The 138,118-nt window shown below is 46.5% G+C and overlaps 1 protein-coding gene and 1 pseudogene across 2 annotated transcripts; both read left to right on the top strand.

Annotated features, from left to right (window-relative positions):
- Window positions 1-30,206: 30,206 nt before the first annotated feature.
- Window positions 30,207-111,277, top strand: LOC307192931 (lupus La protein homolog; annotated as a pseudogene). The gene is made up of 4 exons: window positions 30,207-31,338; window positions 31,559-31,631; window positions 32,648-32,706; window positions 111,059-111,277. The product of its transcript is annotated as a lupus La protein homolog (transcript).
- PIM1 (Pim-1 proto-oncogene, serine/threonine kinase) lies at window positions 110,942-116,248 on the top strand. The gene is made up of 6 exons (XM_079934840.1): window positions 110,942-111,438; window positions 111,547-111,653; window positions 111,756-111,806; window positions 111,900-112,266; window positions 113,817-113,993; window positions 114,752-116,248. The coding sequence occupies exons 1-6, from the start codon at window positions 111,357-111,359 to the stop codon at window positions 114,907-114,909; spliced, it is 942 nt and encodes a 313-aa protein (XP_079790966.1). The 5' UTR covers window positions 110,942-111,356; the 3' UTR covers window positions 114,910-116,248.
- Window positions 116,249-138,118: the final 21,870 nt, after the last annotated feature.

Genomic DNA, 138,118 nt, shown 5'->3' with positions numbered 1-138,118 from the left:
GTAGAACATATCAGATGTGATGAGTGCTCAAACAGAGTGACAAACCATCCAGACTTTCCTAGTTTTAAAAGTAAAAGTCTTGAGAAGACCTCAGACCTCCCAAAAGGCAAGGAACCCCCCACGTACCTGGTTAGGGCAAAAGAAAAAACTAAACAGAGACAAAAGGATAGGGACGGGTCCTGCACCAGCGGGAGAGAGCTGTGAAGGAGGAAAAGTGTCCACACACTAGGAAGCCCCTTCGCGGGTGGAGACTTCGGGAGGCGGAGTGGGGGAGCTTGGGAGCCGCGGAGGAGAGCACAGCAACAGGGGTGCGGAGGGCAAAGCGGACAGATTCCAGCGCAGAGGATCGGGCCGACCGGAACTCACCAGCCGAGAGGCTTGTCTGCTCGCCCGCCTGGGCGGGCGGGACTGGGAGCTGAGGCTCCGGCTTTTGTCGGAGCGCCGGGAGAGGACTGAGGTTGGCGGCGTGAACACAGGCTGCAGGGCGTTAGTGCACCGCGGCTAGCCGGGAGAGAGTCTGGGGAAAAGTCTGGACCTGCCGAAGAGGCAAGAGACTTTTACGTCCCTCTTTGTTTCCTGGTGCACGAGGAGAGGGGATTGAGAACGCTGCTTGAGAGAGCTCCGGGGACGGGCGCGAGCCGCGGCTGAAAGTGCGGAGCCCAGAGACGGACATGAGACGCTGAGGCCGCTGCTGCCGCCGCCAGGAGGCCTGTGTGCGAAAACAGGTCACTGGCCACACGCCCTTCCGGAGAGCCTGTGCAGCCCGCCACTGCCAGGGTCCCGGGATCCAGGGACGGCTCCCCCGGGAGAACGCACGGCGCGCCTCAGGCTGCAACGTCACGCCGGCCTCTGCCGCCGCAGGCCCGCCCCACACTCCGTGACCCTCCCTACCCCCCGGCCTGAGTGAGCCAGAGCCTCCGAATCAGCGGCTCCTTAAACCCCGTCCTGTCTGAGCAAAGAACAGACGCCCTCCGGCGACCTACACGCACAGGCGGGGCCAAATCCAAAGCTGAGCCCCTGGGAACTGTGAGAACAAAGAAGAGAAAGGGAAATCTCTCCCAGCAGCCTCAGGAGCAGCGGATTAAAGCTCCACAATCAACTTGATATACCCTGCATCTGTGGAATACCTGAATAGACAACGAATCATCCCAAATTAAGGAGCCCTGTGGATGAAAGGCTCTTGGTGCTGCAGCCAGGAGTCAGTGCTGTGCCTCTGAGGTGGGAGAGCCAACTTCAGGACACTGGTCCACAAGAGGCCTCCCAGCTGCACATAATATCAAACAGCAAAAATCTCCCAGAGATCTCCATCTCAACGCCAGCACCCAGCTTCACTCAACGACCAGCAAGCTACAGTGCTGGACATCCTATGCCAAACAACTAGCAAGACAGGAACACAACCCCACCCATTAGCAGAGGCTGCCCAAAATCATAATAAGTCTACAGACACCCCAAAACACACCACCAGACGTGGACCTGCCCACCAGAAAGACAAGATCCAGCCTCATCCACCAGAACACAGGCACTAGTCCCCTCCACCAGGAAGCCTACACAACCCACTGAACCAACCTTAGCCACTGGGGACAGACACAAAAAACAACAGGAACTACGAACCTTCAGCCTGCAAAAAAGGAGACCCCAAACACAGTAAGATAAGCAAAATGAAAAGACAGAAAAACACACAGCAGATGAAGGAGCAAGATAAAAACCCACTAGACCTAACAAATGAAGAGGAAATAGGCAGTCTACCTGAAAAAGAATTCAGAATAATGATAGTAAGGTTGATCCGAAATCTTGGAGATAGAATGGACAATAGAATGGACAAATTGCAAGAATCAGTTAACAAGGACCTAGAAGAACTAAAGATGAAACAAGCAACGATGAACAACACAATAAATGAAATTAAAAGTACTCTAGATGGGATCAATAGCAGAATAACTGAGGCAGAAGAACGGATAAGTGACCTGGAAGATAAAATAGTGGAAATAACTACTGCAGAGCAGAATAAAGAAAAAAGAATGAAAAGAACTGAGGACAGTCTCAGAGACCTCTGGGACAACATTAAACGCACCAATATTCGAATTATAGGGGTTCCAGAAGAAGAAGAGAAAAAGAAAGGGACTGAGAAAATATTTGAAGAGATTATAGTTGAAAACTTCCCTAATATGGGAAAGGAAATAGTTAATCAAGTCCAGGAAGAACAGAGAGTCCCATACAGGATAAATCCAAGGAGAAATACGCCAAGACACATATTAATCAAACTATCAAAAATTAAATACAAAGAAAACATATTAAAAGCAGCAAGGGAAAAACAACAAATAACACAGAAGGGAATCCCCATAAGGTTAACAGCTGATTTTTCAGCAGAAACTCTGCAAGCCAGAAGGGAGTGGCAGGACATATTGAAAGTGTTGAAGGAGAAAAACCTGCAACCAAGATTACTCTACCCAGCAAGGATCTCATTCAGATTTGATGGAGAAATTAAAACCTTTACAGACAAGCAAAAGCTGAGAGAGTTCAGCACCACCAAACCAGCTCTACAACAACTGCTAAAGGAACTTCTCTAGGCAAGAAACACAAAAGAAGGAAAAGACCTACAATAACAAACCCAAAACAATTAAGAAAATGGGAATGGGAACACACATATCGATAATTACCTTAAATGTAAATGGACTAAATGCTCCCACCAAAAGACACAGATTGGCTGAATGGATACAAAAACAAGACCCATATATTTGCTGTCTACAAGAGACCCACTTCAGACCTAGAGACACATACAGACTGAAAGTAAGGGGATGGAAAAAGGTATTTCATGCAAATGGAAACCAAAAGAAAGCTGGAGTAGCAATTCTCATATCAGACAAAATAGACTTTAAAACAAAGACTATTAGAAGAGACAAAGAAGGACACTACATAATGATCAAGGGATCGATCCAAGAGGAAGATATAACAATTGTAAATATTTATGCACCCAACATAGGTGCACCTCAATACATAAGGCAAATACTGACAACCATATAAGGGGAAATCGACAGTAACACATTCATAGTAGGGGACTTCAACACCCCACTTTCACCAATGGACAGATCATCCAACATGAAAATAAATAAGGAAACACAAGCTTTAAATGATACATTAAACGAGATGGAGTTAATTGATATTTATAGGACATTCCATCCAAAAACAACAGAATACACATTTTTCTCAAGTGCTCATGGAACATTCTCCAGGATAGATCATATCTTGGGTCACAAATCAAGCCTTGGTAAATTTAAGAAAATTGAAATTGTATCAAGTATCTTTTCCGACCACAACGCTATGAGACTCGATATCAATTACAGGAGAAGATCTGTAAAAAATACAAACACATGAAGGCTAAACAATACACTACTTAATAACGAAGTGATCACTGAAGAAATCAAAGAGGAAATCAAAAAATACCTAGAAACAAATGACAATGGAGACACGACGACTCAAAATCTATGGGATGCAGCAAAAGCAGTTCTAAGAGGGAAGTTTATAGCAATACAATCTTACCTTAAGAAACAGGAAACATCTCGAATAAACAACCTAACCTTGCACCTAAAGCAATTAGAGAAAGAAGAACAAAAAAACCCCAAAGTTAGCAGGAGGAAAGAAATCATAAAAATCAGATCAGAAATAAAAAAAAAAAAAAAAGTAAAAGTCTTAAGTCTCAAGAAACCCCTCAGTTCCAGGCAAACCAGGATGGTTCATCACTCTAGTGGAAGAAAAAAAAGCAAGAAAGGGAGCAGAGGGGGAATAGGATGTGTGTGTGAAAAACACACATGTTTGAAAAACAACATCAAGGAAAGAAGAAAGGGAGGGAAACACACAGATGTCTGGGAGAAGAGCATTCCAGGTGGAGGGAACAGCAAGTGCAAAGGTCCTGAGGTGGGAGCCTGCTTGGTACATGCAAAGAACAGTGAGGAGGTCAGTGTGGCTGAAGTGGAGTGGGCAGGAAGGAGATCAGAGGAGAAGACATCAAATCATCACTAAACTAAGGGTGGGGGTCAGTAGAGGCAGGGCTGAATGAGATGGGGAGTCTTGGGGGGAATCTGATTTGTTTTAACAGACTCCCTCCTGCCGCTTGTTGAAATGGACTGAAAGGAATGAAGGTAGAAGCAGTTGAGAGGCTGCCACTACCATCAAGTGAGAGAGAAGGAGGCTTATATCAGGGTTGGAACAGTGAAGGTGGTGAGAAGGGCTAGGATTCTGGGTATATTTTGAAGGTAGAGTGGAGGAGACTCCCCTATACAATGAATGTGGTGGGAGAGAAAGAGGGAGCCAAAGGTGACTCTAAGGCCTCTGACCTGAGAACAAGGTGGTGGGGTGCAGCTGCCACTAACTGAGATGAGGAGACCATGGAAGGGGCAGTTTGGGGGATAGCGACACACCAGGAGCTCTCACATGGACGAGTTACAGCTGAGGTGCCCACTCACGGCCTCAGCCAGTAGTCAGGTATCTGAGCTCAGGCACCAGGTCTAGGCTGGGGCTGTAAACATGAGAGCTGTCATCCAGAGACGGGGTTTAAAGCGTGTGTGTGAAACGGAAGGAAGGGGTCCAACATTTGAACTGTGCACATGCCCAAATTCTAGGCATTAGCACCCTGACATTCTAGCTGCACACACCCCAACATTCTAACCCTTCGACCTGCAGTTACAATTCTGAGAATTTACCCCAAGGAGACAAATCAGTGTGACAAGACTCACGCACATTATTTACACTAGTCTCCCAAACTGGAAACTGTAAATATCCATCCAAAGGAGACTCAGCAAATAAACTCACGCCCACGGAGAGGGAACCTGTGGCAAACTGCTGCGTACACACAGTGGAGAACCGTGCCGCTGTTCAATGAGAAGGCTTCAATCTTAATGAACTCACCTAGGAAGATGCCTGTGAGGTGTTAAGTGGGCGATAACTACAGAAGGAGCTAACATTTTAAAACACTCACTCTGTGTCAAGCACTGGATTAAGGCCTTGGTGGAGATGATTGCACTTAATTCATAATAGCATTAGAAGTAGACACTATACCAAATCCTCATTTTACAGATGAGGAAACCAAAGCAACGATGGTTGAGTAAAACTTGCTTGTGGTCACATAACATGGGGTAGAAGAGGTAGCATTCCAGCCCACTGGGCTGTGGATGAAGATACTTCACATCTGCACCAACTAAAGGGGTCCACGACGCATTTTACAAGTGGCCGTTTTGCTTTCTTCTTTACATGCTTGTGGTATTTGAATGTTTTTTCAATATGAGGTATTATTCTATAATCACAAGAACAAAAGTGCCTTTCCTGTGTTAAGGGAACAATAAAAGAAGGACCAGGGGCTTCCCTGGTGGCTCAGTGGTTGAGAGTCCGCCTGCCGATGCAGGGGACACGGGTTCGTGCCCCAGTCCGGGAGGATCCCACATGCCGTGGGGCGGCTGGGCCCGTGAGGCATGGCCGCTGAGCCTGCGCATCCGGAGCCTGTGCTCCGCAACGAGAGGCCGCAACAGTGAGAGGCCCGCGTACCGCAAAAAAAAAAAAAAAAAAAAAAGGACCAAAGGAAAACTCACCCACCCTGCCCTCCTTCCCGGGATCCTGAGCTGCCACCATGTGGGATCACTAGGCATCAGTGCCAGAGCCGAGAGGCTGGGTACCCCAGCGGCCGCTGGGAAACGCAACCTGGAAGCACTGGCCGGAATGGAGTGCTTATTCCATGAATGAGTGTGACGATGTGGAAACGTGCAGTGACCAGAGGGTAGAGCAGAGCCTGGACCTGGCAGAACTCAGGGTCTCACCAGAAAGCCATGGACACCAAGAGGGTGCCAGCCTCAAGGCTTCTCTCCTGGGAGTTCAAAGAGGCCCGTGTGGCCTGGGGGAGCCTCTGCCCTTCCCTGGCTGCATCTCACCCTGGCTTTGCTCACACAGTGACCCTGTTTGTCCCAGGCTCATGGTCTACATCAGGAAGGGAAGACTCTAAGGGGTTCAAATTTTCACTCCTGAAGCTCCTTACATCTAAAAGGCTGGAGGCTCCCCTAGCAGTCTGGCGGCTCTGGTGCCCACGTGCCCTGACCCTGGAAGGGGAGCTGGGGGTGGGGGGAGGGAAGGCTGGCAGATACCAGGGTGGGGGCATCTCTGGAGGGCCTCGTGGACCCTGAGTCAGCGGAAGACCTTGCCCCTCTCTGCCTTCCCTCCTGGTCCTGGGGCTCCAGGAATGGCATTCACTCATTCATTCACTCATTTCTTCCTACATTCATTATTGCTAGAATTATTGAGTATTTACTATGCAGTCAGCACTGGGCACACGTCATCTCATTCATTCAGTAACAGCCTTTTGGCATCGGTTCGACTGTCCACATTTTACATACAGATGAGGAAGGTAAAACCAGTCAAGGCTAAATAACTTGTCCATGGTCAACCAGGCTGTAGGTAATGAACCCAGACTCAAACCCTGGCTCGTCTTATTCCGAAGTCCGCCCGTAGCCAGCACTGGGGGGCAGTATCCCCAGTGGTTAGTGGGTCCAGGCCTCCACACAGCTCTGCCACTTACTGGCTATATTGTCTTGGGTGAGACTTCATTACTCTGGGCTGGGGTTTCCTCACCTGGCAAAGGGGGCTAACCATGGTCCTACCTTCCTGGGGACTGCGGGGGAGGGGGTCCAGCACTCAGAGCAGTGGTGGCCACGTGTGATTATTACAGGCGTTCACCGTTTCACTCTGTGCTGTCTGCCTCTATGCACTGCAATGCACATATTCATGGAGTATCTGGGAATACAAAGTGGAGTAAATCATAGGCCCTGCTCTTAGGGAGCTCAGTGTCTCGGTCATTTAAATCACCTGGGAAGCTTTTGAAAGACTCCCAATGCTCAGGCTGCACCCCAAGGCCATTAAATCAGAACCCCTCATTTGGCTGGGCTGTAACATCAGCATTTTAAAGCTCACCAGTGGTTCTGATGAACAGTCCCTTCAGAAAGGGCAGGACCAGTTCTTGAGCTTGGGAACCCTGGCTCAGGTCCCCAGGGGTTCCCTAGCAATGGTTAGTCTGAGTGGGGAATGGGGGAAGTGGCCTTACTATGGCACTAAATGAGTTAGGATTTATTGACGCATAATTTACATACAGTAGAATCCACCATTTATAAAACAGTTCTATGAGTTTTGGCCAAAGGTACAGTCACGCAACCACTACCACAATCAAGACATAGAACAGCTCTATCACCCCAAGAAGTTTCCCCGTGCTGCCCCTTTGTAGTCATCCTCTCCCCTCACCCTCTGGTCCCTGGCACTCACTGCTCTGTTCTCTGACCTGTCGTTTTGTCTCTTCCAGGATGTCATGTATTTGGAATCATACAGTACGGAGACTTTTGGGTCTGGCTCCTTTTACTCAGCCTCATGTATTTGAGACTCGTCCACGTTGTTCATGGACCAGCACTTTGTTCCTTTCCATTGCTGAGTAGTATCCCTTAAGTGGGTGTACCGTGGTTTGCTTACCCTTTACCAGCTGAAGGACCTTTGGGTTATTTGTGGTTTGGGACAATTATGAATAGTGCTGCTATGAACTATAAACATTCATGTTCAGGTTTTTTTTGTGGTCATACATTTTCATTTCTCTAAGGTAAATACCTAAAATTGGATCACTGGGTCATATGGTAAGTGTATGATTACCTCTCTCAGAAACCGCCAAGCTGTCTTCCAGGGTGACTGTACCATTTTGTATTCCCATCATCAGCGATCAGAGTTTCCCATTGTGCACATCTTTGCCAGCATTTGACACAGGCAGGGTTTTTGTTTGTTTGTTAAAACATTTATTTATTTATTTATTTAATTGGCTGCCCCAGGTCTTAGTTGCGGCATGCGGGATCTTTAGTTGAGGCATGTGCACTCTTAGTTGTGGCGTGTAGGATCTAGTTCCCTGTCCAGGGATCAAACCCGGGCCCCCTGCATTGGGAGCATGGAGTCTCAGCCACTGCACCAACAGGGAAGTCCCTGTTTGTTTTAAATTTTAGCCATTCTGGTGGGTGTGTAGTGCTTACAACTTTTTAAGCTTATGAATGTATCAAAAATATCGTGTTGTACATCTTTAATCTATACAATTTTTATTTGTCAATTATACCTCAATAAAGCTGGCGGGAGTTTATGAATGTAATGAAATAAGGGCCTGTAATAGTAAATATTTTGCAAACATAATCATTTAAGGCCCTATTATGTGCCAGACGGTATCCTAATCCTTCCAAAATCCTAGGGGCAGCTTGTATCATGGGGAGGGCACCCATGACAGTCTAAAAGTCTCAAATCCCAACTCTGTGGTGGGCTTGCTGTGGGACGTTGGGCACATCACTCAGTGTCTCTGAGCCTCCATTTATTTATTGTAAATAGATTGAGCAATGCCCCCTTGCATGCTTGGTGTGAAAACCAAAGGAGATAATGCAGGGAAAGCTCCTGGCCCACAGGAGGGGCTCAACAGCTGGGAGTTGTTATTAGCTACGCTCTTTATGTAGCAACATTCTTGGGATAATTTGTTCCAGCAGCAAGTCTAGTTGCTTCTGCCTTCAGGATATATTCCAGATGGAGCCTCCTCGCACCCCACACCTCTCACACAGCCACCTCTCTGGTCCAGGCCACCATGTCCTCTCTCAGGTGACTGATTGCAAGAGCTGCTCTCCGGCTCCTGCACTCATACACTCACCCCCTGGTGGTCGTACTCCAAACAGCAGACACAGGAGTTCTTTTCCATCTGAAACTCCCATCCAGGGTCCTGGTCCCAACCCTCCCCAGGCATCACGGTAAGAAGTCCATCTGATGCCTCCCTCCTACAATCCACCAGGCTTTCTGTGATCTGGCCCCTGGCTGCCTCTCAGAGCTCGTTTATTCATCTCTGTATCCCAGAACTTAGCACATAGTAAGTGCTCGAAAAACACCTTCTGGCCTGGATTCACACTAGCGCTGACAGGCCACCAACATGGCAGGCAGTATTTCTCTTCCATTGAGGTGACTGGAAGTCAGAGAGGTGCGAATGATGTGTGCAAGGTCATACGGCACTTCTGTGGACTCTCTCAGGGACCAGGACAAGGGTCTCCTAACAATGGCTGTGGCCTCATACCTTTGCCTTTTCCTTCCGGCTGCCTGTCTCTGCCCCATGACTGGACCCCAGGGCCCTGCTTCTTCCTGAAATTGGCCATGGTGGGAGTGTTCCTGCCATGGAAATTGGCAAATCAGCCGCCCTCTTATCCCTCATCCCCCAACAGAGGTCTGATTGTTACTTCTTGCCAGCACGACACTGTCCACGAAGTCTGGCATCCTGAAGTAACTGAGTGAAGCCACCTTGCTCACCTGTCCACGTCTTGAGCTTGCAACCCTCAAGGTGACCCAGGTGCCTTATCCATCTCTTCTCTCCTCTGCCTGGCTTCAGGCTCTATTCTGGGCCAGTTGCTAGCTGGCCTTCAGCCTATACACAGTGAGCTTCTGCAAGTCAAAGGCCAAGGTGGAGGTGAGGGCACCTTCCTACTGGTGCTCCTGGCCTGACCCTGGCCTCTACCTGGTCACATCCTTCTTGTTCCAACTCCCTGAGCCACTGATGTGCTGGAGCCATTTCTGCCTCTGATTTTTTCTCCTTACCCTCTTCTCTCCATGATTCTCTCATTTCTCATCTTTGGCATTTTAACTGTGTCTCTCTTTACCTCTGCGAATAAAAACAAGAGATAATTTTTTTTTTTTCTGGCAGCGCACCACAGCATGTGGGATCTTAGTTCCCTGACCGGGGATCAAACCCGTGGCCCCTGCATTGGAAGCGCAGAGTCTTAACCACTGGACTGCCAGGGAAGTCCCAAGAGCTAACCTTTTTTTTTTTTTTTTTTGTGGTACACGGGCCTCTCACTGTTGTGGCCTCTCCCGTTGCGGAGCACAGGATCCGGATGCGCAGGCTCAGCGGCCATGACTCACGGGCCCAGCCGCTCCGCGGCATGTGGGACCTTCCCGGACCGGGGCACGAACCCACGTCCCACATCGGCAGGCGGACTCTCAACCACTGCGCCACCAGGGAAGCCCTCAAGAGCTAACTTTTAATGAACTCTTACTGTGTGCTTTCAGTGTATCGGTGCATTTAATCTACAAACCAGCTCCATTGTACAGATGCGAATAGGGAGGCAGAGAGAGATTCAGCAACTCACCGCAAATCACACTTCTGGTAAGTAGGGAAGCCAGAACTGACCCCGGATGCTCTGTGACCTTTCTGGGAAGCGGCAATAATCACATCGGACTTAGAATTTTAAAACACGGGTTTGAGTTCTGACTCTGTTACCTCCATGTGACTTCGCTGTTTGTGCCTCAGCTTCCTTCCTCATTCATAAAATGGGATGAACAACACGTGCCCTGTCCATTCATGGAATTGTTTTGGGGTCAAATGAACTAATGGGTGTAAAAGGGCTTTGAAAATGTTAAAATGCTGAGCATATGAGTGGATTAATGTATATGGTTCTGTTTTCCAATTTTTATTTTCTCTCTTGCCTTTCAGAAGGGTTCTTTGTCTGCCTTGGTTATGCCAGTGTGTGCAGGGCCCAGACACAGAGGCGCTCCGTAAATAACTTTTTTCCTCTGTTCTCTGCTGGGCTCCCCTTTCTCAGGCCTTTCAGGGAGACTCATCACCTTTCCCCTCTCTCACTATCATCAAGCCCAGACTCAGAGGGCAGGAGGGTTCACCCCAGCAGGGTTCCAATGCTCAGATCAAGACCAGCACTGGATGAAGTCCACAACCACTTCTTAGACATTATCATGGAAGCCAACTGGAAATTATGCTTCGCTTTATAGAAACTGGCTTAAGTAAACTTTAAGTAAACTTTTCAGAAACACATCTACTTTTGTGAAGCAAGGCAAGGTCTGACTTTATTTTTTGGCAGCCCACCTAGTCTGACTTTATTTTTCTTCTTGAAAAATTATTTTTGGGACTTTCCTGGTGGTCCAGTGGTTAAGACTCCATGTTTCTACTGTAGGGGGCACAGGTTTGATCCCTGGTCGGGGAACTAAGATCACACATGCCATACAGCGCCCCCCCTCCCCCCAAAAAACAACAAAAACCAACAAAATAAAAAATTATTTTAATATATTTAATTTTTTCATTGAAAGTCACCACTTTCTTGGAAGTATAACTTATAATAAAGTGCATAGATTTTAAGTATATGGAATGATAACTTTTCACATGTATTCACCCACTTAACCATCACTCAGACCAAGGCCCAGAACATTTCCAGCACCCTGGAGAACTCCCTCATGCCCCTCCCAGGTGATACCTGTTCCCACAATTTTAATTTATTTTGGTATAAAAATTCAAAAGGAGCAAAAGATAAACTGACAAATCTTCCTCCCACCCTGCTGTCAGACACCGATTTTTTTCTCCTAAGAGTCAATATTACTGGTTTCTTTTTTTTTTTTTTTTTTTTGGCCTAGCGGCATGTGGGATCTTAGTTCCCCAACCAGGGATCGAACACGTACCCCCTGCAGTGGAAGCATGGAGCCTTAACCACTGGACTGCCAGGGAAGTCTCAATATTACTGGTTTCTTACAGATATTTCCAAAGAAAGGAGATACATAGACACACACACATACTATATCATATTATGTTTTATGTTTTGTTATGTTGTATAGATTCTCCCATTTTCACCCTAAAGGTACTTGACTGTGCCATTGTTGTACACCTTGCTTTTTGTTGTTGTTGTTTTTTACTTAACAATACATCTTAAAACACTAGAATTATTTTAATAATTAGCAAATTAATATCTTTACCAAAAGACTTCTCCTTACAAAAAATTTGGTTTATAAAAAAATCTAAAATTTTATTACTAAATAATTCTGTGCTCTGCCTTATGGCCTTCTGAGGGTGCTTAGGCAGCAAGCTACTACATCAAAAAATACGATTCAGGGCTTCCCTGGTGGCGCAGTGGTTGGGAGTCCGCCTGCCGATGTGGGGGGCGCGGGTTCGTGCCCCGGTCTGGGAGGATTCCATGTGCCGCGGAGCGGCTGGGCCCGTGGGCCATGGCCGCTGGGCCTGCGCGTCCGGGGCCTGTGCTCCGCGGCGGGAGAGGCCACAGCAGTGAGAGGCCCACGTGCCGCAAAAAAAAAAAAAAAAAAAAAAAAAATACGATTCAATTAGGAAAATGTGATTCATGTTAACTTTTCGGCCCACCCAATAAACCGTTGTATGAGATTCTATCTTATTGGTATTATCTTTTCCTTTTATAGCTCTTATCAAATAACAGTGTCATTGGTTTATATTCTCAGTAACTCATAAGTTCTAAAGGACATGTATGACAGACCAAGAAAAAAGCGGGGGGGACTAAAATTTGGAGCATAAATTGTAGAATTTCTCAAAGGTCTGAATTACTGGAGCTTATTAGGTTGGGGTGAATAAAAGGGGAAAGACATATATCGTACTTTCAGATGTATTAGGAAGTTTTCCTGAGAAATTGGTCAAGAAGAATCCACTGGTGTTGTATGAACTTTCCCAGGGGGAGGGCAGACCAGGCCCTGCCAGAGGGCAGCTGAGGGGGTGGGGCTGTGAGTTCCAGGAAGCAGAGTAGGGGCCACCCAAGAGCGGGAAGACTGGCAGGTAATCTGAATCAAAGTCCTCACATGCATCAGCAAGGCCAAAGGGCATAAACAGGGCCCCAAACCGGAGGCAGAGCCAATGGGCAGAGCTTCTGAGCTGGACTAGCTGAGAAGGGAGTTAGGAACAAGCTGGGAGGCGCCAGGTTGTTGTCAAGGGTGAGGCTAAAGTTCATCGGTCTCTGGGTGCACGTGTGGGGCATGCTGACCCAGTGTAGGAACTTTGTGCACCATCCCTATGGAGTATTGTTACAATAATGGCCCTGGAGAGAATTACCCCCACCCCTGTGTTCATGCCTCTTTGCAACATGATTTTGCTGCTTCTCCTACCACAAGGTGGAATTATTTCACCTCCTCTTTTTTTTTTGGCCTGCAGGATCTTAGTTCCCCAACCAGGGATTGAACCCATGCCCCCTGCAGTGGAAGCTCGAGTCTTAACCACTGGCCCACCAGGGAATTCCCAATTTCACCTCCTCTTGAATCTGGGTTGACCTGGTGACTTGCTTCGACCCATAAGATGTGGCAGAAGTGATGTTCCGGCAGCTCTGTGGAGAGCTCCATGTGGAAAGGACTGGGGCACTCAGCCTACAGACAGCACCAACTCGCCAGCTATGTGAGTGAGTAACCTTAGAAATGATCCTCCAGCCCCAGTTGAGTCTTCAGATGACTGTGGCCTCAGCCAACATCTGACTGTAGCCTCATGACAGACCCAAGTGAGAACTGCCCAGCTGGGTCCTTCTCAAATTTCTTTTTTTTTTTCTTTTTCTTTTTTGGTTGTGTTGGGTCTTTGTTGCTGTGCACGGGCTTTCTCTAGTTGTGGCCAGCAGGGGCTACTCTTCGCTGCGATGCATGGGCTTCTCATTGCGGTGGCTTCTCTTGTTGCGGAGCACAGGCTCTAGGTGCACGGGCTCAGTAGTTGTGGCTTGCGGGCTCTAGAGCGCAGGCTAAGTAGTGGTGCACGGGCTTAGTTGCTCCGCGGCATGTGGGATCTTCCAGGACCAGGGCTCGAACCCGTGTCCCCTGCATTGGCAGGCAGATTCTTAATCACTGCACCAAGAGGGAAGTCCCCTTCTCAAATTTCTGACCAACAGAAACCATAAGAGAAAATAAATTATTGTGGGTTTTGTCATTATATTTTGGGGTAATTTGTTATATAGCCATATATAATTAGTAAACAACCTCTATGTCCATCAACAGAGAACTATTTAAGAACTATTACAATACATACATATAGTGAAGTACCATGCAGCTGCTTAAAGAAAAATGAGGAAGTTCTTTATGTACTGACATGAACAGCCCTCCAAGATGATTTAAGTGATAAATGCAAAGTGTAAAAATAGTATATAGAGGGGAATTCCCTAGCGGTGCAGTGGATAGGACTCCGCACTTCCACTGCAGGGGGCACAGGTTCAATCCCTGGTCAGGGAACTAAGATCCCGCAAGCTGCGTGATGCGGTCTAAAAATAAATTAAAAATAAAAAAATTGGGGTTTCTCTGGTGGCGCAGTGGTTAAGAATCTGCCTGCCAATGCAAGGGACACGGGTTTGAGCTCTGGCCCGGGAAGATCCCGCATGCCATGGAGCAACTAAGCTCATGCGCCACAACTACTGAGCCTGAGCTCTAGAGTCCGCAAGCCACAACTACTGAAGCCTGTGTGCCTAGAGCCCCTGCTCTGCAACAAGAGAAGCCACGACAATGAGAAGCCCACGCACCTCAACGAAGAGTAGCCCCCGCTCATTTCAACTAGAGAAAGCCCGCACACAGCAATGAAGACCCAACACAGCCAAAAATAAATAAATAAATAAATTTATTTTTAAAAAGAAAATAGTATATAGAGGATACTATCATTTGTGAAAAAAATTATGTATATACATATATGTATATATAGAGAGATATATATGTACATGTGCATATATTTCATATGTGTGTATATATACATACACACATACTATGTACATGTATATATTATATACGTACATAAAATATCTCTGGGAAGAAAATAAGACATTGGTAACAGCAGTTGCCTCTGGGGAGGGGAACTAGCTGACTTCACAACAGAGGTGGGGAGATGCCTTTTAAATTTTGAACCTTGTGAATATACTATCTATTCAAAAATAAAGTTTAAAATTTTTAAATAGTGCTTTCTCTTTAGCTCAGAAATTTCACCTCTAGTAATTTACCCTTAGTAAATAATCATGGCAAAGATGTAACTATGAAGATGTTGTCACAGCTCCCTTTAATATCATAAAAATGGTAAAACAACCCAATTATTCAACAGTAGGAAATTTGTTGAGTAGCTTATGGTGCGTATCTGCCACCATCGAAAGTGGCATCATAGAAAACAACTCAATGCCCAGTGACGTGATCATGATATAGTAATGGATAAGAAGTTATGAAATGGTAAGGTTAATCTTGTCTTTAAATTAAATTCAACTACATAAATGTAGATGAAGATGGAGATTAAGACACATAGATAGATACAGATAGATATAGAAACCCAAATGTTAATGGTGATTATCTCTGGGAGGTCCAATTACTGATTATCGTTAATTTTTTCTCTTTTTCATCTGTGTTTTCAATGATAAACATGTACTACTTTTGTAAAAACACAAATGCTGAAAGTTTGTCTCTCTTTTTTTAGAGACTCATAAATGATCCTATAAATAGCAGCTCCCAGTAGATAATTTGAAACTTTGTTTTTAAAGACCACATTTTTTCAAGCACAAAGATTACCAGACCTTTATCACTGGGTAGAGAGAGCTGCCCACCCTATTCTACGTCCCAGCATTTTGGTCACAATATTGACCCCCTCCCAGCCCACTGGCCAGTGGGGGCCACGTACAGAGGCTGCATCCCCAAACTACCCCTGATCAAAACTGGTAGGCAGGGGAGGTTCCAGAATGTCTAGAGAAAGGTGGTCATCTCTGAGGAGTGGTCTTGAGACCAGTCTTCAACCTGCATTTCCAAAACCAGCATGCTGTTTTCATCTCCAATTTTAGGTTAAAAATCACCAAGTGTTATTGGCTGAATTGTGTCCTCCCCTAATTTTATATGTTGAAGTTCTAATCCCCCAGTACCTCAGAATATGACTGTATTTGGAGATAGGGTCTCTAAAGAGGTAATTAAGGTAAAATGAGGTCGACAGGTGAGCCCTAATCTGATATGACTGGTGTCCTTATAAAAAGAGGAGATTAGGGGGCTTCCCTGGTGGTACAGTGGTTGAGTATCCGCCTGCCGATGCAGGGGACACGGGTTCGTGTCCCAGTCCAGGAAGATCCCACATGCCGCGGAGCGGCTGGGCCCGTGAGCCATGGCCGCTGAGCCTGTGCGTCCGGAGCCTGTGCCCCACAACAGGAGAGGCCACAACAGTGAGAGGCCCAAGTACAGCAAAAAAAAAAAAAAAGAGGCGATTAGGACCTAGGCACAGGGGAAGGCCACATGAAGACAAAGAGGAGAAGAGGGGCCTCAGAAGAAATTAACTCTGCCAACAACCCTGAGCAAACTAATTCACCAAGTTTCCTAAAGATACACTTTTATGCAAGATTGAGAAAATGTGCATTGTCCACAGCAAAGACTGTTACCTTCTGATGGTGACTCTGAGGTATGGAGCTGATGGTGACCATGGGGGCCCTGGGCACCCCCAGTGCTTTAGGTGCCACCACTGCAGCCCACATGTGAACATCCCTGGCCTTTATAGCAGGCGAAGGTTGGGAAGTAATCCCAGCACCCATCAGCCTGAGAAGCACCCAGGGCTTGCCTTGTGATGTGGGCTCTAGTTCCCTGTCAAGACTGCAGCCCTACGTGGAGACTGGCCCTGAGGCCCCTGCCGGGTCTCACCAGTCCCCCTCAAGGGACCACCTGGGATCCTCTTAGAGGGGCCTTCCCTGACTCCCAGACCCGCCCTTCCCTCATCTCTATCTCCAGAGAATCACCTCCACACCGCCATCAGACCGCGGAATACGGTTGGTGGTCTGGAGGAATTCACTGTCTGCACATCTACGGAACCGCTCTTTGTGGGGCTTCAAAGCCCTGGGCATCTTACTCTCAGAGGCCACATCCCTCAAATGTACTCAAATGGACCCACATGCCACAGCACATATAAGTTACATAAACTATGGGAGCTGAGTTACAATCGTCCAGTTAACATTTTGAAGCCATTTAGCCATTTCATCCTTACAATATACTTTTCTAATTTTGGAGCTAGCAATGATCCCAGCTGTGGCTCAGGTGTTTCCATGGGTGTTTGAAAAGCTGGATGGCCTGACCCCAGAGGAGCCCTCCAAGTAACCAGGGTCCAGTCGCAATGCCCCAGTCCCCTTTGGGTGCTGTAGGGTAGGAGGGGTGGCACTTTTTCAAGCAGAGCTGTCTCTTCCTTCTCTCCTCCTTGGCTACCTCCCACCTTCTCTTACTTCTAGCAGATTTTCAATGAGCCCAGAAAAGCCAAGGGCTAGGAGGTCCTTAGCCATCATAGAGTCCAAACCTCCTACCCATGACAGAGATGAGAAAACTGAGACCCAGGAGCAGGAAGGTCTTCTTCAGGAACACCATGCATTTTTTCAGAATTTGCACTCGGAACTCTGCCCTGGGTTGAGAATGAGATTTTGAGATTGCTCAGGAGGAACCCTTGAAGCAGTGTTTCCATCTTTCTCTGACCAAACTCCTAGGTTTGTTTTCATCCCAGGTGAGTGGTCTTCTCCCAGTTTCGCTTGCCTCTTACTCTTGACAGCTCCCCGCCGAAACTTGGGGAAGGCTGGAGCTTTGCCCCAGGTGCTGAGTGTCTTGGGTTGCCAAGTACAAAACAGGATGCCCAGTTAAATTTGAATTTCAGATAAACAACACTGTTTTTTGGGTTTTTTTTTTTTTAGTATCAGGGCATCCCAAATGTTGCTGTTGATCTGAAATTCAGATTTAACTGGGTGTCCTGTATTTTTATTTACTAAACTGCCCACCCTCCACCCTGCAGCTGTGAGTTTTCTTGCCACCTCAGCAGCATGAGTCACACAGCTGTGGACCTCTAGGCAAATGTTTTTGAACGGAACAGCATCATGGTTTGGGGGGGAATCCCCCCATTGTCCCATAACGCATGTGGACATAATGCAGAAACCCTAAAACAGTGCCCGTGGGAGGAAAATAGAAGAGTCAACAGGAGTGTGTAAGGCACTGGGGAGAACCCCAGCCGTGGCAGTGCTGCAAGCAGGCTTTAACTAGATCGCTTGCTCTTCACCTCTCAGAGCTTACTTTGAGACTCTTGGTGATACTGGAGATCACACCTTCCCAGCCAGCTACTTTGAAGGCCTGATAGTCGTTCTTCCCTGCCTTTCTGAGAAGAGGTCTACTGGGAAGAATGGGCTTGTGGGCTGTGTGAGTTGGACAGGTTGCTTGACTTCAGGGATAATGATTGTGTCCTCGTCATGCGATCGCCGGGGGGATTGGGTTATAGGAGGAAATTAATGTAAAATGCTGGCACACGGTAAGTACCTAACCTCAATGACGGCTATTGTTATAATCACATCAGGACTTTTGCTTTACCGCCAAGCCAGGTCTTCTTAAAAAGGTGGGCTCTTGGTTCTTGGGGTTCCCACACTGTGTCCTCAAGAAGCTTTGGGTCTCCAAAATGGGCACATTTCCTGGCCCAGAGTCAGCGAGAAGCTGATATCACCTGTTGGCTCTTGGTTTAGGTTAGATGTTCAGTTGCCCAGCAGAGCCCGGAGGAAGCAGGACTCAGAAGAAGTTGGCTTTGAGGGTTGAGGAAATAAGTTTCCACCCGGGATGTCCCTGAGGGAGGGCAGGCAGCATTTTGTGCACGTGCCCTGTTGGTGGGGGCTGGGAGGGAGTGCAGGGGGTGTGTCCCTGGAGGAGGAAGAGAGGAGGGGACATGGGAAAGGACCTGCAAAACACAGGTCTTGCTTCCTCCTCTGCAATGTCCACCCCGGGGCCCCAACAAATGAGCTTCGTGTGGAACTGAGGTGGGAAAGCCCCCAACGTGGAACCTCTCTCCTTTTAACACCTGGCTCTGCACAGGGCCCTGGGGTTGGGACACTCCGGCTTCTTAGAAAGAAACTGAAAGCCCTTAGGAGAAACTCCACCACTTCCCCTTCCTTAAGAGGAACTTGGAGTTGCTCTGACAGGAAAGTCTTGGTGGGGCTTCTCGGAAGCTGCCACCGCTGCTCTACTGAGGAAAACCGCAGGCCGCGGGCCAGGCCAGGGGCCAGGCTGGTGGAGAGCTGGCCATTGACAAAGTCACGACCAAGTTGAATTGGGAAGCTGCCAAGGTTTTCTCTTCAGCTCCACCTGCCACCTCCTCTTTGGGGGGTCCTCATGCTGCTCCCCTGTCTCTCAGCCACCCAGGGTCCCCTCCCTGCCGTCCTGCAGGGCTCTAACCCAGACTGTGCTCGTGACAGTGCTCCAGCCTCCCCTACTGTATTCACCACCCATCATGACTCATCCATCCCGCAGACAGGCACTGACCCTCTAGTAGGGGGAACTGGGGGACCTAGTAGGCACAGGGAGCTACGTTTTGGAATAGGTCACACCCTCTGAGCTGTCTCGGATGGCCTGGTGAGTTGAAAAAAGGGCATATACTGGGCACACAGGGATGCCTGCCTTAACGGTGGCTGCTGTTTGCTTCGTTCATTTCTAGACTGGACACAAGCTTCCCTCTGGGGGCTGGGGGGTGCCTCTCCCCTTCCCAGACTCATCCAAGGGCAGCTGCTGCAGCAGGAGGAGACAGTACACAGGGACAAATCACATGCAAGGCCCAGCCACAAAAGGGGCTAAGAGACCCTCAGGGCCTAAGTGTTAGTCCAAATGTGTCAGTAGGTTTGGCACCAGAATCTGGCCATGCCATTCCCCTGCTGAAAACTTTCCATGGCTCCCCACTGCCTGTGGGGACAGAGTCCAGACTCTGTGGCCCGTGTGTAAGGCCCTTTGCTGGAGCTCCCAACTCTCCTCTCCAGCTCCTCCCCTGGGCTTTGCTCTGTTTAGCCTCTGTTTTCTTCCCCCACCCAGCCATCTCCTGCTCACGTGCTCAGACCTAGCAGGGCATGGATTTCCTGGGGAAGTTGTCCCTGCCCCTAACTCCAGTCTAGATGGGTTAGGGGCTGCCTCTGTGACCTCACCGGGCACATTCCTCCCAAGACTTTTATCCACATCGCCTAGTGATTGCCCAGTCTCTTGATCATCAACCAGCCAGAGCTGTGGGCTTGGCATATCTCAACAAACATTTGGTGAGGGAAGAAATGAATAAATGAGTGGATTTAATGCTATCTGCCAGGCCGTGTGGCTGAGAGCCCCACGTGCCCACAGGTCCAGACATCCATGTGTGGATGTGTCCATCCAAGTGCAATGGGAGGAGACACGTGCTTGCTTGTCACGGTGTCCCTGAGTGTGTGTGGGTCCCTGTGTTTATCAGCCAGCATCGCTGATGATGTGCTGCGGGCCAGCAGGTGGCACTGCGCCCCTCTACTGAGGTGTTTGTCCATCCTGACTGCCACTGGCTGTCCTCACTGGAGGGGCCTCAGCAGGCACACAGAGCCTGCCTCCCTCAGCGCACAGGAGGCTGGGCTGACTGGGTCTCATGCGGAATCACTTTGGTCTTCCGACTGAGCAGCCAGGGCTCTGATGCCGCAGTGTGCAAACTCCCGTTCAACCCATGTCCGTGGCACTGTGTATGCCCAGAGCCAAGCCCCACAAGGGAGCCTGAAGTCCAGGCAGCCACAGAGCACAAAGGTTAAAATAAAAGTATGGGCTCAGAGTCCCAGCTCTGCCTCTGACTGGCTGTGTGACCTTGGCCAAGTCCCTCAACCTCTCTGAGCTTGTTTTTTTTGTTAAGTGGAAATCATGGCAATATGTAAAATCAAATAATCGATGTAAAGCAAGGACCACAGTGGGGCTGTATCATAAGGCAGTGGCTCTCAAACTGTAGCCTTAAAGGGCTTGTTAAAACACAGATTGCTGGGCTCTACCACCAGAGTTTCAGATTCAGTGGGTCTGGGGTGGGACCTGTGAATTTGCACGTCTAACGAGTTCCTGGGTGGTGCTGACGCTGCTAGTCTGAGGACCACATTTTGAGAACCCCTGGATACAGGATACTCATAGTCAGTCGAGACACAAGGTTATAAACACAGCACAAAAGCAGCAGGTTTCTGGTGAGATATAATGGAAGCAGAGGAGATGGAGAGGCAAACTCCAAGGGCTATAGGGGCCCAAGGAAAAGGGACGTAACCCTGTGGCCTGAGCAGTAGGAAGGGGAGGAAGAGTGGCCTCTGGACCTGGCTCTGCTCTCTCCCGCCACTATTCTCAGCTCAGCCTCTGGGCAGTTATGCTGGAGGAAGTGAGCCCAGGGGCCGGCTGTCCGGCTGGCGGGGCACCAGGCCTGCCTTTCTCCACGTGGCTGCTGCCTTTCCCTGAAAGGGATGGGTCAGTTGGTTTTCTGCTCCTGGCTTGGCCTCTGCTGTGCTTCCTCAGCTTCTGGGAACTCACATTTCCTTTCTCTTTCTATTTTGAATAGTGCTTTTTAATCAAATTATCATGAAGGCAAAGCATGTCCATTTTAGAACATCAGTACAAAGCAGAAAAGTGTAAAGAAGAAAATGAAAATAGCGATCGAAGTTCCGCTCAGTGGTAATCACTGTCTATTTCCTTCCTTGTATATGTGTCTCATGCACAATATTGTATCCACTTGACATTGTAGCATAAATGTTATCCTTTGACATTAAAACCCTGAGGAAACATGAATTTAAGGGCAGCACGAGAGCCTAAGGGAAGCTCTTGATGCATTCACCGCTGCCCGCGTTTCAGGTGACTTCTCCAGGGAACCTCCTAGAAAGGGACTCACTGGGTCCAAGGGCATAACAAGTTGGTTTTTTTGTTTTTGGGGTTTTTTTTTATGTGGTACACGGGCCTCTCACTGTTGTGGCCTCTCCCGTTGCGGAGCACAGGCTCCGGACGCACAGGCTCAGCGGCCATGGCTCACGGGCCCAGCCGCTCCGCAGCATGTGGGATCCTCCCGGACCGGGGCACGAACCCGGGTCCCCTGCATCGGCAGGCGGACTCTCGACCACTGCGCCACCAGGGAAGCCCCATGACAAGTTTTAAGACTCTTGATACATATGGACAAAATGCTTTCCAGAAACATTGTGCAGGTTGATGGTCCCATCCAGGGTAGGAGGGGAGTAGCAGCTGCTGGGCCCAGTTCACAGCGTTTGAAATGAAATGAGGAGGCCATGCAGCCGCAAGGTGGGAGGGAAGAAGGGCCCAGCACTGTCCAGACTCAACATCCTCCCGGGCAGTGCCATGCCCCATGCCATGCTCTAGGCGAAGGATGTACCATCTTTGGTTGGACCTGGCCTGGGCAGAGCTGCCCTCCTGCTCCTGGAGCCAGGGTCGCTCTTGACCTTGTCACTTTCTTGCATACCTCCTGTCCAGTCTGCAAATGCTGTTGGGACTAGTTTCAGAACATCCCGAGGTGACCACTTCTTCCCATTCCACCATCACCAACCTAGCCCATCTCTACCTGGATGGTCTCAGCAGCCCCCCATTATCTCCCTGTCCTCTTCCATCCCTTGCCCCATTAGAGTCTGTCTCCACAGCATCCAGAAAGATCCTTTTGAAACCTAAGTCTAACCAGGTCACTCTTCAGCTCAAAACCCTCCAATGGCTCCCACCTCACTCAGGGTTAAAAGCAAAGACCTCAGTATGACCTACAAGCCTTTAGGATCTGTACCTCCCCCACTCCCATTACCTCCCTGACCTCACTTCCTACCACTCCCCCACTTACCTACTCTGCTCCCTGATGCTCCTCAAAACACCCAAGCACACTCCTGCCTCAAGGCCTTTGCACTGCTGTTTCTTCTGCCTGGCACACTTCCTCGGCTATCCACAGGCGTCCTCCACTCAAATGTCTTCTCAGAAACAACCACAAGCTAATATGACTTATTCTGGAAAGGCTCTCCCTGACCACTGTGTTCTTTCCTTTACCCTGTGTGATGCTCCTTCAGGGCACTGCCCACTTACTTGATTGTCTGTTTTCCTACTGGAAGAAAACCTCCACGAGGGCTGTCCTCTTTGCCTATTTTGTTCACTGCTGTATCCCCAGCACCTGATGCACAGTAGGTGTTCAGTGAACCCGTTGAATGGAAAACTGAATGAAAGATTTCAGCATCTGGGTATATGTGTGGTTTCTCCTCTAGACCCTACCTTGCCGCCTCTAAGTCGCCAGCTTACGGACGGCGCCCAGTACATGCCAAGCACCCGTGTAGTGTTTGCCGTAAAAACAAACACGTGAGGGGAAGAAGGAACTTGAGGCAGGGCATGGGAGACTGCTGCATGGAGTTTGGGAAACTGGGATTCCAGATGAGCCCCTGCCACTCACTATCACGGAAGCCTTGGGCAAGTCCCCTCACCTCTTTGAACCTTGGTTTTGTCATCCATAAAATGGGTATGATGATACCTGTGCTGGCAGCATCACAAGGCTGTGATGAGGATTAAATGGCAAAGGTAGGTCAGCAAAGCACAAGGACAGCTCTGTCCAAGCCGCAGCTCCTCTATGAGGCTCTGCCCGACACCCGCCTCACCCCACCGACCACTCCTGCTCTGAGTACCCAAGGAGCCCTGCTGGTGTTTTCACATGCGGTGTATTTACAAGACTGTGCACCCTTGAGACGGGGCCAGGCCTCACCATCTCTGTATCCATCACCAGGCACTGTGCCTGGCAGCTGGGCAGTGCCCCTTGGACATCTGATAACTGGCCAACAAAACATCCACTGAAAGCGATAGACGTGTCACTGTGATACAAATAAATAAGGATGGGGATTTCAGACCCAGACAGAGGGCTGCAGTGAGGCAACCCAGCTGGGGGCTTTTTGGGTTCTGGTTAGGAGGGCCTGCTGGGACTCCAAGTGCCCCGACTGAGAGGAAGGGAGAGAGGTACTGATGGACCGGTCTCGTTGACTCTGGGACAGGGCCTGGCCAGCTTCCTCCCCAGACATCTGCCACATTGGCCACATCTTCTGGGCTGTGGGGCGGAGGCCTGGCTGCCCACTTGCATTCCTCGCTCTGTGTACCCATGATCTCATGCTGGCCCTGCGGCCGCCCGCGGGACAGGAGGCTTTGCCCCACTCTGCAGATGAGGAAATGGAGGCTCACAGAAATCAATGCCCCGACTTGGGTGGTCATCTTGCCTGGGCTTGGGCAGGCACCCTGGTGGGCCCAAGGCTCCAATGGGCAGGTGGAATGTGGTCAGGGAGACCCCTTCACACTGTTCGGTCGGGCTTTAGAAACCCCCATTGATCCTATACTCCCACTTAATAAACTCTGGTCAACTGGTCGACTGACTCTCCCTAGGGCTTCCCAGAGGGGTCCTGGGGTTTTCCAGGCCCAGCTGCCTTCCCTCTGCAGACTCGGTGACCCAGACAGGGCTAGCTGACAAACAGGTCCTGCCCAGGAGGGTTGTGGGATGCAGTGAGCGAAACTCCTTTTAGGAAGGAAATCATCTCAAAGCCAAGGTTGAGAAACAAGTGTCTCGCCAAGGCCTGGGGGTGGGGGAGCCCAGGTGAGCCGACTCAGTCCTCAGGAATGGGTGGGGTCTCGAGGGGAGGTGGGCACTTCCTCCTGCCCCCGCCCAGGGTCCTGCTCCATCCTTACTGAGGAGTTTCCTGGCGACAGGCAGTTACCTGTCGGCCGCCCTTGTGGCAAGCAGCTTGGCGTGGCCCTCACCATCTCATTAGCGGTGATTCACCCAGGACTCACCTGGCTGTCAGGGACCTGTCCCACTGCCCGCCGGAACCAGCTTGGCTGGCACCCTTGGAGAGGCAGAGACCCTGTTCCTCCTGCTTTCCAGCTTCTGTGGCATCCAGGGCAGAGCCTGCGTGGCACACAGTCAGAACTCAGAATTCATTCATTCAACCAACAAATATTTATTGCACACCTACTGTACGCCAGGCAGTGTGGCTAGGTGCTAAGGATACAGAGTGAACCAGACAGACCCAAATCCCTGCCCTCCTGGAACTCACTTTTCACGGGGAAAGACAGACAGTAAACAAATAAGTATGTGAATCATACGAGCTCTTGAAGATGGTGAGTGCTGCGGGGAAAAAGCAGGGAAGGGCGTGAGATAGGGGTTGCAGTTTTAAGTAGAGTATTAGGGTGTACCTCTCTGAGAGGTGATATTTGAGGAAAATCTGATGAAGATGAAGGTGTAAAATAAGGGAGGGAAAAGGTGTACTAGAAACAGCAGGTGCAAAGGACCTGGGGTAAGAATGCAGGGTGGGGGCCATATTTAAGGACCGTCAAGGAGACCAGTGTAGCTGAAGCAGAGCAGGCGAAGAGGAGAGCAGTGGAAAACAGGGTCCAAGGCTGGGGGCGGGTTGTCCGACTGTGCAGGGTCTTATAAGCCTTTGTAAGAACTTTGGCTTTTACTCAGCTGAATTCTGTCAAAATTCTCCAAAATCCCCCACACTGAACCCAAGACAAGTTTCCCAAGCTTCTGCCTGGCTCAGAAGCCAGAGAGCGAAGTCAAGGGTCAGGGATGGTTTCACAGAAGAGGGTCTGGAAGGATGAGTTTGATGAGCAGAGGGGTTGCTACCTGTGGAGGATGGGTGCAGAGGAAGATGCCAGTTTGAGAAACAAGTACCTACTGCAGAGGGATGTTGTGGGGAGAGGAAGAGAAGGGAGCAGAGGCTGAAAAGGAAAGAGCCCAGCCACCCCAAGCCTGTCCTTCTAGACTCAGCGGGGACACACCCACACTCTGCTCCAGCCTCTCTCTCTACTCTGGGCCTTTGCACATGCTGTTCCCTCTGCCTGGGAATCCTTGCTGTTCTTTGCCTGGTGAACTCCATTCAACCTCCACAAAGGGGTCCCTGAGTCCCCAGAGCAGGTGCTTCTCCCACCAGCTCAGCACTCTACCATACCCCACCTTTGAAGCATTTTCACACTGGGTCATATCTGCCCCCTGAGGGGTCTCACTTCTCCGTGGGATGGTGGCTGTGGACCACATGGGGGTTTGCTCACCTTTCCATTCTCTGGGCCTGACGCAGAGTAGGTGCTGAAACAGCTGAATGAATGAGGAGTCGCTTGCTAGGATTTGGATCCCTCAGAGGTTTCAGAACAGTAACAAGTCCAGATTCACATTTTAAGAAGATGACTCTGGGTCAGTATGCATGGAGATGGGGGGGGGGGGATTGAAGGAGGGTGACAGCTAAGAGGCTACTGCAATAACCCAAGCAGAGGCAAGAGAGTGTCAAGGAAGAACAGAACCAGGGTGCCAGCTGCTGGGAGTGAGAGGAGCAGCAAGATCTGGGAGCAGTTTTTAGAAGGGACATCCACACTGGCCCTGGGGACGATGAGGAAGAGGGAGCAGAGGTTGGGGTCCAACTTTCCCTCTTGTGTTTTGCGTCCTTCCCTCTGTCCTCCCCATGGATAGACAGAAACCACTTCTCAGACACAATACAGCACAGTGGTTACAAGCCCAGGCTTTGAAACCTGACTCTAGGTTCGAGTTCCATTTCCACCACATATTCGCTGTGTGACTTCAGGCAGCTTTACTCAGCCTCTCTGTTCTTCAGTTTACCCATCTGTAAGGCAAGGATGACAACTGAGAATCGGTTACTGGATTTCATTGATTCTAACATTCCTGTTTTAACATTTCTGAAATCTGAGTGAGTCTTAAAATCAATGGCATGTCATGGGTTAATTGGCAGCATTCTTTAGTGATACATCGTATGTGGAATATCTGAAGACTGATGGAGTCTCAGGTTTGACAAAACACAAAGATATATGGAGAGACCAGTACCTGGCATGCCATAAGGGCTGAATAAATGTTAGCCATTATTACTGTCATTATTTGCTTTCTGGAGTGCTGTTTGTCATACAAGGTAACAGATGCCTCATCAGAATAAAGAGACGAGTATAATCTGGAGCTAAAAGAGAAAAGGAGCTAATTCATAAATAGCTATAAAGGTGAAAGAAATCTTAGTAATTTCCCCCCCCCCCAAAAAAAACCACCCATAGCGTAATGCTTCCTGTGAAAGAGCCCATAGAATTCTGCCGAAGTTCCAGAGAAAACTTCAGACATTCCTCCTTTACAATGGAGACCAGAACTCCTGGCTCCCTGACCGGCAGGGGGAACCAGGGCATGTCCCCAGATGACTTCGATGGTGTTCCCTGTGTCCTTTCGAATTTCCCTGAGTCACCATTACTCACTGCCCACAATCAGGGCTCAGCTACCTTCCAACCAGGAGACCGATGCCCTGGGATCAAGGGGCATCTTCAAACAAAAGTGTGATTATGGAGTGTTCAGCACGGGTTGTAAACTGTCTCCAGCTCAGGAGAGCAGGGTGACCCTCGCCGCTGTCTTATTTTTGGCCTCTCGGGTTGTGTTCCTGCCTACTGACTTGGCAAATCCTGGGCGACTCGCCTTGTTTTCTCTCCTTACTTAAATACATGTCTGGAAAAAGCCTCCACCCCCAGACCCTGCTGTGTGTGGAAATGGTGACAGGCCTGGAGGAGGAGGAACTAGTCGGCTGGTTCTCAGAGCCTTCCCCTGGATGAGGGGGAGAAGAGCTGGCCCAGGCAGGCGCTCTTAAGCCCAGCTGCTCAGGTCAGCGCCGCTCCCAGGGGCCGGTCCTGAGTCCCTTCAGGCTCAGCCAGGGCCCCCACCCACCCCAGCTCTTATTCTCTCCTGCTCTGTCTGTGTTGACGAGAGACCATCTCGGCTCCCTTTGCTGTGTCAGCCTCACAGAAAAGTCTCTGGTGACAGGGACCGGTTTGCGCCTGGGATTGGAGGGCAGTGAGGCTGAAAACTCAGGAATCCAACCACGCACAGGCAGCATGCACATGCTGGATGGCAAGGGGGTGGATGGAGGGAGCTCTGTAGCCGGCAGCCGGGGCCAGCTCTCAGCAAGGACGGAGGCAGAACAAGTGTGCCCTGGACACTCTCCCGGGGAGAATAAGGGACTGAGCAGTCAGCACTGGGTCTCTTGGGAGACCCACCCTTTGAACAGGACAACTGCCCTCTCTCCTGGCCCCCAGACATCAGGCCAGCATTCTTCCAGTGCCCCAGTCTGATGGCATCTTCATTCCAGAACATGCAATCTCCTGCAGATCTTTCCAATCACGAGTTCCACTGAGTCTCTTCTCTGGGCTGCGGTAAACACCAGGACGGTTTCAAAGCCTCGGGACACCCCATCGCACCCCTCCCATTTGCACGGGGAAGATGGAAGTGACAAAGGCGTGTTATGAACCCTTGAAGGAAAGCACTGCGTGATACCTGGGGAGACAGGTATTATCATTCTCATTTATCATCCCCATTTTAAAGACGAGCAGGCTGAGGCGCTGGGAGGTTAACAGCCTTGTCTGGGGTCCTACAGTTAACAAGTAGCAGGTTTGGGCTTTTCACCAAGGTCAGTCACCAAGAGCCTTCACACTTGACCTCTGTTATCACACTGCATGCTTAGCAGGTGCTTGACAAAGCCCCTGGCACACCGGGTGGGGGGGGGGAGCAGTGCTTAATAAACAGTAGCTAGGACTTCCCTGGAGGTCCAGTGGTTAAGACTCTGTGCTCCCAATGCAGGGGGCACGGGTTCGATCCCTGATCGGAAAACTAAGATCCCGCATGCCTCATGGTGCAGCCAAAAAAACAGAAAACAGACAAACAAAAAACTGTAGCTACTGTGATAAACAATACTGATACTGATCTCATAATAACTCACAGAGGTTGCATTTTTGTTCGCATTTTAAAGATGCAGGGCTTCCCTGGTGGCGCAGTGGTTGAGAGTCCGCCTGCCGATGCAGGGGACGTGGGTTCGTGCCCCGGTCCGGGAAGGTCCCACATGCCGCGGAGCGGCTGGGCCCGTGAGTCATGGCCGCTGAGCCTGCGCGTCCGGAGCCTGTGCTCCGCAACGGGAGAGGCCACAACGGTGAGAGGCCCACGTACCACAAAAAAAAAAAAAAAAAAGATGCAGCTGAGGCTCAGAGAGGCTTCATAACTTGCCCAAGACCACACAGTTAGTAAGTGGTGGAGCCGGGTCAGATTTGAACCCCAGTCTCTTCTGACTTCACAAGCCATGGTCTAACCACTGCACTCACTGTCTCTTTGGGGAAGCACCACTGGCCCTGCTCAGCTGCACCCCTCATAGATTGAGATTCTCTCTCTGCAGGGCCCCATATCTGGAATTTTCTCTTGCTCATCTCTCTCTCCTGGGCAGCACATGAGTTTTTGAAGCAGCTTCCCAACTGCAGGGACCTCTACCAGCTGTGCTGCACCCCATGCAAGCCACCTCTTTACTTGGTCTCCGTAGTGCCTCGAGGCCCCACCCCCAGAGTCCTTCAACAGAGCCCCAAAGCCCTGGCTTTGAACTTCTCAACAAGAATTTCTTCACCAAAGGTAATCTCAGGAGACATGTCAGGAGCAAGATAACAGTGGGGAGAGGTCACTGAGAACGATGAGAAGGGCTGCATGGGGTGGGGGGCGGGGGGGAATATGCCACCCCCGCCACCCCCGCCCCCCCGCAGCAGGTCCCTTGTTTCCTTTGTGGGATCTTTGGAGCCAAAGCAAATATAGTAACAGACTTGGCCAACCTTAGCAGCTCGTGTGTGCGCCTCCCCATTTGCAGGCCACAGTGGACAGCTCTCAGCAGGTTGAAAGCCCTGGCATCCCTGTCCAACTTGGCTTGATTCTCCAAGGATCACTGACAAAACACACTCCTTTGACCAAATGCTGGGTCAATCCTGCAATCGGACTCATTTGCAGCATTTCTGGAGTGGTGAGAAGAAATGATAATAGTTCTGCAAAAAGAGATCCTGTTTACTTCACACATTAAGATGGCTACTTAAAAAAACAAAAAAAGAAGATAACAGGTGTTGACAAGGATGTGGAGAAATTGGAAGCAGTGTGCACCATCAGTGGGATTTTGAAATGATGCATCTGCTATGCAAAACAGTATGGAGCTTCCTCAAAAAATAAAATAGAACTAGCCATGTGATCCAGCAGTCCTACTTCTGGATGTAGACACATCCAAAAGAATTGAATGCAGGGTCTCAAAGAGATATCTGCGCACCTTTGTTCATTGCAGTGTTATCCACAATTCCACAAAGAGGTGGAAGCAATGCAATGTCCACTGAGGAAAAATGGATAAACAAAATGTGGTATATTCATACCATGGAATATTACTCAACTTTAAAAAAGAAGGAACTCCTGTCACACGCTACAACATGGATGACCCTTGAGTACATTTTGCAAAGTAAAATAAGCCAGACACGAAAGGACAAAAAGTGCATAATTCTACTTAGGGGAGGTATTTAAAGTGGTCAAGTTCATAGAAACAGAAAGTAGAATGGTGGTTACCAGGCACAAGGGGGAGAAGAAAATGGGGAATTTTTGTTTAATGGGTATAGTTTCAATTTTGCAAGATTAAAATGTTCTAGAGATTGCACAACATGTGGATATACTTATCACTACTGAACTATATGATTTAAAATGATTAAGATGGTAAATTTTATGTGTTTTTTTACCATAATTAAAATAACATTTTAGGCTGGGGATTGGAGACGTTGCTGTCGCTGTTAGTGACCCTGTGGCGTGCCTCTGTGGGACCGGGAACTTAAAGATAGCCAGGATGGCAGAAAATGGTGATAATGAAAAAATGGCTGCCCTGGAGGCCAAAATCTGTCATCAAATCGAGTATTATTTTGGTGACTTCAATTCGTCACGTGACAAATTTTTAAAGGAATAGATCAAACTGGATGAAGTCTGGGTATCTTTGGAGATAATGATAAAATTTAATAGGTTAAACCGTCTAACAACAGACTTTAATGTAATAGTAGAAGCGTTGAGCAAATCAAAGGTGGAACTTATGGAAAAAAGTGAAGATAAAACTAAAATTAGAAGATCTCCAAGCAAACCCCTCCCTGAAGTGACTGATGAGTATAAAAATGATGTAAAAAACAGGTCTGTTTATTTTCAAGGCTTCCCAATTGATGCAACCTTTGATGACATAAAATAATGGTTGGAAGATAAAGGTCAGGTACTAAATATTCAGATGAGAAGAACATTGCACAAAGCATTTAAGGGATCAATATTTGCTGTATTTGATACCATTGAATCTGCTAAGAAGTTTGTCGAGACCCCTGGCCAGAAGTACAAAGACACAGACCTGCTAATACTTTTCAAGGAAGATTACTTTGCAAAAAAAAATGAAGAAAGAAAGCAAAATAAAATCGAAGCTAAATTACGAGCTAAACAAGAGCAAGAAGAAAAACAAAAGTTAGCAGAAAATGCTGAAATGAAATCTCTAGAAGAAAAGATTGGCTGCTTACTGCAAGTCTCGGGGGACTTAGATGATCAGACGTGTAGAGAAGATTTGCATATCCTTTTCTCAAATCATGGTGAAATAAAATGGATAGACTTTGTCAGAGGAGCCAAAGAGGGGATAATTCTGTTTAAAGAAAAAGCTAAGGAAGCACGGGATAAAGCAAAAGACACAAATAATGGTAACCTACAATTAAGGAACAAAGGGGTCACCTGAGAAGTACTAGAAGGAGATGTGGAAAAAGAAGCATTGAAAAAAATAATAGAAGATCAACAAGAATCCCTAAACAAATGGAAGTCAAAAGGTCTCAGATTTAAAGGAAAAGGAAAGGGAAATAAAGCTGCCCAGATTGCGTCTGCTAAAGGAAAAGTAGTTTCAGGGCAAGAAAACTAAATTTGACAGTGATGATGAACACGATGAAAATGGTGCATCTAGACCAGTAAAAAGAGCAAGAGAGGGCTTCCCTGGTGGCGCAGTGGTTGAGAGTCCGCCTGCCGATGCAGAGGACACGGGTTCGTGCCCTGGTTCGGGAAGATCCCACATGCCGCGGAGCGGCTGGGCCCTTGAGCCATGGCCGCTGAGCCTGCGCGTCCGGAGCCTGTGCTCCACAACGGGAGAGGCCACAACAGTGAGAGGCCCACGTACCGCAAAAAAAAAAAAAAAAAAGAGCAAGAGAAGAAACAGACAAAGAAGAACCTGCATCAAAACAACAGAAAATGGTGCCGGAGACCAGTAATTTAGTAAACATTTTTTATTCATTTTAATTAGATTTTAAGCTGCTTTTGTCTTTGGAGGCTTTTAAAAAGAAAAACGAATTAGGTCCACTTCAATGTCCACCTGTAAGAAAGGAAAATCTTTTTGTTGTTTAACTTGTCTTTTTTTGTTGTTGTTATTGTTATCAAAATCACTATTTTTTTAGGTATAATTCTGCTTGTGTTCTTAGTTATAAAAATTTAAATTAAAAAAAATTTAAAAATAACATTTTAAAAGGGAGGGAGGAATTCCCCGGCAGTCCAGGGGTTAGGACTTACCGCTTTGGGGCTGGATTCATTCCCTGGTCGGGGAACTGAGATCCTGCAAGCCGCGTAGTGCAGTCAAATAAATAAATGAATAAAAGGGAGGGGGAACCTGTTGATTTCCTCACTTTGGAGGGATTTGTAATACTGACCAAGCTAGGCACTTTATACATGTTATCTTCTTTCATTCCCACCATGACTTACTGTGGTAGACGTTGCTATTCCTTGTTTACAGCCTGGGAAATTGAGCCCCAGTGACAGAAACTGACTCACCCACAGTTTCATGGAACTCAGTGAGGGGAAGAGCCCCAATTTGTACTCAGATTTGTCTTCCTCCAAATTAGGAGTCTTGTCCCTGCCCTCATCCCCCTGCTGGCTGAGTGTCTCCTGATTCAAGCTCCCAATCACTGACGGAAAGAAAACAAACTTTTAATATGAGTGCTCCATTTCCCCAATTGGAGCCCAAGGTCCTGGGTGAGGCCCAATACATCTTCTATTCCTCGACTTGCCGGGGGAATTAAGCCGAGTACTGGGCACACGTAGTTACTGGGTAAAAAACACTTGAGAAGTAGTTGACATTGTTAGATTTCTCCAAGTTGATATTGTTAAAGTTCTCAGAAACTCCAGGAAGCGTTTTTGTACTAGGGGCAGGGTGCATGCGCAGTCCTTGGGGCGTGCGCGCATGCGATCCATTAGCGCAAGACCGTTATCACGTGACCGTTATCGCGGCAGTTAGAGGTCCGGCTTCGCTGACTGTCAGCCTCAAGGTGGTCCTCGAGGCGGAGAGCGCGGTGAGAGGTGAATGGCGGCGTTCTACGCGGGGCGGCCTTCCAGGCCCCTGGCTGATGGGTGAGCTGCGAGGCCGGGGACAGGCTGGGGGATGTGTTCTCCAGAGCTCCAGGGCCCTCGCCACAGCCGCCCACTGGCCGGGGCCCAGGCCTTGAGGCAGCAGTGAACCTTTCCCCCATTCCCCGCTCGAGGCTGTTTGGAACAGTTCCAGAGAGCTGTGGTCCACATTCAGTGTCACTTGGGGGTAAGTCGCTCCAGCTTGCACAGGCTGGGAATTCTCTCCACCCCATTTGCGCTGCTTCCCTTGCGGGAAGTGAGCCACTCTGGGCCCATTCGCTTTTGAGAGCTGGGCCACTCTGGTTTTTTTGTTTTGTTTTCAATATTCAGGTATTTATTTGGTTGCATCGGGTCTTAGCTGCGGCCCGCGGGCTCTTCGTTGTGTGGGCTTCTCTCTAGTTGTGGTGCGCAGGCTCCAGGGCGTGTGGGCTTAGTTGCTCTGCTGCATGTGAGATCTTAGTTCCTGGACCAGGGATCGAACCCGCGTCGCCTGCATTGGAAGGCGGACTCTTGGACCACGAGGGAAGTCCCTTGGTCAACTCTGTTTGGAGGCCTCTGTCTGGGAGTGGAAGTGGAATTTTTTTTTTTTTTAATTGAAGTAAAGTTGATTTACAATGTTGTGTCAATCTCTGTGGTACAGAAAAGTGACTGAGTTACACACATATAGACATTCTTTTTCAATATTCTGTTCCATCCATTATGGTTTGTCACAAGGTATTGAATATAGTTCCCTGTGCTATACATTAGGACCTTGTTGTTTATCCGTTATTTTTTTTCGGTAATTTTTTATTTTATTTATTTAATTATTTATTTATTTTTGGCTGCGTTGGGTCTTCATTGCTGTGCATGGGCTTTCTCTAGTTGGACCAAGGATAAAATGCGTGTCCCCTGCATTGGCAGGCAGATTCTTAGCCACTGCGCCACCAGGGAAGTCCCTATCCATTCTAAATGTAATAGTTTGCATCTACCAACCCCAAACTCCCAGTCCATCCCTCTCCTTCCCTCCTCCCCCTTGGCAACCACAAGTCTGTTCTCCATGTCTATGAGTCAGTTTCTGTTATGTAGATTCATTTGTGCCATATTTTAAATTCCACGTATAAATGATATCATACAGTATTTGTCTTTCCATTCTCCAAATAAAGGTAGGACTACAGCCCATTTTAGCAGGAAGTAGCCAGAGTGGTCATTGCCCCATTCCTTGAAAGACTTGGGGAAGGATAAAACAGGGTTGGAGGCTGAAACTGAGTCCCCCTAAAACTGAGTTCCTCTGCTGAGTTTATGATTAACCTCTCTATCCAAACCATTATACTCATGTGTTCTCCTCAAGATTGAGGAATATCAAAGAAAAGGGGGGAATTGAAATAGGGGCAGGGTGGGTGTGCAGCTGTTGACATTGGACCGTTAGTGCAAGACCCATAGTTCTCGACCATCAGCAAGGTGGTTAGAAGTCCCACTCCATCAACAGCCAACCTCACAGTGGTCCTTGCAGCAGGGAGTGTGGTGAGGTAACATCTTCATGGAAAGTACCATTTAAGTACTTTCGGCTCACAAAGCATTTTCACATACGTTAACCTGTTTGCTCCTGATGGTATCCTTGGATAAAAGAGATCATCATCATCTGCATTTTACAGATGAGGGAAGCACAGCCCAGAGGGACATGTTCAAGGTCCCCCAGCTGGGATTACAATCACTGGAGGCATGACTGGACAGGTGTCTCAGGACCCCGAAGTCTGCGATGCTTTCACAGGTGGCCTCATAAATTATGGCCAGGCTCTCTCTCTCACTCAGCCTTCTCTGTTGATCTTGTGCTATGCTCACCTGCTGACCAAGAGGGTGAGCCTTGATCTCCAAGGCCAAATAAATTCTGGACAGTCCGCATGAAGGCTGGAGACGCTTTTCTTGAGATTGCAGTTTTAGCATCGAATACCCAGCCAACTACCATGTGCCAGTGAGTGAAATGCTGGGGCATTCCCAGGCCCAGGAAAGGGTTGGTCAAAAGGGGTCAGGCTGGAGTCCAGCTAAGCAGGGAGGCCTGGCAACTGGCACAGGGCAGGGAGGCACAGATGGGGTCAAGCTTGGGGACATAGCTAAGGCCGTGGTGTCAATATGAGCCAACCTGGTCTGCTGCCCAGGGGTTGGAGCTTTGCCCAGAGGGGCCAGAGGGGGCAGAGGAGAGGACCGAGGTTTCTTGCTCTCTGCCCTATCTCCCGCACCCCCATCCCACCACCCCCTGCCAAGTGCAGACAGCTGCAAGCCCGAGGATGCTGGCCCTAGAGTGAGGGTGGTCGTGGCCTGCAGGTGGGGGCAGCAGGATGGCCACCCAGTGGCCAACCACATCTGTTTGGTCCTTTCATTATGACATTTTTTCCTCTGATTACAAAAGTATCTTGTGTTCACAATAAAAAAAATTGAGGGCTACCAAAAAACTCACAAAAGCACAAGATAAAAAGCACCCATAATGCTCTCTCTTTTTTAACTGTATAAAGGACAAAAGGTAAAAAGTAAACACCCTCATCTCCCCACTCCTCACTCTCCCCTCCCCCACACACCCAGGGGTCATCACCGATGGCAGTTTGATAATGTTTGTTACGGCTCCTCTCTTCTTCTCTCTTCCTGTTGGAGGGAAGAGGGCAGTGATTTCCCAAGAAGTGAAACAAAAACTCAGTCACTGTTTTGACTGACAATGTAAACATTTGGTTTTAATTCCTTTTAACTACATTGGTGACAAAGTGCTCTGTTTGAGAAGTGTCCTGGCTCCATCTACTTTGGACACTTGTACCTCCCCCACCTCTGGCTGCCCTTATCACCTCCCTGTGAGGAAGACCAGGGAAGGAGGCCTCTGGGGGTTGATTTCAAGGCAATTAGGAGGCTTTCTGCTTCCAAACACTTCTCTTTTTTTCAAGACACACTTTATTTATTTATTTATTTTTGGCTGCGTTGGGTCTTCGTTGCTGCGCACAGGCTTCCTCTAGTTGTGGCGAGTGGAGGCTACTCTTCGTTGCAACACGCAGGCTTCTCATTGCGGTGGCTTCTCTTGTTGCGGAACATGGGCTCTAGGCCCACAGGCTTCAGTAGTTGCAGCATGCGGTCTCACTAGTTGCGGCACGCAGGCCCTAGAGTGCACGGGCTTCGGTAGTTGTGGCACACAGGCTCAGTAGTTGTGGCACACGGGCTTAGTTGCTCTGCAGCATGTGGGATCTTCCTGGACCAGGGATCGTGTCCCCTGCATTGGCAGGCGGATTCTTAACCACTGTGCCACCAGGGAAGTCCAAACACTTCTCTATTATGTCACTGATGCCTGAAATTCCACTGTTGAGATGTCATACCTTTAACAGAAAACTTCATTTTCCCTGAAAATACAACTCCCTCAAGGGAACTGTGAATCCTTTAAGAGTATGGAATACAAAATGAGTTTTAAATTTCTTTCCTGAGGACAAGGTTTGTTTTTTTTATTTTTAAAGATATTAATGTTCCTTTTTTTTCTCCTCATTATAAAAGTAACACATTTGTTGTGAAAAATGTAGAAAAAGAGAAAAGCATAAATGAGAAAATAAAACCAAATTTGCTCACAGAATATTGCCCAGAGATAACAAAACTAACATTTTTATGTAAAAATCTTCTGGTCTTTTAAATTTTATTTTATTTTTGGCTGCACCACACGGCTTGTGGGATCTTAGTTCCCCAACCCAAGGATTGAACCTGTTCCCTCTGCAGTGGAAGCATAGAGCCCCAACCACTGGACCGCCAGGGAATTCCCTTCTGGTCTTTTTTCTATGTGAATTATATATGTGTAGATAAACGTACACAAACGCATTCGCATACACACGCATAAATAATGCCAAATTGGCACTTTCTTTTATTATTATACCATGTCACTAAATATTCTTTGATATCATAACTCTTAACACATACATGTACACTGTCATATAAATATACCCAAATAGGGAACTAGTCCCCCCACTGCTGGACAATAAGCTGGTGCTAATTTTTCTCCACGATATCCAATGCTGCAATGAACATTCTTGTGTAGAAATGCTGCAAGCAAGTTTTAATCACGGGATTAGGGAGCACACACTTACATGCCAGTGTCTGGGGGCAGGAGGCCATTGAAAAGAGTGTTGTCTACCAAAAACCTGTGGAACGTGGAGACTGAGGGCACCACAGCCTTCACGGACTCATGGCGTGGCCTGCGGCTAGCCCACCCTGAGTGGCCCGTGAGACATGGCAGGAAGGTGCTGCTTGCTGGCCAGATTAGCAGCCTTAGTGCTGTCCTCCCTCTATAAAAATAGCTCACATTCTACAATGGACAGTCCGCGCTACTCTCTCTTAGGGCAGGCCGCACCCACAGGCACAATCTGGCACTGCTGGGGCATAGGAGCCCACACCCTGGCCACAACTGCCCGGGCCAAGGTTCAGCCTGACACAAAGGCAGCCATTTATAGGCTAGATGTGCAGGAGGGGCAGCCCAGCATTAAAACTCTGCCCAGTGGGGACCTTCTCTATTGGACAGTGGCTCACCAAGCCAGCTGTCTCTCACCAGGATGCTTGAAAACCAGAGGACCATTAAGTGGTCAGAAAGTGAGGGTTGGGGACTTCCCTGGTGACACAGTGGACAAGACTCTGAGTTCCCAATGCAGGGGGCCCAGGTTCAATCCCTGGTCAGGGAACTAGATCCCATATTCATGCCGCAACTAAGAGTTTGCATGCCACAACTAAGGAGACTGCCTGCCACAACTAAGACCCAGTGCAACCAAATTAATTAATTAATTAATTTAAAAAATATATATAGATACAACCACAGGTGCCACTACAACCACTTTCTAATTGTTCTTTTTACAGTCACTGAAGTAATTTATTAAAAAAAAAAAAGTGAGGTTTATATGGGGAGAAGGTAGTGGGCAGGAGTCAGGATGTAGAAACCAGGAGGCAGCAGAAGACATTAGGTGAAGAGAGTCCATAATTGGGTTTGTTGCAAGCATCCAGTGACTCCAGAATGAGGACCCAGTTGTTCCAGAGGGCTGCTCTTTGTCTGGTGAGATCCCTCCTGGGCTTCCTAAACAGCCTTACAATAAAGGCTTAGCCCTGGAAGTAACCAGAGTTGGTCTGTGTCCCCTGCAGCCTGTAGGAGTCTTACCCCACACATGTGGACAGTACTCTACAGCTTATGTGATGCATTCCTAGGACTTCTCTCGTCATAACAACTGTGGGAGGGAGAGTAGTTTATCCCCATTTTACAGGTGAGGAAACTGATGTTCAGAGAGGATCTGAGTCTGCTGGCAGGTCAGGGAGCAGAAACTCAGAGCCACGTTTGCTGACCCCACATCCAAACTGGTCTCACCACACCAAGTGGCCTCCTGTCCCGTCCCCACAGATGTTATCACTACGCTGCAGTACTGCTGTCACTAGCCCTCTCTGAAGGTGAACTAGCCTTAGTTGATTTTGTGTGTTTCAACTTGTCTACTCAACTTGCGTAATGCCTGAGGACTGGGTTTGCAGGTTTTCTTGTTCATAGTGCTCAGTACTTGTGAGGATGCAATTGGGGTTCAATAAGTTCTGATGGTTCCAAATGCAGTTTTTCAAAATGCAGAGGCCCACATCCCACCTCGGAGTACAAAACAGGACTCTAGGCAGTTCTGAAAATTTCCGTAGGAGTCTGATCACATTCCAGGTTGAAAATCAGATATAGAGAATGCTTAATCAGCCCCTTCAACTCTCAGAAAAAACAGCCATGACCCAGGAAATAAGCAAAAATATGTAAATGAGCAACCAAACTGAATCTCATAAATTTTATGCACAAAAGATGAAACATGCTTGTCTTAAAACAAACTGCTCGGACTTCCCTCGTGGCGCAATGGTTAAGAATCCGCCTGCCAGTGCAGGGGACACAGGTTCGAGCCCTGGTTTGGGAAGATCCCACATGCGGCGGAGCAACTAAGCCCATGTGCCACAACTACTGAGCCTGCGCTCTAGAGCCCGCAAGCCACAACTAATGAGCCCGCGCACCACAACAAGGAGTAGCCCCCAGTTCACCACAACTAGAGAAAGCCCACGCACAGCAACAAAGACCCAACGCAGCCAAAAATAAATAAATAAATAATAAAAAAATAAATTAAAAATACAACAAAACAACAAACTGCTCCAGCCTCACTCTGCACCTCCATACCCTTACTTTACACATTATTCTAATGAGGTTGGTCACTTGGTTTCTCAGCCCACGGTTTATTGGAAGCATGCATAGAAATAGCTATGAGAAACTGAAAGCTGTTACAAACATTGGTAATCGTAACAGTGGTCTTGAGTTATCAAGAAAAGGTCAAGGGCTTCCCTGGTGGCGCAGTGGTTGAGAGTCCGCCTGCCGATGCAGGGGACACAGGTTCGTGCTCCGGTCTGGGAAGATCCCACATGCCGCGGAGCGGCTGGGCCCGTGAGCCATGGCCACTGAGCCTGCGCGTCCGGAGCCTGTGCTCCGCAACGGGAGAGGCCACAACAGTGAGAGGCCCGCATACCGCAAAAAAAAAAAAAAAGAAAAAAAAAAAAAAAAAAAAGAAAAGGCCAAATACAGCAGGAAGATGTACAATCCATTTTAGAAAGATCTTCTAAAGAAAATTGGTTTAGGTGTTTAAAGGGCAGGGTTTCAGTTACCCTGAAAACTGACCATGTGCTAAAAAGGAGCCCAGGCCTCCTCTCTGGCATTGCCAGTCCTGCCTGCAATGATTGTCTCATCACACTGCACTGACAGTGTCCAGCTCTCCAACTTGTGTGTTGTGTAGTAGCTAACTGCGTGAACTCTGGAGACAGGCTCACCAGGTTCAAATCCTGGCTCTGCCACTTCTGAGCTGTGTGACCTTAGGCAAGTTACCTAATCTCTCTGTGCTTGTTTCCTCATCTATCAAATGAGGATAATAATAGCACCCACATCCGGATCAGGTACATAGAGAGCTCTTATACATGAGAGTGATAACAGCAGGGATTGAATCTTATTCAACTCTGTCCCCACCTCTCCCTTAGCCCCTTACTCCTCAAAGTGGGATCCACCAGCAACTGAGAGCTGGTTAAGAATGCAGAATAATACATCCAAACCTATTAAATCAGATTCAGCATCTTAAGATTTTGTGTGCACATCAGAATGTAGAAGCCCTCAATGAATACTGTCAGATGAATGAAATTAGGCATTATTGTATATGGAAGTCCCAGGAGCATCAGAAAGACAGAAACAGGGAGCAGGGGGGCTAGCTCCTGAGGAAACTAAGGAAGTAGGTGCAAAGGAGAAAGTGTGGGCAGCTGGAAACTCAGAGGGACTTGGTTCAGCCACTTTCCCAGCTGTATGACCTTGGGCCTCAGTACCCTCATGTGTGAGATGGAGGAATGCCCACCTTACAGGGCTGTAACCAGGATGAGAGATAAATACATAACGTGCCTGCAAGGGGCGGGCCCTCAGGCTGTCATTACTGCAGGCTCACAACCCCTCACCCGAAGCCCTGGGGTCAGACGCCTGTGGGTTTTCAGGGCTTTCAGATTTCAGAAAGCCCACATGATGCGGTGCTGACACTACAGAACACCCAGCAGGGTCTGGGCAGCACCCTTCATTAAACACAGCAAAGCTTTCGCAGTGAAATGTATGAACAGTAAGAGACATATTAAAGACTTTAAATAGTCTCACATCACGGCAGACCAGATTTGTGGCCAAATCAGTTTATATCAAACCTATTTTTTTAAAAAGTCTGATCTTTAGAGCTTTTGGCTTTCAGAATTGTAGACAAGGGAGTGTGAGCCTGAATGACAGAGGAGGAGGGGCAGCCCTGGGGGGAGAGCCGACCAGGCTTGGAGGGGTGTGCTGGGGAAGGGCTGATAGCTTGCCTGCAGGGGTGAGTCCACAGGCAGAAGGAGAGGGCAGAAAGCAAGACGTGGAGGCCTTGTAGACAGGAGGGACCCTGACACATGGACTGTAGGAAGTTGCCACGGTTAGGGCCTGAGCAGGAGTGTGACCTAATCAAAGACAGAACGACAGGTTGGTCAGTCTTGCAAACAAACAGGAACAGGGCGTCCTGGACCCACTCGAATTTCCCAGCACAGAATCAAGAGTAGGCTCACCCCTACTCCCCACCCACCCCGCTCCCCCAACTACCCAAAGACACGCAGAGGAAAGGTTTTCATATTCTATCACACTGTCAGGGCAGCCCACGGGGTCTTATCGATTACATAGGCACGAGTAAAATGATCACAACATGAACAAAAAATAAACATAATACGAGTTCCACCGTGTGCCGCTTGCCATGAACCTGTTGTCTCCAGCTCTTACAGCACCGCTCTGAGGTATTAATTATTTTTCCTTTTACAGAGGAGGACACTGAGGCCCAGGTGGCCTAAGAAAGTCCAGGGTCACACTGGTTCATCTAATGCCAGTGCCTGAGTGCCTTCCAATAAACCACATGCTCAGGGGATGACTGAGGCCAAGGCAAGAAAGGGACAAGCTGGGGGGCTGAGATTGGGAGAGAGAGCAAGTCCTGCAGGCTCGGAGAATTTTGATTCAGACTTGGGTTCTGCCCTCCACCTTTCTGAATCCTTACTTATGTCTTGGATGTATCTCTTACAAACCCCAGAGTCAGGATTTGTCCTCTATCCACTCTGACAACCTTTATCTTTTAACAGGAACATTTCATCCATTTATATTTAATGTAATTGTGAATATATTTAGGATTAAATCTACTCTCTGCTTTCTATTGGTTCTATCTGTCCTGTATTCTTTTTTCTCTCCTCTTTTGGATTTAATCTTTTTTTTTTTTTCCCATTGAATGCTTCCCTCTATTAATTTGGAGGTTATTCCTCTTTCTCTGTTTGGCCCTGCTCTCAATATTTCAAGGGTTATGTGATATATGTATGTTTTGTACCACTAGTCCAATAGCTTGAGATGATCTTACACAAACAAGAGCTTTGGAGTTCGACAGGCCTGGCTTGGAACCCTGGCTTTAGAACTTTTTAGCTGTGTGCTCCTTTCCAGCTGCTTTCCTCTAAGTCTCAGTTTGTAAAAGACGGGTTGATGGAACTCATCACCCAGCTTATTGGGTTACTTTAGTGAGCTGAGGGGTGCCGAGTGCCCTGCCCAGGGCTTGGCACAGAGAAAGGGCTCAATGTTTCTCTCTCCTTTCTGGTCTTTGCCTCTCTGCATCCTGGAAGAATTGGCCCCAGATGGAGGCTGCTCAAGAGCCTGGTTGCATAGCAGGGCTTTACCGTAGAAAACCTTCCCAGAAGGAATCCCTTTGGAATAAGATGTTCCCAGGGTGCAGCCAGTCTGCAGCATCATCAGTGGACAGCACAGCCTTAGTCTGGGAAGTGGGAGGCTGTTGGGAAATTCTGCTAAAATGGGGGAGGGAGGTGGGTAGCATTGATCAGTGTCCCAGAGGGGCTAATCAGGGAAGGGAGGAGGGCTCCCCAACAGTGTGTGTGTCTCTAATCTGGGCGAAGAAGGGGGGCTGACCGGTATGCAGCAGCTTCTCCTCCTGGGAGGCAGGTGTGTCCTCTTGTAGAGGAGAGCAGTGACTCACCAGACTACCACGGCTTGTTATAAATATCTTGAGACACTTAACTCCCTCGGCCCTGATTCTATATTAGCACAAGTGGTGCTCCATAATTCCATAATTAATTAGGTTTCCTAAGCACCTTAAGACTGGGAGAGGGTGTCCCAACCTGTGGACACAAATATTACAAACTACATGGTCGGTCCCCACCCCCACTGTGAATCAAAAAATAAGTCCTCTTTCTCTCTCTTATCTATTTACTTATTTACAAATTAGCATTGGGTGAATTTTGAGAAGTAAGGGTAGGCCAAATGTGCCCTGCCTCAGCAGTGGAGGTGCCGAGCCCTAACCACTGGACCACCAGTGGTTCCCTTACCTGTTCTTTTTTAATGTAGCTAGTAGGAAGTTTAAAGTTACATTTGTTTTGGGAAAACTGCTGAAATCTGAATAAAGTTGATAGTGTTGTGCCATTGTTAATTTCTTATTTGGGGGCAATTATACCATAGTTATGCAAGATGTTAACCTTAGGGGAAGCTGGGTGAAGAGTTTACTGGAACTCTCTGTACAATCTTTGCAACTCTCCTATAAATCTAAAATGTTTCCGGACTTCGCTGGTGGCACAGTGGTTAAGAATCTGCCTGCCAATGCAGGGGACACGGGTTTGAGCCCTGGTCTGGGAAGATCCCACATGCCGCGGAGCAGCTAAGCCTGTGCGCCACAACTACTGAGCCTGCGCTCTAGAGCCCCCGAGCCACAACTACTGAGCCTGCATGCTGCAACTACTGAAGCCTGCGCGCCTAGAGCCTGTGCTCCGCAACAAGAGAAGCCACCGCAATGAGAAGCCTGCGCACCACAAGGAAGAGTAGCCCCCGCAAGCCACAGCTAGAGAAAGCCCGTGTACAGCAATGAAGACCCAATGGAGCCAAAAATAAATATAAATAAATTTATTTTTTAAAAAAATCTAAAATGTTTCCAAAATGAAAAGTGTAAAAATACCCCCTCCTATTACATGTGTGATCACACTATATTTCTATTGGAGAAACATATAATAGAATTATATTCCTAGCACAGAGCTTAAAACAGTTCTCTAAGAGGTATTATCGTCATCTCATGGGTGAAAACAAACGGTGCTCAGAGGGGCTAATCAGCAGGATTTGGGACGCTGTGTGTTGGGTTCGAAGCCCTTGAACTTTCTGCTGTACTCCTTGGCTTCTCCTCCAACAACTGGCGCCCACTGGAGCCTTGTGAGAATTCCTCCGAGGGTACTAGTGTGGGCATGTGGGCCCACGGATAAGCCACTTGCTGTGGTGGGCAGGGGCTGGTGGGTGGGAAGAGGTGGGGAGATTAAGAGCAGAAGTAGGGGAGTGTGGGGGTTCCTGGGATGAGAGGACTGTCCAGGTGAGAGCCAGACAAGGTCTTGAAACCCTAGGACAAAGGGGCGGAGCGATGGCTGCGCTGCTAGGCTTTCCGTTTTACTGACGGGCTGTTTTCTTTGATCTCTGCCTTGCTTTGGAAAGGATGTCAGGAGCATCTGCTGCTGTCTCAAGGAAAACTGGCAAGGCTGCTAATGACTTGGATGAACAGGCCCCAAAGGGGACAAATCATGGCACACGGGGGTAGAGCCGGGTACCTGGGCGTGTCCTGGTGTAAGGAAAATGCAGTGGGGATGCTGTTTCCATCTTGTCTCTTTGCACCTCCCTCCTTTCTCATCTCAAACGGAAGTATGCTTGTTCTGATGTAGAAGACCCCGCCTCCTGACCTGCAGGCCCAAGGCTCAGCCACCGCGAGCCTAGGCAATCCCCTTTCCTGTCCTTTCTGCCTTGCAAGGGGGCCTGAAGCTGCCCTCTGCTCCACATCCTGGCAGGCCCCCCCAGACCCAGCCTCAGGCCTCTCGAGGGAAAGAGCACCATGCCTAGAGTCCAGAGCTCCTGCTTCTCCTTCGGGCCTGCCCCCCTCAGTCTGGGAGGCCACAGGGGGCCCTGGCTCTCCTACCAGCGAGGGTGCTACTCTGCTGCGCTCCGGAGCGGACAGGGCCAGCCGAGCCGGCAGTGCACTGTCTGTGGCCAGCCGCCCGCCACCTTCCCACGTCCAGCTGTGCGCCGGGCGCCCCTGTCCTGACGTGCCCCTTCCCCTCCGCTGCCCTGCCGCGCACTCTGCCGCGCGGCAGCCAGATGTGCCGGCTTTGGTGCTGTCGGGCCCTAACGAGGTCCAGATGTGCAGCCTGGCCTGGGCCGGTGGCGGCGGCTACCAAAGGAGAGGGAGGCCCTGGGAGGGAGGAGCCCGGCTGCAGCTGGACGCCCGGTGCTGGAGGAGGAATGCACTAGGAAGGATTCCTGCAGGAATGCGAGCTGGGGTGACTCTGCCTAAATAAGGGCCTGGCCTCTCTGCGAGCCGAGCCAGAGACCCAGCTCCTCCAGGTGCAGCAGCGCCTGCATGCGCCTTCAGCCATCCCTCCGTCGTCTTAACAATGTTTTCTTTTTTACAGTTATAAAAACTATACATAGCAATGAAAGGCAGTTTAGAAAACCCAAATAAGCTAACAGATGAAAACAAAGAAAAGAAAATAAAAATCACCTATAATCTCACCACCCAGCCACTGCTAAAGTTCTGGGATGCATCTTGCTAGAATTTTTCCAAATACAGGTATACGCATAGGTTGGTTTGTGAGTTTGAATCGTCCCACAGAGACTCTCAGAACCTGCATTTTTTAAAAAATTAATTTATTTTTTTGTCTGCATTGGATCTTCGTTGCTACATGCGGGCTTTCTCTAGTTGCGACAAACAAGGGATACTCTTCATTGCGGTGCACGGGCTTCTCATTGCGGTGGCTTCTCTTGTGGAGCACAGGCTCTAGGCGCGCGGGCTCAGTAGTTGTGGCTCGTGGGATCGGTAGTTGTGGCTCGCAGGCTCTAGAGTGCAGGCTCAGTAGTTGTGGCGCACGGGCTTAGTTGTTCCGTGGCATGTGGGATCGTCCCGGACCAGGGCTTGAACCCATGTCCCCTGCATTAGCAGACGGATTCTTAACCACTGTGCCACCAGGGAAGTCCAGAACCTGCATTTTCCACTCAGCTCTTCCCCTATGAGTCTACTATAACCAGTGTTTCCCAAAATGATCCCACAGAGCACCAGGGCCATTTTGCTTGCTGTTCATAGGGGTCTCTTTCCCCAGCTGTTTGGGACTGAGCACTGTGAGCACTGGCTCACGCCAACTTAAATGGACTTCTGTCCTAGAGAACGTCTCAGAGTCTTCAATTTACTAGTGTGTGTTCTGAATCATCAGGAGGAGACTGGCATTTCCTAAACATATTTCACTATGAAATCCCTTGAGGGATCCTCTTGGGGCTTGGGTCTGTGGAGCATCGGGTACGAAATGCTGTTCTGTGACATTCTTCGTCATGGCTGCATAGAAACCAACTGCATGTGGACACCATCATTTATTCCAGTATCCATCACTGGGTGGACATTATGGTTGCTGTCAACTTACTGCTATTACAAATAACTCTGCGATGACCATCCTCGTACTTCCCCCTTTGTTGTATAGAAACGTTCCCAGAAGTAGGACTGTTGTCCGTGTGAAAGACCACTTTTAACTCTCAGGTTCGGGGGACCTGGTGACTCTTGCCCCAACTCCTCATCCAGACCTTATACGGCGGAAAAGGGGTTTACCCACTCCCACAACAGCGGGCACCTGAGGATGCAGGTGGGGTCTGCAAGTCTTTAGCTTAACCATTTCTCCAGCACTCCTAGGCATTGAGCCTTGGGGACTGTAGTGAAAAATAACTTTTCTTGGGCTATTATCAGCAGCACTGTAACAAACATCTGTTAACAACTATTTTCCAAAGAACTGTTGCAACCAGAGAGTAAAACCACACCTGGGGTGCAGAGAACCCTTTACTATGAAGGGTCACTTATGAAGCCATACAGCCCCATAGCACCCCTGGGTGCCTACCAGGTAGAATGACACTGTATAACCCCTAACGTGCTGCTACTTAAGGTGCCGAGGGATGGCTGCCTGTGAGATTGGGAACACAATAGGCACATCGTAAGCATAGTCCAGACCTGTGTAAGCCTTGCCACTGACGTCTTCCTCCATATTATTTCCTTTGATCCTCACAACACCCTGTGAAATAGAGAGTAGTGGACTTACTAAGTCATTCTACAAATGAGGAAACTGAGACTCGGGGCAGGGCACTGGCCCAAGGTTGCACAGCTAAGTGGTGGAGAGGAGCTAAACCCCAGCAATACCACTCCACGCCTCTGAGCAACGCATCACCTTAGTAGTTGCATGCCGTTGTCAGCAAAGGAAGCCTTCCTTCCTTTACACTGGGCTTTATCAACATGGGGCCAAGGACCTGGGCGTTCTGATGGGAGGGTGGGGGAAAACGCCCAGAATTTCTAGAGCCTAAGGACTGCTACAAGGCCACTCCTGGGGGCAGGTGTGTGTGTGTGTTTCCTTTGATGGTGGGGAGGGAGGGGGGAACCGCTCAGAGAGGTGCAGTATGGCTCCCACAGGCCCCCAAGCAGGGAGAAGGTCTTACTCATCTTTGCATCCTCAGTGCTGGACACAAAGTGAGTGTTGCACACAGGTTCCTAAATTCAAGACAGCCCCCAGCCCTGGGGAGAAACTCTCCTGGGCTTAGCCCCACACAATACACACGGGGGTCAGGGGTTCCTGTGTGTATTGTCTTCTTGGTTCCCCTCACACTTAGCCTAATTCCAACCTTAACTTCTCCTCCTTCCCCCTCCTTCTCCGCGCCTTAACCTCTCTGTGTGTTTGCCCCCTCTCGCCCCCTCCCCTGATACTCACTGAGTTTGTCATCAGAGACTCAGTCCCTTAGACACCCAGGTCCACACCTGAGGAGCTCTAACTAAGCACTGCTTTGATCCTCAAGGGCACCTTCTAACTGAGCTCTGAGCCTTATTTGTGTAGACTTCTTTTGAAAATCTAAGCAAAGACAGGGATCCCAGAAAAATGCCCAATGCACATACACCTTCAGTGTCAGGAGCTCATGCATGGACCCTCGGACAGCCCTAGCCAAGAAAGCCTGTTCCTGGTGAACCCAGCTTGGCGCACACTTCCATGGGCTGGGCGGGGGGTGGGGGGGCTGCTTTCTGTAACCTTCTATCAGCCCTGGGACCAGATGCTACCCAGTATGCTTGCCTCCCACAGAGCCGATGGCTTGTCGGCAACTAACAGGTCCACTATCCCTTTTTCTGTTTCAAAAACCCCAAACTTCTGAAAACTTTTTGTCATTAGGCATTTGACTGCAAAGCCTGACCTGATGTGAACTATTTGGCTGCAAAACCAACCTCAACTAAGTGGGGCTATTTACAGCCTTTATTTACACCACTTAGTGTGTGAATATTCATAGACTTTGCTCAGAAATGTTTATATGTTTACCAGGTGCTGTCCCGGACCCTGCTGGGGGTATTTTATAATATATACAGTGTAAATGAACTCATCATGTCACCTTTTTCTAAACTAGGAAAAATCCTGGGTTCTGAAACCTCTCTGGCCCCAATGGTCTTAGGCAAAGGATTGTGGACCTGTATTTATAAAATTTTCCTAAAGAAGTTCATGGACTTATGAGTGAAAGGAGCCAGACACAGAGCACATGTACTGTATGATCCCATTTATATGAAGTTCAAGAACAGGCTAAACTAGCTGACAGCCGTAGAAATCAGAATAGCAGTTACCTCTGGGGAGGGGAATTGACCAAGAGGGAGCATGAGGGAACCTTCTAGGGCACTGGAAATGTTCTGAATCCTGATCTGGGTGGAGGTTACACGGGTACATACATACATAGAAATTCACCAAGCTGGGACTTCCCTGGTGGTCCAGTGGTTAAGACTCCGCACTTCCACTGCAGGGAGCGTGGGTTCGATCCCTGGTCGGGGAGCTAAGATCCTGCTGCGCAGCGTGGCCAAAAAAAAAAAAAGAAAGAAAGAAATTCACCAAGCTATACATTAAAGATTAGTGCAGTTTGCTGTAAGCCTGTTAAACCTCAAAATAAAAGTAAAAATAAAATGTACGGAATATATTCTCTCAAATTAAGCCATAAGAAGCTGCTTGCCTTGGCACCCCATCCCACCCTGTGATGTCTTTGAACTTTCCAACAAAGCTTAAATTAAAATCATCTTAATATATGTTTGGCTTGTCTTAATCCCAAGAAATGAGTTTAACACAAAAGTCAAATTGAGTGAACATTTTTTTTAAACTCTGATTTGCCCTCAAAAAAAATCCATCCCCGGGCTTCCCTGGTGATGCAGTGGTTAAGAATCCGTCTGCCAATGCAGGGGACGTGGGTTCGAGCCTGGTCCGGGAAGATCCCACGTGCCGCGGAGCAGCTGAGCCAGTGTGCCACAACTACTGAGCCTGCGCTCTAGAGCCCGCGAGCCACAACTACTGAGCCTGCGTGCTACAACTGAAGCCCACACGCCTAGAGCCCATGCTCCACAACAAGAGAAGCCCGCACAATGAGAAGCCCTCGCACTGCAACGAAGAGTAGCCCCCGCTCGCCGCAACTAGAGAAAGCCTGCTCGCAGCAACGAAGACCCAATGCAGCCAAAAATAAATTTAAAAAAAAAAATCCATCCCCTTAAAGGCTATCTTCGCTTTGAAAGTACTGCAGGAAAGCACTCGGGGCCTGGCTCCCTTCAGCAAAAGCCTTCCACTCACATCAACCTCTGAGAAGGATGCTGCCCCTGGGACTGCTGCTCAAAACACACCAGCCTGGGCGGTGAGCACAGATCCAGGCGTCCCTACCCATGGGGCTGCGAGTCAGAACTTGCACACAGCCAACAGTATCCTTTAATTGCATCTGATTAGCTGGAACTTGGAACTTGTATTTGTGAACAGAAGGGCATAGGGGACTCCTTGATTAAACAAGTCAGATAACCATATATTGCTAAGAGGAACAGAGATCTTCTTTCCCATATCTCTCTCACTGCTCAGCATCTGACTACTCACGGCCTTGTCCTTTGACACTCACTCCCCCAGCATCCCCACCTCCGCCTTCCCTCCCACTTCCTATCTGGGCTCCGGGAGCTCAGCCCACTGGGGCTGCTGCTTCTCTGCCACTCTACTCTGTGACCCAGTTCAGCCCACATGCCAACCTTCCCATCTTCAGCCAGAGGGCACTGAACTCATGGCCTCGGGCTGTCCTCAGCTGCTTCAAATCCTTTTAGGAACCAGTCAGGGTATAAACAAACAAACCAACCTACTTGGGCTTTTTCCTCATCTTTCTAGAGCACACTGTCCGATAGAAGAGTCCATGCTGATGGAAGTATTCTCTGCTGTGTTGTCCAATGTGGTAGCCACTAGCTGCATGTGGCTATTGAATGCCTCATGTGTGGTAAGTTTGACTTAGGAACTAAGTTTTTAACTTTTTTAAAGTTTAAATTTAAATACTCTATGTGGCTGGTAGCTACCATATTGGTCAGTGCATCTCTAGAGAGAGGGAGGGTTGGGGGCCTAACATTCCTTTAACCTCGCCCAGTGGCCTGGAATCTGGCCTGGAATCTCTGCCTGCTCTTTGAAGATACCCAGCCCTTGTCTCCCCAGCTCCCAGATCTGTCTTCTTCCAGAATCACTGGGAGCATTTGTTGAACCCCTACACTGTGCTGGATGTTTCACAAATGTAAACCAGATATACTGGGTCACCTCAAGTCCTAGGACAACATTCAAAAGAAGCTCAGAATTCTAAGACAGCTTGAAAAGTAACACAATAGGTCTTTTCTGAAAACCTCCTGAGGAAGCACCAGGGGGAATGTATGTCAACAAAACACAGGGACTTCTTATCTCCCCAAGTCCCACTCCTTTGCCCAGCAGCTCTGCCTGTCTCCTCCACAGCCCCAAACAAGGAATGGTTCTGCGGGTCTCTTCTTCCTCCCTCCACCTTCGTTCTTACTTATTTAAAGAAATTTGACCCACTCTGGGCTTTGCCTTGTCTCACTCCTCTGAAACAGCATCCCAACAGGCCAGGCTTCTTCCTTGGCAGGAGAAGACAAAAGTGGCAAACACTTCGCATGGACTTTTTTTGTGTGTGTGTGTGGCATGCAGGATCTTAGTTCCCTGACCAGGGATCAAACCCGTGCCCCCTGCAGTGGAAGCACAGAGTCCTAACCACTGGACTGCCAGGGAATTCCATGGACATTTTTTCTTTTATCCCTGATACACAAGGTTACATTGTCCCCAGTTTACAGAGTTTACAGATGTGGAAAGTGAGGCACAGAACAGTTAAGGGCACACTGACCCTGAATGGAGGAATTGCAATACCAACCCAGAGTTGTGAGAGTCCTAGATGATGAGGAGGTCTTTCTGCTCAAGACTTACACATCCAGAGGGCTGCACCATCTGTCCCTCCTCCGACCATAAACCCACCACTAGTGGCTGACTAGCAAACCCATCTGCATTAACTTAATATGCTAGCTGTAGAGTCCCTAGGTTATCCCACCCCCAGGAAATTGCTCATTTTAACCAGGAGACACAGGCTTGACTCCAAGGAGTGACTCAGGATCTCAAGTCTCAGTTTCTCAGCTGGACTTCGGGGCTGGCTAGGGCATGCTGACCTCCCCTCCAGGCTCATCCTAGTTCTGACAAGGCCAACCTGCACTCCAGCTCATCATGACTCCGCTGTCCATCCAGCCCACGGGCCAGTCCTTCCCCACTGCTGAACAGCCTGCTGCTCCACTTTTTTAAAAAATTGTGGTAAAATATACATAATATAAAATTTACCATTTTAACCACTTCCAGGTGTACAGTTCTGCGGCATTAAGTACATTCACATTGTTGTGCGACTATTACCACCATCCATCTCCAGAACTCTCTCATCTTCTCAACTGAAACTGTACCCATTAAACAATTAACTCCTTATTCCTCTCTTCCCAGCCCCTAAAAACCAACCATTTTACTTTCTATCTCCATGAATTTGACGGCTCTATTATTCCATATAAGTAGAATCATACCATATCTGTCCTTTTGTGTCTGGCTTAGCATGTCTTCAAGGTTCATCCATGTTGCAGCATGTGTCAGAACTTCATTCTTTTCATGACTGAATAATATTCCAGTATATATATATATATGTGTGTGTGTATATATATATATATATATATATATATAATATTTTCCTTATCCATTCATCTGTCAATAGATACTTGGGTTGCTCCCACCTTTTGGCTACTGTGAATAATATTGCTATGAACTTGTATGTACACACATCTGTTTGATTCCCTACTTTGAATTCTTTTAGGTATATGTGCAGAAGTGGGATTATTAGACCTTATGATAATTCTACCTCTAATCTTTGAGGAGCTGCCATTCTATTTTCCACAGCTACTGCTCTACTTTTACTCTCATGCCATACTCCTCTGACATCTTCTACATTAGCCAGCATATTATCCATCATGTTTAAAAATGTAGGGCTACACTCATCACTTCCAACCCAAAGAGTGCAGATCAGTCTGGAGAAACTCATTGGTGGTATGTCATGAAGCTGGTTTTGATCTGACCCATTTCAAGGTTCATGTTAGAAATTCCAGTAAAGGTGTGTAAGTCTGACTGACATACAGATGTTAAAAGATGAGAAGTCTGACATACATAGAACGAAGTTTGTTCTTTTAAAAAAATATTTATTTAGGCTGCGCCAGGTCTTTGTTGTGGCCTGTGGGATCTTTTTTTTAGTTGCGGCATGCAGACTCCTAGTTGCAGCATGCATGCGGGATCTAGTTCCCCGACCAGGGATCGAACCCAGGCCCCCTGCATTGGGAGTGCAGAGTCTTACCCACTGGACCACCAGGGAAGTCCCTAGAATGAAGATTTTAAAATATTGTGACAGGCAGCGTGATGGAGCTGAAACCTCACACCTCATTTGAGACTCAAACCCAGCTGAAACTGCACACGTGGTCTCAGGGCTTAATGAAGTTCAGGTTCTTTATGTCTCAGTGCAGAAAGAGGTCCAGTGGTTAAGACTCCACGCTTCCAATGCAGGGGGCGCGGGTCCAGTTCCCAATCAGGGAATTAGGATCCCACATGCCATGAGGTGTGGGCAAAAAAAAAAAAAAAAAATTCAGTGCAGAAGGAATTCAGTAGATTTGTTTAGAGAGATACACATTACATAGGCAGAACGCAGTCTGTCTCGAAAGGTGAGAGTGGCCCTAGGAGATACACAGTCCACAGACAGAGTGTGGGCCATCTCAGAAGGTGAGAGGCCCCAAAATATGGGATGGTTAGTTTTTATGGGCTGGGTAATTTCATAGGCTAATGAGTGGGAGGATTATTCCAAATATTTCGGGGAAGGGGCAGGGATTCCAGGAATTGCACCACTGCCCACTTCCTTTCAGTTTTTTGGGTTTTTTTTTGCGGTACGCGGGCCTCTCACTGTTGCGGCCTCTCCTGCTGCGGAGCACAGGCTCCGGACGCGCAGGATCAGCGGCCATGGCTCACGGGCCCAGCTGCTCCGCGGCACGTGGGATCTTCCCGGACCGGGGCATGAACCCGCGTCCCCTGCATCGGCAGGGGGAATCTCAACCACTGCGCCACCAGGGAAGCCCTTTGGGGCCTTTTATAATTGGCTTTGGAACTGTCATGGCACCTGTGGGTGTGTCATTTAGCTAATGTATTACAATGAGCGTATAATGAGGCTCAAGGAAGTCAAATCTTCCACCATCTTGGAACTAGTTGGTTCTAACCAGTTTTTGTCCTATCCTCAATGGCCATGTCATTCTTTTAAAAGTTGTACCCTGCCCCCTTCCCTCCTATCTCAAAGCTATAAAACTAGCTTCTCTTCACTGAGTACCTTGATGGACCAAGCACTAAATTCATTTCCTTTAGATATCATTTGATTGTCACACCTCTATGAGATCACTTCACTTTACAGATAAGGACACTGAGTCTCAGAGAAGCTCAGTAACTTATCCAGCCTGAGCTTCTAGCTGAAGGAATCTGACCCCAAATTTCATACTTTCCACCATGCCACGCCATCACTTGCTCTGTTATAAAAAATGAAATGAACACCAAAGGGGTAAATGACATAATTCACATTAAAATCGGAGGAGAGCTGGCTTGTCAGCATTGATGACATCAGCATCTTGTAAGTTTTGCTGAACTTAAAGGACAGTGATATCGCTCCGAAAATAGCTCACATAAACTTAGGCTTCATCAGTAGGATATAGTGACAAAATCAAAGGGGCTAGCCTTCCTACTGTGCACCACACCAGTCAATGTCAACGAGAGGATGTGGCCAATTCCAGACATTAGGCTTTTTTTTTTTTTTTTTTTTTTTTTTTAGCCACACCAAGAGGCTTGTGGGATCTTAGTTTCCCGACCAGGGATTGAACCCCGGGCCATGGCAATGAAAGCTTGGAGTCCCAACCACTGGACCACCAGGGAATTCCCTAGGCTTTTTTTTTTTTTTTTTTACTAATTTATTTATTTATAAAATTTATTTTTGGCTGCGTTGAGTCTTTGTTGCTGCGCGCAGGCTTTCTCTAGTTGTGGTGAGCGGGGCTACTCTTCGTTGAGGTGTGCAGGCTTCTCTCCTTGTGGTGGCTTCTCTTGTTGCAGACCATGGGCTCTAGGCGTGCGGGCTTCAGTAACTGTAGCACGTGGGCTCAGTAGTTGTGGCTCACGGGCTCTAGAGCGCAGGCTCAGTAGTTGTGGCGCACAGGCTTAGTTGCTCTGCAGCATGTGGGATCTTCCCGGACCAGGGATCGAACCCGTGTCCCCTGCATTGGCAGGTGGATTCTTAACCATTGTACCACCAGGGAAGTCCCCCCACATTACTTTTTTAAAGGGTCATAAGCTAAAAACCGTATGGAAGAAATCGCTGGTAGGGGAAGTGTGTGGAACCAGGACCCACAGAGAACTGGGAGGTATTTGGTTTGGAGAAAGATCTTAAATATATCTCGGAGAGGAATTCAATTTCTGTGTTGTATTAGAAAATGCACTAGAGCCAGAGGGAAAAGCCAGTGAGAAACAGACTTTGCTTCTGATATAGTCTCTCAAAGGCAGAATGGGCTTTCGAGGCAGTGAGATCACTGTTATTAGAGGTGTCCAAGGAGCAGAACATGGAGGATTTCCCTATCAGGGATGGTCAGTTCAATTTCACTCACATCACTTACTCTGTACTGTGATGGAACACCAGGCGAGAGGATACAAAAGCAAATGTTATCATGCCTTTCCCTTAATAATAACATGTGATTAGGGTTCCCAGAGGAGGTGACATTGACCTGGGTCTCAGAAGTGCAGTAGGATTCTCTGAAAGAATTTCTAAGCTAGGACTAAATGACCTTCCAGGTTCTAAGATCCTAAGATTAAGCTACATTAAAAAAAAAAAAAAAACAACGCTCAAAGTCCATCAGTGGAGCCTGGCAATATAAATTAAAGTCCATCCTTTTTTTGTTGTTGTTGTTAAATTTTATTTATTTATTTTTGGCTGCATTGGGTCTTCATTGCTGCGCACAGGCTTTCTCTAGTTGTGGTGAGTGGGGGCTACTCTTTGTTGCGGTGCACGGGCTTCTCATTGTGTTGGCTTCTTGTTGAGGAGCATGGGCTCTAGGTGCGTGGGCTTCAGTAGTTGTGGCACGCAGGCTCAGTAGTTGTGGCTCGTGGGCTCTAGAGCGCAGGCTCAGTAGTTATGGTGCCCGGGCTTAGTTGCTCCGAGGCATGTGGGATCTTCCGGGGCCAGCGCTTGAACCCGTGTCCCCTGCACTGGCAGGCAGATTCTCAACCACTGCACCACCAGGGAAGTCCAAGGTCCATCCTTAGAGTAGAAAAATATTCAGCTGAAATATAATCTAGGATGTTCTTAAACATTGATATAGAAGGATCTCCAAGATATATTAAGTAGGGGAATTCCCTGGTGGTCTAGTTGTTAGGATTTAGTTCTTTCACTGCCGTGGCTTGGATTCAATCCCTGGTCAGGGATCTGAGATCGCGCAAGCTGCGTGGCGTGGCCAAAATAAAAAAAAGTTTTTAATTTAAAAATATATATTAAATTAAAAGAAAAAGCAAGGTCTAGGCACTGTGTATGGTGGTCTACTGTTTGAACTTTTAAAAAAAGGATCTGGTTATTAAGAACACACACAAGTGCACAAACGCGCTCTTGCGCTTTTATCGCATGTTATGTCATATCTCTAGCCTCGTAACAGAGGTTGCATTTGAGGGGAAGTGGCTGGGACATAGGTGTGGGAAAGAAACTGTGTCTGACATACCCTTCTGTACCTTAGAATTTTAACTGTGTAAGTGAACTGCCTATTAAAAATGAAGTTAACATAAAACCAGAATCATTAAAGGCACCTACCTATTTCAGCATAATTTCCAAGAATGCCTTCCTTAGCCTTTTCTTCTGTGTCCACCTGCCTCCATTGAACAGGTCTATGGGGTGTCTTCACCTCAGAGGAGGCCTCCCGAGGGAGCTTCTACTTCCTTCTTTCCTTCCTACCTCCTCAAGGCACGCAGCATCTAGACCAATGCTTCCCAAACATGTACATGCATACTGGCCAACTTGGTATCTTGTAAAAATTCAGATTCTGATTCAGTAGCCTAGGGTGAGTCCTGAGATGCTGCATTTCCAACCAGCTCCCGAATGAGGCCAGTGCTGCTAGTCACAGACCCCATGTTGAGTAGGGAGGGTCTGGACCTGTTTCCACGATGCGGCTCATGGGTTAAGCATCTACAGGTCTTGAGAAACTGCCCTGCTCCAGAGAAGAGGAGGGGATGCTATGGTGGAGATTCTGACAGAGAGCAAGGCACGTCCAACCCGGTCCTGGTCTGAGCCTCTCAGCACTGCCAATGTTGCAGGAAGGGGGACCCCTTTCAGGGCCCGAGAGTGAGCTCTTGTCTAACACTCGGAAATGAATTGTCCAAGGAAACAAACGTACTGACAAAGCAAAAGACTTTATTGGGACTGGGCGCCCGGGCGGAGAACAGCAGGGTAAAGGAACCCAGGAGGACTGCTCTGCCACGTAGCTCACAGTCTCAGGTTTTATGGATATAGGGTTAGTTTCCGGGTTGTCTCTGGCCAATCATCTTGCTTGGTGATGCACGCATCCCTCAGCCAAGATGGATTCCAGTTAGAAGGACTCTGGGAGTCTGGTTGTCCCCTCCCTCTTTCGGCCCCTCCCGAATTCTCCAGGTTAGTTTTGGTGGCAGTACCATGTTTCTTATCAGGATCTCCTGTGGTGAGACAGCTCAGGCAAGTGGGCCTGGTTAAGGCGTGCAGTTGTGGTCAAGAGTTCCCTAACACCAGCAGAGCGGGGCCACTGACCAGTGTCCCTGGTTTCCATTCCCACCTCCCACAGCTTTGGCTGGAGCACAGACTGACTACCCCAGCTGCCTCCACTGAATGGAGACCCAGACAGCGGGTGGGACAAAGTGGTACCCCAGAGGGAGCTGGAAGGCAGACAGGCTGGATTACAGCACTGTGCACTGTACGAGGCCAGCTGGCCTAGACTCCACCAGCCAGAGAAACGCTTCTCTTATTTCTGATGGGCTTATGGTGGCTACGGGCCACCCCCTCTCTCACGCTCTCCCTGAAAATTCAGAAGCCAAACCAAACCTCCTACAGAAAATGAAACCAGACAGCGTTTGGCACCATCTTCCTCCCTGGGTGAAAAGCAGATGTCTTGGATCCAGGTGTGGTGGGACCACCTGCTCTGGCAGAATGCTGACGGCCACCCAGTGGAGGTCTCCTCACTCACCCGGGATGGGAACTGACCTGTGAACCTGGAAGTCAAGCTGCTAAATGCCCTTACCGCACCCCTTGCCCCGGGGGACAGAGTAGTTTTCCAGGCCACACACGTGGGTTTCCCTGATGAAGCATTTTCTGTCCTGACAAAACCCTGCTCTTGGCCAGTGTCAGAAAGAAACAAGTGTGGTGTGAGTTCTGGAAGGAGATCAACGGGCACATCCCCTCAAGGCTGACACCGGCCCTGGCTGGAGCAGCTGCCCCCCTGGCCAACACCACCAGTGACCACTGGAGGAGTGCCAGGAAAGGCGCCCTCCCCCACAGTATCCCCGCTCACCTGTGACCATGCCTGAAACTGCACCAGGCACCTTCATTCTTCGGGGATGAGAAATTGCATCTCTTTTTTTTTTTTTTGCAGTACGCAGGCCTCTCACTGTTGTGGCCTCTCCCGTTGCGGAGCACAGGCTCCGGACGCACAGGCTCAGCGGCCATGGCTCACGGGCCCAGCCGCTCCACGGCATGTGGGATCTTCCCGGACCAGGGCACGAACCCATGTCCCCTGCATCGGCAGGCAGACTCTCAACCACTGGGCCACCAGGGAAGCCCTGAGAAATTGCATCTCTTAAAATGCTCCCACCCACAGGAGAGGCAATACATTAAGCTGTTATCAGTCATCTACACTTTAATGTGAATTAGTTGAAGAGCCCTGGAATGTTACACCTGGAATGGGCCTAGTCCAACCCTTCTTTTTACAAGTGAGGAAAATGGAAGCCCAGAGCAGAGGCAACTGGCTCAAGGTCAGGCAACAAGGTGGTGGCCAAGTGGCAGGAAGAGGCATAAGGGATGGATTGTAAACAGGTGACTGGGGCGATGCAGAAAACCCCAATACAGTCAAGGGGAGCAGGGGGCATCCTCAAGCTTGCAGTTTATAGACTAACTCAGAGTTGTACCGTTTTTCCCTCAAGAACAGGTGGGAGGCACAGCTAGAAGCAACTCCCCACCCCGCCCCACCCTTGAGCATAAAATGTCTTTTAAGTCTCCTGGTTTTATTGTTTGTTTGGTTGGTTTTATTTTTAAATTTATTTATTTATTTTATTTTTGGCTGCGTTGGGTCTTCGTTGCTGCGCGCAGGCTTTCTCTAGTTGCGGTGAGCAGGGGCTACTCTTTGCGGTGCACAGGCTTCTCATTGTGGTGGCTTGTCTTGCTGCGGAGCACGGGCTCTAGGCACGTGGGCTTCCGTAGTTGCGACACGCGGGCTCAGTAGTTGTGGCACGCGGGCTCAGTAGTTGTGGCTTGCGGGCTTAGTTGCTCTGAGGCATGTGGGATCTTCCTGGATCAGGGCTCGAGCCCATGTCCCCTGCATTGGCAGGCAGATTCTTAACCACTGCCTCACCAGGGAAGCCCGAAGTCTCCTGTTTTAAAGTTCATTCAAATGCTACATTCTACTCCAAAATATATTCTGGTTTGTTTTCACATAAAAACAATAGTGAGATTTATTTAGTGAGACACCATTTTCCACTTACCAGATAGGCTGTGATCAAAGTTTGTGTTTCTGGGGAGGGGACTCAGGTGGTTGGGACAGAGGTAAAGAGGCTTTGCACTGTATGCCCCTCCCTGCCTTTTTTTTGGCCTTGCCCCATGGCTTGCGGGATCTTAGCTCTCCGACCAGGGATCAAACCCATGCCTTCGGCAGTGAACGCACCAAGTCCTAACCACTGGACTGCCAGGGAATTCCCCTGTATGCTCCTTTGTACCTCTTTGAATTTTGTGCCATCTGCAATATTATCTAGCCAAAAATTAATAAAATTTACACGTAAAAATGTGGGTGGGGGCTTCCCTGGTGGCACAGTGGTTAAGAATCAACCTGCCAATGCAGGGACACGGGTTCGAGCCCTGGTCTGGGAGGATCCCATGTGCCGTGGAGCAAGTAAACCTGTGCACCACAACTACTGAGCCTGCGCTCTAGAGCCTGCAAGCCACAACTACTGAGCCCGCAAACCACAACTACTGAGCCTGCATGCTGCAACTACTGAAGCCCATGCGCCTAGAGCCTGAGCTCCACAACAAGAGAAGCCACCGCAATGAGAAGGCCACACACCAAAACGAAGAGTAGCCCCCGCTCGCCGCCACTAGAGAAAGCCCGCGCACAGTAACGAAGACCCAACACAGCCAAAAATAAATAAATAAATAAAATAAATTTATTAAAAAATTGTGGGTGGGTTGGGGGTACGAGGAAACAGGCTCACTTGTTCTGACGGGACAGAACACAAACAAAAACATCTGCATGTTGGACAGTTGTGATATTTGCCCAAATGTTAAATACACACACTTTTTACCCGACGATGTCTGGTCTAGGGGTCTAGCCCACACCTGGGGGAAATGACGCTCAGCCATATTCACGGCTCCGTTATGTGTGCTGACCCTGAGAGCCTGGCCTGAGCACCTGACCATCTTCGAAGGCCTTTTCGACTCTGAACAAAATCCAGGAGCTAAGTTTCTTACTTTCCTGTCTCATGATCTTCTCACACCACCTCAGGATATAATTAGTAAGACAGTAACACCAGCTGATGCCTACCGAGGGCTTGATTTGTGCCTGGCTCTACCTAGACTAAACTCCTTCAGCTCTCATGACCACCTCACGAGCTAGCTACTATCTCATCAGCCCTGTGTGATAGACAAGGACACTAGGGCAGGTTAGTGCTAATCTTGCCCAAACTTAGCACACGTCAGAGAGAGGATTCAAACCAGGGTCCATGCTCTGAACCTCTGCACTATACCGCCTGTCTGTACAACAGCACATGCATAGGGATCAGCTACCGTGTGTGTTAAGCAACTTCTGGGTGTTAATCCACCGTGTTAGTCACTTCACAGTGCTTTTACGAGGTCATCTCCACAGTCCTGCATTGAGTGCAGGAGGTGGGGGGGCGGGTTGTCACTGAGGGAACCGAAGATAAAAAACAGAAGACACTGTCCCTGCTCTTAAGAAGCTGACAGTATGTGTGAGATGACAACAACAGTCCTTACATTTGTGCAGCACATCAGCTTTCAGAGCCCCTTCATTATCTCATTTAATCTTCTTGACACTCCTGCCAAATAATTTCCATGATCTCTGCTTAGGATGAGGAAACTGAAGCTCTCCGAGTCACACGGGGCTGCCCCCAAGATCATCCAGCCACCCAAGGGAGGGGCTGGAACCTGACCTCAGGTCTCATGACTCCCACTCTGCTAAAGGGGAAATGACACGCTGCCCTGACAACGCAGCTCAGTGGTTTCCAACCTGCTCCAACACGAGGACTCCTTTTTCCCTTCAGAAATTGTTGCAATCCTGCAAATGAGGGGACTTGTTATTTTGGGCTTTAGTCAACTGGGGAAATTCATAGTGGAAAAACAACCAAAGCTTCAGCACAGTTCAAAAGGATCAGCACAGTTATATCCCAGACGTCACTTATACAGTCGGCAGACGATATTTGGAGTACAAATAGGGACTTCTTGCAATAACTGCATCTCATGGGCAGATAACAACCTGCTGAGACCATACTGCCAGAGCAGTTCAGAGAAGGACACATTTCCAAAGTCCATCTTCTCTTCTCTCCTGTACCCTTACAGGAGAAAAGAGCACCTAAATTCTATTGGATTGGCGGAAAGTAGAAGGGAGGAATCGTTGGGAGCAAAGGAACTTGGTCACAGGAGGCAAGTCTGTGGGAAGCCCAAAGGGTGTGTGGATGGGTATGTATTTCTGTTGGAGGGAAAGGTTGATTCTAGATGCTGAGGGCCATTTGAGCAGTTGGGATTAAGAAGTAGATCAGAAGTAGAGAGAGTGGTCTAGAGGGGAACTAATGCAAGTCAAAACGCCTTATCTGATGCCTTTGGCATCAGATGTGCTTTGTAATTCAGGGTTTGGTTTTTTTTGTTTGTTTTTTAATTTTAGAAAAGCAACGCAGTGCCTATACGATACATTTTGTACTTTTTTTTTTTTTTGCCACGCTACAAGACACACGGGATCTTAGTTCCCCAACCAGAGATCAAACCCGCACCCCCTGCAGTGGAAGCATGGAGTCTTAATCACCGGACCGCCAGGGAAGTCCCCTGTACTGTATATTTTGTAATGCCTCTAGCAGGATGTGGGCAGCATACTATATTCAGATATGTTGATATTTCTGCAATGAAGTGTATGGATCATGGATCGTCATACCAGGTGCGACTAAAGAAAGACTTAAATGACTTTGCATTCGTTCAGGACAGGTTTTTCTGCCAAATGTGTTTTCTTTTCAGAGCTTTTAGGTTTTGGAGCTGTAGATTAGGGACTGGAACTTGAATAGATGCCATTTTTGGCCAGCTTGCTACATGCCAGGCAGTAGTTCTAAACTGATCTACATGCGTTATCTCATTTAACCTTATGTCAACACTGAAGTTATTATCCTCAATTAACAGTTAAGAATAGTGAGGTTCAGAGATGTTGAGTGACTTGCCCAAGGTCACTCAGCCAGTCTGCAGCAGGGCTGGGACTGGATCCCAAGTCCCTGTGACTCCAAAGCCAGGGGTCCCCCCGACCCCCTTCCAGGGAGGAGAAGCCCATTCTGCCAATCTCACCATTTTGTTTAGGTCACCACTCTTCAGCACTGCAATTACGCATCAAGGGACAAAGGGAACAACTGAAGTCCAAGGCTGTGGTAGTGATTTCTCACCTGTCATTGAGTGGTCACCCCCGCATCACACCGTTCTCCTATGCACGTATGTCCCAGCTGAGCAGAAGAGGCATGAGCCACTCCGTGCCCTGGCCTGTGCAGAAGGCCTCCATGCTTGGCAATCACTTACTCACCTTTCCAGAATCCACTCAGGGCAGTACGACACAACAGTTACATTTACTGATGTTAGAAAGGCCTGGGTGCACGTCCCAGCCCTACAGCTTACCAGCATGCAAACTTCTATGACGTTAAACCTCTCAGAGTTTTAGTTTCCTCACCTGTAAAATGGGGGTAATAATAGCACTTGCCTTGTTGCTGTTGCAAGGATTAAGTGAATGAGCATATGTCAAGTACTGAGGATGGAGCTGTCCTAGAATGAGCACTTGATATTATTCCTATGGAAAAGCCCTTTCTGCCCCCAAGCAGCCACTCTCTTCTCTACTTTGTACACTTGCCTGCCCGAGCTCTTCTACCACTTTTTTCCCGTTTATTTGCCAATATATGTTTCTTGCTATTAAACTGTGAGACCTTAAGAAGAGGTTTTATGCCTTATTTATTTCCAGCACTCAGCACAGTGCCTGGCACATTATAGTTATTCATTATGTGCCGAATGAATGAACAAAGGAAGGAAGGAAGGAAGGAAGGAAAAGGGCTCTGTCCGCAAAAGCTTATAATTTTGCTATGGTGAAGTCATCAGAGTGAAAAGAAACCATATGATCCTCATCGTCTATAGACATATCATAAAATCCTACATCCTGCAAACCCATGGGGGATGGGGATTGCAAAAATCACATAAATTGCAATCTCAGCCTCCAGGGAGCTGAGTCTACGCTGGGTGATGGGACATGCCCAGGTGAAAAAGAGCTGCAGAGCAAGGTTGTGGTACTTGCCAGCCAAAGGACATATAGTGCCACTGGAATTTCAAAGCTGGGAGAGGGCAGAACAATATGGGATGAGTCACAAATGTGCGTGTCATCCTCGCTCACGGTAAAATAGTATCGTTGGGTAACAATAGGGACGATGTCACAAGGCAGGATGAGCCAAGTGCATGCCTCGGAGTGGTGGGCACAGCCTTGGGTGTAGGTTCAGAGGAAGGAGAGAAAGAGAAGACAGGCTTTTTGCTGGTGGCCAGGGCAGGTTGTCTGAGACAGCGGGATCTGAGTCTGGAGTCATGGCCTCTCCAGAGCTGATACTGGCTTGGAACCCCCAGTGTTCAGAGTTGGCTTCTCCCTTCCCTGTGCTGATCTGCCTCTGGACTGTGATTCTAGATCTGGGTTTCTGATAGCTTTTTTATTATCGTATAAGTAACATTCTTTCATTAAAAAAAAAAAAGCATAAGAAGAAAAAAGAAAGAAAATAAGAGAACCAGAGAGAAAAAATAGCCTATAATCCCATCTCCCAAAAAAATCACTCAATATTTTGGTGCCTACCCACGCATCCACCCACCCTTCACCCACACTCCTACCCACCTACTCATCCATCCGTCCATCCATCTGTATCAGAGTTCTTAGCTGCAAACAACAGAATCCACTTTAACAGAAAAAGAACTTATTTAAAAATATTAAGAGGCTCACAGAATCCAGAAGGGATGATCGTTACAAAGGTCCAGTATTCAGGGACGACACCCAAACCATCCAGAGGTATTGATACTTTTCCAGCAAAGCCACCATGGCAGCTATCAATCAGCACAAATTCTACAACTTGCCTCACCTCATCTCCTTCAACAGTAGTGAAAACTGGATCCCCAAACATCTCCTCTGTTGCTCTAAAGGCCAGGTACCTCGCCAGCCCCCTTTTCTGGGATGCCTGCTTTCTCAGTTGCCTCTCTTCCAAATCAGTCTCATGTTGTTGCATCTGATTGGTGGAACCTAGGTCACACACCTATATCTTAGCTGCAAAGAAGTCTAAGAAAGCACATTTCTGCCCTTTATGTTGAGAAGTGGGATTTATGATGTGGGGAAAACCCACAAACATAGGAAAGAGGATCAAAAGATACTAGTGACCATAAGACATGCAAATGTCTCAGACACTGCATTTTTTTTCTCCTTACAAATATAGAATGATACCAATTTAATCATTCTCTGAATCTCTGGTGCCTGGCACACAGTAGGCACTCAATACATGAGGAAGGAAAGGGAGAAAAAAGAAGGAGGGAGAGATTACACAATTACATGCTGCCTTCCTAAGCCAGGCTGAATGAAGACTTGATGTTTAGTCCATAAGACTCCCAAGGCCTCTTGTGGATTATGAAGGGAGGGGACTTCCTCCCACCCCCATCAGAGACATGTGCTCACATAACACCTCTCTCCATGGCTTGCAAGCATCTGGACCATGTGGAATGCTGTGTCCTAAGCAGTCACTCACTTTCTGTACAGCCCACCTGTTGGCTTACTGTTACTCAGGCTGTCACTGGATCTACTCCCCTCTGTAATCTCAGAGTTTTGTGAGGATTTAGTATTGTCTGAAAGCAATCTAAAACAGTTACTGCAAAGGCAACCTTAGAGGCCTCTCAGGGTGATAAAGATCACTGGCACTTAAATTCAAAGAGATCTGTTGAAATCTGTCTTGTTCTTCACCGTCAAGGTGTGGCATCACAGAATTACATGGGTTCTGCGTTTTAGAAGCTTATACTGTAGTTTAATCGATAAGAGGCAAGAAACACTTAAATGACAAGGAGGTAGGTCTCTTGGTGCCAAATGAGGTAGGAAAAAGTCACTGCTCCCAGGGTTCAGAACAGCCCGGTCAGCATAGGCTGGGCCGGATGAGGGAAGCCCACTGAGAAAGGGTGTGTCGAGGAAAAAAGTAGCTAAGGTACCAGCTTGGGAGCAGCAGCAAACCTGCATTCTCGCTGACTTCTCCAAAGCAGGTCAGATCCCGTATCTTGAATTCCTATAGCATCATGTACCCCTCCTTATCATGGCTGAATTTCATTTTGGCAATTATCTGATCCATATCTACCTCCTCCACTCCACAAAGAGCTTGCCATTGTGCCCTAGGAAGGCTCTGGGTGGGCAGAGGCTGGTGAGGACCAGGTCAGGGCATGGCTACAGGGAGGCTGAGGCTGAGACCCGTCATCACAAAGACAGTCTGCAGCCTCCCCCCCAACCCCACCCCCTTCCTCCAGGGAGGAGCAGCTGATGTGTTTCTGGAGGGTTCCAATCCAATTAGCGCCCTCCCCTGCTCCAAGGAGAGGCCCAAGCCACAGCTCCCTTCCCTGAGGTAGAGATTCGGTGGGGAGGGGGTGCTGAGGAGATCTGAACACCCTGACCCAGCTCCTCCTGGCAGCGAGGCCGTCTCGCCGCTAGAGAGGCTGCTAGGACAGCGCCCGTTTCTAGGCGACTGTTCTGGGGAATGGTCTGTTTTGGCAACCAGAGGGCCCCTGGGTAAGGGGGCGGTGCCCGCACGCCGCCGCCTCATTTGCATGGCAACCTCCTCCCCTCCCAGAGCTGCGCTGCTCTGCGGCGGCCCGGCGGCCTGGCGGCTCCAGCTCCTGCCCTCCAGCAGCGCCAACCCCCGCCCCAGGCCCGCCTGCGCTGCCACTGCCTTATTGTCCCAGTGCTACCTCCCCGGGATGTGGAGGCTGCCCGCCGGGCTAGGGCATTTCCGGAAAAGGCGGGTGCCCTAGGGAAGTGGGGAAAGGATGCTTAAGGACAAAACACGGGAATGGGGGAGGGGGGAATGAAATATAATCTTTTTCAAACGAGTCAAAGTCACATGGCTGGGTAGCATCAAAATGTATTCTGGATAACACGGTTGGCTCACAAAATGTTTATTTAGGTGAACTCTCAGCTCAGCCCTAGGAGGTACTGAGAAAATGTCTTTTTGCAAGTTGATGTGTGAATTTGGAAACGGGTAGGTCTGGGGAAAAAAATATCTTACCTAGAAAAAACAGGCAGTTATATTCTCAGGCAAATATTTTCAAATAGTTGCAGGAGGGACTTGGTGACATAGGATGAATTTGTTAGAAGAAACCGAAAGAGGAAATAGATTGATAACTCTTGGAGACTCCCTCTGTCCCGCACACGCCCACCCCACCACACCTGCCAGCGTGAGTCCATGATGCCAGCTGAGATACCAGGCTCTGAACCGGCATTAACTGCCCAAGGACACATGCCCTGGGCTGGAACCCGAGAAGGGGGTTGGGCAGGGGTAGGTCACCCCAGCTGAGCGATCACATTCCCTGGCAGCTGTCCAAGGGGCAGCTCCGGCTGCACCTGTTTGTGGGGCGATTTGCTTTTATCAGTATTGACACAGCAGCAGGGCCAGGGAATAGCACAGTAATAAATAAATGAGAGCAAGAGGGAAAAAAAGAAAAAAAGGCCGGAGCCACCCAGGCGAGGCAAAAATGCTGAAGTCTTTCTTTGCTTGTTGTATGTCAGCACGTTCAATCCAGTTTCCCCACCCCTGAAATCTCTGAGGATCATGGTGTAGGCTTGGCAGGGGAGCTCTGGGTCTTAAAGAGATAGAATTGCAGAGTCGGAAGCACTTTAAGATCCTTTTGTGCCAGGCATCCCAAACCAATAGATCTCAAGGTTACTTGGTATCCTCACCTGCCTCTTATGGTTTGTCAGGGATCTCAGCAGGAAGGCAGTTCCTTCCTCCCTCTGCCAAGTTTCAGCATCAGGGAAACAGAATGATTAAAGTGTAGGTTTTGGAGTTAGTCAAACCTAGGATCAAATCTTGGCTCTATCTAGCTGCGTGGTTTGGGATGTGTTAACTAATCACTCTGAGCCTCTGATCCTCCCCAGAAATAGAAAAAATAAATAAATAAAATAGTACTATCTATTGTTGCAAGGATGCAACAGATGATATAAGCAAAGACCTAGAATAATTGCTCTGTAAACGTTCACTTGGTCACTATTATTACCTGTCAAAATCATCTCGGGTTTCTTTCAAGGCTTTGGAGAAAATGCACCCTCCCCCCGCCCCCTGCCAAAAAAGACCTGGGGGAATTGATCTGTTCCAGAAATGGGAGAGGGGGAGCAAACAAGAGCCTGACATGCTCTTTGTCCCCCAAACAGGGTCAAACGTGGCCTCTGGTTTCTCAGCCTTGTTCCCAGGCTTCAGGGGCTGCAGGCCGACTCACCTTCGCTCTAGTACAGTACAGTAAGTGGGATGCAAAGAAACCTGGTCATCAGAAGCCACCTGACCAAGCCCAGAGATAAACTGCATTAGCAGAAATTACTAGCGATGAGTACCATGTTTCAGAGAGGGAGGTAGGTTCTCCACGGGGAGACATAGTGTAGCGGCTAAGAAAGTAGGTTCAACTGTCAGACCACTGGACTCTCACCCCAGCCCTGACGTCTGCTAGTCGTGTGCCCATGACAGGTTATTTAACCTCCGAAAGCCTTGTTTTCCTTATCTGTAAAATGGTCATAATAATAGCCCATAAGCTTGTGAGGACTAATGTATGGAAAGCATGTAGTGAGTGCCTGACATGGAGAAAGTGCTTAATCATGTTAGCACTTGTGGTCCTTGCTGTTCGATGAAAGAGGCCAGGGATTGTGTCATATTCATCCCTGTATTTCCAGATCCTCAAACAAAACTTGACATTTGGTAGGGTAGAGTAATGTTTGATGAATGAATGACTAACAAGGTCCTTGCCCTCAAGAAATTGAATCTTCCCAGGAAATAGAAGACATAAACTGCCTATGCCACTCACAGTAGGAGACAGCAGAGGGTTAAAAGCCATTCTGCCAGTCCCCAAACCCCAGAGGCAGACAGTCCCTTTGATCCCTCAGTTTCATCTATCCAGGATGCTTTCAACAGAGGAAAACAGGAAGTATCCCTGATAGCCCAGCTTGCTCTGTTTTTTTTTGTTGTTGTTGTTGGTTTTTTTTAAATGATGGGGGGTGGGAGGAGGATGGTCCTTTGGGTCACATTTTGCCAGGAAATCAGCCTCCTTCCTTTCAAATGCTGGGGCTTCCCAAGGGGCAGATAAAGGGCAGATAAATAGCGTTGTGCTCAATGCAGAGAGATAGATGTGATCCAGAGATGGTAAGGCTGACAGGTTGGGTTGCTTAGTGGACCACGTTACAGTTACCAGACTCAGGTGTTTCTGGAGCACGTGGCCCTTTGCATAGTCACTGACTCACTCACTGTTGACTAAGTGCCTTGGGCTGGACCCTGAAATTATGGCTGAGTATCAAGTGTCCAGGGTACAAACAGACCAAAAGGACAAAGGACAGTGAGCTCAGAGAAGGTGGACTGAACACAAAAAAGTGAGAATGTCTTAAAGGAGAGAAACAGCAGCTGGTATGAGAAAGCAGTTATAGGAATGAAAAATGGAAGAGAACAAAAGAAAAAAACCCAGAGAAGAATAAGTACGTAGGAAAAAGAAAAGAGAGCTTCTAAGAATTTGTAGCCAGGGTGGTAAAGTCCTCGTAACAGGAAAACTGGATACAGAGTGCTCGCAGAAGAAACCCGTGACCTCCAGGGACACAAAGCTGACAGGAGTGGACAGAAGCAGAAAGCAGAATAACAGTTTAAGACAGCAGGTCTGGTTCTGACCTAGCCAGCCCCGAAAAGAGAGCGTTTGCTGTGTGCTAAACTCACGTTTATGTGATGTTTGCCCAGCATGGACATGAGAGAACTTTCTAGGTATAGCTTACGTGGGCAGATCTATTTGTCAATGTTACACAGTTAAGATTTCTGCATTTCCATGTTTGTAAGTTTCACCTGAAAAAAAGAACTCTACAAAGTAACCATCAAGTGGGCAAGAGTGGAAGGTAGAGAGGCAACAAGAAAGACAGAACACTGATGATTGTGGAAGCTTGGCAGAGGATCCCTGGGGGTTCACAATAAGGTTTTGATGATGTTGAATTTGTTTTAAAACTTTCCTAATAAAAAAGTTTTTAAAAAAATTTTTTTTATATATAAAAAAAGTTTAAAAAAATTGCTCACTAATGGAACCTAATGAAACTTAAAAGCTTTTGCAGAGCAAAGGAAACTACAAACAAGACGAAAAGACAACCCTCAGAGTGGGAGAAAATATTTGCAAATGAATCAACGGACAAAGGATTCATCTCCAAAATATATAAACAGCTCATGCAGCTCAATATTAAAAAAACAAACAACCCAATCCAAAAATGGGCAGAAGACCTAAATAGACATTTCTCCAAAGAAGACATACAGATGGCCAAGAAGCACATGAAAAGCTGCTCAACATCACTAATTATTAGAGAAATGCAAATCAAAACTACAATGAGGTATCACCTCACACCAGTCAGAATGGGCATCATCAGAAAATCTACAAACAACAAATGCTGGATACGGTGTAGAGAGAAGGGAACCCTCTTGCACTGTTGGTGGGAATGTAAATTGATACAGCCACGGTGGAGGTTCCTTACAAAACTAAAAATAGAATTACCATATGATCCAGCAATCCCACTACTGGGCATATACCCATAATTCAAAAAGACACATGTACCCCAACGTTTATTGCAGACTATTTACAATAGCCAGGTCATGGAAGCCACCTAAATGCCCATCGACAGATGAATGGATAAGGAAGATGGGGTACATATATACAATGGAATATTACTCAGCCATAAAAAGGAACGAAATTGAGTCATTTGTAGAGACGTGGACGGATCTAGAGACTGTCATACAGAGTGAAGTAAGTCAGAAAGAGAAAAACAAATACCGTATATTAACGCATATATGTGGAACCTAGAAAAATGGTACAGATGAACCTGTTTGCAGGGCAGAAATAGAGACACAGATGTAGAGAACAAACATATGGACACCAAGGGGGGAAAGTGGTGGTGAGGGTGGTGGTGGTGGGATGAATTGGGAGATTGGGATTGACATATATACATTAATACGCATAAAATAGATAACTAATTAAGAATCTGCTGTATAAAAAAAAAATACAATTCAAAAAAAAAATTGCTCACTGCCGCCCTCAAGCAAGTCCCTTTCAGGTTCTTAGAAAGGCAGCTGAGACATTATCTAAACCCAGTGTTCCTGTTATAGATGAGGAAATGGAGCCACACCTTGACTCATGCAGGGTGTTCTCAGAAACCCCATGGCAGAGCTGACCCTGGAATCTCAGGCGGAAGCAGCGCCCTTTGACCTTTTCAACTCTCACCCATTTGTGGGGAGTCAGCTGGAATTTGCTCTCTAGCCTGGGTTGCCCTTCCAACCCCCAGGCCCAGGTGTTGAAGTTCAGAGAGGATGAGTGGCTTGGGGGTGGGGAGTTCCAGGCTGCAAACCACTTTCCCCTCCACTGTTTTCCTTCTGAAAGGTAATCCTGAGCTCACAGAGATTCAGTTAGGTTCCCTCCCGCCACTTCCAAAAGCAGAAAAGGAAACCCACACAATTAAAGATTTCCAGTAACCCAGAGTGATAACTACAGCGGGGAAGTCCCAGCTCTGGAGCTAACAGAGGCGTTGCCTCAGGGCAGCCGATTCGCCTCTCTTACCTTGGTTCCCCCTTATCTGTAAGAAGCGAGTGAAGATTTCGGGTTCTATAATCTTACGGGGTTGTCAGGAGGATCTTAAGAGGTGCTGGTAGGGAAAAGCACTTTGAAAAGTTAAAAAGAGCTGAACAAATGGGAGGAAACATTATCAGAGAGAGAGAGAGAGAGAGAGAGAGAGAGGGAAGGAAAGCAGGAAGCCTTCTGCAGGATTCTGAAATATGGTCTTTAGATTGTGCCTTAGAGAAAAAGACTTTTGGGGGTGGGGCTATAACACTCCTTGATGCTTGCACTAGGCCAGGCGGTGTGTTTTGCTCTTGCTGTACCATCTCATTTCCCCCTTCGAAACACCATATGGGGACTCCGGTATTATTGTTCTGCTCATCTGACACATGGGGAAGGAGGCACAGAGACCCTTGAACAACTTGCCCAAGGTCATACAGCTGCTGAGGGCAGAGCTGGTGCTCAAAGAGGTCATCCTGTCCTGGGAGGGAAGGCCACCCCTCCCGCCAAGGCAGGGGGAGGAGCTGAGGAGGCTCCCTGTCACCAGGGTGTCCGAGTCACCATCAGAAGACCTGGACTCGAGTCCCAGCTCAGCTGCTTATTAACCGTGTGACCTGGGCTGAGTCCTGTCGCCTCTTGGAGCCTCAGTCTCTTCGGCTGCACCACGGTGATAAAAAAAAAACCTGCCCCGCCTCCCTCACGGGGAGCCCGTGAGGATTCCATGAAATCACCGATACTGCAGGTGCTTTGAAACAGCTGCAAAGGGGGACAGAAATGAAGAGCTCCTGATCGTTTCTGTGGAGAGGCAGTCCCGGGTTATTACGTGGTGACCTCCAGCTCCTCGTCCCCTTGGCTTGCCCTCCACACCCGCGTGATGGAAGTCCGAACCGGGGCCTGTGGGTGTCCTCAGATATTGCTTTGGTGGGAAGGGGGAAGAGAAGCATCAGACTGTGCCAGCTTAAGGATTCCCTGAACAAACACATTCGAGCATTGGCTTAAGGTTCTATCCTAGGCCCCAATTTCAGCAGGGCCCCTTTCTCCTGTTGGTTGTTAAACAAACAGGCTTTCAGCTACTTGGGCAGGATTTAACTAGCGATCAGCCCTAGAGATAAGTGGATCACATTCAGCAAGCTTACATGGGAGTAATTTGTACCCAAGAGTAGTTCATAATTTATATTTTTGAGTCCACAGTCAGGGAGCTATCTTTCAGTGACTAAAGACACAGTCTCCCCATACTGTATACCCCTTCTGCCCAGGACTGAGATAACTGGGAAACAGGAGACTGACCAGACTCAAATCACAGCCAAAAGTGTGAAGAGTTTATTCTTATAAGACTGTAAACATTTGAAGGTAGGACTTCTTTCAATGCATCCGCTCTGTATATCCCCCCTCCCCCCTTACCCCACATACCTGTAGCACTTAGCACAAAAGCGCAGAGAATGTTGGTGAAATGAATGGAATTAGGGGAAAGAGAGTGCAGTGGTTTTACAGGTTTCCTGGAAGTCAAGGCAAAGGCTGGTGTGGCTCTTCCAGGGGACCAGCATGTTTGTGCCTCTTCGTTGTGCTTCCCCCTCCTGTAACCTCACTGCCCCCTCCTCAGGCTGCACTTAACTCTAAGTTGAGAGGGACCATATTTCCAAACCCCAAATTAGGAAACAAGGCTGGACAGAATATTTGAAACTAGTCATCTCTATTCCAGAAGGACGTATGTCCTTCTGTTTGCACTGGGATTGGTAATATCCGCCTTCATTTTGGCAGATTTTTCTCAACCCAGTTTCCCAGTTTACAGCTTTCCTTGCAATGATTGCATTGACTCCAAAATACATCTAGAGAAATCCCATGAACTCATCAATAGACCTTCAGATTAATTCACCCTGTGGCTTGTTGGTCCTATTCTGAAGCTTGCCATTTCTCCATTTCCCTAACTAATGTCCTTCCTGGAGTCCACTGGACTAATGTCCACCCCCCAGAGCACAGGTGGGGTGAGTGACTGAGTATGGCCAGGATTCTATCCAAGGGGAGAACCCTACGGTGCTGGGTGGGGCAGAGGAGCCTTGGCCTCTAATCAATGGTGTGTCTGGGCTCTACTCTCTAGGTCTCCTCTGTACAAGGGGATGGTGGAAGGCACAGACCCAAAGTCTTAATGACCTCTTGCAATTCAAGCATTCGGTGAGTCATGGGTTGTGAGCATTTGCCCACAGCCCCCGCTTTCCCTCCTGCAGTTTGGGGATAAGCTGTCGTCGTTTGCTCCTATCTAAGGCAAACACCTGCACTGGCCACTGATCCCATCCCCTCCTCCCTCGAGCAATGCTCCCTCCTCTCTCCTGCATCATCTGTTTTTTCCCTCTTTGCTGAATCATTTGCCATCAGTATATAAATATATATAAATATGCTATAATTTCTCCCATCGAAAAAGGAAGTCTCTCTTGACTTTACTTCCCTTCCAGCTTCTGTCTCAAACCCGTTTTGATCACAACTCCACCCAAACTGTACCTTGTTAAAGTCACCAGCTCCCTCCATTGTGGTTAAACCCAGTGGTCATCACTCCGTCTTCATCTTACTTGACCACTTAGCAAGAATCAGCTGATCTTTCGTTCTTCCTTGAAACACTTTTTTCCCTTGGCTTCCATGACACTACATTCTCTTGATTATTCCTCAGGGTCCCCTTTGCTAGGACCTCTTACCTCCTTCACCTCGAAATGTTGGAGGGTCCTAGGGCTCAGTCCCTAAATCTGTTCCCGATCTTCATTAATCCATTGGTGATCTCATTCAGTCTCACGGTGCTAGGTGCCACTTGTCTTAGCCCAGATTGTCCTAGAAGCAGAACCTTAATAAAAGGTTTGCATGCAGGTAGTTTATATGGGAATTAAATTCCAGAGAGCAGAAATGAGGGACAGGGTAAGAGAAACAGAGAAGAAAGGGAAACCAATTCAAGGTTGCATTACTGAGCTGAGCAGCACTGTGGGGGACTAATGTTTGACTCCATAGAACAATATAGGGAGATTCAGAACTGTCTATCAAGGATGAAGAGGGCTCTTCATTTATCCACCAGCTCCCATGCACCATTGGTTAAGGGTGGCCCCAGGAGCATCACCTTTCCCATAATTCTGCGTTGTACATGTGGCAGTGCTTAGTGAGTTCCCACACTGTTCTACAGGTACCCTTGGGCAGGAAGCAAGAGGTACACAAAGCAGGCAGGGGTGAGGCACTGTCAGTTCCTACACATTGCAAATCCGGCCAACATCAGCTGCTTGACATCAGCTGGAGAAAGAGGTGAGGCCAAGAGGATTTACAGGCATGCCTGGGACTTCCCCGGTGGCCCAGTGGTTGAGAATCTGCCTTCCAATGCAGGGGACACGGGTTCGAGCCCTGATAGGGGAACTAAGATCCCACATGCTGCAACAAGGCCCGCACGCTGCAACTAGAGAGAAGCCTGCGCACCGCAATGAAGAGCCCGTGTGCTGCAACTAAGACCTGACGCAGCCAAAAATAAATAATATATATATTTTAAAAAACCTCACTTTAAAAAATAATAATAGGGCTTCCCTGGTGGCGCAGTGGTTGAGAGTCCGCCTGCCGATGCAGGGGACGCGGATTCATGTCCCAGTCCGGGAAGATCCCACATGCCGCGGAGCGGCTGGGCCCGTGAGCCATGGCTGCTGAGCCTGCGCGTCTGGAGCCTGTGCTCCACAACAGGAGAGACCACAACAGTGAGAGGCCCGCGTACCGCAAAAAAAAATTTTTTTAATAATAAAAAATAATAATAAAGGCATGCCTAAGTGGTGTCTGATACATCATCTATCCCTGATGACTCTCTCACATTCATATCTCCAGCCTGGGCCTCCCCCTTAAGCTCCAGACTCACATAGCCACTCCTTACTCCATATTTCCTTATTTCCTCTTGGTGGTCCCCTCAAAACCCGCTTCTCTCAAAGTCTTCCCCCTCATCGCTAATGGCCACTCCATCCTTCAGGTGTTCCTTCCTCCCAAGACAAAGACCTTAGAGACATCCTTGAATCGGCAACACATATAATCCTTCAGTAAATTATGCTGGTTTTACCTTCAAAATATATCCAAAATGTGACAGTTCTAACCACAACTCCCTGTCCAAGCCACACCAACGCCCTCATCTGGATTCCTGCAATTAGCTCCTCATTGGTCTCCTGCTCACTCACTTATCCTATTACAGTCTATTCTCCACCAGCAGCTAGTGAGGCTTTTAAAATGTTAAGTCAGATAATGTCACTCCTTGGCATTTCCTTTCCCCCTTCCCTGCTTTTTATTTCTCCACCATACTTATCACCATCTGACATAATATACACTTCACGTTATTTACATTGTCTGCTGTCTCCTTCTACTAGAATGAAAGCAAGAATTTTTGTCTGTTTTATCCCCGGTGCCTAGAGGCATGCCTGGTGCATGGGGGGAGTACAGTGAATATTTTTTGATTGAAGAGCATCTAGATCGAGCCCCGGCACTTTTCAGATGAGGAAACTGTAGCCCAGAGTTATGACTGTACTAATTAATTACACCGTGAGGCCTTCTTTTTTTTTGTGGTACACGGGCCTCTCACTGTTGTGGCCTCTCCCGTTGCGGAGCACAGGCTCCGGACGTGCAGGCTCAGCAGACATGACTCACGGGCCCAGCCGCTCCGCGGCACGTGGGATCTTCCTGGACCGGGGCACGAACCCGTGTCCCCTGCATCGGCAGGCGGACTCTTAACCACTGCGCCACCAAGGAAGCCCTGTGAGGCCTTCTTGATGCCTCTGCTGGTGTTCTGAATGACTCTCTCCATTCTCAGCAACATTAATTGTTAGTTGTTACTATGAATGTTGGCCGTCTATCAAGTCGGAATAGTAGTTTGTAGTCAGGCTCAGACGCACCTCTGTGAAATCACTAGAGTACAGTTCCAAGGCAATGGAAGATTAGGTAATTTATGATCACATGGTATAAAGGAAGCAAGCAACAACTGCGGGAATTCAAGGTGAGGGAAGGTCTCTGGGCTATACTGAGGGAAGTGCAACCCTGAGATCCCTGAAGGAGACAGCATTTCAGGTGTGGGAGCAGCAAGAGTGAGGAGACAGAATTACTAACCCCTTACATACACCATGTTCTGTTCCTCATCTCAGTAGAGTAGATGGCAAGAGTAGGATGACTTTGGGTTTGATCTGGGTGGTAGGGTGAGTTCCATTCAGCCATGCTCTAGCTGTGCGACTTGGGCAAGTTACTTAGCCTCTCTGAACCTTGGTTTTCTCATCTACACTTGGCACTGTGACGTTAGTAAAGGATCTTGACCGGGAACACACAGAACACTGAGTGCCTGTGAGGCAAGAGAACCCTACGGCCAGAAGACCAACGGGAAGGAACAGCCTGCCATTCCCCAGCCCCTCCTCAGGTCCCCATACATCTCCCCATCACTGCGCTTTCCTTGCACTGTTGCAGTGACCTGTTTCAGGTCTCCCATCTCCCGGAAGGTCTTTGAGGGCAGGGACCAGGATGCAGTCATTCCTACCCTCAGAACTTGACACAAGGCCTGGCACATAGTAGGGCTCCATCAGTGTTTGTTCTAGTCTGAATAACCTAGAGTGATGCTGTGGCACTAATTCAAGTGTATGGTGAGGAAAGCCCAGGCGGGGATAGCGGCAGTGAGGATGGGCAGAGTCAAATCATAGGCAACCTGGAGGGAGAAGCAGCAACTGTTGGAATTCTTTTTAGGTAAAAGTCAAGAAGACAATGACCTAGGCTAAGAAGGACAATACAGGTCTGAGTCCCAAGTCTGCTCCCAGCTCCAGGTCCTTGGGTAACTTTTAATCATTTTGTGGCAAACGTGGTATGCATGTCAGGGATGGGGGCAGATAGTATACCAGGTAACAGTTGTGAATGCCTGCTGAGCATTTAGAAGCTTTGAATCCAGACTCATAGATACAGAAAACCAACTGATGGTTGCCAGAGGGGAGGTGGACAGAGGGATGAGTTAAATAGGTGAGAGAGATTAAGAGGTACAAACTTCCAGTTATAAAATAAATAAGTCACAGGAATGTAATGTACAGCATGGGAAATATAGTCAATAGTACTGTAATAACTTTGAACGGTGACAGATGGTAACTAGACTTATCATGGTGATCATTTTGTAATGTATAAAAATATTGAATCACTATGTTGTACACCTGAAACTAATGTAAGTCAATTATACTTCAATTAAAAAATAAAATTAAAGCTTTGGGGAATTCCCTGGAAGTCCAATGATTAGGACTTAGTGCTTTCATTGCCTGGGCCAGGGATTGGTCAGGGAACTAAGATCCTGCAAGCCAAGAGGTGCAGCCAAAAAAAAAAAGCTTTGGACCTAAGCTTTACCACTGAGTAACTGGGTGAACCTGGATATATCATTTGACCTCTCTGAGGCTGTTTTATCTAGAAAATGGAGGTTAAAAAAGGGATAATAATGCCTGCTCTACCTTCCAGGGTGGTTGAAAGGATCAAACGGATTGTGGATATTCAAATGATTTGGAAACTGTCAGGTATTTTTAAAATGTAAAGCAGTGTTAGTAATATACTTCAGATTAATTCCCCAATCCTATTCTATTCAACTCTTCATTAAAAATTATGAGGCGAAAAATAAAATTAAATTAAATTAAAATTAAAAAAAAAAATTATGAGGCGAGGCTTCCCTGGTGGTGCAGTGGTTAAGAATCCGCCTGACAATGCAGGGGACACAGGTTCAATCCCTGGTCCAGGAAGATACCACATGCCGTGGAGCAGCTAAGCCCGTGGGCCACAACTACTGAAGCCCGCGTGCCTAGAGCCTGTGCTCCGTAACAAAAGAAGCCACCGCAATGAGAAGCCCGTGCACCGCAACGAAGACCCAACACAGTCAAAAATAAATAAAATAAATAAATTTATTTTAAAAATTAAAAGATAAAAGAAACCACGGTTTCTCGTCTGGGGAGTATTTCACTGAGGTTTTGATACTGAAGAAATGGGAAGCAAATTAAGTAAGGGAATGGTTAAGTGAATTCTGGTATATGTATATATATACTCAACACAATGCTATGCAGCTATAGTCTGCATACATTATGTGTAGGAATCTGGAAGATACTAATGATATATATTCTCTGACAGTCAGCCCCAGCAGCAAACATGACACACCCAAAATTGGGAAATTTGAAGAGAGTTGAATAAAGGGGTATTTACAAAGATGTGGGCAGCACTGGAAAAGCAGAGGGGAGCTGTTTCTACTTCCAGGCTAGGCGTGAAGGGGTAAGTGGGGCCCATAAAGAGGGTCCCCAGACAAGAGCTCTGCCTTTGATGGAGGGACACAGCTAGTCTGCAGGGATCTGGAAGGGAGAGAGGCAGGGAGCAAACATCCCTCAAACCCAACCAGAAGCCAAAGGAGGGCAAAGGAGCACACAGCAGCCTCCTGGGGCACAGAGCAAGGTGAAGGCAGTTGGTGAGAAAATCTGCAGGGGCAAACAGAAGATATCCAGCACCACGAATTTACTGGGGGAAAAAAACCATGATGCAAAATTATAGGGGTACTACAGAGATGTATGTGTGCGTGTATATATATGTATATATTAGAAATAAGATCACAGGGAAATCCACCCAAAAGGCAATCATTCTTGTATCAAGGTTTTGGGCCAGGGATTTTGGTAGACAGAGAGTAGTTGACTTTCAGTTATTGATAATGTGGCTACGTTGCTTTTCTTAACAAAACACAGTCAATGAAGCAAGCTGAGAAAGCGTATGCGGGAGGAGGTGGAACAGCGTAGGCTCCCCTTACTCCAAAGTCAGGTATCCTTCCAAATGCCTCATTTTACAAAAGGGAGAAGTGACTTGTTCAAACTCACAAAGCAAGTGAGTGGGCAAGCTGGGAGGAAATCTGGATCCCCGCCTCCCCACACAGGTTTCCAACCTGCCCTCACCTCTCCATCCAACCCCACACCACCCTGCCCCCCCTTCCCTTCTCTTCTGCAAATCCTAGAGCCACCGTGATTTGAAGCGGCTAAGCAGCCTCGCACCCTTAATCTCACTGTCTGAATGATAAATCCTGCAGGACAGCTCATTCCATTCAAGCCCTTCACACTCTCTTTTGAGGAGCTGGGTGGTCTCTTCCGCTGAAGCGGGGGCTGCCTGCCCTTCCTTCCACTTAGCGTTCCCCAGGAGTCGAGGACTTCCCGGGAGCCAGGCGTTCGCCTACAAAACAATATCCAGATACGACACAGCCCTCCCAACCCCCTTTCAGGGCCAGACCATAAAATAAAGCCGCGTGGGCCTTGCACCCCTGGACAGGATCCTTTGTCTGGGTTGGAAACAGCCTGAAAAGATGAAAGGGGCTTCCACTCTGACCTCTTCACCCCTTGTTATCTTGCGCCAACTCCCTTTAGACTCTCTGAAGCCGACAGCAGCATTTTCCCATGGTCACCGGGGTTAACAACGTCTCAGCCGACAGCGGAGAGTGGCATGTGAGGAATGTACCTGCCTAAGGGGCGATTATTTTCATCAAGGACAGGCTGAAATGGATAATGAGGTCAAAAACAAACGCCATTTCTTTCTCAAAGGACTCTCTAAAGAGAGGCTATTAGATATAGTTCATTAGTTGGGGGGTTGGGGAGGGAGGTAGAGAACTACTTTTTAAGACTGCTGCTCCAAGAGAGATGGAGGCATTTTGCCAAGTTTAGATTCTTCTCCAAGTCGGTAGGGGCTAAGTTTAGATACAGTCTGAATTTCAGGTACAGGCAACAAGTGGACTCAAAAAAAGATCTGCAAGAGAATGTATTATAGTGATACAAGTGGGGTCCACAGTAAAATAAAAAAACAAACAAAAAACCCCTAGGGATTTCCCAGGTGATGCAGAGGTCGAGAATCCGCCTGCCAATGCAAGGGACACAGGTTCGAGCCCTGGTCCGGGAAGATCCCACAAGCTGCGGAGCAACTAGGCCTGTGTGCCACACCTACTGAGCCTGTGCTCTAAAGCCCGTGAGCCACAACTACTGAAGCCCGTGTGCCTAGAGCCCGTGCTCCTCAACAAAGAGTAGCCCAGCCCCCACTGGCCACAACTAGAGAAAAGCCGGTGCGCAGCAACGAAGACCCAATACAGCCATAAATAAATAAATAAATAAAAACCCTAATACTTAAAACTCAAATTTGGAAAACTGATGAACCAGAATTTATTTCTAGAAATGTTTCTCATGTGTTAGCGTCTTTATAAAATGTCCCCTTTCCGTGAGAATCACCGTCACCATAATTCAGGCACTAACTCCCCACTCCTCACCCCCAGATTTTATCATTGCTTTGCAATGGAATCTCCACTGCTAAACCCTTTCCCTCCCAATTCTTCCTGCATCCAGTACAGGTTCATCTTCTTAAACAGAATGTATCCAAGCTCTACTCAAGACCTTTCACTGCGCAGTGAGGTGGGGTGTGGAGAGGTGTGTGCTAGCACAGAGCCTGGTTAGGGTAGGCACCCTCTCCCTCCCCTTTTCCTTTATATCACCACAAAATGAAATCCAAACTCTCTAGATGGCATTAAAGCTCTCCAAAATCTGAACCTAATTAACATTCAATCTGTAACACCCCCCTCATTGCGCCTCCCCCCAACACATATTTAAAAGACCACTTTCCAATAATAACCCCAACTTTGCTAACATGGTCTCAAAACAAATGCCTTGAGCAGTAGCAGGAGCACAATAGACTCTTCTGGGTATGTTTTGGTTCTTCTTTGGGTTTCAATTTCTCATGGAAAAAAAGCAAACGAAATTTCAGGCTTGTTTCAGTTTATGCAGAAATGACTTGCTGGAACACTATGGGGACAGAGAGAAGGTCAAGGCCAAATGGGTGACCTCCCAATGTAACCGAGCAGGACCCTATGGGGCCTTCCCAGGGACAGGCCTTCCCTCATATCTTCTGCTTTAGCTCCTCTCTGAAGTACCTAGATAACAGTATTTGATGCACATTTCCTGAGTTGTTTTACAGATGTGAAAACCCCCCACCAAATGGAACATGTTAACTACTTGATGACCATGAGCACATAGCCCCAGGCCTCCTGGAGCCTAAGGACTGATAATGTTAACCCCTGTGACACCGCCCGGTTACCTCACCATCAGCCAATCAGAGAATTGTGCACGAGCTGATCACACACCCTGTGACACCCCTCCCTCTCACCTGGGTTTTGAAGATGCTTTGCCAAAAGCATTTTTTCAGGGAGCTCCGGGGCTTTTTAGGGCATGAGCCACCTGTCTCTTTGCATGGCCCTGTGATAAACCTTTCTCTGCTCCAAACGCTGACGTCTTGGTTTGTTTGGCCTCACTGTGCTCTGGGCACACAAACTTGCGCTAACACCAAGAGTGCCCCCCCTTGGACAGGAGGGGGTCTGGACGTGCACATACGGACATACACTTGAGAAAAAAGCGCACTACTGCAAAAAAAAAATTTACAAAAAAAAAAAAAAAGGGAAAAGAACAAGCTGGGAAGGGAGTGCCGTGATTAAGAACACAGATGCTTCTTAACCTGGGCTAGTATCCTAACTTCTCTCTAAACCTCAGTTTCCTCACCAGGAAAATTGTGTTAATTTAATAACACCTATCTCTTAGGGTTCTTGTATTTAAAAAGGAGATGTGAGGAAAGCACTTAGCAGACTGCCTGGCACATAGTCAGTTCTGTACATGTTAGCTTTGATGATGGTGATGAGATAGGCTGACACCTGCAAAAGCTGTTCTTTGCATAAACAGATGACCTTGCTCTCTGTGGAACGTGCTCCAAGCCCCCTGATCTGGCTGTGCTCACTCATGCCTTTGTACCTTTGCTCCAGCTCCTCTCTGGGTCTGGAATGTACTCTCCTCTCCTCATATCTCAAGACTCCTTAGAGGACACCTTCCCAGTGTGGCCTCCCCACATCAGGCCCGACCCCCACCCCCCAGCCCAGCAGAACTAATTCCTCCCTCCATTAAGGGACCACAGCTCTATGATGACATTTCTCACATTGTATAATAATGCTTGTGTATATGTTGGCCTCCAGTTAGAATCTTAACTTCTTGCTTATCAGCTTTGGAATTCTCAGGGTCCAATGCGGTCCCAGATCTAACCCACCCATACGGGTGCTCAGTAAGTGTTTATGGAAGGAATGAACAAAGAATGTACAAAGGAATGGCTTGTCCCTGAGGGTACCTGCATGGCTTCACACCCAATTCCACCCACCTAGCCTCTCAGCCCTCAGACTCCTGCCAACACCTGTTTGAGAAGAATCACCACTCCTGGAGGATCCCTGGAGCCTAACAGGGTATTATTGCATTTTCAGCTGCTGCCTCCACCCCACCTTGTGTGACCTACTGGCCAGCTGGAGATGCCACAAGGAACATGACTCAGCGAGGCCAGAAGATAGTTTAGTGCCCAAACTACAGAATTCAGTTATAGACTAGTGCCCAAGCCGCCACTCTAGGAAATGTCTGCAAATCAATCCATATAACATAGGTTATCAGTAAGAACGACTTGGTGGGCTTACATGCTCTTTAGCTCCATTTTGTTCTATTTTGAGGAACAAAATGATAACTGATTACTTGGAATTTTTTGTCCCGTAGTCATGAAAGACACAAAGAATCCTGGTTCTTCTGCCTACGCGGAGTCCCAATCCCGAGTATTCATTGTGAGATAAGGGGTCAAATTCAAGGGTACATACAGTCTGTGGTCTTGAAATAGGACAAAGATATTGGGTCCTCACAGGAATAAAGCCAATTGACCTTAGTCTTGTTAGCACCCGTTACATCCAAGTGAATTTATGGGCCACAGCCAGAGCTTCAGGGCTGCTGAAGGGGGTAGTGCAGGGGGACAACGTGCAAGAGGTAATGTAAGAAATGAAGCTTGGTCTCCAGTCAGGTTGAGTCACTGTAGGAATTCACCACTTACTAGCTATTGGAATATGCAAGTATGTAAATCTCTGAGCCTTGGTTTCATCATCAACATAATGAGATAACCTAAATCAGAGGATGGAAGAAGGAGGATTAAATGTGATAACATAGGGAGTCCTCTGTGCAGTGAGTGATTCCTCAATAAAAAGTAGTGGAAAGCTACAGATACATAAGCTGGAATAACAGTGGTCCAGTAAATAAGCAGAAATTAGGGAATATGTATGTCTGTGAGTTGGGAAGGGAGAGGGAAAGGGAGGATGGCTGCTCTAGGATGAATGTTGGTCTCCAAAGGCAAGGGCAAGGGGAGGGACTGAAGTGAGAGGTGGCTGTTGGAGGTGTTGCAATCATCTATCCCAAAGTCCAGGAGTTATCTGTGCATTTGACCACCCACACCTTCCTAGCCATGATCCTGCCTTGTTCAGGGCCCTGCTCCACTAGATCCACTAGGAGCCCCCAGGGAGCCGGGGAGAGTCACCCAATTACGGTTTTATTTTAAGATCTGGAGGGAAATCTTGAACGTCGTTAAATCCCACAGTGTCGGGCTTCCCTGGTGGCGCAGTGGTTGAGGGTCCGCCTGCCGATGCAGGGGACACGGGTTCGTGCCCCGGTCCGGGAAGATCCCACATGCGGTGGAGCGGGTGGGCCCGTAAGCCATGGCCTGCGCGTCCGGAGCCTGTGCTCCGCAACGGGAGAGGCCACAACAGTGAGAGGCCCGCGTACCGCAAAAAAAAAAAAAAATCTCACAGTGTCGTTTTATCAGTGAGGGAACTGAGGCCCAGAGAGAAAGACTAACTTGCCCAAGGACAGTGTTCTGGTCCTGCCTCTGCCACTAATGTGCTGTGAAGCCTTGGGCAAGCAAGTCACTTTCTCTCTCTGAGCCTGCAGTTTCCTCCTCTGTAAAATGGGGGCTTGCAGTATTTCGATTTCTAAGTTCCCTTCAACTCCAATCTTCGCTATATTAAAATAATGGTTCCCTCTATCACTCTAAGTTTAGACATTAGATTACTCCCCTCCCCCTCAACACGCACACCCTGTCTCACACACAAGAGTCAAGAAAAAACATGTTTGGATAGCACTTGAGCTCACTTAATTTTAACCCAGTGCTAGTTTTCAGTAGGGGTAAGAACAAGAAGAGATTGGTCACACAGAAGAAACTGCCAGAGGAGGCCAGTGGCTCCCGGACGCCTGCCTGGGGTGGCCAGCCCCTGTAATCTCATCCCTGCAGGGTTCCTAAGAGCTGGCAGCATGACGGGATAAATAAGGCCAGCGATCGCACCTTACATGGCCATCCCCAAGGCCGCCCGGAATCCCTGGGATTACGCAGACTTCTGGAAGATTTGGAGCAAGTGCACATCACCTGCTGCCCCCCACAAGTGTGCCTGGGCTTCTGCAGCCTCCGTCTTGTGACTGAAGAATTTTTAAATGGAAGCTCTGAGCTCACAAAGAAGAAAATGTCTCCCTGATGTCACACAGTTGCTGCCAATTCATCAGCACAAGCTAAAGGTCAGAGAGGGGGAAGCCACTGCTCCAGGGTCCCGCGGCTGCTCCCTCAGATGGGGCTTCCCTTCCAGCAGGCTTCCCGCCAGGTCACCCGGGCCAGCCCCAGGGAAGCCAAGCCCAGGGCTGTTTGCATTTCCAGGGCACGCGCAGAGGCAGTTCTAACTCCACTAGCTGCTTCTCTACTTCCCTTCTCAGACATTAACCACTTCATCCTCCCGCCCCTCTCCTGCCACCGCTCTTTTCTGTAGACGGTGCACCTTGGAACCTTGATACAATGCTGTCCTGAGGGTACTTCCCTTGGATCACTTCAGGGGTAAAACCAAACTGCATGGAGGTTCTTTTGGTATTTTAATAACTAAATGCAGTGGTCAAAGAGCAAAGACTAGGAGTCCCACGGCCTACAGTGACACCTTGGTTCCACTGCTTCCTAGCAGTGTGATATTTGTAAGTTATTTAACCTGTCTGAGCCAGCTTCCTGACCTGGAAGATGAGGATCATAAGAATACTTAACCTCATGGTATAGTTTGAGGATTCAGTGCGAAGCACTGGTACACAGCCTGGCGTGTAGTGAGTTCTCAATAAATGTCAGCTTGGAACCAACACTCACAGCTCTAACTGGACACGTCACTTAATCTCCAAGTCTTAGTTTCCTCATTTGTCCAACGGAGACAGGCTGGTCTGTGACTGACAGGGTCGCTGTGAGGATTCAGTGAGAACGAATAGAAAACAATTAACACAGCACCTAGCATGGAACAAATAAATGGTGACCGCTTGGGACTATTATCTCCATCAATCAAACTGTGATCTGTAGGGAAGGCTCAAAGTATTCATTATAAAACACTTTCTAGGAGCCTGACACAGTCCTCATCTCCCAACAGTTCATACTCCAGTGTTAAAAGACGAGACATATGAAAACCACGTATGTGATCAAACATGGACAAAAGCCAATTTTTTAAAAATGAGTTTGAGTTTTTCCCTCTTTGGAGGACCGTTTTCAATTCCAGCCAAAGTTTCTAGGAGAAGAGAGAGATGAAAAGGAAAAGTTACATCGATAAGAGAGATAGGATTAACTGGGGGACGGCAAGGAGACAGTCGATGGAAAATGAAATGACGCAGTAGGAGGAGGCTGAAATAACTGAGTAATAAGATAGCAGTGGATTTCTCTAGAGTTGGGAGGGACGACAGGCTAGCTCTCTACTTCAAATGTAAGGGACAGACCTGCAAAGACAATGGCAACCACAGCCACGACCTGCTCAGCCTGGCTCACTGTGCCCAGCCATGCTGCCTGTGGGTCTCCCTCTGGGGCCCCCTCAGCGCCCCCGAAACAGACTCCTGCATCAGTGATTGACTGAAGGCTGTCCCCTAGATCCAGTCGGCTGTCAATCCTGCCTCTCCCTCCTCCCTGTCATCCCCCATCCTCGCCTCGCCTGGCACAGGGAAGTCCTCGATGAACTGTGATAAAGGTAAATGTGAGCCTTTCTTCTAGGCTCCTCTCACAGTGGCCCAAACAGGTGCACTCGGGCAGTAAACACCTCCCTCCCTGCCTTTATCCCTCCTTAGCCTCTTCACACCAGTTTTTCCTCTTTCCCTTATGACAAAGATGTTCAAGGCTCTCGGTTTTATCTCCATGGGACATTAATATTTTAATGACAGTATCTAGAGATTAGACACAAATATATTCTATAAACATTTCTTGAGCCTATAGTCAATAACCAGGCACTGGGAGTTCCCTGGTGGCCCAGTGGTTAGGGCTCTGCACTTCCACTGCAAGTGTTCGATCCCTGGTCAGGGAACAGAGATCCCGCGTGTTGTGTGGCGAGGCCAAAAAAAAATTACCAGGAAATATTCTCGGCTCTTCCACTTTCTCACAGCTACCCTTTTACTGCGGGTTGAGGCATCAGCTTCCCAGATGATTCTGATGAGAAACCTGGGAGAATCACAGTGCATGACTCTCCCCGCCCTCCTGCCCTTCAAATCCAGGCAATAACCAAGTGTTGTGAGATCGTGTGTCTCCCATATCCACTGGGCACGTCACCTCAGCCCTTCCTTGTCTGTCACCCTATCTATTCACGGATGCCCCTGCCTTTAGCCTTAACGTCTTCTGTCCTGCACAGCTGCTTCGTCTTCCTCAGAAGCCCCCTTCATCACATTAACCCCCCAACTCCAATCCTTCAATGGTTCCCCCCAAATTTCATTCGAGGTCCTCATAACCCTGCCCTAACTCTCTGGAGTGGATATATTCGTAGAGCCCTGCCTTACCCATGACAGGGGTTTTAGGGAGGGAAGCAGGAGGGGGATGTCAGGGTACCAGTCTGACCAGAGGGGCTGTGTACACGGGAGGGCCGGTGCAATGTGACTGGGGTGAAAAATCTGAATCGTAGTCAGTGAGGGCAGCCAAATTCCTATCTGGGAAATCAGGGCAGTCTGAAGGGTGAGGCCAAGCTGTAAACAGAATGAGTAATGAGGTCAGAAGCTGGTGGGGACCAGAATCATGTCTAGATGCAGTTCAAGGAAACGGAAATGGTACAGGACTGAGGCTGTGAAGTGAATTATAAGAAGGTATTGGAGACCTGCTCCACTGTTCTACACGGGGATGGGATGGGAGGAGCAGCCCTCCAACTCTCCCTTCCCTCTGGCTTTGCTGTTTGGTTTTTCATGTGTGTGTGATGCCCTGTCTTCTCTGCTGCCCACAGTTTCACACCCTTCACATGCCCCCAGCACTGCTGAGTGACTTGTCCTAGGTTGCAAGGTGGTGGATGTAGAAAAAGAGCTACATCTTCCGCCTAATAGGGGACGTGCTCCGGGGGTGAGCTTACACTCATGCTCATAGTTTGGCAGATTGCTTCACATCTCTGTGTCTCAGAGTCCTCATCTATAAACTAAGGATAATAATAACACTACTTCATAATAGTGTTATGTAATAATAACACTACTATGAGGATTAGCCGAGCAAATATTTGTAAAACGCTTACAACAGTGCTTGGCACATAATAAATGCTGTATAAGTGTTAGTTAAATAAAAATAAGGTGCCCAGATGGTAAATAAGGCCAGTATTCAAAGTCAGTTCTAATTTTAACATTCGAGCGCTTAGATCCTCCACCACCTAAGGTCAACAGCAGGTTATGATGGACTAAGCTGACTACAGGACTTTCGAAAATTAATTTTCATTTCAACTGAAAATAGAAGAACATGCTCTTGGCTTATTTTACTTGGGCACACAGGAAATATCACTTGAGTGACTACCCTTACCTGTTCTTAGGAAACCACTAAGAAATTCAGAAGGACTAGTTCAAATAATAGTGCCTATCCCAAATTTAATAGACCTTGCGGAAAAAAAAAGATAGACTTAGAAAATGACTGTGGACATCAAAAAGGAACAGCATGAATTAGGGAAGCTCAGTGTGGCGAGGTTAAGGCTGCAGCTCCTGTTGGAAATGTAGCTGAGAGCAGATAATGCAAAGAGGAGGAAATAGTATTATATTTCTTTTTATTAAAACAGTTGGGGGGAGGGTGTTTGGAAAGGAGAGGGAAAATGTGACTGTATGGTTTGTAAAATGATTTAAAGAAAAAAAACGGAAGGGACGTCCCTGGTGGCGCAGTGGTTAAGAATCTGCCTGCCAACGCAGGGGACACGATCCCTGCTCCAGGAGGATCCCACATAATGCAGAGCAACTAAGCCCATGCACCACAACTACAGAGCCTGCGTGCCGCAACCACTGAAGCACGCACACCTAGAGCCCGTGCTCCTCAACAAGAGGAGCCACCGCAACGAGAAGCCCGGGCACGCAACGAAGAGTAGCCCCCGCTCGCCGCAACTAGAGAAAGCCCGCGTGCAGCAACGAAGACCCAACGCAGCCAAAAATAAATAAATAAGTTTATTTATTTATTTTTTAAAATGCAGTGTAGTTATAGTTGAGTAGTGCAGTTATAGTTGAGTAGCATTCAAAGAAGAGAGTGCAAAAGTCTGCTCCAGCTCTCTATCAACCAGAAATCATTATTAACTGAACCTCTGCGGTGACTACAGTATGGCACTAATAGATGTTTGAAAATGATGACCCTGATAGACTGAAAAACCCTAAACAGCTTTCTGAAACAAGAGAAAAAAGATTAAATGAAGCGTGGTATGGTTTGTGACGAGTGTACTTTATCGTATTCTAATTTTTCCAAAACAAGCAATATTTTTGTCATCTGAAGTATGTGGTGATTTATGCGCCATCTAGTAACTTTCTACACATCATGCTGTTAGAATGACACATCGCCTGAGGATGGTGGGTATCAGGGTTTAATATGTATTCCTTTCCCTAAACATACTTTCCTTCCCTGTTCCCACCCCCTACCCTTTATGCCTTGTTTCTGCCACAACAGGATTTTGGTTTAGGTCCAGACTTGACCCGATGGTCTTCTACTATTTTTATTCTTCCCTAAAAAAGAGGGTGTCCCTGGCCTTAGGAACCACTTACCCTCACTCGAATAAGTTTCACACTCTGGATGGATGTTCTGAGGTGGGTGCTCTCTTTCTCATAACAGACAACAAGAAAGGACAGTGCCTGGGTGTTAACTGTTAAAAATAGACACATGTCTTGGGAGGTAGGGTCCTCAGAGAGTGGGACCACGACAGCTGAGTGGTGTGGAGCACGTGACTTAATTTGAACAGAAACAGATCCTGCCAGGACCGCCCCGGGAACTCCCTGAGACACAGAGCAGAACTCAGAGGGTGCCTGCAGGTCCCCAGATCCCTTACCCACTTGGGAGGTTCTCCGGCCTTTTCTAATTACCGTCCCATTCCTTTCTCTCCCCTTCTGAGCCCGCAGCTCAGGGCTCTGCATACCACAGGGGTCAGACACAAATAAAATCCGTACATGGACTCCATTCTCGGGTCACAGAATTTGGTTAACAACTCAAACTGAAGATGGCCCTGGCTCCCACCTCCCTTCCCCACCACAAAATCTTTGCTTGTAAACACCAGTCACTTAGTAACACCCTCAATCAGTCGCCTTTGGGCTATTATTCATCACAGGCTAACCTTAAACCAACTTCTCTTCACAGGCCTCCCCCCAGAAAAGAGGAAATTCCATAGCTCTGATGTGATGTGAAACATGATCTGCACGCCCAGCACTCTTTCTTTCTCACTCTCCCAAGCCAGTTCCCAAACTGGGTTTCCCTGGTCCCTCTCGAAGCAGCCTTCTCCATCCCCCTCTCCCCCCTGCCGCCTCTTCCCTCTCCATTTTACACACTGTAACCTGATAGGCTGGAAATTCAGCTTCTTTCATCTTCCATTTCCCACATCCTGAAAGTCTGTGGAGAAGGAGCCCACCCAGATAAAGGAATTCCAAGTATGTGCATCCCCCTCCCCCTTTAACTCCATTCACAAAGCAGATTACTAATGGCCTGAGGCTCCAGGGAGGCCCTACTCCCCTCCCCACCCCCGGCCTCCAAAGAGTTTACTCAGTCCACATCCTTACTCCTTATGGGCCCAAAAGCCTAAGTCCACAGGCCTAGAACCAAAAATTAACTTTTCCCTGGACTCTGATCCTAAGGAAAGCTTTCAGACTTCACTCTGATTGGGACTGCAAGCGCTAGGAGATTCTGTCTACCATTATTCCGTGCCCTCTTAGGCATTTCTAGATAAGAGGGCTCAGGGAAAATGTATCATTGGATCAGGGGAAAAAGATATAAATGTTAACATGTGATGTTTCAAGGATACATTGTTCATGTCTTTGGGAAAGATCACAGAGTGTTCTAACCCAGAGACATTCCTTTCGACAGAAACTGTTTCAAGGCCAGAGGAAAGGATGCTTTATTTGGGGAATTCCCTGGCAGTCCAGTGGTTAGGACTCCACGCCGCTCTCACTGCCAAGGGCCTGGGTTCGATCCCGATCCCTGGTCGGAGAAATAGGATCCCGCATGCCTCGCGGTGCGGCCAGAAAAGAAAAAAAAAGATGCTTTATTTGAGGGGATAGGCAAAGAATGGGTGGGTGGGTAGGTGGGTGTATCTGTCTGTGGAGGGAGGTTCTGGTAACATTTTTGTCAATAAATTTCTTGAGTTGCAATATCCTATTATAGTTTCTCACTACCTTGAAATTAGCGATTACAAACCATGCCCCCACCCCCGACTCAGTTCTTGTGTTGTTGTGTCCAAAGTTCTGTCACTGACAGGGAAAGGAAGGCAGGGACAGCTTCTCTGACCTCAACCTCAAAGGTTAGGAAGTACCCCCCATACCCCACCCCCGCCAAGCATCCCCTTTCATTAAGGATGATAAACTCTCTTATCCATCCTTTAGGGAGGGTGCAAAAGCTGTTTTGAATCTGTACCAGCTCTGGGATAATCAGTTCCCTGAATTTACTAATCACTTGTGTGAAACAGGATTTCCTATATCAAGGAGTGCTCCCCAGTCCTGATAGTAGGGAGTATATTAAATAGCTTATTAATCCCTATCTTTGCAATTCACAGGATAGTTATCTAACTTACTCAATGCACTAGCATTGGACCAAAACTATGGTAATGGCTGGGCCCATGTGAGTGCATTGGGTCATGCATTCAACAGGTCTAATGCTTGCTTGCCCAGGAAGTCTCCTGGAATTCCCAGAAGAATTCATTCGAGCAGCTAGACCTGGAAGATGCAGTGAGGATGATAAGAAATAACAAACTGTGGCAGAACAGCCACATGGCAGCTCCTCAGATCATCCCTATGGTGCTGAGGAGAAATCTGTACTGTAGCTCAGCTCCAGGACTGGCCCATGTTTGCAATCCCGATATCCAACCGGTAACAGGCTCCTACACGGGCTCAGCCTCCCAAGACAACAGCAGCACAAAGTGATGCACTCGACACCTGAGCCTCAGTTTCCTTGTCTATAAAATACTAATCCTTGCTAATCAAAGTGTGGTCCTGAGACTGGCAGCACAGTCTAACCTGGGAGCTAGCTAGAAATGCAGGATTTCAGGCCCCATCCTGAAACCGGCTGCATTTGAACAGGATCCCCAGGTGATCCCGGTGCACATTACAATTTGAGATGCTCTGGCCTAGACTCAGGATCTCTAAGGTCCTCTTTCTAGCCTGAAATTGTCTGATCTCATTAAGTGGTTTCCAGGGAAGTTTTTCTTCCCTGATAAATGGTTTTCCCCCTTTCTTACGCCTCCACTCTTGGCACTTACTGCCTCCCCTGCCAAGGAAATCAAGTTTCAGTAGGCATCAGATTTGCTTGACGTGCTTGTTTAAAATGCAGATTCCTGAACCCATCAAAAAATGCACTGAGTACGACTGCAGTGGGGCCAGAGGCTGTGCATTTCAGCCAGCTTCCCCGCAGTAGTTCTACAGCTTATGGTCCCCAGATATTTAAATATTTAAAATTTTTCTTATGGCAAATTTAAAACATATAAATAGACAAAATGGTAATAAGGACAATCGTGTTTCAATACCCAACTTCAACAAAGATCTTTGTTTCACTTAGATTATATCTGAAAAAGTTTGGCGTCTAGACTTTCCCAGTCTTCTCCATTCCCTTCACCTAGCTACTTCCAGTCTTTTAAGTCTCAGTTTGTTTTCCTTAAGGGCAAGTGTTGTGCCAGATTGTCTGTGAATCTTCAGGACCTAACACTGTGCCTGGTACATGCAGACACTCAGTAAATGGATGCAGTAATATATTAAAAAGAACTTTAAAGTAAAACATAAGCTGGACGGTTTAAACAGGAGATAAACGGGATTATCTGATCTCTCATTTTTTCAGTTCTTCGCCTGTGATTCCTTTTTCATTTAGAGAAATGACGGCATCAAAATGCATCCTACCAAGTGAAAGAATCAGGAAAAAGTTTCCAGAAGTCCTGGTTCATATCACTTTCCTTCTGGTCTCAATACTTTAAAAAACATTTTGTGTCTGTGTGTGTGTGCATGGTAAGAGAGAAGGTAGGTAAATACCTCTAGGGAACCAGGATATTGTCTCACGGCCTTTGTTTTACTCTTTAACCTAGTAATAAATCTCTTAAAGCTCCTGTGGTATTCAGAATATCCTGGACACGGCAAGGTCTTCCCACAGTTGTGAAAGGAATTCAAGTTTACTAAGTGGATGGAGCGCTGAATCCCAAAGGCACAGTCCTTCTTTTCACCTATTTGCTAATTATAAAGGCTAAAGCTGAGAACTTGAAGGGGTGTGCTAAAGACAGGGAGGAAGAGTAAGGGAAGGTAGGACCAAACTGAGACAAGAACTCCGCAGTTCCAAAACTCAGCACAACAATCAGGGGATGAAGCGGTAATTAGGCCTGATTATCATGCAAGGCAGCCCCGGTTAAACTGGAATGTAGCCGGAGAGACGAAAGACTGGATGGAGAGTTTGCTATGCTGGAGACAGGCTTTGATGTCTGCAGGGAAGGTTGTGTTTCATTCAGCCATCCAACCAACCAAAAAAATGTTGCAGGAGCAACATGAAACCTTCTAAAATGCAGCATACGGCAAGCTGAAGAGGAGAGGGAGTGGCTGGGTGAGAGTTCTCCTTGTATAGTTTGTGTGTGTGTGTGTGTGTGTGTGTGTGTGTGTGTGTGTGTGTGTACATACATGCCACTTTTCTCAGATTTACCGCTTCAGCCTCTTGGATTTGTCAGAAGACAGGAAAAGAGAGAAGCAGCACACGCTCCGACTATTACCTCACCATCCTTGGCTAAGCAGATTCTTATGACAAGGGAGAATGTATCCAAGCTGAGGATAGCCTTTTTACCTGCTGTGGGGAGAAAGCAAAGGAAATAGAGGTAAATTACTCTATGGGTCCCTGAGAGGCCCAGAACTACGATAACAGATGCAGATGGAGTCATCTGAGGCTGCCAGCTACCACAGCTTTTATACCACTGATGTAGGAAGAAAAAGAAAATGAGCTAAGAAAGTAGGTTAATCTCCCAGAGAAACACAAAAGAGGTAGCAAGTTGCATTTTTACACCTTTCACTCTTTAATTGCTTCAAACCCAGAGCTGTGAAACACAAGGAATTCCTTTTGTGTCCTTACCTTACCTCTCGCAACCTCTTAGGGGTATCCCCAGTTCTAATACATTGTTTTTGTATCCAAGCTAATTGCTCAGCTAGGTGCCCTGCCCAAACCAACCAACAACTTTCATTTTACACAAGGGACTTTCGGTACAGCTTGGTATTGGGAGCCGATCAACTTCTTACTAAATCACTGGCAGGCAAACAGTAGGTTTGTAGTCAGATGTCATCATGTCATCGTTTTACTTATTCACAGGGTGCTCACCATAGGAAGTAGGAGGTGCAATCTTGATTTTGTATTAAGACCGTCCATGAAAATGTGAACATCTTACCTGGGATATGAAATGCAATCTCTATTTCATAGAGATTACCAAAATAAGACCCAGTACCATCCAGACACATGGTTCAGTATTTCTTTTCAAAAGGGATAAAGTAAGTTGTTGATCAAGTTATGTTGAAGGAATTAAAAGAGCATTTTATTATATATCCAACACATCACTTCTTGAGTTTATCTCAAGCTTTTCCTCTGCATCTGTAATGGATCATCCACAGACTCGGCTATTTTTGCTGTGATTTCTTCTGTTTCTCTAGTTGACTCTTAAGACCTGTATGAAATGATAATGAAATGTATTTACCATAAAGGAAAGAGCCCATGGAATAACTACAGATGCAAACCTTCTCTTGCGTCTATCCCTACTGTTATTGCTACTATACTTCAGAAATGGTATGAGTAAAGAATGATGCCTTGATATAATAGGCCATTCCTTTTTTTCCCCCCAAACAGTTTCACTTGATTTAGGAGAAACTCTACTTAATCCCGTCTATAAAATTTCCTGAAATTACTCTTGCAGTGTACGGTATGAATTTAGGATAAATAAATTGCACAAGATTGAAAATACCCTTTCAGCTATCGTATTTTGTATAATATTTGAAAATGAATCGTGGAGTTTAGTTTTTACTCAGCATAAAAAAAATAAAAAGAGGAGAGAGGGAGAGAAAAAAAGAGTCTTAGCAGCTGTGTATTTTTTAAAATAATAAGAAAATTGCATTCCCCAGAATTTCCAGTAAAACCCGTAAGATTGAGGCAGTTCATCCCTAAAGTATGTGTGGGATGCTGGGAGCTCCCTGGCTTTTCCAGGCAACCCCACCCCCCAAAACTCCCCACAAAAAAACAAAAGCAGATGGGCTGCATCTGAACGAATCAAACTCCCCAGGGGCCACAGCTCTCTGCTCTAAATGCTAATAGAGTGAGTAATCAGAAACCTACATTTGGTAAATTATTTATCTTATCTCTGGAACTCAGCAAAGCATCGAAGGCAGCAACTTCTGTAGAAAGATGTTGTTGGTCAAGAACTCCAGCTGGAATTTGTACTTTTACTAGAAAAGGGAAAAGTTCAGAGACCAGAGTGGCTCATGAAGCAATAATTTTTTTTTAAAATGACCGCGGGCAAAGCCAAGGAAAACTGACTTCACAGTTCTGTGGTACAGGTCTGGTTCGTGTTTTGTCTAATGGGTCTTACGTTCCATCTGTATTAGGGTGATGGCAAAGGAAACCAATAGATAATAAAATCCCTGAAGAGTTGGGAATAGGTTCCCGCACTCCCCATCTCCACTGTTCCTTGGCAAAGGGCAGCCAGCCAGAGTAACCGGAAGCAGCCTTTCTGAAACCCTAGCTTTCCGCATCAGAATCACTCGGAGGGCTTGTTAAAACTCAGATTGCTGGGCCTCACCCCCAGAATTTCTGATTGTGTAGGATTGAGGGGGTGGGGCCTGATAATGTGCATTTCTGCATTTTGAACAAGATCCCAGATGCTGCTTGTTGCTGGTTCAGGGACCACACTGTAAGAAACATTGGCCTGGAGGGTGGGGTCTTTTTACAGTTTGGTTTGGTTTCTGTAGAATTTAAGCATCCTCCCTTGGGATGAGGTATGGAGATTGAGAGGTTTAAGTGCTATGACTGGGATTTTGAAAATGGAATTAGGACTTCCCTGGTGGCACAGCGATTAAGAATCTGCCTGCCAATGCAAAGGACACGGGTTCAAGCCCTGATCCAGGAAGATCCCACATGCCGCGGAGCAACTAAGCCACAACTACTGAGGCTGTGCTCTAGAGCCCGGGAGCCACAACTACTGAGCCCGCGGGCCACAACTACTGAAGCCCGCGCACCTGGAGCCTGTGCTCCGCAACAAGAGAAGCCACCGCACTGAGAAGCCTGAGCGCCGCAACTAGAGAAAGCCTGCACGCACCAATGCAGCCAAAAGTAAATAAATAAATGTATTTTTTTTTAAGTGGAATTAGCCCTAGAAATGAATCTCAGCACTTTCACCTATTTTACAAAACATCTTAACTTGATAAATCAGTTCCATCCAAGGTTAACTTTACGCTTAGAGCGCATGCACTTGCTTTGCGTCCCCCACAGTCCCATGTACTTCTGAGTTCAATAGAATTAAGCAAATAAAAAAGTAAAGGTTTCTGGGAATTCCCTGGCAGTCCAGTGGTTAGGACTCCACGTTTGCGCTTTCACTGCCAAAGGTTCAATCCCTGGTCGGGAAGGAACTAAGATTCCACAAGTCGCGGGTGGCAAGGCCAAAAAAAAAAAGTTAAGGTTTCATTTGAATAAATATGTTTGTATAACTCACATTCATATTTATAAACACATTAAAAAGTTTGTTTCACCTCTATACAACCTCATTAGTTCATCCACATTGTGAATTCAATTCTAACAGAATCGTGAATTATGAGAAACCCAAATGACTCCTTTCCCTTTTTTTAAATTAATTAATTATTTTTTTATTTGTTTATTTTTGGCTGCGTTGGGTCTTCATTGCAGCACACGGGCTTCTCATTGCGGTGGCTTGTTGCGGAGCATGGGCTCTAGGTGCGTGGGCTTCAGTAGCTGTGGCACACAGGGTCTAGCCGCTACGCAGCATGGGGGATCTTCCCGGACCAGGGCTCGAACCTGTGTTCCCTGCATTGGCAGGTGGACTCCTAATCACTGCGCCACCAGGGAAGCCCCAACTCCTTTCCCTTTGCTTCTTTCCTTCAAAGGAGAAATATATTTGGAGCACACATTGTATGTATGGATAGCACACACACACAAACACACAAATATAAGACAGGGTATTGAATCTAAGGGGAGATGAGACCGAAAAATACAAACGACCTGAGTTAAAGGAATTCCCCACCAAATGTGGTGGTCAGGCAATGCTTTTACAGAAGGTGGCACTTGAGCTGGATCCATTCAAAATCCTTCCATGGCTTCCTATCACCCTTCGGACAAAATTTATATCCCACAGAATGGCATACACAGCTCTTTATGATCACCGATTGTTACCTGTCCAGTGGGATTTCTCTCCATTCCTTTTTCACCCCAGGGGCCATACTCAGCAACAAGGTAAAATCTGTGATAATGTGAATTTCAGATGCAACTGCAATTGCCGATCAATCCTCTACCAAGAGCACCCTTCCCTTTTCTCATAGAGGGGCAGGCTGCACATCTCTTTCAAGGAGTGTGTTGTGTGGTGGCGGCTGGGAAGTGACTGCCTCATGATCTGTTGAACTTCACTTCACTGAGCAGTCAGTTGTGTACATAACGAGTTTCACTGTCCTTACTGTGTGTGCTTTTTTGTGGCAGCACAGATCAAACTGAAAAACAACCGATTTTCTTTAACCTCACAATAATGCAAACTTTCCCTCGATTTTACACTTACAACATTTTTGGACCCTGCTTACTACGATATGATGTGTTTTTCCTGTCCATGCAAATGCGTGCCTCTGAGTGTTGACACATGCTGTTCCTTCTTGCTGAAATTTGAATTTCCGCATCCTGTCCTTTGACTGGTTGATTCCTCTCTTCCTATTTATGTTTCGAGACACTCATCAGTTGCTACCTCCTCTCTAAAGCTTTCCTTGACCGTGAAGGTCAGATTTAGAAGGTATCATCACTTTCTTTGCATACGTTGTCCTGACTGTAATCACTATAGGACAAGTGTTGAACCGTGTGAGGTGCTCATTAAACGCTTGTGAAGAAAGGGGCCAGCAATGTATAAGCAAAGAGAGATGGGAAAATACAAGTCTCACTCCAGGGACAGCAAGTTCTATCCTGTCCTGATCCTTCCCTCTCCCTTAAATGGAAAGAAAGACATACAGTTATGAGCAGAAGACCTCAGAATAGCTAAGCCTTAGTTTCCTCATCTGTAAAACTGGGATAATGTCAGTACCTGCCTCATGGAGTGGTCCCAGGGAAAGTGTTATATAAGGCACTTAGCACTGTTCTTGGCACATAGAAAGGGCTCCATAAATGTTAGCTATTATTTGCTCTATTAGATTAATTCCATGCTTTTATGGAGGAGTCGCATGGCTTACCAAGGTAATGTTTCACAGGCACCTGAGTAAGTAACTGGCATCAAACTTATTACCCAAATTTAGACCTAAGATCTCTGAGAGATAAAGGTGGCACTTTGGAGCTTTTCTGTGTTACTGATGAGTCTAACAGTTGAACAGCTGAGCAGTTCTGAGTGAGATCTCCTGGGTCTGAGTCTACCTCAAAGATGGGGGTGGGGGGAGTGCATGATCTGTCTCCGTATCAAAAGGGCTTCTTGGAGAGAAGTAGCTTTGTCTTGAGTTCTCCAACAGTGCACAGATTTAGATCAAAAGAAGGGAAGTTACAGAGAAACAGAATTTAATTTTAACATTTAAAAGCTTCCAAACAAGTACAGTTGTATTGAACAGGCTGACTCTTGAGGCAGCAAACTGCTTTTTAGTAGCAGTAATCAGGGTCTAGATAATCAAGAATGATGTTCTAGGAACCTCAGCTTTAAGATTCTTTTTTTTTTTTTTTTTTGCGGTACGCGGGCCTCTCACTGTTGTGGCCTCTCCTGCTGCGGAGCACAGGCTTTGGACGCACAGGCTTAGCGGCCATGGCTCACGGGCCCAGCCGCTCCGCAGCTTGTGGGATCTTCCCGGACCGGGGCACGAATCCGTGTCCCCTGCATCGGCAGGCAGACTCTCAACCACTGCGCCACCAGGGAAGCCCAGCTTTTAAGATTCTTGATTTTGAAATATGAAAGGCTGTTAAGCTTCTACTGCAGCCATGAACTTGGGCATTCAAAGACTTGGCTTCAGATCCCAGATTTGCCATTTGATTGTGGGATAGCCACTTAACCTATCTTTGCCTCAGTTTCTTTATCTGAAATGGGGATAGCAACCCAATTTTCCTCAACATCAGAGGGTTAAATCTTTCAAAATATATAAATACTTTCGCACAGTTAATATAGTTAACACCTGATAAAAGGCAGCTCTTTTTATTATCAGGTTCAATGTTTTCTCACGTGTGTGCTCATGTAAATTCTTATCGATGTCTAGGATCTTTTCACCTGTGAAGCTTAACGCTGTTTTACCGTCCCTTCTCAGTGTTTCCATGTCGGAGCTCACTCATTTTGGTTAATCTAGGCACCAGTCTCTCAGCCATCCCCAGAGATTAGGTAGAGAAGAGTCTACCTCTAAACCCAGGGAATGTGTACCTTCTGGATAGTTTCCAGAGTAAATGCCCGTTTCCTTTAAGTGACATAAATAGTCCAGTCACTGTTTCCAAGCACTCTTAAGAAGAGGAACAGACGTGTTTCCTCTAGTGTCCCCTGAGTGCTGATAACTGGATGCCAAGGAGTTGGCCAGATCATGTGGGATAGGCAGCTGTCTACATGGTGTAATTTGAGGGAGTTGAGGAAATCCCCCTGCTTAAAATATCTTCCCCGAATGGCCAGGACACATGCCTGAAATGTATTACTTATTCTTCAGCGTAAGGTGCTGCTGAAATGCAATTGTTATCCAGGAGTGGACTCACATTCAGCCATTATCATTCATTAGCACCTCAGTTTAAATCAATTTATCAGATTAGTTGGTTGAGTAGAGTCCCAAAGATAAGCAGGCACAAGACAAATACGGTTTAAAGAGGGAAACTGATCCCAAAGGGTCAGAAGTATGGGGCACTGGGCCACTCAGGTGAAGATGGTCAGAACAGTTTGGGGGAAGCAGGGATTTTGAATATTACTACAATATTACTACAATATTACTAATATTACCACAATTGTAGACATTTTAAAATAATAACACTTTTCTCTCCTTTGGAGTTATCTTCTTTCTTTTTCTTTTTTCTTTTTGGCTGCGTAGGGTCTTTGTTGCTGTGTGCAGGCTTTCTCTCGTCGTGGCCAGCGGGGGCTACACTTTGTTGTGGTGCGTGGGCTTCTCATTTCAGTGGCTTCTTTTGTTGCAGAGCATGGGCTCTAGGCGCGTGGGCTTCAGTAGTTGTGGCTTGTGGGCTCAGTAGTTGTGGTGCACGGGTTTAGTTGCTCCACGGCATGTGGAATCTTCCCAGACCAGGGATCAAACCCGTGTCCCCTGCATTGGCAGGCGGATTCTTAACCACTGCACCACCAGGGAAGTCCTGGGGTTATTTTCTTAGGTTATTTCCCCAAAGTGGAATTCCCAGGTTAAAATTAAAGTTTTGATTCTATGACACCAAAATGCTGTAGAGCCACCAGTTCAGTGTAAATATACTTGGGTCGAAATATCTTTGTAAAATTTGTACAGCTGTCCTTGCAGAAAGCCGTTCTTTCATTTAACTGAAAGTTGTCGAGCTTATAGTAAGTGCCAGGTATCATGTTAAGCTCTGGGGACACAAGACAAAATCAGCAATTCCTACCTTCTTCCAGTCTAATTACTCATCAGTTTGAGACAATTCAACTATTCTTGGGTGTTACATCTTTCTACTGCATCCCTGACATTCTCATTCTTTTATTCTCCTTGACTCTTCATTTCTCCTGAAAAATACTTAATCTGTCATTTCATAGAGGCTTTTAAAAAGTCACTATGGTACTATGTTTGTTGAACTGATTCAAACATTACAGTAAAATTTTGCTGTAATTCCATCTCCCGGAGAAGACCAGTATGAATAATTCGGTTAGTTATCATTTTTAAGTCACCATGTACCAAGTGCCTACGATATACTTGCCAATTATTGAGTTATGTCTAGGAGGGAGCTATTATTAGCCCCAAATTATAGACAAGGAAACTGAGTCTTTAGAGGTTAAGATTACACAACTTCCAAGTGGCTGAGTCAGGATTCAAACCCAACCACCTCTGTCTGACTCCAAAATCTGTGTTCATATTGAGCATAAAAGAGTAATTTCTTAAACACTTTAATGGTTAACGTCTAAAGATGGTTATAGAGTCATCTAAAAATAAGATTGTCTTGTCATAGGCTTGGATGGGAGTTCTTGGATTTCAAAGCCAGTGTTTTTGTAGAAGTTTTTACAAAGTGTATTCACTTTGCTAGGGTGGTCATAACAAAATATCACAGTCCGGTGGACTAAGCAACGGAAATCAATTTTTTTTTTTTTTTTTGGCCGAGGCTTGTGGTTTGCGGGATCTTAGTTTCCCGACCAGAGATTGAACCCAGGCCCCTGGCAGTGGAAGCGCTGAGTCCTAAACACTGGACCGCCAGGGAATTCCTGGAAGTCAATTTTTCTCACAATTCTGGAGACTAGAAGTCTGAGATCAAGGTGTTGACAGGGTTGGTTTCTTCTGAAGCCTCTCTTCTTGGCTTATAGATAACTGTCTTATTTGTCTTCACATGGTCTTCCCTCCTCCGTGCATCCCTTCTGTGTCCTCATCTTCCCTTAAGTACACCAGTCATATTGGATTACAGCCCACACATTTGACCTGATTTTACCTTCATTACCTCTTTAAAGGTCCTACCTCCAAATACACATTCTGAGGTACAGAGGGGGGTGATTAAGACTTGAACATACAAATTTTGGGACCGGGGAGACACTAATCAGCCCATAACATAAAGTGAATCTAAAGGTGTTCAGTACACAAAGTAAGTTGGATAACAGGATACTTTGCCTTACCGTGTTCACTCCTAGAGTTGTTTCAGAAATATTTATTTATTTTCCAGAAATATTTATGAACATCCGCTATGTTCAAAGCTTGGTACTAAGCTAGGAACATAAAAACTATGGAAGATATGGTTCCTGCCTTCAAGGAGCTCGCAATCTCTCTGGAGAGCCATTTAGAGAGACCAGAGGTTCTCAAGCTCAAAAGCACATCAGTGTCATCTGGAGGGCTTGTTAAACCATAAATCGCTGAGCCCAACCCCCAGAGTTTCTGATTCAGTGGATCTGGAGTGGGCCTAAGAATTTGCATTTCTAACAAGTTTCCAGGTGGTGCTGGTCTGAAGACCACACACTTTCAGAACTACTGGGCTAGACGTATCAAGATCACATGTGATATGTATCACTGAGGTGGCACAGGTGCTTGGAGAGCACACAGGAGGGGCCATTTTCTGTTTTCATGCTAAAGCAGCTGAGGAGACAACTGGGAAAGTCCCTCTGCACCTGAAAATTCCCCAGAAAAAATTTTAGCATTTAATTGTAAACATATTATGGTAAGAAGCGATGCATTGCTTATACCATTAATTTGCTACTTGGCAGATAGTACCTTTCATTACTAATTACATCTATATAAGAAAACAGAAAGAGCCTGGGGTGGTAATCAAGTCTGGATTCTATCCTTGCTCTAAAAAGGCTATGGGAACTTTGGCAAGTCACTTCCTACCTCTGAGATTTGGTTTTGGTCATCTATAAAACTAAAAAGATTAGATGAGAAGATCTTTATGTTTCCTTCCAGCTCAATCTTCATGATTCTATATATCTTGCCTTATCAGGACAGAAAGACTCATAAGCAGGAACTAGAACTGTGTCTTTTGCCTCTGTGTGTCTCCGTGGCACAGTACCTTGGACATAGTAGCTGTTCAGCAAATGTTTATTGATTAACTGACTGAATTAGTCAATACCACTGCAAAACACAAAAGATTCTTGTCTCACAGCCATAGATTATAGCTTCCCCTCACCCTAAGGCTAACACTTAATCCCACATGCTTAGCTGCCAGAAGATCTCATTTTCAGCAGCCATTCCTCTTTGTCACCACTCACTCACACCGTTAACTTTTAACATTGTTCCAGTCCCCATTCATTTCTCTTGGGCACAATATTGAAGGAAATTATCCATTGACTCTATTGTCTTTCCATTCATTACCTTGCTTCCTGATTTTATTTAACCTGGCTCGTGGCCCTCTGTGCTCTGAGTGTGACCTCTAACACACAAAGAGCTACCCCATACATTGTCTATGTTTTAATCAGCATATATCCATGTACTAGGGCTTGTGCCTCTCTCCCCTGTGGACCTTGGGCAAGTTTTTTTACCTTCCTGGGTATAATAATAATCAAGAGGATTAAAGAAAAAATATATGTACATGTGCCATATGAATATCATATATATTAATATGTATGTGCAGTATATATGGCACATAAAGCGATTAATTAGACTAGTGCTTAGCACACAGTAAATGCTCAATTAATATTAGATATTATCCCTATAAATTAGACTGTACCTAATTCTCTAAGCTTTTGGCTTAGGAACCTGACAATCTTAATTTATTAAAGCGCTTTTCTGAGAAAGGCAAAAATTTGCTCTGAACTCTTTATTTTTGAAAGCGCAACAACCACTTGTCTTTTCATTATGATATATATATAATAAGAATAGCAGGGGCAAAGACTGAGTCAGGGAAATTCACAGAATCTTAAATGTGTTCTCTTCTGGGTTTAATTCAATTCAGTTTTTTAAAAAATTGTCTGGGACTTCCCTGGTGGCACAGTGGTTAAGAATCCGCCTGCCAATGCAGGGGACACATGTTCGATCCCTGGTCCAGGAAGATCCCACATTCTGCAGAGCAACTAAGCCCGCAAGCCACAACAACTGAGTCCGTGTGCCACAACTACTGAGCCCACGTGCCACAACTACTGAGCCCATGAGCCACAACTACTGAACCCACGAGCCACAACTACTGAAGCCTGCACGCCTAGAGCCCGTGCTACACAACAAGAGAAGCCACCGCAATGAGAAGCCCGCACACCGCAACGAAAAGTAGCCCCCACTCACCACAACTAGAGAAAGCCCCATATGTAGCAACAAAGACCCAACGCAGTCAAAAATAAATAAATAAATAAACAAATTATGTGGTTTTAAAAAGTTTACAATATAGTCTCTACGCTTGAAGAGCTTATGGTCTCATTGGAGAAACATGGATCCTTTCATGGTGGACACTCAGTTAATGCTGCTGCTCTTAAAGATGATGCTATGAAGACAGTGAACAGATAACAGAAGAATATGATTGTGTCAGATTACTAGTACAATAATTGCTGTGAGTTTAAAAGCTATTGGCTGACGCATAGCACGGGGAGATCAGCTCGGTGCTTTGTGACTGCCTGGAGGGGTGGGATAGGGAGGGTGGGAGGGAGGGAGAAAAAAATAAAAAAATAAAAAATAAAAGCTATTGGCTGAAATGATCAGAGAAAGCTGCAAGAAGTCCAAATGGCCTTGTGTTGGTCTGTAAAGATAGACTGAACTCAGGGATATATATGTAATTTGGGCTAAAGTATGGAATCTGTGTTGTCTTTACAGCCCTGCACAAGATGACTGGCTCTTTGCCAACATACCTCCCATTCATAAGAGTGACTTCAGAGGTAATTCTGATGACTGCCAATGATAAGTTTGTTTCTCATCTAGTGAGTGGGTGTCTCTCTAATAATGCAGCATTACTGAACACAGAAACAAGCTTAATCTATCCAGGGAAAAGTAGCACTATTTCTATAAAGAGGATAGAACAGTTCACTAGTTCTCCAGAGTGAGCAAGATCATACTTAGGTATTCAAAGAAAGGTTGACAAAATTATACATTGAGGGCTTCCCTGGTGGTGCAGTGGTTGAGTGTCCGCCTGCCGATGCAGGGGACACGGGTTCGTGCCCCGGTCCGGGAAGATCCCACATGCCGTGGAGTGGCTGGGCCCGTGGGCCATGGCCGCTGAGCCTGCGCGTCCGGAGCGGGAGAGGCCACAACAGTGAGAGGCCCGCATACCGCAAAAAAATAAATAAATAAAAAATAAAATTGTACATTGAAGGCCATAAAAAATGGTTCCATATTTGTAGTACAGTTGTTCTAGTTCTAGCTGTGGTGAGCTGTCCATGTTTGTTTTAGCAGCACCCAACCTAAAAAAAGAGCTAAAACAGAATTGGAAAAGAGGAAGTATATGTTGAAAATGTAAGTTTCTCTAAATTATTGAGTGGATTTCATCCAATCATGTTAATGCATGTCTTCTTTGTCATTTGAATCTTGAGCACCCTGTGTGTTAACTACAGTGTAAGCTACTATTCCCAAACCGTAAGTTTCAAGAGATGATTTGAATAGAGAATCTTCCTAGTTTCTTCTTCAATAAAGACTGAAATAAAATCTATCATCGTTTTCATCTCTTTCACATTTTGCCTCATGACATCAGGAGGTCCTACTGATTTTTCTCTCTGGCTTTCTGCTTTCAATTTATTTAAAGAAACTATTATTCATTCATTTTCCATGCATTGGGGAATACAAAGAACATCACACAAAGCATCTTTTGCAAAACTCCTGAGGTTGCTCCCCGCATTCTGTCTGTCCTTACCACCTATTCATATCTTACTCATCCTTTAAGATCCACAGTAAGTTCTACATCCTCCATGGAGCCTTGCCTGACTTCTTCAGCCTCCTCTGAATGCTGCTCTTGTGGATGATACCCTCAGTTAGAACTTAATCATAGCTTACCTTGTTAAATCCCTTAAACTCATCTTGTGTTCCTTGGGAAAGCAGACTGGCATGATGGGGAGGAGATGTCTGCGCCACTCAGCTATGTTACTTTGGGCAAATTACTTCTATCTGTAAACCAGTGAAGATAGTAAAACTGCCCATGTCACAGGATTCATATGAGGATCCATGTAAAGTGCTTAGAAAAATGGCCAGTACATCTCTGATGCGTAATTTTGGCTGCTATCACAGTGTCACTTTTGCTGCTTTCACTTGACCCACTGTCGACACTTAGCCTTACCATTCAATGAAAGGATGGTTTCTGCCCTCAGTACGTTTATGATCTAGTTATAGAGACTAAACAAATACAGGAAAGTAAAGCTGTATACTATTAAAAGACAAATGAGATATACAATAAACAAATGTTTTCATTACCATCTTTTTAGTGTCTAGCAAGATATTCCATGAAATCTTTTTGAGCAAATTTTTTTTTTCCTTTTCTTTAGGTGCGCTTTGTGACTTTTCCAAGTCTTGCATCAACAATTTTATTCTACTTTTTAGAAGATGGCAGACAGTCCCCTCATCAGCTTTCAAACATATGAATTCTCTCTTTCTGTCTCTGTCTCTGTCTCTGTCATGCACATATACAGCCCCTATTCTTTATCAGTTAAGCATGCAGGGTTTTTGTGCATGTGCCTGTCTTTTTGATCTACGGCATACATTTTCCTCGTCTTCTAATAAGGTATTTTATAGCAGTCTCCAGGCTTCCTGTAGCCTTTATACATTCTAAGCTACTCCATTTTTTTTTAATCTATCCAGTAATACTCAGGAACTATAAAATCTTTGTGTACAGTGCTTTTGATAAATATTGATTATTTTTACTGAAATTGTCAGTACTAAATGTGTAAAAATCCAAAAATAAATCTAGGTTATTTTTATTCTTTAAAAAAAAAAAGGGACTTCCCTGGTGGTACAGTGGCTAAGAATCCGCCTGCCAATGCAGGGGACTGGGTTTGATCCCTGGTCCAGGAAGATCCCACATGCCATGGAGCAACTAAGCCCGCGAGCCACAACTACTGAGCCCAGGCACTGCAACTACTGAAGCCCACACGCCTAGAGCCCATGCTCTGCAACAAGAGAAGCCACCGCAATCCTGTGCACCACAACAAAGAGTAGCCCCCTCGCTGCGACTAGAGAGAAAGCTCACGTGGAGCAACGAAGACCCAACGCAGCCAAAAAACACCAAATGAATTTAAATATACTTTACTGAATAATAAAAACCCTTTCTCCAACCTTGCTGAGAAAATTGGAAGCTGACTAAAGGAGATTTATAAACTTGAAGCAAATGTCACATCTTATCAAGGACAAGAACCAGTTCAAACTTGACTACATAGATTTCCTGACTATTCTGAAGCTGGGACATTCTGGATTTCTTAGCTGTCCACCACTACCACAATTATTACAACTTAAAAAGGAAGCTTTAGTCTTTTTATTTTTATTTATTTATTTATCTTAAAATTTATTTTATTGAAGTGTAGTTGATTTACAGTGTTGTGTTAATTTCTGCTGTACAGCAAAGTAATTCAGTTATACATATATATATACATTCTTTTTCATATTCTTTTCCATTATGGTTTACCACAGGATATTGAATATAGTTCCTGTGCTATACAGTAGGACCTTGTTGTTTATCCATTCTATACATAATAGTTTGCATATGTTAATCCCAAACTCCCATTCCATCCCTCCCCCACCCCCCCTCCCCCTTAGCAACCACAGTCTGTTCTCTAGTCTGTGAGTCTGTTTCTGTTTCGTAGATAAGTTCATTTGTGTCATATTTTAGATTCCACATGTAAGTGATATCATATGGTATTTGTCTTTCTCTTTCTGACTTACTTCACTTAGTATGATAATCTCTAGGTCCATCCATGTTGCTGCAAATGGCATTATTTCATTCTCTTTTATGGCTCAGTCATATATATATATATATATATATATATATATATATATATGGCACATCTTTATCCATTCATCTGTCGATGGCCATATTTAGGTTATTTCCATGTCTTCGCTATTGTAAATAGTGCTGCTATGAATATAGGGGTGCATGTATCTTTTTGAATTATAGTTTTGTACCTATATATGTCCAGGAGTGGGATTGCTGGATCATATGGCAACTCTATTTTTAGTTTTTTGAGGAATATCCATACTGTTCTCCATAGTGGCTGCACCAAATTACATTTCCACCAACAGTGTAGGAGGGTTCCCTTTTCTCCACACCCTCTCTAGCATTTTTTATTTGCAGACTTTTAAATGATGGCCATTCTGACCAGTGTGAGGTGGTACCTCATTGCAATTTTGACTTGCATTTCTCTAATAATTAGAGATGATAAGCATCATTTCATGTGCCTATTGGCCATCGAGGCTTCAGTCTTTTTTTTGTTTGTTTTTGGCCATGTGGCTTGCAGGATCTTAGTTCCCTGATGAGCAATCGAACCTGGGTCCCTGGCAGTGGAAGCGCAGTGTTCTAACCACTAGACCACCAGGGAATTCCCAGAGGCTTCAGTCTTTTTAAATTTAGACTGTTTCATGTCAGTTTGTAGCGGATTTTCACATATATTCCACACATACGAAATACGTGTGAAATTGAAATTTTTCTAAATAATTCTATAAATGTTGAGGTAATTGGACATATTTTAAGATATAAAAAGAAGTGTACTGCAGTTGACCTTCTCCAAATTTTCCTCTTTCTATTTATTTCATCAAACAAGGAGAGAGTAAAATAAAAACTAATGGTAAATTTTTCAAAATTAAACATAAAATTTTTAAATGCAGTAATTCTTATTTTAGGAGAGAAATGAGATGCAGACCCAAATTATTTCTATCCAATTAATTGCAAATAGCTTATAGAGTAAGAGCCATACAGACCTAGTTATATAAGTGCATCAACTAGACTCAGAGGTACTTTAAAAGACAGCGAACAGGCATCCCCCTTTCAAACCTCTTCTAAACTGTAATTACAGAAATTGCTGAAGTCATTCCTTTGACAATGACTTGATTAAATCCATATCAGGTAGAATATGGAAACCACCTAAGGATTAATTTGGCTATTGTTCAAATTAACATGAACAAATTCTCCCCTTTCCAGAGAACTGTTAGCATAATTATGGCCTTTATATTTCCAAAAGCACTTGTCATTTAATTATTAGTGTGATTTTTCTGATTCTTTGTTAGAATCTTTGAGACAGCACCAGTTGTGCTTGTTTTTATTATTACAACTATAGTTTGATGAATCAAAACATCAAGTTCCCTACCTTCAAAGAGTAACTTTTAACTCAAAACATACTTGAATGTTTAATAATTATCTTTAAAAGCAGTTTTAAGTAAATAAAAGCTCTTTGCCAAGCAAGGTCCATGTTTTGTAACTTCCAGCTGTGAAGAACCCACCATATTAAATGTTAATTACCTCAGCTAAAACTAATTAAGTATTTAGCCCTACAAAGATCTAGAGAAAGTGAAAAGGATTGAACTTGATTTAATGTAGACAACTTTTTTTTTTTTTTTTTGGCTGCGTTGGGTCTTCGTTGCTGCATGCGGGCTTTCTCTAGTTGCAGTGAGCAGGGGCTACTCTTCGTTGCGGTACGTGGGCTTCTCATTGATTGGGGTGGCTTCTCGTTGCGGATCACGGGCTCAGGCGCGTGGATTTCAGTAGCTGCACCACGCGAGCTCAGAAGTTGTGGATCGAGGGCTCTAGAGCACAGGCTCAATAGTTGTGGTGCATGGGCTTAGTTGCTCCGCAGCATGTGGGAACTTCCAGAGCTAGGGATCGAACGCGCGTGTCCCCTGCATTGGCAGGTGGATTCTAAACCACTGTGCCACCAGGGAAGTCCCTATAGAACTATTTTGAATCACATTCTCTCCCAAGATGATTAAAATCAAACTAGCTAGCATTTTATCTTTGAAACCTCCAAGGTGCAAGACCATTCCAAAATTCTTCCTTTTCATCATGATTGTCATAATCACAATCAGCATCATTGCCGTCATAGCTAATATTTATTAGTTTACTCTGTTAGTCTACATGCTTTATGTGCAGAATTTTTTTTTAATATAAATTTATTTATTTATTTTTGGCTGCGTTGGGTGTTCGTTGCTGTGCGCGCAGGCTTTCTCTACTTGCGGCGAGCGGCGGCTGCTCTTCGTTGCAGTGCGCGGGCTTCTCATTGAGGTGGCTTCTCTTGTTGTGGAGCATGGGCTCTAGGCGTGGGGTTCAGTAGTTGTGGCACACGGGCTTAGTTGCTCCGTGAAATGTGGGATCTTCCTGGACCAGGGCTTGAACTCGTGTCCCCTGCACTGGCAGGCGGAGTCTCAACCACTGCGCCACCAGGGAAGCCCTATGTGCAGAATTTTATTTGCACCTTACAACAGCCCTATGATGTAGGCGCTATTATTATCTCCATTCAAAGTCTAAAGCTTAGAAAGGTTAAGTAACTTGACGAATGTCACATAACTAGTAGGTGCCAGATCCCAGGTCTGAAAGCAGGCTAACTCAGGTTAAATGTTGTTCTTAACCTTTATTTTATTTTGCCTAAGCCCACTTAATTCACTTAAATTTGGTATAAATTGACTTTAATCATGACCTTTTCATTGAGACCCATTTTGATCTTCCCCTTCATTAACAAATGTTGGATAAAGTATTCATTCAAGGAATGGGAAGACAAGATATAAATAACTGAAAAGTTAATAGATTTTTTTTAAAAACCAAAAAAAAGAAACACATGATTGTCAGATAAGTGGAATAGACAGTGAAAGAATGCTTGGTGTTTCTTTAGCAATCTGGGGTGGAACTACAATTGTGTCCTGAAGTCTGGAAAGACTAAATAAAAGTGAAGAGGAGACGATATTCTCAGAACAGGTTGACTGCCTCTACAAAGGCAGAAAGTGTGGAAAGTGCTAGGTGAGTGGGAACAAGTGAGAACAGTCCAGTAGGGCTTATGAAAGGAAAGGAGTGGTAGAGGGGACCGAGGTGGGGGTCACGTACATTGATACTTGATGTCTTACTCAGTGCTAAGGACAGTTTTAGACCCCAATAAGAGGAAAGCTTTGAATACTCAGGAGTTGAATTTGGGTCATTTCATCTCTTCCTCTCTTAGCTGTCGTATGACCCTGTATCATCCTATTTATGTTTCATTTTCCTATCTGTAAAAGAAGGAATAATTTTTGTTCCCTTGGGTTTTCTCCTAGTCATCAAAAATGAATGAATTAGGCCACAGTACACAAACAAAAAGAAAATATGTAATATTTCATGAGATAAATTAAGTTGTGAAATATCTGGGCATTTTTATATAACAAGTGCTGTAGAAAACTTTTAATGAAACATTTAAATTCATTAATGACTGCAGCTATTCAGATCCTTGGATCTCCTCATTTTTCCTTTAAGTGGCAGGAACTTGAAAAAAATTAAAATAGGATGTAGTTAGCTTTCAATTACTTAGGCCCTGACAATTCAATTTATGGATTACATAGAATTTTAATTTACTCATTTCACACGTCGTTATCAACTCTACAAGAAGTTTAAAAGGACAAAGGATGAAAGTCGAATTGGTCAGTTTCCATGTTATTTCCAAGGGGGGCAAGGGGGCGGATTTCCTTTGAGTCAAGACTCGGGGTCAGCCAATAATTGCTAGTATTGCCTGACTGGTAATAACAGGCTGATGAAAAGGTGAATATAACGTGAAAACTCTGATTAAATCAAGCGCGCCCTCCCACCCTCGCTTTCGATGAGGAATTTTCTTCTCTCTCCCGCCCTCACAGAAGGGGCTGAGACAGCATCTGGCATCACAATACTAACATTTGCTTCGTGATTTCCTCTTTACAGGGCACTCTGACACACATCACTTCTTAGGCATCAGGATTCACTGGAACCTTTCAGCATTTTAAAAATAAAAATCTGCTAGGGAATCTGGGGGCTGATCTTTTCACCGGCTGTGACAACCGCGATCTGGACCCCTCCCCCGAGTGAGCGGAGCTCTCCGCGTTTTATTCCAGGCCTGTGACACCTCCACTCCCTCCGTGAAGCCGCCGTGACTCATATCTTGCAGATCTTTCGCCCCCTACGCGCTCCCAACACACAACCCCCGGGAGATCCAACCCGAGCCCACAGCGCGTGGTCAACCCGCCCAAGCCGACTTGGAGGTCTTGCGTCTGAGTCACACATAAAGACCACCCTCGTCGGCATCCCCACACACACAGTCCCTCACACCCCGGCGCGCCGGCCGCCCGGCCTGAGACACCAACGCCCGTCGTCTCTGCGCAACTTGTTATGCTCCAGCTCGAGCCCTTGACCCAAAAACCCCGAGAAATGGAGAGCTACAGAGCCGGCCTCGGGCGGCCTTTGATGGCTTTGTTATTGTTTGGGTTTGAATCGATACGCCCCTCCCCATCCTTCCTCCCTAGCGGCTCGACACCCAGCTCCCGCCTACCCGCACGCCCCGCGCCCCTCCCCCTCCATTTTGGCGCCTTTTCCTTCCCGCCACGTCGTGGCGGCGTAGAGACCATTCTGACCGCAAGAGCTGGGCGGGGGCGTGGGCGTCGCGCGCCGTGTTATGCAGATCAATCGGCTTCTGGTTGGCTGGAGATGCGGCGGCGGGGGCGGGGCCGGGGCGCGGCGACTGAGCGCGAGGGGCGGGGGTGGAGGGGAGTCGCCCTGTCCCGCCGCTTCCCCACCCCCTCTCCTCCCTCCTCCGGTCCAGCAGCCCAGCTCCCCGCCTAGGCCTCCCGGAGAGGCCCCGCCCCATCCCCGCCCGCCCGCGCGCCCCCCACCCGCCGGCGCGCTCCGCCCCTTTACTCCTGGCGGCAGGGCGAGCCGGGTGTCTGCTGCAGCGGCCGCGGTGGCGGAGGAGGCCCGAGAGGACTTGGCGGCAGCGGCGGTGGCGGCGGCGGCGGGACCGGCAGCAGCAGCAGCAGCAGCAGCTACAAGCTCCCTGTGCCGCGGCGCTGCGGCACAAGCCCCACGAGCCGCCCACCCCTCCGCCCTCAGTGCTGCCTGACCCCGCCGGCGTGTCCGTCAGCCGCCAGCCCCCGGCAGCGCCCCCAGTCGTCCTCCGACTCGCCCTCGGCCTTCCGCGTCAGCCGCAGCCGCAACGCCACCCGCAGCCTCAGCCCCAGCCGTAGGCACAGCCACCGGCACAACCCCAGCTCTTGCTGCAGCTCCTCCAGACACCGTCCCTACGCCGACATCCTGGAGGTTGGGATGCTCTTGTCCAAAATCAACTCTCTTGCCCACCTGCGCGCCGCGCCCTGCAACGACCTGCACGCCACCAAGCTGGCGCCCGGTGAGCGCCCCCCCCCAACCCGAGGATGGAGTGGCGGCTGGACCTCCAGGGTAGGAGCTGGGGTCTCGCGGGCCGGCACTGAGTCCCCTGTGACTCGCTCTTTCCTAGGCAAGGAGAAGGAGCCCCTGGAGTCACAGTACCAGGTGGGCCCGCTCCTGGGCAGCGGCGGCTTCGGCTCGGTCTACTCAGGCATCCGTGTCGCCGACAACTTGCCGGTGAGTGGGCGGCCCGCCGCGGGGAGGGCGCGCCGGACGGGGGGCGCACGGGTGTGTTTGGCCCGGGCGAGGGAACCTAACGCTCTCTGGGGGGCTTTCCAGGTGGCCATCAAGCACGTGGAGAAGGACCGCATTTCAGACTGGGGAGAGCTGGTGAGTACCCTGGAGGGGGCGACCCCCAGGATGGGTGGGGTGAGGGGCACCCTCCGACTCCCGCCCTAACGCAGCCCCCTCACCCCTCTGCAGCCTAATGGCACCCGAGTGCCCATGGAAGTGGTTCTGCTGAAGAAGGTGAGCTCGGGCTTCTCCGGCGTCATTAGGCTCCTGGACTGGTTCGAGAGGCCCGACAGTTTCGTCCTGATCCTGGAGAGGCCCGAGCCGGTGCAAGACCTCTTCGACTTTATCACGGAAAGGGGGGCCCTGCAGGAGGAGCTGGCTCGCAGCTTCTTCTGGCAGGTGCTGGAGGCCGTGCGGCACTGCCACAACTGCGGGGTGCTTCACCGCGACATCAAGGACGAGAACATCCTTATCGACCTCAGTCGCGGCGAGCTCAAGCTCATCGACTTCGGGTCGGGGGCGCTGCTCAAGGACACCGTCTACACGGACTTCGATGGTGAGCCAGGCCTGGGGGCGGAGCTGCCCGGGAGGGAACTGCCCAGGTGACTCGGCCTGGCCTGGAGGCCTGGGTAGGCTTTCCTCTCCGGCCCTTTGTAAAGGTCATCGGGCCGCCTGGCTCTATGCTAGCAGGGGTGGGGCGAAGGAGAGCTTCCCAGCGTAGGAAAGCCGGGGATTTCAAGCCAGCTGAACCTGTAATGTTTCTGGCATGATTTTATTTTTTAAGTGGAATTCAGTGGGTTCCAAGCTTTCCCGATGAATAAGAGGTTGCGGGCAACCGGCCGTAGCCCAGATTTCTGAAGTCTGACCCAGTTTCCCCGCCAGTAAAAGGATGGGAGGGGGGAAGGGGGAGGAGAGAGCGGGAGAGATGAAAATTGACGCCGGTTTTGTCATTTTTGTTTTGTTTTATAAGGGAGTTAGTTTTCGGTAAGGTAGTTTTTAGAGCTGCAGGTTTTCTTCTCCCCTTTGATTTAGGGACGAATAAGGAATAGAAACAGTAGTTTCGCTAAATAATTCATTGTTGTTGTTGGGTTTTTTTTTTTTTTTTTTTTGGTGTTGTGGGGTGAGGGAGTCGGGAATGAATGTTGTGAAATAAGATCTCTTGCTGGTTTGAAAATTAGTTGGGTGTCTCCGCAGAGAGGATGAAAACCTATCCTAGGGAGGGGCTTGGAGAGGGTTCTTTCAGAAAAGAAGGGAGAGCTTGAGATCAAAGCACGGGAGGGTGGGTCATCATCTGAGCGGCTTAACCTAACAAACGACAGCCTTTCAAAACTTGTGACTGGGGCTTGTGGTTTGTGTTTATTTGCCCTTGGAGGACGCTGGGTTGGGCTGCATTTTTTTGTATTTAACAGTTAATGGCTGGCCGGGTCCTCCCATGTTTTTTCCTTCCAGTCTTTGCTGCCCCCTGGTGAGCACCAGCGGGATGGCCCCACTTTTTTTTTTTTTTTTTTTACAACTCAAAGTTTGTAAACAGGAATCACGTGGTCTGAAGCCAGCCCTGCCTCTCTACCTTTCCAGTGTGGGGAGGAAGGGGTGTGGGTGTCTACCCATACATCCAGAGGGTGGGGAGGAAGGCCTTTCAAAGGGCACCCTGACTTAGGATACTGTACAAGTGTCCTTGCCTGGGTCATATCTGAAATGAGACTCTCACCCAGCTCCTGGGCAAGGACATTTAATGCAGTTTAAGGATAGTCTGTGGGATACCTCCCTTGATTTTGCAGATGTTCATCCCCTCCTCCCATTGAGGGTGGTCCTACCACATACAGCCCTCAGGCTTTGGGTCTGCGGCCAGCCCTGTTTGTTTCTTGGAGCTGTTTATGGTCTGAGCTGGTAGAGAAGTGGGTAATGCTTTGGGTTGGAGAGCTGCCGTAAGCTTCTCATCCACTCCTTTTAGCCCTGGCGGGGGGAATGGAGTTCACCCAGCTGCTGAGAGAAGTAGGGTGGTGCTTTTTTTTTTTTTTTTAAGAGTTACTCAGCAATACCTCTCAGTTGCTTTGTGTTTTATTTTTGCTAAAAGTATGTTTTCCTTCCTATTCCCCTGGCTTGCAGGGACCCGAGTGTATAGTCCTCCAGAGTGGATCCGCTACCATCGCTACCATGGCAGGTCGGCAGCCGTCTGGTCTCTGGGGATCCTGCTGTACGATATGGTCTGTGGAGATATTCCCTTTGAGCACGATGAGGAGATCATCAGGGGCCAAGTTTTCTTCAGGCAGAGGGTCTCTTCAGGTAATTTCTGCGAAGCCCTTTATTGAGGAGAGGCAGGAATCACGAGGCTGTTAGTCCTCAGGGATGGTCTTTGAGTTTGGAGAGCTTCAGTCTCCAGGAGATACCATGGCCCTTGCCTTAGAATTCTAGGCAAATGATTCACACTTGAGAGCTGGTCTGCAGGAATCAAGTGGTTTGCATTTGAGGGTGCCTTGGTGGGGGGTCAGAGGAAGAGCGTGTGTGAGAATATTAAGAAAAGACCATTTAGTTTCACTGAAAGGTTTTTTTTTACGTACCAAAGGATCCTGATCCCTCAACTCCTGGCTGTTTTGCCAGGGAGTGAAAAATTGAGGGCTCTTTGAGCCTTCTTCCTTAAGGCAGGCTCTCTTAAATACTGTGGTTCCAGTGACCTCATCGTGGGTGGTGTTCATATTTGTAAGTCGGTAGGTGAATTGAATCACCTCATCGTGCTTAGTGATGTCTCATCAAAATCTCTTGTCATCATCTTTCCTATTTCTGTTGAGTGGGCGTCGTGGGAAAGGCCCTAGCTATTGAAGTTTGAAAACTACAGGTTTAAGAGAGGAGCTGTTTTTTAGCTGAAAGCATACTGGAGCATCTAGGTGTTAGTTAATACCTTCTCATTGAAGAATAAGCATTCTAGAAAGGGCAGGCTCTCTGTTGGATCCCTGACTTGTGGGCCCCTGGGAAGCAAAGTGGGAAGACCTTTGAACTGCAAAAACAAGTTGAGTCATTCATAACCTCTATCTTGCTTTCTCTAGAGTGTCAACATCTCATTAGATGGTGCTTGGCCCTGAGACCATCAGATCGGCCATCCTTTGAAGAAATCCAGAACCATCCATGGATGCAAGATGTCCTCCTGCCCCAGGAAACTGCTGAGATCCATCTCCACAGCTTGTTGCCAGGGCCCAGCAAATAGCTTCTCGGGCAGGTTCTCCCCTCTCTGTCAGATGCTCAAGGGAGGGGAAGTGTCTGTTTCCAGCTTCCCAAGTACCAGTGACACTTCTCTCCAAGCAGGACAGTGCTTGATACAGGAACAACATTTACAACTCATTCCAGACCCCAGGCCCTGGAGGCTGCCTCCCAAAGGGAGGAAGAGACTCCACTCCAGCCGTCCTAGGCTTCAACTCCTCCCATAGAAGCTCTCCTTCTCATCGGTGTCCAGCATTGCTGGACTTTGCAAAATCCCAGGGGTGGCGGGTGGGGTGGGAGTGGATCAGAATCCAGCCATGGAACTGTTCCCTTCATCAAGAGTTCTGCTGAATGCCGTGATGGGTCGGGTAGGGGGAAATCGGGTTGGGGTGGGATAGGACTAGCACCATTTTAAGTCCCTGTCACCTCTTCCGACTCTTCTGAGTGCCTTCTGTGGGGACTCCGGCTGTGCTGGGAGAAATACTTGAACTTGCCTCTTTTACCTGCTGCTTCTCCAAAAATCTGCCTGGGTTTGGTTCCCTCTCTTTCTCCCCCACCCCTTCCCCCCATCCTTCATATGAAAGGTGCCATGGAAGAGGCTACAGGGCCAAATGCTGAGCCACCTGCCCTTTTTCCACCTCCTTTAGTAAAACTCCCAAGTGAACTGGTCTTCCTTTTTGGTTTTTACTTAACTGTTTCTAAGCCAAGACCTCACACACACACACACACACACACAAAAATGCACAAACAATGCAAATCAACAGAAAAACTGTAAATGTGTGTACAGTTGGCATGGTAGTGTACAAAAGGGTTGTAGTTGATCTAATTCTTTTTTAATTTTGCCTTTAAATTATTTTACCTGTTTTTTTTTTGTTTTGTTTTGGGTTTTTTTTTTTCTTGGAAAGACGCGCATTCTAACCTGGAGGTCAATGTTATTTATTTATTTATTTATTTGGTTCCCTTCCTGCTCCAAGCTTCCACAGCTGCCGCCATAGTTTTCTTTTCTCCTTTCCTCCTCTGACTTGGGGACCTTTTGGGGAAGGCTGCAACGCTTGCTCTGTTTGTTCATAGGGTGACGGGACTCAGGCGGGACAGCTGCTGCAGCTCCCTGACTGCTGCGGGCCCCCTCGCCTGCTTACCCGAGTGGGCATGGGGTCTGTGGGTGATGGGGGAGGGGCATTGCTGACTTGTGTATATAGCATAGATTTATGAAAAGCAGTTCTGGATGGTGTGCCTTCCGGATCCTCTCTGGGGCTGTGTTTTGAGCAGCATGTAGCCTGCTGGTTTTATCTGAGTGAAATACTGTACAGGGGAATAAAAGAGATCTTATTTTTTTTTTTTATACTTGGCGTTTTTTGAATAAAATACCTTTTGTCTTAATTTGTGGCTTAAGTGTTGTCCATGCAGAGGCATGCTAATGCGCGTTAATTGAACGCTTGGTAAATGCCAAAATCTATCCTGGGAGGAAAAAGGGAATTTTCAGCCTGAATCTGGTTTCCTTCAGTAGGACGTCTGGGATAGTCACCTTTCTGAAATGAATGTATGGCCCAAGGGTAGATGAACCAATCTTGTGTGGACAAGATTTGGCTGGAGGGGCCCAATGCAATCCCAACCTCTATTCCCAATGCAAATTCTAGTAGAGCTGGGCTAATATGGCATATGTGGCTATTTCCCAGTGCTAGTCAGATTTCATGAAATGGCCACTGGTGACTAGTAGCTGTGGAACAATAGAGCATTTCCATCATTGCAGAAAGTTCCACTGGACAAGGCTGACCTAGAAGATACCAAAATTTTGTTAAACTACCAGTTGAGGATTTTTTCAATTGTCTCTCCCACTAGTAAAACATTTTGAGCACGTACCCTTAGTAAGTGTTTACTGGGAAACTATATACCTGTGTAAATTTCCCTTCATCTTTAGTGTGGAGTTTAGTCATTGATAATAGACGTGTGGAAATGCATTCGTTGTTTTGACTTACGCAGTTTTCCTCTCCAATGTGCCCGACAAAAAGCTTATACTGGGAGTAGGTGAAATGTTAGCCCGGCCATTTTCTTACTGCTTGTGCTGGGATAATTAGCATTTTTAGTCCGTGGTTTCTTTGCAGGGATCTGTTTAAGCCTCTTGTTCATTTTGTGAGAGTTCAGTTCAAACTAGATGGTAGAACCCATGAATCCACTTAGTGCACGTGGCCTGACTACGTCCTGAAAGAACAGTGGAGTGAGTACCACTGTCAATGCATGTCAAGTATTCGTAAATATTCGTTTCTTGTTTCTTTAGAAGCATCAATAGCAGCCTACAACATTCTTCCTTCCTCATCATCTTGCTCCCTCCCCTCAGTGCATGCACACACCCTTTGGACACTGGCCCAGATGCTGTCTTGTCAGGTTGTTTGAGGGTCCAGGCCACAATACCGCTCACTCATTGTCACTCCTCACTCCTTAAGCTTGGACTAGATCCCAAACCCTAGCTCGGCTCCCATGTGGCGGTAGGAGAGGAAGGAAGAATTTCTCGGTTCTGGGGGGCTGATTTTCTCAGTTCCCCTTTTCTCTATCCTCCTTGCTCTTCCCAATCTCTTGGAGTATGAGGATTGCATGCCTCATCCTTTACAGTAAAGTTGACAGTTGGCTTAAAAGTTGCTCTAAATGTGTTGAAATCTATCAAAGTCCCACTCTTCTTTCCCTTGAAGTGAGTTTCTGGCAGTTTCCCCATCCTCTATTGAGACTGCTAGGGATGATAGAAGATGGTGTCTCTTTGAAGAAGAGTGCAAGATAGTAAGTGCCAAGATACTGGGTGCCAGATATTAGGGGTTGTATAGGAGGGGTGAAAGGTCACAGTCTCTTCTATTGGGCAGTTTAAAATCTAGTGTGGAAAGGGGGTCAGATAACAAACATGACTGTGTGGCCACAGGAATATAGAGGGGAGCAATGGTTAAGAGCATGACTTGGGAATCAGCCTTGGATTTTACCACCATTACTTAACTGGATCCCTTGGGCCTTATAACACCCTCTGAGACTAATCTCTAAATAGAGATATTCATTGAGTGGATTATTAAGAAAATCGAGTTAAATAATGGCTGTACATACATGCAAACAAATATTACCTCCTGCTTAGGGATGCTTCTATATGTAGTAAAAGTACTAAGAAAGAAGTACACGGCAATAAATTCCCAGAGTCAGGATGGTGACTGTTTCCTCTGGGGAAGAGGAAGGGAGGTTGTGATTTAGGGAGGGGTATCTGCATAGGGGCCTTCAGCTGTTTGGGCAATGCTTTATTTCATAAACCAGATGGTGAGGACTAAGGTTTTTGCATTATACATTTTTTTTATTTTGGTCCACGCCTCGCTGCATGTGGGATCTTAGTTCCCCCACCAGGGATCGAACTCGTGCCCCCTGCAGTGGAAGCGTGGAGTCTTAACCACTGGACAGCCAGGGGAGTGTCTGCATTATACTTTATAGCTTTTGGTTTGTCTTAAATATTTCATGATAAAATTTTAAAAGTAATGAATAAATGTGTGCTTATCACAAAGGAGGCAGCAGATGGAGTTATTACTGCCCTTGGCTGAGGTGATCTGGGAAGGCTTCAAAGAGGAGGCAGCATTTCAACTGGACTTTGAAGAGTGAACGTCAGTTTGTTCACCTGTGAAGTGAGGCACAGAACATACAGGTAAAGCAAAGAAATCCAGAGGGGCTAATGTTTTTCCCCCCATTAGACCAGGGAGGGGCAAACCACAATCTGCTGACCGAGTCTGGCACACTACCTGGTTTTGCACGGCCTGTAAGCTAAGACTTGGTTTAACATTTTAAATGGTTGAAAACAGACTGAGTGAGGAATAATATTTCATAAGAGGTAAAGATTATGTGAAATTTAATTGTCAGCATTAATAAATAAAGCGCATCTGTTTACGAATTGTTTATGACTGCTTTCGTACTGCAATGGCAGAGTTGAGTAGTTGTGACAAAGACCTTATGGCCAGCAAAGCCAAAAATATTTACTATCTGGCCCTTTACAGAAAAAAGTTTGCAAGTTCCTGCACTAGAGCATGGTCTCATTGATTCATCTGCATCTTTTATAACACTTGGCGATAATAGCTAACACTCATTCAGTACCTACCATGTGCCCAGCACTGTTCTGCATGCTTTGCATATCTTAGTCTTACAACAACTCTCCATGAGGGAGATACTATTATTTATCCCCATTTTGCAGGTGGGGAAAACTGAGGTGCAGAGCAGTAAGTACTGTGTCAAAAGTCACATACCTAAGAAGTGGCCAGGTTAGAATTTGGACCCAGGTGGTCCATGCTCACTACCACTCTGCTATACTGCTACTTAATAAATGTTTGTGTAGATTAGTCATCTCAAGTTTCCTTCAGGGCCCAGAATCTGGGTGGACGTCAGGGCAGTTCTTCCCCAGACTCCAGAGAGTCAGGTAAACAGTTCTGTTCCATGGAAATATTCATTACTGGCTCTTGTGAGCTACCCTTCACTTGGGCCTGGGTGGGGAGGAAGAGTTGGAGGCGGTAAAGGGAGGAGAGAGGGGATGGGGCGGGGTGGTTAGGGGGTGGGGCAGGCACACATTTCTTGTAAATGTTACTCAGCTCCTTCAACTGCTCTGCTGGTTCTTGGAAACCCTTACCACAAAGAACCCATCGAGAACAGTGTTAAAGCAGATATGGCCTCATCCCCAGTTCATTTCCTGCCCAGCCTTGCACTAGTAACTCCGATTGCCAAGAGCAAGGTTGCAGTGACCCCTCAGCATCGCTGTGGGAGGAAGTGCAAAAATAAGCAGAACTAGGGTCAAGCTGAGAGGACAGTCTTTATTTTTATTTACTGTAACAAGACATCTGATGTACAGAACTGGGTTAATCATAATCCTTGGTTCATGATATAGTCTCATCCTTGGTTCGAGCCTGGCCTGCTGTTATATTATACTGGGTGGTGAATCCCATTCAAGAAGCAGACATCAGCAATAACATCCATCTACCTATATGATCCTTTCTTAGTCCATTCCTTGCCTCTCCCAGACATAACCTGCTGTCCTGAATGTTGTGCTTAGCATTCTTCTACATTTCTTAAAAAAAGTTTTTATTTCATAGCCATGTGTTCCTAAATTATGTAGTGTTTCGTTTCCGTTGTTCTTGAACTTTATAAAAAGATTATCAGGCGGGTATGTAGTGATCTGCAACTTGCTCTTTTTACTCAACATTATGTTATAAAGATTCATGCGTGTTTTAGCACGTGTTTCATTTTCACTCTAGAATATTCCATCGTATGGACAGGCATTTGGGTTGTGGTCGTTGGAGGCCAGTCTTTAGGGTCCCCCTGAGTAAGTTACTTAGGAGGTCGGCACATACAGCCAGGTATAGCCCTTGCCCCATACCCCAGGGTAAGAGCCAGGGACTGTGGAGCCATTCCAGATTTATCCACGCAGCATCTACGGTGCACCGGGCACCACGCTGTAAACGCTGAGAACTCCTTTTTCATGCGTGAGTGGGCAGAATCAGGCTTTTCTCGGGGTTTAACGTGATGCCAGCAAATAGACAAATGTCACAGCAAAGCAAAGATCCGACGTTGCCTGGGGTCCAGTGGGATCTATGGATCTGGCAGTTACAGTTGTGACTGTTGTGAATGGTGCAGGGATGATGATATGGTGAGGTGTGTGTATGTGTGCAACTATGTGTATCTTTGGTGTGCGTGGTGAAGCATGGTGGTGTATACGTATTTGCGTGTGTGTGTGTTCATGTGAATGTAGAGTATAGCGCGTGCAGGTGTGGGTGTTGTATATGTGTAAGTATGTGTTGTGCCTCGGTACATACACACTCATTCTTTATTTTAATTAAAATTTTTTTATTTTCTTATTTTTTTATTTTTGGCTGTGCTGGGTCTTCCCTGCTGCACGCGGGCTTTCTCTAGTTACAGCGAGTGGGGCCTACTCTTCATTGCAGTGCATGGGCTTCTCACTGCTGTGGCTTCTCTTGTTGCGGAGCACAGGCTCTAGGCACGCAGGCTTCAGTAGATGCGGCGCGTGGGCTTCAGTAGTTGTGGCTCACGGGCTCTAGAGCGCAGGCTCAGTAGTTGTGGCTCACGGGCTTAGTTGCTCCACGGCATGTGGGATCTTCCCGGACCAGGGCTCGAACCCGTGTCCCCTGCATTGGCAGGTGGATTCTTATCCACTGCGCCACCAGGGAAGTCCCCACACTCATTCTTGGAGGTACTACCTGCTTCCCCACCTGGACTAAAGAGTCACATTTCTTCACCCCATGGCCTGCTGCCTCTTTTCCTACCTTTGCCCTGGTTCTCTCCTCTGCCCCACTCCCTTCTCTCACCTCTCTTCACCTCTTACCTTCTTCTCGATCTTCAACTCAGATCCCTCCTCCCAGAACCACCCACCCAATTCTCTTTCTTCCTCTTCCCAGCTCCTCCTCCAGATGGCCAATCCCAATATACCTTTGAGATCTCATCCTTATTTAACCTTGCAATCTTCATAAAACTGTTGGCCGCCCACTGGTTTCATAACTCCTGGTTTGCCTTTCACTCCTCTGTCGATTAGGCCCCATTTCCTCTCCCTCTCCTTGCCCTTTAAACTTGGGTGTTCTTTCCCTTCCTCACCCCCAAGCCCTCTGTGTTGGCCAGGATCCTGGCAGGAAACAGATGGCACACTCAGATTGGGTAATGCAGGGAAGAGTGTGAAAAAGAACTATTTACAAAGGTGTGGGGCAGGTGCTGGGAAACCACATGGGGCAGTGCTGTACCCTGGGGCTAGCAGTAGTGGGAGCACTTCCTCGCTCAGGCCTGAGGGCTGGAGGAGGAACCCTGCCTGATGTGAGCTGTAACCTTCATTCGAGAGAAGCGGTCACCCTGTGCTAACCCTGCATGGAGGGAGTGAGACAGAAATACCCGTGCTTCTCTCTTCCCATCCTCTGATCTCCTACCAGGGCCTCCCATGGACTGAACCCAGCTGAAAGCCAGAAGGCAGGGAGTCTGGTGTGAGGCAGTCCACATAGGTCAGCCTTTCCAGGCACAGAGCAAGCTGGAGAAGGGTGGGGAATAGCTCTGGAGGCCAAGGGAAAACGCCCAGCATGGTCACCGCTGTATTGTGCTTCCTCCCCTGGCTTCACGGACCGTCTTCTTCATGGTGATTGCCACAACTCCTGCATAGACCTCTCTCCTGAGTTCAGGCCTGGGGATCAATAGCCTCCTAGATACCACTGCCCAGGGGCTCCCAGGAACCCAGGAACTGAATATCACTTGAGTGCCTGCAGGAAAATGATGGAGACCTTCCCAACCCCTGAATTCCACCCTGCCACTGCTCACCTCTCAGCTCCGCTCATGAAGTTCCTTGGAGACACAGATGCCCACATATTTTGTAAGTGAAAAGAATTTTTTTTGCTTATAAAAATGATACAAGCTTTTTAGTAAAAATAATGGTATGAAGTGAATTAAAGCTATATGATGTAATTCTACCAATCCAGAGAGAAATACATCCATATTTATATTTAAATATGTATATATTTATATGTACACACATATTATCTATATATAATTTTATAGAACAGAGCTCATGTTTTTGGTAACCTGTTTTTCCCTCACTTAACAATGTACTATCGAAATGCTTCCATTTCAAGAACTATGGACAAACATAATCATTTTGATACGGCTACAGTATGGGTGTACATTATTAATTTTGGTAGTTTGTAATTTTCTGCCATTATATATGAAATATTCTGTTACCTGATATGGCTTTGGGCAAAGATGAATTGTTGCTTATGTCAACATCTATTATTCTTTTCTTTCCTTGGTCATAGAGCCTCTGATTTTTTAGCTAGTCATATGGCCTTTCTTAAGAATAAAGACTAACTCCCTCAGATTCCCTTGCAGCTAGCTGTGGACACATGACAAAGTTCTGCCCGGTGAAAAAGAAGCAGAAGAGTTTTGGGAGCAGATTCCAAGGAAATTCCTTAAGAGACATCTGGTATGCACCCTTCCCCTTTGGATGGAAGGAGGAGCTATTATGGGAAGAGGGTCGTGTGGTTGTGGGGAGGGGATACATGCAGAGTAAGCAAAAGTAAAGAGCTCCCTCAGGCCACTCCATTCATCCAAGCCCTCATCACTATCATTTTATTTTATGGCAAGCTTTTACTATTTCACCAGAAAAATATTTTCCCCTTAAGTGAGTGATTTTTTGTAAATGTATGGTGTCTTTAAATATATTTCATTGTATCTTGGAGACCAGTGTCTGCCCTCTCACGCCCCTCATGACACATCTCTCCAATTTTATAATACAAATCAGTTAAAAAGTGAAATTTGATATCAAGCCGAGTCTCATTTACTTATACCGATTCATGGGGGAAATTATATGGTAATATGAATAATCTAAAATAAAAGATAAAATGTATATTTGGCCCTGGAATGTATGCCTTAATCTAACACATTTTCATTGATGGAGAGAGGAAGGGAATGAACATTCTTTTTGAAACCAACTTTATCGAGGGATCATTTACATATACTAACTCGCACCTATTTTAAGTGTACTGTTCCATGTGTTTTGACAAACGTACATGCCCATATAAACACTACCACAATCAACATAGAATATTTCCACCCCCACAAAAGTTCCCTTGGCCTTTTTCCTTGATTACCCAACCCACCCCCACTAGCCCTAGGCAACCACTGATCTAGTTTCTGTCACTATAGATTAGTTTTGCCTGTTCTAGAATTTCATTTAAATGGTGTCATACAGCATGTCATTTTTGAGCATGACCATTTATTGGGTGCCTAGCATGTGACAGACACTTTACAAGTGCGTAATCATTTCTCTTTTAGAGATAGGAAAACCAAGACTTAGAAGTTAAATAATTTACCCAGGTCACATGGCTAGTATAGTCAGATGCTCAAGTCCCTTATAGAAAACAGCATGGTATTTGCATGTAACCTACACATATCCTCCCATATACTTTAAATCATCTCTAGATTACTTTTAACACTTAATATGATGCAAATGCTATGTAAATAGTTGTAAATACAATGTAAATGCTATATAAATAGTTACCAGTGCAGCAAATTCAAGTTTTGCTTTTTGGAATTTTATGGAATTTATTTTCTTCCCGAATATTTTCTATCTGCATTTGGTTGAATCCTCGGATGTGAAACCCGTGGATACGGAGGGCTGACTGTAAATGGCAGAGTAGAATCCTAAGTTTATCTGACTCCAAATTTATGGTCCCACCTTACACACCACACTGCTGCTGCCCTTGGTTTTACAGAGACCCTAAAAGATGAATATATTAGGGGCAGATGTAAGGTCAAAGTTTACAATCTTATGAAAAGGTGAGAGTAAGGCACACAGAACAACTGGAGAACAGACAAGAAGATACATAATAAAATGTCAAAATATATTGTGGTTACACAATAAAATACACACCAAAAATATGTTGTCTACGTTGTACAGATGCAAATAGCCACATAAGGAGAGAATGAAGAGAAGAGAATGTTGGCTGAAGATGTCATGGCAGGTTCTTAGTGGGGCAAGATTATCTGCTACCCTAGGCATATACTTCAGACAAAATCATGGAGCTGAGCCAGGAGAATCTGACTCAGCAGGGCCAGATCTCAGGTCTTCTTCCTTCCTGTCTGGTCAAATCCATGTTGGAATCTGAAGTTTAGGAAATTATAATTTAATAAGGCAAACACAAGAGTCCCCAAATCCCAGAACAGTAGCGTTAGAAGGGCAGCTGGGATGCTTCAAGGAGTTTAAGGACAAGTCAAAAGAAGAACAACAATTCTCCAGCTTCCATAGGGTCATGTTTCAAAAGTTTGTTTATCACTTGTTTGAAATTCAACACATCTTTTCAGAGAAACCACATTACAAATGGAGGTTGGTCTCTCAGATCTGCCCTCAAATGCTGAGTTAACACATGAGGTGGCCGAAATACTATACAACCACTATGAAAACAACACTGTGGCAATCCTAGAACTCAGAAAAAGCAGTGGATTGTGGACTCATAGACAGCTTGACCTGTTGTCTAGACCTCCCTCCTACCCAGTACAGCGATCAGCTCCACCATACCCCCGTCTGTAGGCATTCATTCTACCTTAGCTGAGTCCATCCTCCTTGCAAGAGAGAAAATTCTTCCTTGTTTCAAGCTGAAGCTTGTCTTATGCTACCTTTCCTTCCTTGGTCCTAGTTCCACTCTCTAACTCTACGTGAAACTGATCACTTTCCCATTTAACAAGTCTTCAAAAGGTTTATGGGTATTCGTTTTACTATTTTTTTCAACCTTTCTTTCAGTTTGAAATCTTTCTTAATAAGAAGTTGCAGGAAATTTTTGAAAAAATAAATTCAAGTGTTTGTCACCTCAGTAAATATTTTCTCTCTCAAATTGGCAAGGACTGAATATAGTAATCAAGAAAGATTACTGGCCTACTTGAAAAAAAAAATGTGACTACAAAGTACCCAGCTAATTAGACATCTGTCAGGGGTAAGAAAATAACAGAAGAGCCAGCCAACTTCAGCACTTGGATGACGGGCAGAAGCCTAAAACAAAAACCTTTTTTCTAGGATGCTGTCAGGAATATTTGAGATTATGTCAAAGAAAGTATAGGGTGGCGGGACTTCCCTGGTGGCGCAGTGGCTAAGACTCCGCCTGCCAATGCAGGGGACATGAGTTCGATCCCTGGTCCGGGAAGATCCCACATGCCACGGAGCAACTAAGCCCGTGTGCCACAACTACTGAGCCTGCACTCTAGAGCCCGCGAGCCACAATACTGAGCCCATGTGCCACAACTACTGAAGCCCGCGTGCCTAGAGCCCGTGCTCCACAACAAGAGAAGCCACGACAATGAGAAGACCGCGCACTGCAATGAAGAGTAGCCCCGCTCGCCGCAACTAGAGAAAGCCTGCGCGCAGCAACGACAACCCAACACAGCCAAAAAATAAATTAATTAATTAAAAAAAAAAAGAAAGTATAGGGTGGGCCAGGTACATAGAAGGTGCTACTAAATACTGTCAGTTTTTGTCATTCACAGTAGCTGTGTTCTATAAAGTTGCTGCAAACACTGAATTAGTGAATAGTGAATCACTACTCTTAGGGGAAATACAGGGTTAGGTTCCTGTGAGCCTTTGGGCACAAACATTTCAGGTGTGCTTCGTGTTATTTAATATATATTATTGATCCATTCACATTAAACTCATGGCCAACAGTCCTATAATTCATGCCTGAGGGAAGCTTATCTAGCACATGGGGGCAGTTTTAAACAGCAGAGTCACCAACAGTAAGCACAAAAATGCCAAAAGCATGGCACTAAATTTACCACAAAAGGACACTTGTTTACAGTATGATAGCTGAAACATGAAGGCAGTATCACCTTACCCCACCTTAGCTGGCAGTGTTGGGCAAGTCATGCATGGTGGGTGACAAATGTTTTGACAATTTGCATACATCTAAAATTACCATGAAAGCACTGTGAATATTGATCTGTGGATCACAAATAAGTTTTAGCAAGAAGGCAAATTGACAAATACAGAATCCACAGATAATAAAGATTAATTTTATCATGATATGGATGGTTGAAGTCCTTGGTGATTAAGGAGTTTTTGTTTTCATTTGTTTATGTATTTATTTTTGCATTTAACTTTTCTTTCATATACTTTATTTCTTTGGAGAATCATGAGGTCAGCAAGGTAGATGGTCTTATCCTCATTTTATAGATGTTGAGTGGCAGAGACAAGACAAGAACTAAGTCTTTAACCTTCTGTGTGTCCACTCCAAGTGGGTTTTAGTTTCAGTTACCACAAAATGTAATTATTCAAGCCTACTCAACTGCCACTCAGTTTTGACATCTTCAAATTTCTAGTCATCTAGATACTCAGTTAAGGAAGGCTTTTTTTTAAAAAATTAGTTAATTAATTTTATTTATTTATTTTTGGCTGCATTGGATCTTCGTTGCTGTGTGTGGGCTTTTCTCTAGTTGCAGTGAGCGGGGGCTACTCTTTGTTGCAGTGCACGGTCTTCTCATTGCAGTGGCTTCTCTTGTTGCAGAGCACGGGCTCTAGGCATGTGGGCTTTAGTAGTTGTGGCTTGGGGGCTCAGTGGTTGTGGTTCACGGGCTCTAGAGCACAGGCTCAGTAGTTGTGGCGCATGGGCTTTGTTGCTTCGCAGCATGTGGGATCTTCCCAGATCAGGGATCAAACCCATGTCCCCTACATTGGCAGGAGGATACTTAACCACTGCACCACCAGGGAAGCCCTAAAGAAGTCTTTTTTTATGATGCAATGAGTTATTTATATCAGTATGGAGTCATGGTTATTTATTTTATTCTATGGGTTAGAAAATCCAAAACTATGGTTACTTATTGTCTTGCACAAACTATTCCAGCTTTGGCCATTGGAAGCGCTTTCAGGTTGGTTCCTGTGTCCTTTTGAAGAGCTCCCAACTTTCTCTGAGCACTCTCCTACTTCCTGTCACAACAAGATGCCCTATGCTCGTCTTGTGTTTTGCCTCCCCAGCCCAGAATCAACCACTTCTCTAAGGAACCTTGGTTCCTTTTATGGAAGAATGGTATTTAAAAACCAAATCTGGGTTCTAGATGTGCTCAGTTGCTCCTGGGGTGTCACTGCTTCTATGCCATCTCAGGGCCCAGAGTTAGGAAATGTATGTACAGATACTGATCCGTGCCTAAACGCAGATCTATTTATGTATCTATTTATGATACCAGTTAAGGAACTTTTTATGAAGGTCCTTCCTATGTCTTTGCAACTTAGTATGCACTAGGTTTACAATAAATATTTGCTGAATTGAATCGAATTAATTAGAAATCTAGGGGAACAATATGACACAGAACAGCGTTTGAGGATTGAAAGAGAGAGCAAGATAAATCTTTGTCACCTGGCGACACAGAAAGGGCCCAGTCCTGAATCAGAGGTCAGGGGTCAAGGACCAGCTCTTGCTGCTTAGGACCCTGAGTCAGTTACCTAACCTGTATGGACCTCAGTTTCCCATCCATAAGAAGAAGGACTAACTGGCCGAAGTGATCCATAAGATTCCTTTCAGCTTGGGAACACAAATCTGATCAAATTGCTCACTTGCTTCAAATATATTTTAAGGGCAGGCAGTTTCTCTATTTTTTTAAACCACAATCCTTATATAATTTATATGTGGCCTGATGTGTGTGTGTGTGAACATATATCCATGTATGAACACATATGTACATACACACATACACATACATCTGTGTATTAGGGATTGGTTTGAGATACTGTAACAGAAACGTAAGTGTCCCTTAACTAAGATAGAAATTATCTTTTACATAACTTGACTTCTCTTTTATAGTCTGCTTTGCAAGGCTTTAACACTCAAACCACAGCTTTCAGCTCTGGGCCCAAAGTGACTGTTCTAGTTCCTACCATCAAGTCTGTATCCCAGCCAGTGGAAAAGGGAAAGACACAAAGGACTGCATACCATTCCTTCAGGAGCAGGACCCAGAAGTGGCACACACCATGGCTGCTCACACTGCACTGGCCAGCACTTAGGCACATGGCCACATCTGACGGCAAAAGAGGCTGGACAATGTAGACTCCTGCTGGGTGGCCATGTGCCAACACTTGGGGATCTGAATATTAAAATGAAGAAGAGCATGGATTGATGGAAAACTTGTAGTATCTGCCATAATATATAAAACGCAAACACCATCTTCACAAAATGGTGCTTACTTTTTTTTTTTTTGGCCCCGCTGCGCGGCTTGCAAGATCTTAGTTCCCTGACCAGGGATTGAACCAGGGCCCTCGGCAGTGAGAGCGCGGAGACATAACCACTGGGTTGCCAGGAAATTCCTGGTACTTGCTCTTAATACAGAGAGTATCATTTTTCTCTATTTTATTCTGGTCTACATTTAATTTCCTTTTTATTTTTAAAAATACTGGTCTTGTCCTACTAAATTCACTTCACCGTACTTGAATGAATTACAACCCTCATTTTGAAAAACACAACCCCAGAGCAAAGTGCAAACTCCCGGGCACAGTATGGTGGCCTCTTCAAGACATGACTGCCGATCACTCTGCAGCCTCCTTCCTGGCTGCTGCCCACCAGGGCTGTGGCAATCCAGCTGAGCTCCCACCTCCTCGGACACACCATTGTGTCCCCCACCTCCTTGTCTTGGGATGCCTTCTGCCCACCCTTGCTTCCCTCACCGCCCCCTCCAAACTATCAGCCTGGCAAATCATCTTTATTGTTCAAAACCTAACTTGTGTGAAGTCCTTTTTTTTTGGCAGCACTGCGAGTCATGCTGGATCTTAGTTCCCTGACCAGGGATCAAACCTGTGCCCTCTGAAGTGGAAGTACAGAGTCTTCACCAGGGAAGTCCCAAGAAGTCTTTTCTTATCCATTAGTCACCTGCATAGTTGAGCCACCCCTCTGTGATATCTCTGAACTCCTTATTATCCCATATTGTAATTAATGTTCTTTTTTTGGGGGGGGATTTTATTATGATATTAGGAAAATTACACTTTAAAAAGGGACATAGATATTCGCTTATAAGAAGTTAATTGTGGGCCTCTAGTTTTCTCACCCTGCCCGTGGAAAGCCACATTGGTGTGGGATTTCAGGTGTGCTAATGGACATCTGCGTTACTTATCTGCACTAGGACTCGTAGGAGGAGGTAGGAGTAACTAGCTCTAATAGCTTTCTTTTTCTTTTTCTTTTTTTGATTGAAATATAGTTGACATACAATATTATGATAGTTTCAGGTGTACTACATAATGATTTGACGTTTGCATACATTATGAAATGATCACCACAATTAGTCTAGTTACCATCTGCCCCTAAAGTTATTACAATATTACTGACCACATTCCCTATGTTGTATATTATATCCCCATGACTTAGTAATTATATAACTGGAGATCTATACCTCTTAATCTCCACCTATTTCACCCACATCTCTACCTCTCTACTTTCTGACAACCACCCGTTTGTTCTCTGCATCTAAGGGTTTGTTTTGTTTTTTTAGAATCCACATATAAGTGAGATCAAGTATCAATAGTGTTTGTTTTACTCTGACTTATTTCACTTAGTATGATACCCTCTAGATTCATCCATGTTGTTGCAAATGACAATAATTCTCTTTTTATGGCTAAGTAATATTCCATTTGAGATATATACATATATATATATATATATATATATATACACATATATATATATATATTACACCCTACTCACATGACTGACCTTCCTATATACTTGCCCCTACCCCAGCTAGTGATTGTTCTAACCTTTAGATCAGAACATCTCCACCATGATAGCTTGTCAAAGGGGCGGTGAGGGGCGTGCTCCTCTGAGAGTTTCCCTGGTAACTGATGAGCCAACATGATGTCAATTTCCCCTACACCTGGTAACCTCCCCCTCTCCAGGGGAGCAAAGACTGCCGCCATGTCCTGCCCCCTCACCGTCTGCTGCACATGGCGGGGAGTTGCTCCAGGACCTTGCTTCAGATGTGTAAGCTCCCCCATCCACTAAACCAGCGGTCCCCAACCTTTTTGGCACCAGGGACCGGTTTCGTGGAAGACAATTTTTCCACGTTCTGGGTGGGTGTGGGGAGGGTTCAGGCGGTAATGCCAGCCACGGGGAGCGATGCGGAGCCGCAGATGAAGCTGCGCTCCCTCGCCTTACGCTCACGTCCTGCTGTGCAGCCCGGTTCCTAACAGGCCGCAGACCGTACTGGTCTGCAGCCCAGGGGCTACGGACCCCTGCATTAAACCATTGATGGCTCTGTCGCTGACTCTGGGCTGTTTCTTCAGTCTTGAATCTGGGCAAGTACAGGCTTTGCGGATCTGTGGGGTGCAGCCCAGCAATTGGTGGAGCAGCCAGGAGACCAAGGAAACTCCTGTGAGCACGAGATGTTGGGACATAAGGATAGGGAATGGAAATTTGCGGGGGCTGTCCACTAACATGTGGGGCTGAAAGTTGCAGGAGTGATCCCCAAAGTTGCAGGGGAACTTCTGGGGTGGCTGTCCTTGATGAATGGGGGCCCCCAAGAGAGCACAAAGAACTCATAGACACCCCTAAGGCTGTTGCGGAGACATTGGCTGCCATTACAGTGGGGAAAAAGAAGTTAGACAATAAGGCGGTGGCCGCAGCTGTGGGCTGGCCATTGCTTTTTGTGTTAAGAAAGGCCACAGGTGCTGAGCTAACAGCTGAGGCGAAGGTTGACTTGAGTGCTGATTCCTGTTCCTCTGAAAGTGAGGCATGTGAATGTGAGTGAATATGTATTATTGTCTATGACTGTTATTTGTTTAAACTGAATTGGCTATTTAGAAACTGAAAAAAAAAAATCCCTGAAAATGGCCAAAATGGGAATCTTTTGCTGTTCTAAAACTGGTTTTTGCATATGCCATTAGAGAAAGTTAGCTTTCTAGAAGGAATGGATATTTCTCTTCCTGTGCCTTTGAGATGTAAATGACCTACCTGGGCTCTCAGGAACTTTAATCTAATCATTTGTGATCTCTAAGAGTGAAGAAAAAAAAAAAAGGCCTTTTTAAACTCTAACAGGAAAACTGAAATCTCTGGGTCATTTCAAATAGGATAAAATATTGGAACGTTAATTGCTGTCGGGTCTTTGCCTTCTTACAAGAGGAAAACTAAAGCATAAGTTTTCCAGTCAGGAAATGCTGATATGACAGAGTTCACAATTATTTGCTTCTTGGTTTTTGCTAGAGATTAAGGTTTTTAAAGGTTAAGATTATAATCAGTCATAATTCTAGTTATTGTAACCAAGTTTTTTCATTGATTACATGGTAATCAGCTGTTGAACTGTGCCTTTTTAAGTCTTTTGTCATTTATAGACAGTTATTGTACTATGATGCTATTGCAAAGTGCTTCATCTTTTTTTAATTTAATTTTTTTCTTTGAAGTATAGTTGATTTACAATGTGTTAATTTCTACTGTTCAGCAAAGTGATTCAGTTATACATATATATACCTTTTTTTTTTGGCCATGCTGCGGCATGTGGGATCTTAGCTCCCCAGCCAGGGATTGAACCTGTGCCCCCTGCAGTGGAAGTGTGGAGTCTTAACCACTGGACCGCCAGGGAAGTCCCTACATTCTTTTTTTTTTTAAATATTCTTTTCCATTATGGTTTATCATAGGATATTGAATATAGTTCTCTGTGCTCTACAGTAGGACCTTGTTGTTTATTCATTCTATATATAAAAGCTTACATCTGCTAACCCCAACCTCCCATTCCATCCCTTCCTCAATCCCCTCCCCCTTGGCAACCACCAGTCTGTTCTCTATGTCCGTGAGTCTGTTTCCACTTTGTAGATAGGTTCATTTGTGTCATATTTTAGATTCCATGTATAAGTGATATATGGTATTTGTCTTTCTCTTTCTGACTCACTTCACTTAATATGATAATCTCTAGTTGCATCCATGTTGCTGTAAATGGCATTATTTTGTTTTTTTTTTATGGCTGAGTAGTATTCCATTGTATATATGTACCACATCTTCTTTACTTGTTCATCTGTCGATGGACATTTGGTTGTTTCCGTGTTTTGGCTACTGTGGATAGTGCTGCTGTGAACATAGGGGTGCGTGTATCTTTTTGGATTAGAGTTTTGTCTGGCTATATGCACAGGAATGGGATTGCCTGATTCATATGGTAACTATATTTTTAGTTTTCTGAGGAACCTCCATACTGTTTTCCATAGTGGCTGTATCAATTTACATTCCCACCAACAGGATAGGATGATTCCCTTTTCTCCACATCCTCTCCGGCATTTGTTATTTGTAGTGTTTTTAATGATGGCCATTCTGACGGGTGTGAGTTGGTGCCTCATTGTAGTTTTCATTTGAAAAGTGCTTCATCTTTAAGAAGATTCGTAGGAAAGACCTTTTGATCAGTACAGGTCTCTGATAAATTTTAGATCATTTGGCTGGACTGGGTAAGAAATTAAAGAATCCTAATGGAAGACCTGATGGCTTCATAAAAAGTTAACAAAAGGATTGGTTACTGAGTGAACTGGTGAATAGGGTTATAATTTTTATGGTTTTTGTCTGGAATATTACTGGTTTTGATCTGTGTTTTCCAGATATAGGGAAGCCTTTTCCTCAAGTTAGTTATGACTTACAGCAATTTGGTAAACTACACCTGTGGGTAGAATTGAGATATTTTTGTTTTCTCTCTGCCTGGTCCCCCCAGAAATTGGAGACTCTTGGGTTCTGAGCAGCCTTATTAAGTGAATGGGAAAGACTCTTCTGGCAGGTGCAGGAATCTTGATATTTTGAGGACCTCTAGAAGAGAGAAATCCACCGAGGCAGGGCCTTATGGCAGGCTTTTGGCCTGCTCTGATCATTATTATTCCTTTCCGTCTACTAACTTTGTGTTTTGTTTGCTCCTCTTTTTCTAGTTCCTTTAGGTGTGAAGTTAGATTGCTTTGTTTGTTTGTTTTGAGATTTTTCTTGTTTCCTGAGGTGGACTTGTATCCCTATAAACTTCCTTCTTAGAACTGCTTTTGCTGTATCCCATAGATTTTGGATCATTGTGTTTCCATTTTCATTTGTCTTCAGGTATTTTTTGATGTCCTCTTTGATTTCTTCAGTCACCCATTGGTTGTTTAGTAGCATATTGTTAGCCTCCACATTTGTGTTTTTCACAATTCTTTTCTTGTAGTTGATTTCTAGTCTCATACCTCTGTGGTCGGAAAAGATGCTTGATATGAGTTCAATCTTTATACATTTATTGAGACTTGTTTCATGGCCCAGTATGTGTTTTATCCTGGAGAATGTTCCATGTGCACTGGAAAAGAATGTGTATTCTGCTGCTTTTGGATGGAATGCTCTCTCTCTTTCTCTCTCTCTCTCTCTCTCTCTCTATATATATATATATACACACACACATATATATATATATATATATATACATATATATATATATATATAAAGTCCATCTAATCTAATGTGTCAGTTAAGGCCTGTGTTTCCTTATTGATTTTTTGTATAGATGATATATCTATTGACGTAAGTGGGCTGCTAAAGTCCCCTACAATTATTGTGTTACTGTCAATTTCTCCCTTTTTATTTATTTATTTTTAGCTGCATTGGGTCTTCATTGCTATGTGCGGTCTTTCTCTAGTTGCAGCAAGCGGGGGCTACTCTTCGTTGTGGTGCGCAGTCTTCTCACTGCAGTGGCTTCCCTTGTTGCGGAGCTCTAGGTGCACAGGCTTCAGTAGTTGTGGCACACAGGCTCAAGAGCACAGGCTCAGTAGTTGTGGTGCACGAGCTTAGTTGCTCCGCAGCATGTGGGATCTTCCTGGACCAGGGCTTGAACCCCTGTCCCCTGCATTGGCAGGTGGATCCTTAACCACTGCATCACCAAGGAATCCCTCTCCCTTTATTTTTGTTAATATTTGCTTTATGTATTTAGGGGCTCCTATGTTGGGTTCATGTATATTTATAATTGTTATATCTTCTTGTTGGATTGATCTCTTTATCATTATGTAATGTCTTTCTCTGTCTCTTGCTACGGTCTTTGTTCTAAAGTCTATTTTGTCTGATATAAGTATCGCTACTGCAGCTTTCTCTTCATTTCCTTTTGCATGGAATACCTTTTTTCATACTCTCACTTTTAGTCTTTGTGTGTCATTAGATCTGAAGTGAGTCTCTTGTAGGCAGCATATATATGGGTCTTTTTCTTTTAGTCCATTCAACCACTCTATGTCTTTTTTTTTTTTTTTTTTTTGCAGTACGCGGGCCTCTCACTGTTGTGGCCTCTCCCATTGCGGAGCACAGGCTCTGGACACACAGGCTCAGCGGCCATGGCTCACGGGCCCAGCCACTCCGCGGCATGTGGGATCTTCCCGGACCGGGGCACGAACCCGCGTACCCTGCATTGGCAGGCGGACTCTCAACCACTGCGCCACCAGGGAAGCCCCACTCTATGTCTTTTGATTGGAGCATTTAGTCCATTTACCTTTAAAGTAATTATTGATAGGTATGTACTTATGGTCGTTTTGTGTTTTCTGGTTGTTTTTGTAACTCTTTTTGGTTCCTTCTTCTTTTGCTGTCTTCCGTTGTGATTTGATGACTATCTTTAGTGTTACTTTTGGTTCCCTTTCTGTTTTTTTGTGTGTGTATTTATTTTGATTTGTGGTTACCACGAGATTTGTATACAACAACATATACATATGATTATTTAAAGTTGATGATCTCTTAAGTTCAAATGCATTCTAACAATGCTGCATTTTTATTCCTCCTTATTCACTTTAAATTTTTTTTCACCTCATATTTTACATCATTTTTTTGTGTGTCCCTTAACTACTTATTGTGAATAAAGAGGATTTGACTACTTTTGTCATTTAACCTTTCTACTATCTTCATCAGTGGTTGATCTACTACCTTTATGTTTGCCTTTACCAATGAAACTTTTCCTATCATAATTTTCATATTTCTTGTTGGGTCTTTTCTTTTCTGCTTAGAGAAGTCCCTTTAACATTTTTTATGAAGTCGGTTTAGTGGTGCTGAACTCTTTTAGCTTATCTGTAAAACTTTATCTGTCCTTCAAATCCAAATGATCGCCTTGCTGGGTGAAGTATTCTTGTTGTAGGTTTTTTCCTCTCATCACTTTGAATATATTGTACCTCTCCTTTCTGGCCTGCAAAGTTTCTTCTGAAAAGCCAGCTGATAGTCTTATGGGAGTTCCATTGTATGTAACTAATTGTTCTTTCTCGCTGCTTTTAAGATTCTCTCTTATCTTTAATTTTTGCCATATTAATTACAACGTGTTTTGGCATGGACCTCTTTGGGTTCATCTTGCTTAGGACTCTCTATGTTTCCTAGACCTGGATGCCTGTTTCTTTCCCCAGGTTAGGACAGTTTTTATCTATTATCTCTTCAAATAAGTTTTGAGCCCATTTCTCTCTTCTCCTTCTGGGATCCCTATAATTCAAATGTTAGTATGCTTGGTGTTGTCTCAGAAGTCTCTTAAGCTACCTTTATTTTTTTAATTCTTTTTTTCTGTTCAGCTTGGGTGATTTCCATTTCTCTGTCTTCCAGTTTGCTGATCCATTCTTCTGTATTATCTAAGCTACTGTTGATTCCTTCCAGTGTTTTTTTAAATTTCATTCATTGTATTCTTCAGCTCTCTTTGGTTCTTCTTTATATTTCTAATTCTTTGTTAAAATTTTCACTGTGTTCATCCATTCTTCTCCTGAGTTCACTCTGCATCTTTATGATCATTACTTTGAACCCTTGATCATGTAGATTGCTTATCTCTACTTTGTTTAGTTCTTTTTCTGAGGTTTTTGTCTGTTTAAACATATTCCTCTGTCTCCTCATTTTGCCTAATTCTCTGTATTTATTTATTTTATTTTTCTTTCTTTTTTAAAAAAATCTGTGTTTATTTCTATGTGTTAGGTCAGTTACATTTCCTAATCTTGAATAAGTTGCCTTATATTAGAGATGTCCTATAGGCCCCAGCAGCACACTCCCCTCTGGTCACCAAAGCTATATGCTCTGGGGGTGCCCCTTACGTGGGTTGCATGGGTCCTTCTGTTGTGGTGGGGCTGAGCACTGTGGGCATGCTGGTAGGTGGGGCTGGCCCCTGGCCTTGTTGGCTGCCAGGCCCTGCCTCATGCTGTGACTGCTGGCCTCCTGGTTGAGGAGGGGTGGGTCCCAGGGCAGCTGGCTGCATGGCCTGGGGGGGTTCTCAGGGTTGGTGCTTCCCTCCCCCCATCCCCAGTGCTAATAGACTAGAGAGAGGACTCCAAGATGGTGCTTGCCAAGCACCAGTGTCCTTGTGGTAGAACAATCTCCCTAAAATGACTTCCGCCAGTGTCTATGTCCCCAGGGGGAGTCCCAGTTGCCTCCTGCCTCTCTGAGAGGCTCTCAAGGTCAGCAGGTGGGTCTGACCCAAGCTCCTTTCATATTACTGCCTGTGAACTGGAACTCAGGGTGTGTGAGATTTCACATGCGCCCTTGAAGAGCACAGTCTCTGGGGAATTCCCTGGTGGTCCAGTGGTTGGGACTCCGTGCTTCCACTGTTGGGGGCCAGGGTTCGATCCCTGGTCAGGGAACTAAGATCCCATAAGCTGTGCAGCCAATAAAAAATAAAATTATTAAAAAAAAAAGATCAGAGTCTCTGTCTCCTACATCCCTCCAGCTCTCCTGAAAGTAAGCCCTGCTAACCTTTTTTTTTTAATTTTTTAAAATTCTTTTAATTTTTTTTGTGGTACGCGGGCCTCTCACTGTTGTGGCCTCTCCTGTTGCGGAGCACAGGCTCTGGACGCGCAGGCTCAGCGGCCATGGCTCACGGGCCCAGCCGCTCCGCGGCATGCGGGATCTTCCCAGACCAGGGCACAAACCCGTGTCCCCTGCATCGGCAGGCGGACTCTCAACCACTGCGCCACCAGGGAAGCCCCCTGCTAACCTTTAAAGTCAGATGTTCTGGAGGCTCATCTTCCCAGTGCAGGAACCCCAAAGTGGGGAACCTGATGTGAGGCTTGAACCCTTCGCTCCTCGGGGAGAACCACTGCTGTCGTGATTGTCCTCCCATTTGTGGGTCACCTACCCACGGTGTGGGTCTTGGCTATACAGTATCTCTGCCTCTTCTACCCATCTCATGGTGGTTTCTTCTTTATATCTTTAGTTGTAGAAGATCTTTTCTGTTAGTCTTCAGGTTATTCTTATAGATAATTGCTCTGTTAAATAGTTGTAATTTTGATGTGCCTGTGGGAGGAGGTGAGCTCAGGGTCTTCTACTCTGCCATCTTGGCTAGGTCTCTCACAATTAATGTTCTCAGCTGTCAGCTTCTCCTCCTACCTTGTGAGCCCCTCAAGGGCAGGAAAACAGGTCTCATTCATCTTTATACCACCAGCACCTTTCTCAATATCCAGCACAAAGTCCAGGTCCAATGCATGTTTGCTGAATTGACCAAAAAATGGGAGATTTCTTTCGGTGGTGGAGGGGGAAGGCTGCTCTGATTCCCTTAGGCTGAATTAGTTCTACCTCTGCTTTGCTCCCGTAATGCTTTCCTTGAGCCTCACACAGTGGTTGTGATTAACTGCAGGCATCTGGAGCCAGGCTGCCTGGTTAAAGTCCCAGCAGTGCCACTTTATGTGTGACTCTAGAAAAATAACATAACCTTCCTGGGCCTCAGTTTCCTCATCTGTAAAATGGGGAAAACAATACAATTTACTTCATAGCATTGGTTGTGAGAATTAAATGAGTTCATTC

This window comes from Stenella coeruleoalba, assembly GCF_951394435.1.
Source record: "Stenella coeruleoalba genome assembly, chromosome: 10".
Lineage (NCBI taxonomy): Eukaryota > Metazoa > Chordata > Mammalia > Artiodactyla > Delphinidae > Stenella > Stenella coeruleoalba.
The sequence above is the reverse complement of the archived record's forward strand: the minus strand, read 5'-3'. Positions and strand labels throughout refer to the sequence as shown.

Excerpts from the sequence above, each read along its gene's own strand:
- PIM1 (XM_079934840.1), top strand. The coding sequence starts at position 111,357 with ATGCTCTTGTCCAAAATCAACTCTCTTGCCCACCTGCGCGCCGCGCCC. Across the intron at positions 111,439-111,546 it reads CGCCACCAAGCTGGCGCCCG|GCAAGGAGAAGGAGCCCCTG; the intron begins GTGAGCGCCCCC and ends GCTCTTTCCTAG. Across the intron at positions 111,654-111,755 it reads GTGTCGCCGACAACTTGCCG|GTGGCCATCAAGCACGTGGA; the intron begins GTGAGTGGGCGG and ends GGGGCTTTCCAG.